This window comes from Trichosurus vulpecula, chromosome 4, assembly GCF_011100635.1.
Source record: "Trichosurus vulpecula isolate mTriVul1 chromosome 4, mTriVul1.pri, whole genome shotgun sequence".
Classification (NCBI taxonomy): Eukaryota; Metazoa; Chordata; class Mammalia; order Diprotodontia; family Phalangeridae; genus Trichosurus; species Trichosurus vulpecula.
The window spans coordinates 143,405,258-143,549,436 of NC_050576.1; the positions used below are offsets into that span (position 1 = coordinate 143,405,258).

Here is a 144,179-nt window from a genome sequence, read left to right on the forward strand (position 1 = left end):
GAAGCATTCTTCCATAAATAAATGCTCATAAAATATAAGCAGTTTTCAAAAGCAAAATTTAAAACTATAAATGTCTATATGAAAACATGCTCTCAATCATTAATAGAGAAATATACATTAAAGCAACACTGAAGTTTTACCTTATACCATGCAAATAGTGTAAAGATGATTTGCAAAATGGGGAAAATAAATGTTGGAGGGGTTAGAGGACAATAGGAACACTAAGGCATTGTTGGGACACTTGTGAAGGGATCCTTTCATTGTACATATCAGTTTGAAATGGCGCAAAGAAATACCCTTAGACCCAGTGATTCCACTTCTGGGCATATACCTCAAAGAAGAAAAAGATAAACTAAATACTTATAGTAGAACTTTGTATAAGTAAAGAAATGGGAATAAATTTAATGCCTATAAATTGGGGGCATCACAAGCATCGGAAGATTTACATGAACTGTTATATATCAAAATGAGCAAAATTAAGGGATTAATATGAACCATGAACATAACAGTGTAAATGAAAAGATCACTAATAAGAAGCTGAACTCAGAGTAACTAGAAAATGAAGATCCTAGAACACAAATAATAAAATATATCTCTCTCACAGCAGATCAGGTACTACTAGGAAAGATTATTATATGTATTGTCAGGAAGGGTGATGGTTTTAGATGTTTATCTTTATTTTTTCATGAAGGAGAGGGTCAATCTTGGTAAGTGATAGAAATTATTTTATAGAGATAAAAAACACAAAATGTGTTTTAAAGTAATGTACAAACATTACAACTCTGTCCTATAGGAGATTTAATGTCACAAATATTATGTGTATATATATATATATTCTAGTCTCTTTAAGTTCAGATTTAAAGAGGATTTAGAATGCAGGAAGAGAGACTGTCTTGGTGGATGGAAAATAAATGTATCTGAAGCAATTGAGAAGAAAAAAGGACAAAATTATGCTTTCATAACCAGAGGACAGGAGTACGAATAATACAGAGGTTATTTATATAGAATTAGAAATCTGAGTTTAAATGACACATGGTTCCCCAGAGTTGACCTCTATAGTAAAAATTATAAGCATTGTCTCAGAACATCACAAAGTTGCCTGGTATAACTACGTCTAATTCTTTATAGCTAAAGAAAAAAAAATGCTGGTGCATAGTTTGTCCCAACCTTGTCTGACCTTAACCATTCATCCAGATCACCATTCTGACTCATTTAGCCACCCCCAGATAGATTTCAAAGCCAGGATGTATCAAATAAATGTAATGATTCTTTATTGGAATTTGGTTTTAAATGTATGGCCACTTAAAACTACTTCCTACTTTGTAGGCCTATGGGTTGCTCATCTTCTAATGAATTCAGTGGTGCTATCTAATAAATTGCACATGGCAGGCAAGGTTATTAGAGATATTAACTTGGCAAAGCAAACATTGTTATCCCTTTGCCAACTATCAAATTTATAGCCGATTTTAAAATATAAGAGTTAAGTAGATTGATAAAAATTAAAGGAAATTTTTTTTTCTATTCATACTCACAGATAATGCTACTGATATTGATTAATTACATTTAATTCAACAAATTTAAGCACTTCCTATATGTGAAGCAATATGCTAGGAACTAAGGATAAAAAGATAGACTCCAACAGCATCCAATCTTCATGAATTTGACAATCTAGCAGTTGGGGAAGAGGAGAGGAATATAATATATACATAAAGCTAAGATGATGCAAGACATAAATCAAGTTTCCACTTTCAGTTGGGGGAGATTAGGGAAGAATTCATAGAGAAATCACCTCTGAAATAAGGGAGAGTCTTCAACTGAAATGGATGGGGAAGAAGTATGCCCAGTTAACATATGTCCAGGCAAAACAGGCGAAATGGGAAGGTCTACCACAAGAAAAGGAAACAGAGAGTAATATGATTTGGTTGGGTATTAGAGGACAGGAGGAGAGGGGAGTGGATAAACAGATGATATAATCAGAACAGTGCATCAGAATAATTACTTAGACATTAATCTAAGGAATGGTATAAGGAGAAAGTAACCCCCTGGTTTATGGGCTTTTAACTATGATTCTTGCTATACTTCCCACCAAGTACATTTGTTAAAAAGATAACTGGTGCACACAAGCCAATTGCTTTTGTGGAGTGCACTAGATGGGTAACTCTATCATACATCTCAGCCCCTGTGTGAGAAGACAGATGTCCCCTGGTGACTCAAATTTATGGTACAACTGGGATTTGAAAGAGTGTTGAGAAGAACAAAATAGAGAAATGGGGTAGAGAGGAGGTGCAGGGCAGGAATGTGGGACGTCCAAAAGGAGGTGATAAGTAGACAGCTGGAAATTTTGCCTTCCATATGTAACAACAGTACTACTTGCAGCTGCTGTGGAGGTGAAAGACCAAGAATACCAGCACACAAGAGGGCTGCTAGCACAGGTTCTTTGATCTGCTTTTCTAAAGGAAAGCAACTTTAAAGGGGTCAACAATCTTACTTTAATCAAACATATCTATATATATGCATATATATATATAACTTTATTATACATACATGCACACATATAGATACATATATACACATACACATATATACATATACACATATATATGTACGTGTGTGTGTATATATATATGTGTTTGTGTGTGTGTGTGTGTGTGTATTCACTTAGTTCAGGGGAAAAGTCAGCACCCTGAACTTCAGAGAAAATATAAGCAGAAATTATATAAACAGAGCAGATACAAACAGCAAAGATCAACAGACAGGGCTTCTAACTGTCTGACCAAAAGCAATACATACATAGTTACCAGAGAGAGAAGCACCAACTACTGGATTTTTCAAAGCTGGGGGGCTCCTTAATGAATACCCAGAGTCTTATCTGGCTAAATTACACCAACACTGTTTCAATGAGTGAGTCCCAAAGCAAAATGCTAACCTCAGAGTATATATACCCTTTTTCAGGGCCAAAGGGCATCACAACCCTCATGACCCAGGCTCCTGTAACTCAGGCTTCCATGTGACTTGGGTTCAATGCAAGTCACATAGGCCTGTTAAGGTGTGGGGGAGATCTTCAAATTGTATTATCATTATACCATACTCTCAAGACATTATCCCCAATCTCTTATGCCTTCATCAGTAGACTTCAGAAAAGAGACATTTATATTCACTGCCAACATTTCTCCAATTTCTTGCAATGTGGATTTTGGCCACCACCACCATCACACACACACACACACACACACACACACACACACACACACACACACACACACAACACCTCCAGCATTACACTTGGTAAATATTTGTTTTCCAATGTCATGATGTTAAGCATGGATGAAAATCAATGACTTTTTCACTTGGGAAAAAAGAGAGATATAAAACTCTGAACTGATAAAAGGGAAAATTTAACAAACTCAGTAAGTTCTTTAAGGAAAATCATCATACCTAAGTAACTGACAGATCAACTAATAAGAGCTCATACTGCAATAGATTCAAAATTGAAAGGGACCTGAGAGACCTTCTGATCTAAGCCCCTGTTTCAGAGAAATGGAGGCTGAAGCCCAGGTTAAGCAATTCACCCAAAGTCATATAGGTTTAAAGTAGCAAAATTTGGACTTGAACTCTAGTCATCTAACAAACTTTGAAACGCTTTCTTCTTTGTTTTACTTTTAGAAACACAAAATTAAAACTGTGATAAGTTGCTAGTGAGTGGTTTAAATACCATATGAGAAGTCATTTTAAGTTTAGGGTGATATAAGCTAGTAAAAAGAATAGATAAGCTATTTGGTGGCAGAGATAACATGGCGAAGTAAAAGCATGGACATGTCTGAGCTTGCTTGAACTCTCCTCCAAACAACATAAAAATAAGCTTTAAAATGAAGTCTGGAGTGGCAGAACCAAAAAAAGGTGAAAGATAACTTTGAAGCTTGACAGGAGAGGTCTGTCTCACTGAGTGAGACTGGACCAGTCCAGCACAAGCCCCAACCACCAAACCAGAAGCAGGTCTTGGGGTAATAAAATTAGTGACTGCTTCTGGAGTTTTCATCCCACAGATGGTAAAGGAGTAGGACAACTGTTCAGAAGGATATTACAGGGGACCCTTTGCTGGCACTGAGTATAGATCTCTATTGCATTGCTCATACTTAGATCTGGGTCTCAGGTCCAGGATGAGGAGGAGCACTAGCAGGAGCAGGGATGCTGGTCATAGTTCCAGAGCAGAAGAGAGTGCTTGTGGGTGCTAACAGATCAGAGTACAGGCCAGGAGAGCAGCAGCTACACCTCTCTTTAGATCGTTCCACCTTGAAAAACTGAAAACTTACAGACCCCCACAACTAGCTCTGAGAACAGCAGCATGAAAAACCTGAAGCTCAGGAAAGTGCCCCCTCCACACTGGGAGCAGAGCCCAACTTTAACATAAAGTTAATAGTCAAAAGATAGGTTGGAAAAATGTGCAAACAATAACTAAAAAGAACCAGAGCATAGAACGCTGCTATGGTGACAGAGAAGATAAAAGCAGCTACAACACAAAGCTCAAAGAAAAATATTAATTGGTCTCAGGAATGGAAGAGTTTAAAAAGGATTTTAAAAATCAAATAAGAGAGGTAGAGGAAAAATTAGGAAGACAAATGAAAGTGATGCAAGAAAATTATGGAAAAAAATGTCAACACCTTGGTAAAGGAGGCACAAAAAATACTGAAGAAAATACCTTTGATATAGAATATGCCAAGTAGTAAGAGAGGCATAAAAATCTAATGAAGAGAATTCTTTAGAAAGCAGAGTTGGCCAAATGGAAAAAGAGATCCAAAAACTCATTGAAGAAAATAATTTCATAAAGTTTAGAATTAACTAAGTGGAAATGAATTACTTCATGAGACATAAAGAATAAATAAAACAAAATTAAAAGAATAAAAATAGATAGGATGTTATAAGGAAAAACATTTCTAATTTGGGCATTTAAGTATTTTTAAAATTTATCCAAAAATAAACATTTTTTGGAAAAGAAATTGGAAATATGTTCTTCTAAATCTGGATGAGTTTTGGCCTCAAACTCATCCCTAAAAAATAATGTGTTTCAACTGAATCAAAATTTCTAAGTTCAAGCTCTTAACACTTTTATGATCCCATGAGCCTCAAAAAAAAAAAGAAAACAACTTTATAACCCAAACACATGACCAAAGAACAATATCCTATACTTGTGGGATGACAAGTAAAAAACAAAAAAAAATAAACTCCTAACATGCAAGAACTACAAAAAACAAAAATCTTCACAAATGATGCTTTGTCTCACTGTCTAAAATAATTCTATGTATCACAGTCCCAGAAGGTTGAGTCAAGAAATCTAGAAACAGTTTTGGTGAGAAGATGCAGTGTTCATGGCAACATATAGAATCTGGCTATTAGAGTCTTTGAGTGACTATATGGAGTTCAGTATCTTTCCCCCAAAACTCACCTCTCTTCCTAACTTTCTTATTTTTCTTAAGGGCAATGCCATCCCTTAACCTAAAATCTAGGTTAGCTGCCCAAGAATCGTCCTTGACATTTTACTCTCTAAAACACACCAAATCTAATAAGCTGTTAAGTCTTAATGATTGTCTGTCCACAATGTTTATCATATCCATCCCCTTTTTATTAAACAGGTTTTTATTTTTAACGCCTGAAGAATAAATGTCAAAGGGTTCTGTGAACTTGAAACTTTGAATATTTTAATAACTAAATATTACAATTGGTTTCCTTTATAACCCTGTGTATCTTATTTTGTGCATTTAAAAACCGTACTCAAATAGTCACTACCTTAGTCCAGTCCTTATCACTTCTTACCTGAGCAATTAAGTTAACTACTTCTCCAACTCACTTCTTCCTTCTCCAATCCATCCTCCAATGTGCCAATTGATCTTCCTAAAGCACAGGTCTAACCTTGCCATGATACTGTTCAAAGAGCTTCAGGGACTCCCCATTCCAGGGGTTTGCTGGTAAATGTTACACAACAGCCTCTCAGAAAAAAAAAAAAAATATATATATATATATATATATATATATATATATATAATGACACACTTTTAAGTTTAATATACTTTATATCATTTTCTGTCACCTTCCTAAAACTAAACAATGAACAAACAATAAATCAAGCCCTCATCTGTATCATTTGCAAATTTCAAGCAGATTTAAGCTGTCTCCAGCATAACATATAAACTCCTTTGTTGGGTTCATAGGAGAACTTAAACATGTTTTTAAATTTTAATTTCATGGTGGAAGCAAAGTGATTATTTAGTGTAACTAAACATAAGATGAGAGAATACTAGATGTTTTGACTTAGTTCATTTGTTGGGATGGGAAGAGTATTTGAGGGCCCTCTCGGGCAAACCTTCGCTTAGGGCAGATGGGGACGTTTGAGATCTAAGGCTTCCCTACCTTGCATTCACTTGTGAGATTGAGCAAAGGCTGACACCTTGGGATGATCTACTTTAAAATACTGTAGTCCTTAGGTGCTATCATTCATAAAGCCTTGGCAGAAGCCATACCTGCTAGGCATAGCCCTGAGCTCCCAGTAGTCTCCACATAAGTAAAGAAAGCATCTATTATAGGAAAGATCAGGGGCTAGGAGTAAGTGTAAGAGAGTAGAGTATGTACACATGCATTGTGTGTTTATCTGTGTCATGCGGAGTTCAGATAGTACCTCTATTCATCTTTTGGCCTTTCCACTGCTTGCTCGAGTCTATGTCACCATGTGTGCAGAATGAGAAAAAAGAAAAGGAATGTCATTTTTACAACTACCTACCATCTATGATGGACTATAAATAGATGTGTGAGAGATTAGAGTGAAGCATAATCAATTATTTGGAATTGACAAAGCTATCTCTGGCCATCATTAGAATGATTCAATCAGCTTTTCTGTATAAACAACTGTATTTCAGACAGTCTTGTCATTTTTTTTCATAATAAAAACAAGAACTTTCTTCAGATCTAGATTTATCATTAATATGTTAAATTGTAGGTGGACAGTTTAGATCGCAGAGTCAGTCTAAAGTGATACCCTAGAATGTCTTCAGACAGTCAAGTAATTATGGCCAAAGCAGAGTTGTTTATAGTGGGGTTTTTAAAAATTTGTATTTTTTGCTCATTTGCCGCAAGAGGAGGAGTGAGATTACCCATATAATTTGTGTATGGGCCTGATTCAAACTCCCATATTTTTGCTAAATGATTTGGAATAGTAAGAAAAACCAGTTCTCCATTCCATTTTTACAAGATGCATGCTTTTGGGTTATGTAGGGGAGTAAATGTCCTTAGTTTCTCCAGTGTTAGGTGGGAGGGTAGCTGATGTGTTATGAGTCAAAATGCCTCACCTTTATTAAAATCTAATGCCTCAAATGTAGGTTAGGGACTTAGACACTTAATTAGTTAAAATACACCTAACATTCATTTTTTTACATTTTTGACTGCAGTGCAAATATGAAATATGAGTTCTGAAATATCCAGGCAGCTAATAAAACATGTAGTCAATGTAATGATGAGGGACCTTCTTACTTTCGCTGTTAGCCAGTCCTAGGGGGCTGGGTCCAGAATGAGTCATACTAATAAATGTGAAAATTATTCTTCTCCAAAACATGAATTATTCATCCTTGTAATAATAAATAGATGTTTTCTTCTGAATTACCATCTGAACTAATGAAAAGGGGAATAACCTCTCTATAATTAATAATCATCTATAGCAGTGTGTGACTGACTGTAGGTTTACAACCGAAAAGGGGTTATCAATAGATTGCTGTAAATAAATAGAGGTGGCAGAAAGGCTATAATGAGCAGCAGTTATCGTGAGTGATAGAATTGGAGAAGTGTTTATTAGGCTGGTAGAAGGCTCCTAACTAAGGAATGGATACCATCCTAGAGGATGAGAGGAAAAAAAAACTTTAAATGACCTTCATACTGTGGAGAAATTATCTGAAAGAAACAGATTTAATCCAGAAAAGACAAGGGCAGTTTAATGGATGGAAGACTGAATTTGGAGTCAGAACACTTGGGTTTGAATGATGATGATCCTGACACTTATTAACTGTGTGGCCAAGAGCAAGTCACTTAAGTTCTCTGAGCCTCAATTTCTTCATCTGTAAAATGGTGATAGTTGTATGACTGAAGGGAGAAAATGCATATAAATCAAACTTTAAAAGTTATTTGTGACAGATATTTTTGTTAACAAAACACACATATATGAGTACAAATGCACAAAAAATCATACCCTTTGATAGACTGGTTAAGTGACTGAAAAATATATGGTAGTTCTAAAGATTGTGGCAAGCTGTACAGCTAGCATGCCTCATAGCTACTCAGTAACTGTCTGGATTTAAAGTTTGATTTTTACAGATGAAGAATTTGAAACTCAGAGAACTTAAGTGATCTCTCTACATATAGATAGATAGACAGACAGACAGACCTAGATAGATATCTAGATATATTGAGGGAGAGAGACAGGGAGGGAGGGAGAGAGGGAGAGGGAGAGAGGGGGAGAGAGGGAGAGAGAGGGAGAGGGAGAGGGAGAGGGAGAGTTAGAGGGAGAGGGAGAGAGAGAGAGAGAGAGAGAGAGAGAGAGAGAGAGAGAGAGAGAGAGAGAGAGAGAGAGAGATCTTTTATGTCTATTGTCCATCTTGTATAATCTTTCATATAGGAAGATAGTTCTATTCATCTATCACTAATGTATGTTATACAAATTGTTTGGAGGTGATGACTGTCTGCTGATCTCTCTATTCACACTTTCTCACTCAGCTGCAACTCCTTTTTCCTGTTAGCCAAAGGACCAAGGGATGGTGGGATTTGGAGTTCAGTCTCTGTTCACTGAACTGAGTGAAGTTAACTGCCTCTGTAGAATATAAGCTTCTTGTGGGCAGGGAATTTCTCATTTTTCTATGTGTATTCCCCAAAGCTACACAGTATGTGGTTATTACTTAATGCATATTAAGGGAATGAATCTGTAACTTTGACCTCCTTAGCACAATGTATTATCATTCTACTGCCAAGAAGCCAGAGAAAGAATGAACCTTATTTATTGACAGCAAATCAGAAAGTTTTGATTTAGAAAATTCTGGAGCTCTTATGTCATGAAGCAGAGGAGGAAAGGAGACTTTGGACATCAATCTACCTTCATTACCTTGGCCAAATTTGGCTTAGTCATTAAGCTATCTCACAGCCAACTAAATTGACTGTAACTACAGACCTTCGATGACCCTTTTGATGTTTGGAATGAGTGTATGACTCAACAATGCAGTTCCATATTGCAAAGAGCTGATGTTCTATTGGCACAACCCACAGAAACATGGCAGAGAGGAACTATGAGATAATCTCATCATTCTCTTCAGCTCTAGTAGGTTCTTACTATTTTTTTGAATTTGTTATACAACTTTAAAAAGATACAAAAGACTTGTAGGATTGAAAAGTAAAACCTGTGAAGAAATGGAATTATTTTAGCCTAGAGAAGAGAAAGTGAGATGTAATTAAAAATTGTTAACATGGCAATTGTGGAACTGGCAAACTCTGTCCCTTTCTGGATTAAGAAAGAGTTAAATTATAGAGTTCTACCTCCACAGAGGAAGGGTGTCTCTAAGCTAGTTGTAGTCAGCAGAAAGAGAAAGGAAAAAAAGAAGACATTCATTCCTTTATGCAAACTGCTTCTTCCCTCCATGAAAGTTTAGGGGAAATACTATAATGATAGGGAGTTCCAAAAGACCTATACAAAGGCCCTCCTCTTAGGAGTAAGAAGGCAAACAGAGGACAAGGAAGGACCTTCACTACCTAAGATATACCAATCTGAGGTGACATCTCGACAATCTGAAATATATCCAAGAATAAGGGAATAAGCAAAAAAAGAAAAAAATGGTCTCCCAGAAACTATAACAAACATCACAAAATATATGCCTTGAATTGAATACTCCTAAAGAAAAAGATTTCCCATGTCCTCACTCAAGTTTTATTCACTCTAATTTTGCACAATTCTAGAAAATATAAGTTGATTTATAGCAATAGCAAGTCTATTAGAAGCATCAAAATAGAGTGGAAAGAGAGGCTATCATATGGGCTACAATATTAACCATATGCTATCATTGGGAGTATGAAGACCATTTTTTCTTTTTTTGTCTGGAATTTTACACATCCTGAAACATGTCATTTATAGAAGCGGTACTCAGAGTACCTTGTTTCTTTCAGATAGCCTTCTGAGAAAGCAATATCTCCACCCTCCATAACTTCAGAATTCTCAGACCATGAGTCCCCTATTCCAATACCTACTCGTCCTGTTGCCATTATTTAACCTGGGAGACTACAGACTGTTTTACAGCCTTCATCAACCCAGTAACAACTACTACATGAGGAAGTGGAACCAGTAATACCCATTGGCATCCATTTAACTGATATTTCCTCAATCCTTTGTCTACCAGACTCCCTTCTCCTTCACTTCCCCTCCTGATTCTAACTCTCCCGAACCCCTGGCTGTCAATATACATAACCCCTTTCTCTAATCCTCTACTGCCCAATCCCATATTCCTACTTTCCTCAGGCTTCCCCCAATGTCACAATGAAGTTTGTACAGTAAACCTTCCCTGATCCCCCTTAATTCTGGTTCCTTCCCTCTGTTGATGATCACCAATTTATCCTGTATATTATTTGTACATAGTTGTTTATGTATTTTCTACCCCATTAGATTATGAGTTCCTTGAGAGCCACTCAGGGACAGAGACAATATCTTTTGCTTTTCTTTTAATCTCCAATAGTTGCAAAGTGCCTGATATTTAATAAATGTTTATTGACTGACTGACCATGTCAAGAAAAATTCCCCTTTCCCTGCCACCTTTGGCTGCCTACTCTCACTAACCTGACATATCTAGTCAGTTGGCAAAATTTTGTTTCTACCTTCATAGTATCACTCCTGTTAACTCTCTACTCTCCATGATCCTAGTTCAAGCTTTCACCTCCTCTCACCTGGACTATTGTAATTGCATTCTAACTCATCTCCTTGTCTCATGTCTCTCCCCAGTCCAAACCATCCTTCACTCAGTTGTCAAGGTCATTTTTTCTAAACAATAGTAACTTCCTTATTCAATAAACTCCAATGGCTTTCTATTACCACTCTGATCATACATACTCATACACATACACACTCAAGTCTCACTAGAACCCTAGAAGTCTTTTTTTGCAGGGGGGAAGGCAGGGCAATTGGGGTTAAGTGACTTGCCCAAGGTCACCCAGCTAATAAGTGTGTCAAGTGTCTGAGGCCAAATTTGAACTCAGTCCTCCTGACTTCAGAGCCAGTGCTCTACTCACTGTGCTACCTAGCTGCCCCAACACTAGAAGTCTTAATAACATTTTTCCTTCCAATATTTCCCATTTTAAAAACACATTACACCCCTCCATATGCCTTACAATCCAACTGCCTTGTACTGTTTGCAGTTCCTTGAACACAAACATCATCCTTCATCTCCATACCTTGCACTGGCTATCCCCAGCCCTGAAATGTTCTCCCCACTCCCCCCTTTTCTTAGTGTCCCTGGCATTCTTCAAGACTCATCTCAAAGGCAGGAGGCCTTTCCCTCCAGCTGCAAGTGATTTATTTTGTAAGATTACCTTCCATTTATACTCTACATATAGTTACCTAGTTACTTACATGTTGTGTCTCCTGTTGGAATGTAAATTCCTAAAAGGTATGGACTGTTTTTGCCCTTCTCTGGCAAAAAATAAGCACTTAATTAATGCTTATTTACTATTACTCCCTGCTCTCTCCCTCTCATCTAATCGGCCCTGTACCCCTTGCAATACATATCTTTCCCTGCTTTTCTTTTATATTGTTCCTTCTGTTATTCTTGTTCTGAGTTGCTAGTTCTACTTCAATATTTCTTACTTCTTACATTTGCCCTACTTCCATTTTTCCCACTTCATTTAGCCTCTACTTTATATCATGCATTCCTCACCTCTCATCTATTTTCATTAGCTCTGTATTGTATGCCTGGCTTCCAGTCCGTTCTCCACACAGCTGCCAAAAGTAATCTTCCTAAATCAGAAATCTAGCCATATCACATCCCTAACTTAATAAACATCATTGGCTCCATATTTTCTCTAGAACACAATACAAAATCCTCAGCTTTACATTTAAGATGCTTTAATATCTAATTTTAGCTTACCCTTCCAAATTTTCATTCATATTTTTTTTCTTTTCATTCCCTCTATATTCCAAGTAGTCTGGAAGACTTGCTTTTGTTTCCCATACCCAACAGGCCATGTTCTGTCTCTGAGTACAGTCTATCTCCCATCCTTGAATTTTCTCCTCTTAATCTCTCAGAATTTTTACATTCCTTCAAGGCTTGGTTTAGGAGCCTTCTGAATTCTTTCCTAACCTCCTTATTGTCAATACATCTCTTCAAAATTTGCCTTTGATATAATCATTTGGATACATTTTTATTGTTTTCCTCTAGTACAATGTATGACCAACCACAAGGAACTCTGGACTGGTCCAGATCTCCTGGCTAATCAGAACGAGACTTGAGCTTTCTTGGCTCTTTCTACCACCTCCTCATGGTGGTGGTGCTACTCCTCCTAGAAGTAGCATTATTGCAACCGAATCCTGAAGCGCCAGAAACTTCCATCCTCTCAAACTCATGAATATACACACAAGGATGGAAATGTTCACAACACAGTTTCATTGGTAGCTGCATTCTATTATGAGACAAAAATAGAAGGCACAAGAAAGTTGCCATTAGCTCAGTCTTGCCTAGGCAGGCATAAGTTCTCACTGCTACATACTGTTAGCCACCATTGCTGAATGAAGGGAGTATAGTTCATAGAATTAAATATAGTTAGAGCTGGAAGAAAACCCAAAGGCCACTTAATCCAACCCTGTTGCTTTTAGATGAGAAAACTGAGGCTCAGAGAGTCAAGTGGTCAAGTGACCAATGATTCAGTTTGTAAGAGATATGCCATAAATCAAAAATAAAGAGAAAGCATTGGAAAAGTCTTAAAAAAGAAAGAAAGAAAGATGTTTATCTTCAGTTCTTTTTATAGTCCACCGAGAGGATGGTTCCTCCTGATTCCCTGCCAATAATTTTCAGGGCAGCTCTCATCACTGGTCTCCTCCTCACCACAACCAAACAAGAGAATGTCGTTATCTCTAAAAGGTGCATGTAGTTCAGCAAAAGGACAAGAACACATTCTGACAGAGGGATGAATGCACATATTCAGATCCATGGAAGATTCCCTGTCCATCAAATCAGGGGGTTCTGCTTATCCCTATTATAGTATCAATATTGTCCTAAGGCCCTGCCTTAAAGACTAAGCTAGCTTTTCCCAAGGCCCTACTCTATGCTGATTAGGATAGTTCTTTTATTTAAGTATTGAAACCCTCCTTGGACAGTATAAAATACTTGGGAGTATGCCTACCAAGACATACACAGAAAGCATATGAACATAATGATAAAATACTCTTTACACAAAATAAGAACAAATCTAAATAATTGTTCATGGTTAGGCTGAGCCAATACAATAAAAATGAAATACTTTCAAAGTCAGTTTACATATTTAGTACAATACCAATCAAGCTTCCAAAGGATTACTTGATATAAGAACATCAAGGGAATTAATGGGAGAAAAGGTAACAAAGGATGCCTGGCAGTTCCAAATCTCAAAATGTACAACAAAGTCATAATCCTCAAAGCAACTTGGATATTGGATGAGAAATAGGGAGTATGAGAAGTGGAACAGATTAGTATACAATGTATGGAAGCAGGTGAGCACAGTAGCCTAATGTTTGATAAATCCAAAGATACCAGATACTGGGGTAAGAATTCACTATTGAACAAAAACTCTTGGGAAAACAGTTTGGCAAAAATTAGAGATAAGCTAACGTGTTATACCATATAGCAAGACAAGTTCCAAATAGATACCATATTTGAACAAAAAGGGTGAGATCATAAATTAGAGGAGCATAGAGGAAATTACCTAGGAAGCAGACCTTCCAGGAGCCTTTGAGGCTGCAGAGACCCAGGAAAGAGTGGGGAGGAGCTCAGCACAGACCAGTGGAGGTAAGACTGGCTGGGGAAATAGTAGAAGCTGCGGGGGTGGGGTGGGGGGGTTGTAGGTTCTGATGAAAGACAAGATAACGCTATGATGAAAAGTCTATTATCTACTGTGATTATTGGAAGTTTATTGAACTTATGAAACTATAGCAGAGAGAAAAACAGCATCATCTGCACCCCCAAAGTGTAGGCCATATATTTCTTCTTCTCTAGTTGGAGTATGAACTTAATGATTTGTGGAGAAGTTCTGTTTTTTTCTTGGAGTGTTTCATGTATTAGTATTAAATCTATTTCAGATACAGAGAAATGTCACACTCTTTCTGATGTGATCTCAAGCATCTTTTCTTCAGCATGGTGGGTATCACCATGCTGTGGCAAAGCTTCAGCTGTGATTGGATTATTATACCCCTGCATTGACAGGTACCTGGAATATTCACATAAATTTAAAAGAGAACTGTTCAGTGTAATGTGATATGTAGCAGTCTTTCTTGGTATAAATCATGCTAGTATCAAGGTAGATTTTGATGACCATCTACAATTGTTTCTCACACTGCAGTATCCATTGGTCTATGGTAGACTTTTGATAGATCATGAAGTAGTTTTAGCTCTGGAGTAGGAATTGCTTTCTTGGCAACCTTGGTCACTCAGCTACTAGTCTATAATAGACTTTGTCAATATACATCTGCAGACTTTCTTTAAGTTCATTCTTGGTACCAGGTATATTTTTCCTGGTGGCATAACAATGGGAAATGTTGGTCAACGGCTCTCTAAAATGTTACAAAATCATTTTAGCTTGGTTCACTTGTCATTGGAACCCCTGGATTTATAGCCTCATTATATGCAATTGGGGGCATATATTTTTTTTTTATCTATTAACACACCTAATAGTGAAGAGCTCCAGTTTATTGGTTAAATATATACATATATATAATTTTATTTATATTTATAATTCATATTATGTATATAATATAATATATAATTTATAATATTTATATTAATTTTATGTGTATATTAATGTATATTCTTATTTAAAAGTTTTGTGTGGGGAGTAACCTTGGCTTCTGCATGAAGGGCAGCCCTGATTGCTTTAGGGGCCCCTATGGATTTATGCTCACAAGAAAAGAAGAGGCATGTGTCCCAGTAGGAATTTTGGCCAAAGATATTAGAGCCATTGTGTGAACTATTTAAACCAGTTTAAGGAGCTGAGAAAAATCTCGAGGCAGAGCCAAGATGGAGGAGTGAAACCAGTGACTTACTGGAGCTCTCTTAAAAATTCTGTCTGATACCTCTAAAAAAAGTGAGTCTGAGCAGATCTGAGAGATGAAGAAGCCACTAGAAAGCAGTGTGGCAGATTTCCAGCCGAGGAGAGCCCACAGGGTCAAAGTGATGGATCTGTGGCCTGGGAGAGCACCAAGCATGTGGAACTAAACCATACCAGAGCAGGAGTGGGAGCAGACCCAGGGATGAAGTACTAGCTTCAGTGGTGATCCCCAGAACTCTCAGCCCAGGACAGGAGTCTGTTGGAGCTAGGGGTGACAGCAGTGCAGAGCCTGCGGCCACAGCAACGGCTATTCCTGAGGCTTTCAGCCCACAGTCTAAAGATACAAAACTAGCCTTCTTGAACTTCTGGGAGCCATGATGACCGAGTAAAACAGCTCTCATCCCTCCCTTCCTCACCCAGAGAATACTGCCCTGGGCAAAAACCCTGGAATAGAGGAGCCAGAAGTGGGGGGTCAGGACTCTTATAGTTTGGGAGGCTGGGGAGACAGCCACTTCTGTGGTGGTGGAAGGAGACCACTGCAGGAAGGGAGACTTCCAAGCAGGTCCCACCTCAGCATACCACAGGGAGTTCCTGAGTCCCAGGGGGGTGGAGCCGACAAGCGCCAATACCAGGACCCCTGATATGCCTTCAGACAGCCAGGGGAATTGGCAGACACCAGTGCGGACTGATGGCTGAGACAACCCATGCTACATAGCACAGCCCTAGGGGAAGAGGAGACTTCCAGCAGCCAGACCATCCCTCCCCCACACCTCATGCTGTGACCCCAGGGAAACTCAGAAAGACTTCACTGGGCCTCGATCCTTGGCAGACACAAGGTAGTCCCAGCTCAACACAAGGTGAGCAACAGCATCATATAGTCTCTAGCTGACAAAACCAGAGGCCACAATACACAAAATCAGTAACCAAGCCCTCAGTTCCCAGAACAAGAAATTTGGGACAGAGCCCCCTGTGCTCCAGAAGCAGGGATTCACTTAAAAAGCCAGGAAAAGGCAACCACCATGACAAAGCAAGCTGGAAAAATAAAAAATACCATTGAATCATATTTTGAGGACAGAGAAGATCAAAACACATGTTCAGAAGAGGACAGCATTGACACTATACCCACATCTGAAACTTCAAAAGGGAATATGAACTGATCTCAAGCCCAAAAAGCATTCCTGGGTGAGCTCAAGGAGGATTTTAAAAACCAAATTAAAGAGGTAAAAGAAAAAATGGGAAAAAATTCTGATGAGAACAAATCCTTAAAAAGTAAAATTGACAAAATGGTCAAGGAGGTTCAGAATCTAATTGGAGAAAATGATTCCTTGAAAAGTAAGATTAGCCAAATGGAAAAAGAGGTATAGAAGTTAGATGAAGAAAATAATTCATTAAAATTTAGAATTGGGCAAGTAGAAGCTAATGACTCTTAGAAGCATCGAGAATCAGCCAAAAAAATCTAAAGAATGAAAAAATAGAAGAAAATATAAAATATCTCAGCAGAAAAATGACCTGAAAAATAGATCTAGGAGAGATAGTCTAAGAATTATTGGTCTACCAGAAAGCCATGATGAAAAAAAAAGCCTGGTCAGTGTTTTCCAAGAAATCATCAAGAGAAACTTCTCTGAGGTCCTAGAAACAGAAAGTAAAATAGTTACCAAAAGAATCCACCCATCACTCCCTGAAAGAGACCCCAAATTGAATACTCCAAGGAATATTGTAGCCAAATTCCAGAATTATCAGGTCAAGGAGAAAACACTGCAAGCAGCCAGAAAGAAACAATTCAGATATCGTGGAACTACAATCAGGATCACACAGGACCTTGCAGCTTCTATATTAAAAGATCGGTGGGATTTTAATATGATATTCCAAAAGGCAAAGGAGCTTGGACTACAAACCAAGGATCAACTACACAGAAAAACTGAGCATAATTTTTCAGGCAAGAAGATGGACATTCAATGAAATAAGGGAATTCCAGACCTTCCTGATGAAAAGGAAACAGCTCAATGGAAAATTTGATCTTCAAATACAAAACTCAAGAGAGATATAAAAAGGCAAACAATCAGAAAAAGCTTGTTATTCAATAAGAGCAAATAGTCTACATCCTTATATAGGATTATATTGTTTTATATATGATATATACATACTATATATATATATATGTATATGTATATGTATATGTATATATGTATGTGTGTGTGTTAATCCTGAGAATGGTATAGTTATTATGACAATCAAAAGGGATATACATAGACAGAGGATGTGAGTATAGATTAAGTGATGTGATGATAAAAAACATAATTAAGGGGTGCAAATGGATTGTTCTGGGAGAAGAGGTAAGAAGGAGGTAGAAAAAGGTAAATTACATCACAGAAAGAGGCACAAACATAGATTATAGTAGAGAGAAAGAAGGGAGGAAGAAAAGAAGTGTCTGAGATTTACTCTCATGAGATTTGGTTCAAGGAGGGAATAACAAACACACTCTGAGATAAGTATAGAAATCAAACTTGCCCTACAGGCAGTAGGAGGGGAAAGGGGAAAGAAAAGGGGGGATGAGGTAAGAAGGGAGGGAAGAAGTAGTAAGGGGAAAAGGGTAAGATAAGGGGGTGCTAAAAGGGAAGGAATATGGAGGGAGGTGGTGGTCAAAAACAAAATTCTTTGGAGGATGGGAAGGATGAAGGGGGAAATGAAAACATGAACGGGGGGAAATAGGATGGAAAAAAAGACACAGATATTAAACATAACTGTGAATGTGAATGGGATAAACTCTCCCATAAGTTGGAAGTGGATAACAGAATGGATTACAAACCATAATCCTACAATATGTTGTTTACAAGAAACACATTTGAAACAGGGAGATACACAAAGGGTAAAAGTAAAAGGCTGAAGTAGAACATATTATGCTTCAGCTGAAGTAAAAAAAAAAAAAAGCAGGAGTCATAATCCTAATCTCAGAGAAAGCAAAAGCAAAGATAGATCTAATTTATAGAGATAAGGAAGGAAACTATATCCTACTAAAAGGCACCATAGACAATGAAGCAATACCATTACTTAACATATATGCACCAAGTGGTATAGCATCCAGATTCTTAGAGGAGAAGTTAAAGGAGTTACAGGAAGAAATAGCAAAACTATACTGATGGGGGTCCTCAACCTCCCCCTCTGTAAACTTGATAAATCTAACCTCAAAATAAACAAGAAAGAAGTTAAGGAGTTGAATAGAATTTTAGAAAAGGTAGATATGATAGACTTCTGGAGAAAACTGAATGGAGATAGAAGGGAATATGCCTTTATCTCAGCAGAACACAGCACATACACAAAAATTGATCCTGTACTAGGGCACAAAAACTTCACATTCCAGAGTTCTGCAGAAAGGCAGAAATAGTCAATGCATCCTTTTCAGATCATGATGCAATAAAAAAAAAATTTGTAATAAAGGATCATGGAAAGTTAGACTAAAAACTAAGTGGAAACTAAATAATCTAATCCTAAAGAATGAGTGGATTGAACAACAAATCATAGAAACAATCTGTAACTTCATTCAAGAGAATGCTAATAATAAAACAACATACCAAATCAACGACTATAGAAATCTACTCTTTGATAAACCCAAAGAATCCAGCTTCTGAGGTAAGAATTCACTATTTCACAAAAACTGCTTGGAAAATTGGAAAATGGCAGGGCAGAAATTGGGCATAAACTAATATCTTATACTATATACCAAAATAAAGTCAAAAAGTATTCATGATTTAGGAATAAAGGCTGATGCTATAAGCAGTTTGGGAAAGCAAGGAATAGTTTACCTATCTGATTTGTGGAAAAGCAAAGAATTCATGATACAACAAGAGATGGAGAGCATTACAAAATGCAAAATGGATAATTTTGATTATGTTAAATTGAAATGTTTTTTATAAAAAAAAATGCAACAAAAATTAGGAGGGAAGCAGAAAATTGGGAGAAAATCTTTACGACTAGTGTCTCTGATAAAAGCCTCATCTCTAAAATACACAGGGAACTGAGCCAAATTTATAGGAATACAAGTCATTCCCCAATTGAAAAGTGGTCAAAGGATATGAACAGGCAGTTTTAAGAGGAAGAAAGTAAAGCTATCTATAGGCATATGAAAAAATGCTCTAAATCACTACTGATTAGAGAAATGCAAATCAAAACAACTCTTAGATACCACATCTCTCCTGTCAGATTGGCTAAAATGACAAAATAGGAAAAAGAAAAATGCTGGGCAGAATGTGGGAAAATTGGAACATTGTTACATTGTTGGAGGAGTTGTGAACTGATCCAGCTATTATGGAGAGTAATGTGGAACTACGCCGAAAGGACTATAAAAATGTTCATACCATTTGACCCAACAATACCATTTCTCAGGCTATATCACAAAGAGATCATAAAAGTTGGAAATGAACCCGTATGTACAAAAATATTTACAGCAGCTCTTTTTGTGGTGGAAAAGAATTGGAAATCAAGGGGTTGCCCATCAATTGGGGAATGGCTAAACGAATTGTGGTATATGAATGTAATGGAATAGTATTGTGCTATAAGAAATGAGCAGCAGATGGACTTCATTATAACCTGGAATGACTTATACAAACTGATGCTGAGTGAGGGGAGCAGAACCAGGAGATCATTATATACAATTACAGACACATGATATCTGTAAGGACTAACTTTGATAAACTTGATTCCTGTCATCAATACAAGGTTAAAAGACAGTTCCAAAAAACTCATGATGGAAAAAGCTATGCACATCCACAGAAAGAATGATGGAGTCTGAATTCAGATTGATGCAAACTTTTTGCTCTCTCTCTCTTTTTCCCTTCTTTTTTGGTATTATTTCTCCTTTGCCATGATTTTATTCCATTGGTTATAATTCTTCATTACAAATGGAGTATCTGCCCCCTCTTCTATCATCCCCCATTTTTATCCCCTTCCCCTTGCTTTCCTGTGGGGTAAGATACCCAATTGATTCTGTATGTTATTCCCTCCTCAAGTCAAATCTGGTGAGAGCAAGATTCACTCATTCCCCCTCACCTGTCCCCTCTTCCCTTCCAACGAACTGCTTTTTCTTGCCACTTTTATGTGTGATAATTTACCCCATTCTATCTCTCCGTTTCTCCCTCTCTCAATATACACCTCTCTCAACCCTTAATTTTATTTTATTTTTTAGATATCATCCCTTCATATTCAACTCACCCTGTGCCCTCTGTCTACATATATATGTGTATGTGTGTATATATATATATATATATATATACATATATATATATATATATATATATATATGTGTGTGTGTGTGTGTGTGTGTGTATGTATGTATGTATGTATGTACATATATCCTTTCAACTACCCTAATACTGAGAAAGGTCTCATGACTGACACATATCATCTTTCCATGTAGGAATGTAAACAAAACAGTTTAACTTTGGTAAGTCCCTTATGATTTCTCTTTCTTGTTTACCTTTTAATACTTCTCTTGATTCTTGTATTTGAAAGTCAAATTTTCTATTCAGTTCTGGTCTTTTCATTGAGAAAGCTTGAAAGTCCTCTATTTCATTGAAAATCCATATTTTGCCTTGGAGCATGATACTCAGTCTTGCTGGGTAGGTGATTCTTGGTTTTAATCCTGGTTCCTTTGACCTCCAGAATATCATATTCCTAGCCCTTTGATACCTTAATGTCTCCACCCAGCATTAAATCTATGAAGCAGTCTGAGAGTGAAGTTAAACAACTTACCCAAGATTACTCACTAGGAAGCATTGGAGTTGCTACTTAAATTCTTTTTTTATAAAATGTAAAATCCATATAAATTCTTTCTTAAATTCTACTTAAATGCAACCATGTTGTCTGAATACACCAGGGTTGATGCCACTTGACAAGATGGTACTTTCCATAACTCGAAGTTTCTGTTAATGAGCTATTTCCCACACAGGTGTCTCCAAATCTCTTTTTTGGAACTATTACAGATTAAATACCAATTCAAAATCTTTTAAATACAATTCCACAATTGAACAACGGGTTTAAAGGTGTTTGTATATACAAAAGATACACTATTTTTCAGTGTTTCATCTATCAGCTATTTAATGTTAATATGCATCAGAAACATGATCCATTTTGAAACTAAGTAAACGTAGTAAAATAAAATGAGTGTCAAAAGGAGAAACCTTTAAGTTTGTATTTACCTAAAAGGGATTGATGGCTAGGCAATCTGTCAGCTTCATCATCATATGTTCGGGAGACTGAACATGTGATTTCATCGGTATAGAAACCTCCTGGAGGAAGAAACGTCCTCTACCAATGCAAATTAGTACCATCTCTGAAACTTAAAATCAGTGACCAGATCACCAAAGGGTTAAAAACTTAACCAGAATCACACAGCAAGTTTGTATCAGCATAACAATTTTTTTTTTTTTCCTGGCTTGGAGGCTGCCCTGTTTTCCACTATACCATACTGCATACTGCATCTTATTCTCACGATCTATGGAAATCACAAAGCTCAGTGACAACATTGAAGCTATATCACTTATAATGGACTCAGAAGTTTTATTTTTTTCTTTGCAAAGTATGATACGTTGCTAGAATATATATATATATATATATATATATATATATATATATATATATATATATCTATAAATCACTGTGGATAATTTAAGAAAAATTAGAGCTAAAACATTTTGCATTTTAGTAGCAGAAAGCAGATTAATAACAAGAACTCTGGGAAAATTTAAGTAAAATATTTTTGTAATGAAATATATTGTGATCTAGGATAAAACATTAATAAATTTATGCTACTGACATTAAGCTAGATATTATTTATGTTTGTTGGTGTTAATTTATTTTTTGCTATTAGAAAATGTATAATGAACAAAACTACATGATTAAACAGAATTTGTTTCTTGTAACTCAAATTTGAAGTAAATTTCATAACTTTATAAACTACTTTGCTATAAAAGAAAACATTTCAAGAAAAAAAAAATTATTCCAAATTATCAGTAGTGTGAAATGTGGTGTTAATTACTGTTATGCTAAGAGATAAACAGGAATATAAGGATAGTTCAATTATTGTCAGTAATTTTTAACACTCCCAATGAAGAAGCTTCCATAGAATGAGTTTAATAATGTGGAATACTTAAGGATATTGGCAAGGCCATGAATGCTAGTATATAGATTTTTTCCTTTCATGTCTTTTGAAATTAACAATTTAGACTAAAATCTTTTCTTTTTATTGTTCAAATTTTGGACCCTCAAAGCATTTTAAAGCTGTTTTTATTAAGGGTGATGATAAAGATACTTTCCATTTAAAAGATGCTTATAACTCTAAATATGCAAAGACAACTTGGTTCATCTTTAGTAAGAAGTAAGTCCATTTATGAATTTGGAAAGAACATGTACTTGAAAGTGATTTAAAAGGATTCAGAAAATTGTGTTTTATGCCCCTCTGCTAATGGAGGCTCCTGCTATTATTTGCTCTCTTATCTATAGATTTTTTTTTCTTCAGAGTGGAGCAGGTTTAAAATGAACATAAAAAACCTTAGAACTCTACTTTGATGTGAAGCTAGACTTGTTTTCTAATGATATGCTCCCCAAGAAATATATTGCAGGTTCACTTTTAAAAATACATTTTATTGATGGCTTCTGGTTTTATATTTAATATATCTCCCAAGGTTTTGCTCCACTGCCCCTTCCCTGGATCCATTCTTTATAACAAAGTATAAAAAATAAGAGGAAAAAATTCAGCAAAACTAACAACATACTGAAAAAAAATTTGATGATATATGTAATGTTCCGTGTCAATAATCCTCCAGTCCTGCAAAATGACAGGGAAGAGAGATACTCTCTGATGTCTGTTCTTTGGGGCAAGCATGATCATTGTAATTTTACAGCAAAAAGTTCCAGTTGTTTTGATGCTAATGTGCTTTCTACTTATATTGTTGTAGTCATGGTGCATATTTTTCCCAGGTTCTATTTGCTTCATTTTGCATAAATTCATAAATTCATATAAGACCTGCTTTGTTGTCTATGAAATCTTACAGCACAGTAACATTCCATTATATTGCTAAGTCACAACATGATTAGACATTCTTAATCTATTTGGAAACCTATTTTCCTTCTAATTCTTTGTTACCATAGAAGTGTTGCTATGATTATTTCATTGTACATTGGGCCTTTCTTTTCATCATTGACCTCCTTGGGATATATATCTGGAAGTAGAATCTCTTGTTTAAAAAGTATCTAAGGGTGGGGAACCTGTAGCCCTGAGGCCACACGTGGTCCTCTAGGTCCTCCAGTGTGGCCCTTTGACTGAATACAAACTTCACAGAACAAATCTCCTTAAGAAAAGGATTTGTTATGTAAAACTTGGACTCAGTCAAAAGACTGCACCCAGGGACCTACAAGATCTAGACTCTATACTATTGATATTTTAATAATTTTCTGTGCATAATTCCAAATTACTTTTCAGAATAGTTGGGCCAATTTCACAGCTCCATTAACAAAATATTCATTAGTCTCCCTACCTTTCCAAAGTTCCTTTTAACACTGACTATTCTTATTTCTTCTTTTTCAATTTACTGAGCGTGAGGTGAAGTCCAAGAACTATTTTGATTTCAATCTCTCTTATTATAAATGATATGAAGCATTTCTTCATATGACCTAATAGTTTGTGATTTTTATTTTGAGTACAATTATTTATATACTTTGATCACTTATTTATTGTGGAATGAATTTTGATTTTATATATTTCCATTAGTTGTTTATATGTCTTGGATATCAGACTGTTATCAGATAAATTCCATGTAAACCTCCCTCCCACCATCAAATATTTCCTTTCTTATTCTAGTTGCATTAATTCTATTCATGAATTCTATTCTAATTCTATTCATGGGAAAAGCTTTTTTTTAAATTTCATGTAATCAAAACTATATATTTTACTTGTTATAATAACTTTTATCCTATATTTTCACTTTAAACAGGGATGTTTTCTTGAAAGTACTGATTAAATCTAATTTTTTGTAAATTTGATTTGATTGCAAATATTTCAGGAACTATGGTGATTTCAATAGCTTTGGTAATGTTTTGTTTTGTTTTGCCTTTAAGGAAAGATTCCTTTTGTCAGTATAATACACCTCATGACCTATGCCCCCTAATTGTTTTAAAATCTAATATATAAAAATTATTCAAAGAAGTTTTTTGATCCAGTTCAATAGTCCTGATATGTCACTTTCAAGATTGTCAGTTTGAGACTTTAATCTCTGGTACTCTGAGGCAAGCTATAAGCTCTACTGATGGTGAAGACGCTGTACTATTTTGAGCTAACCCATTTACTTCTGTTACTCAACCCTCTTATCTCACTGGGACAGTAAAGCCCAAAACAACATTAACTAACCCAGACCATTTGTGGCAGTGGTGAATGATCTGGGATATTTCTGCTGCTGAATGAGTTAAGAACACCTTAAACCAGCTGGGTGATATGACCAACAAAATGACAAAATGACTGGAAACATTTTCTCCTATTTGCCTCAAATCTCTCCACAATAGAAACTGTGTGTCATAAGAAGGCGATTTCAGCTGTCTCCACAGTCTAGGACACCAAGAACTCAAAGAAGGGAAAGTCTCAACGAATAGCAGAGAAGGCCACTATCCACCAAATCCTAATGAGTGTGCATTCAGCACAGCTTCTCCCATTATCGACCATGCTCTGAGGAGCAAGACTACACAAGATGATAGCTGAACTGGCAACAGATTTCAACTAACCACCCAAGTCCTTCTGGTGCCAGAGAGATACAAACTCCAAGTGGCAGAAATTTGCCCACATTGCAACAGCCCTACAGAAACATTCTGTGCTACAACACAGCTTGGCCCAAGCAGAGCAGCAGAGAAATAGGACATGGGTTCATACTTGTGTTAGAGCACAACTTCATATCATAACTACCAAGTTTCTGCTCCAAGTTCTGAGGAGATCCAAACTCCAAACAGCAAAAATTTACTTAGACTGTGATAGTGGCATAGCAGCATTTTGTGCTGCTGGGACAGGAAACTGAGCAACAGCGGGACTGAGGAAGGACACTTGCATATGTATGCAATTGAAGGGGGTGGCACTCCACTAAGGATGAAGAAAAGAGCCCAGTATCTAGCTTTGTCCTATTCTGTTCCCCTAAAAGTCATTTAAAGAAGAGATAGACTGCTGAACCATGAATTGGTCAGTGTGGGAAGAAGCTAAGCCACTCTGAGATCCAGCTCCCAGGGAAGCCCCTATGGGGGGGGAGGGTGTCAGAAAGTGAGAAATAGGGGAAAATAAAAGAGGTGAGACTGAATGACCAAAGATCGCAGGAAGAAGAAAAGTTAAGGTCCTTGACAATAAACCAAAAGAGAAAGTGTCAACAATAGAACAAATTATGGCCTCCAAATCTAGTAAACTAGTTCAGATATCCACAAATAAAAATTTCAAATTGAAGGAAATGATTCAATACCTGATGAGATAAAGGACCTTGTAGATTTTGAGGAGAGCATGTAATCACAACACACTGTTCCCAAGAGGTTTTAAAAAGAAAGAACAATTGTAAGAACAGAATTTATGGCCTACACAGCACAAATAATTTGTGGAATAGAAAAATTAAATCTGTGGTGCCAAGTCCCACAAAAGAAGCAAAAGAGAGGACAAGTGATTTGAATATAAATAGAAGTAAAGGATAATCTAGAAGAAGGGAAGCAAGAAACAGTAATCTCTGTAGAAGCAAAATAATAGTAATGATGATGTTGAAGGAAGGATACAAGGAAACAACTTAAGGATTAGACCCACAAGAAAAAAAAAGTAGACACTAATGCAAGATATAATACCAAAAAAAGCTTCCTGTTACTTCGGAACACAGAGAACAAGGGGTCAACTGAAAGAATCCATAGATTATCTACAGAAAAAACAGGATTCAAACTCCAAAAGGCATACTGGTTAAATTTCATAATTTCATTGAAAAATTTCTTCCAGTGACCAAAAGAAGAATTTTAAGTATAAAGGAAAGGAAATTCAAATAACACAAGAATATTGTATGAAAACCAGAAAATATAAGCGAGGATGGAATGATTTTTTGGAAGAACAAAGGATCTCAAGACACCGCCTAAGTTGGCCCACCCTGAAAATTTAAGCCTAATCATAAATAAAAAGATAGCCATGTTCAATAAAAAGGTATTCAAATCATTTTAGGAAGAAAACTAAACCTACAGAAATTATTTGATTCTCAAACACCCCAAACTATAGAAATACAAGATGAGTAAACAAATACAACAGTAACAAAACAATAGAGAGACCAAATATACATGAATAGACAAAGGTGAAAGCAGAAGTCAAACAGAAGTCACAGTGGATAAACAGTCCTGAAACATCATGGACTTCATAGCATAAACCTCATAACACCCCACCTACAGGTGAAACAATGTTTTTGGTGGGAATAAATTACAAAATGAGAGGGCTTATAAAACAGGCGAGAGGATGAAGAAGATAGAAGAGAATATATAATGTACCCTAATCAAGTCAAAGGCTCATAATGAAGGAAAATAACTCCTCTAGTTTCTCATAAATATAATAGTCTACAAGGTAATAGGAGAGGAGGTGAAGCAAGGGATTAAAAAAAGAGAAAGAGAGAAACCTTCATTCACTGATGATTCCTATGAATGGAGAGATATTCTATAAAGGGAGATAGAGACTTTACAATGGGTATTATTTTCAGGGAGTTCTTGCTTAGAGAAACCACTTGTCCTGCCTCAGGAGAAGGGGAGTTAGTATTCCTGCAGTGAACTTAAGAGTGTGAGACATCATGAACCCTGGGAAGAAATTTTGAGGAAAGTAGGGAAAGAATGGACAAGGGAAGAGCATAGGCTAATAATGAATTGTACAATCAAGGACATAAGAAGATTCCTACTATGGCACAATATCTCATTTAATTTCTTCAGAAATTGTTATTTCTAAGAATGAAGAACAACAGAAAGAAAGGGGTGGGTGGCTTTCAGTCAAGATTTACAAGAAAATAACATAAATTGTTTAGGAGGAGATCTCAAAATTTTAATTCTATGAAGAATACAAAAAATAAAGAAGGATCAAATAAGTATAAAGGCCATTAATCAAAGGAGAAAAGCCTAGAATAAATGGAAAAGGAAAATAAATAATGAAAAGAATGACAAAAATAAATATTTTCTAAAAAATTTTGTAGAAATAAAATTTAAAGAAATAAAAAACATTAAATAGCTTGAGGAATATTCAGTATTCATGTCTGGGCAGTACCAACATAATTAAAATGACAGGACTCCCAAAGTTAATTTATATTTAAGTGCTATATCAATCAAATTGCCCAAAGGATAATTTATAGAATGTGATAAAATGATAAAATTTATTTGAAAAAAGTAAAGATCTAGATTATCAAGGGAAATAATGAAAAGAGAGTATAGCACTTCCTGGCCTCAAACTATATGATAAAGCAGAAGTCATCAAAACCATCTCATATTACTTTAAAAAATGGAGAGGCCATTCAATGGAACAGACCAGACATAGAAGAATTGCAAACAATAGAACTCTATAATCCAAACATTGATAAAAAAAAAAAACCAAATTACTTAGGACCCAACTTCCTCTTTGATCAAAATTGGTGGAACAACTGGGAAGCAGACTGGCAGAAAATAGGCTTAGAGCAGCATGTTATACTATATTTCATAGTACATTCTCAATTGATACATGACCTTAATATTAAAGATAATTTTATTTTTTTTATTTCCGTCTTAGTCATGTTGTGAAAGAAAACATAGACCCCCAAAAAACCTCAAGAAAAATTAAAAAAGTAAAAAAAAAACACAAAAAGTATGTTTCAAATCTCTATTAAAGCACTATCAGTTCTTTGCCAGGGGATCATCGTAAGTCCTTCAGAGTTGTCTTGGGTCATTGTATTTCTGAGAATAACTAAGTCATTCACAGCTGATTAAAAGATTATTTTAGAAAAAAAAATTAGAAATGAATCAGATTATATACATTTCACAGTGATTGGTAGGAGATACAGTCTTAAGCAAACAAGGGATAGAGGCAATCACAAAAGATAAAATAGATAACTATGATTACATGAAACTGAAAAGCTTCTACACAGAGGAAATTAATGTACCTAGGATAAGAAGCCATTTAATAAAAAAATTCAAATAAAGGTTTTATATTCAAAATGTATACTTTGACAGGTAGAGAGAGATACAACCAGTAACTATTCCCTAATAAGTGTCAAAGGATATGAACAAATACTGTTTAAAAGAATTGCAAAGTTATCAACTACATGAAAGAATGCTTTAAATGATGAAGTATAAGATGAATGCAAATCTAGACAACCTTAAGATTTCATTTGACACCTTACAAATTGGCAAAGATTATAAACAAAACAACAATCAATGTTGTGGGGAAATTGGCACACCAGTACACTTTTGGTGGAATTATGAACTTATACAATCATTCAGGAAAGCAATTTGGAATTAGGTAAATAAAATGACTAAAATGTCAATAACCTTTGATTCATAGATGCCATTCCTGGGCTTATACTCTGTAAAATCCGTTAATAAGAAAAATCCCTCATGTACAACAAAATATTTAGAACAATATTTAGAAATATTGTAGAACAAAATATTTAGATTGTGATAGCAAAGAATTAGAAGCAAAGTATATGCCCTTTGGCTGGGCAATAACTAAAACAATTGTGGTACATAAATGTAATAGAATATTATTGTGCTCTAAGAAATGACGATTGTGATAAATACAGAGAAGTTTAGAAAGATCCAAATGAACTGATGTGAAGAGCCAAGAAAACAATATATACAATCACACACACACACACACACATGCACTAAAAGTGAGTGTTGCAAAAATTATATATAACCAGCATAGCTCAAAAGAAGTGATAGGAGAAAGCACTCCCAAACCACACCTTCATGGAGGTAGGAGATCCACAGGTATTGCACATGTTTTCAGACTTCATCAATGATTAGTTATGATGAATTTTCCTCTCCTTTTTTGTCTTTAAAAATATTATTTCTTATATGGGAGGACTTTTACAAGGGTAGGGGAAGGAATGCTGGGACAAATTATGATGATCTCAAATACAAAGTCATCAATAAAAACTTATTTAAAAAAATAAAAACAAAAACCTTTGTCTTTGATCTCATTATCCTCTACTCCCTTAGAGATAAAAAGGAGGATAAATAGGTAGGAAGATCCCTCATAAAATTTACAAAAATGCAATCATTATCATTAGAAATAGAATTTTAATATGGAAAATTAGTATCTTATCACCTTCTAGACCAGCACAAGTTGGCTGTTCACTCAAGAAGTTAATGCTTTCATATCTGAGTCAACCTGGTAAATCTATCAGCAAGTATTTAATTAGCATTTACTGTATGCCAGGTATTGTGTTAAGTGTGGGGAATATAAAGAAAGGCCAAAATAGTGTCCACTGTCAAAGAGCTTATAATCAAGTTGGAGAGAGGGCACTTAAATAATTAGGAGCATAGAAGATATTTACAGAGTAGACAGAAAGTAAATATAAAAGGAAAGGGTTTAGAATTTAAAAGCCTAGGATTTAAGCTACAAGCCAAGTACTCTAAAGGTGAATGTGAATAAGAAGAACCATGATCACAAATATCTTTGAAAGGAGGTTGAGAATGGAAGAGGTACCACAAAACAGAAATGAGTCAAATGTCCTGATTTTCAAAACAGGGAAGAAATTGCAGTTATCAAATCATAGGCCAGTATGCTTGACTTTGATTCCCAATAAAATTCTAGAATATACTATTGGAGGTACATTAAAACAGTTGAAAAAGCTATATGTTCACCAAAAATTCTAAAAAACAAAACAGAATCAGGTGATAAATGTCACTAAACTGTTCAAACCCTTTGATCTAATAGTCCTACTACTGGGCATAGACTCCCAAGAATTAAAAGGCAAGAAAAAAGACTATTTATGTATCAAAATATTCTTAGCAACACTTCTTGTAAAGGCAAATTTAGAAAAAAATGAGTGTTCATAAATCAAGGAATGACTGAACAAATCAGTATATAAGTATAATAGGATATTTCTATACCATAAGGAATGGAAAGAATAATGAATTTGGAGTCAGAGACCTCAGATTTGAATCCTAGTTTTACTATTCTTTATGTACTTGAGTAAGTCTTCATCTCAATATTCTCATCTTTGAAAAGAAGGGCGTAGATTACATTACCTCTAAGGTCTCTTTAAGTGCTAAATCTGTGATAGAACACTCAATTCTATAAAAATATAAATACAGTAATCCAGAGACACATGGGAAGACTTGTAAGAAGTGATGCAGAGTGAAGCTAACAGAACCATGAGAACAATATTCATAATGATTACCATAAGCAAAAACAACACCAAAGGGCAGCCACAATCTGATTAGTTGTATTACCCACTCTTGGTCTGAAAAAGCATATGATGAAACACATCTCCTTCCTCTCAATAGAGAAGTGAAGGATCATAGATGTAGAAATTTGTATATGTGGTCAGTTGCAAATATTTTGTTTGTTGGTTTTGATTAAATGTTCCTTCTTTGTTATAAATGAGTAGGAGGGGTAGAAAGTTATGGACCATTTAAAAAGACAAAATATGATAATGAAACTTTAAAAAAAGAATACTTACACACTTAACCAAATGTATAAAAATTAGAGGGTATGATTAAAGATAGAGTTAGTGAGCATTTAAGAAAGGAAAATGATCACAATCATCTACAATGGCTTCATCAAAAGCAAGTCATGTCAGACTTAGCTTTGGCAGAGGCAGCAACGTACAATGAAAAGAGTGATGGTTCTATTCTGAAAAAAATGGGACTAAACATGTCCATACTATTTGACTAAGTAAATCTAGAATTGGATATGTGTATATAGTATGTGTGTATATCGGTATATACATGTATGTATATATGTGTATAAATGCATATATATGATCAAAGATGGTAACTAATGATTGACAGATGCCAAAATAATCATATCTACTTTTGATCCTTTTGCAAAGAATAAGAAATACAGTGGTTGTCCATCAATTGGGAATGACTGAAAAATACAGTGTACAGATATAATGGAATGTTATTGTGTAGTAAGAAAGGATGAATAAGTGGAATTTAGAAAAACATGGGAATATTCATGTGAGGAATACAGAGGGAATAATATGCATAATAACTACAACAATATAAATTAAAACAAATCACAGTTCCTGCTACATATTAGGTATTTAATAAATATTTATTGACCTGGCTTGACTGTAAGAAAATCAAATTGAGTAACTGAAAGACCAACAAAGATTCTGGAAAACAAATGAGGGAACATGTCTTCCCCATCATAGAAGGGAGGAGAGAGACCATGTGGACAAATGGCACATAAATTATTGTATGTAGTTAGTATATTTGATGCTTTTACATGACTGTTTTTTCTTGGTCACAAGAATGGTTTAAGCTGCTGGAAGACAGTGTTCTTTGGTTGAAATGAAGGAGAAGTAAATGCAAAATGTATCATTTAAAATAACAAAGAGAAGTACATGGTGGGGGAGAAGTGATTAAGTTGCAGTTTGTGTGAAAAAAATGGTTGTTTTAATGAGCTGCAAACTCAGTATAAATGAATAATGCAATATGGTTCTCAAAACATGTTAATGGGATCCTGACTACATTTACAGGAATAGTGTCTGGGAATGGGGAAGTGATTACCCCCTAATATTCTGCCCTGGGCATATAATATGTGGAGTATAGTGTTCAGTCCTAGAAGCCATTCTAGGAATGTTTTTAGAAGGGCCTTGATAAGCTGTGTAGTATACAAATGAAGGTAGCTTACAGGGTGAATGACCTTGAGTTCATGCCAGATTAGAATAAATTGAAGGAACTAAGACTATTTAACCTACAGAAAATAAGACTCAGGAAGAACACATTAGCTCTGTTTGAGTATTTGAAGGGTTGTCATATAGAAAACCAATTAGGCATGTTCTGTTTGGCCCTAAAGGGCAGAAGTAGGAGTAATCTATCGTAGCTCCACAGAGGCAATTTTAGGTTTAATTTTAAGAAAATCTTTCTGATAGTAAGAAATGTCTAAAAGTGAAATGGTCTGCCTGCAATATAGTGGATTCCCTCACTAGAAGTCTTCACACAAAAGCTGGATGCTCAATTGTCACATATGTTGTAGAGGGATTTTTTGTTGTATGGATAGAATGAGAAGACCCTAGAAGCCCTTTTATATTCAGATTATGTGATTCTGTGCTATTTCCAGAAGGAAATATATGAGAAATTGTCTGAAGAGCTTCTGTTCTCTAGTTTTTGAGTGTGAGGAATTACTCAATGTGTTTGCTGCTTGGGAAAACACACACTTCAGTGCTAAGGAAGAACTCATTTCTTTAGGTCATGCATCATTTGAAAATTATCTTTGAGGATAATGTCAAATCTGTCATCATTACCATAGCAACTCATTTTTAGGAAGGAGAAAAGTCAGTGACATTTGAAATTTCAGAATTTGGAAAGAGTTATTCTATTTCTTGGTACTTTTCAAAATGCTTTGTTTTATTGGAGTTTTAGAAATTTGATTGGAAATTTCCTTAGCATGTTGCAACTGAGAAAGTTATATTCTGATTTGGATTTGGTCACCTAAATCCCTCTTCCCCCTGCCATACCCAGTAGAACAAATCCAGTCAAATATAGTGAGGGAATTCATTATTAATGTGCTTGCAAGAGAATTCCATCCTCCAAATTTATTATCAAAATTCATACTTGTAAACAAAATATGCTCCCTGATTGAGTAGTCAAATTAATTTATTATCTGAGGATAAATGAGAACACAGGGAGATATATCTTCACAGGAAACCAACACAATTTCGGATAAAGACTATCAAAGTTGAGAGCACATTTGGAATACAAGAATCAACTCAGAGACTCTACCAGCATAAATACCAATGTGGATAGCAATAGAACAAAAGTATAGAGTTCAAGAGAATTTTAGATTTAGTTGTTGTTGTTTTTTTTTCAAATTTGAAAGATGGAAATTCCTAGGGTTTTCACTGGCATTGTTTCCTAATGAAAAGAGGACTGGATTTGGAGTCAGAAAGCCTATGGTCTAATTTGGGCTCAACCACCAAAAACCTGTGTGACCTTTAGCACACTGATAAAACTTACTGAGCTGCACTGGCCTCTTCTTCTCTTTCTGTAGCTTTTAACACAGAGGAGAAGGGAGGTGATTCAGCTGCTAATTGGAAGATGCAGAGAGGGAAATGACATACTTGTTGAGCAGACAGGAGAAATAGTGAACTCAAGGGAACAAAGGGACATGGGAGACAAGATAATGATTGGCAGGGGAGAATCTCATTTCATGTCTGCTCTACCCTTGCTTCATTGTTCCATTTCCAAATATGTGACATAGTTCTTGACCAGGCAGGAGAGATGGGAAAGTTCAAGAACATAAAGGAACAAAGGGGACAAGATGATGATTAACATGAGAAAATCTTGTTGATCTTCTAGTCAATCAAACAATATTTATTAAATGCCTACTGTGTACCAAATTCTGGAGATACGGAAACAAAAATAAAACAGTTCTTATCAAAAAAGCTTACATTCTATTCAAAGACACAACATGTAGACATAAACATATATAACAAAATAAATACATATGCCATCCTGGGGAGAAGAGTACCATTAGCTGTTGGGAAAGGTCAGAGAGAAGTTCAGGGTTGTTGCCTGGGACAGAAGTGTGAGAGAGAAAAGTAGTGGCACTGAGAGCCTGCAGCAGCTTCCTAATGTTGGCCACCATAGAAGCCAGCATTAAGAGCCTGTTTTGCTAAATGAACCCCTTTACTCAAAAAGGGAAAAGAATCCTTGGGGTGGAAACAACTGAGCTATCTATCCTACTCTTCCTAAGTTCAGAGGGAATTTGTAAACTTATAAAATATTCCTTTCTTTAGAAGAAGCTTCTGGCATATAGTCCACAAAGCAGATGTTCTTTTAGGTATTGTTTTACTCCTTCATTGGCTCTGGTGACTTTTGCAAGTCACTTAACCTTTCTGGGCCTCAGTTTCCTCATCTAAAATATGATATAGTTAGACTAGATGACCACTACAGGCCCTTCAAAAACTATTTTCTATGTTATTATGATCCAATAAATTTATAGGTGATATGTGTGGAGGGCAAAGGTAATAACCCTCTCTTGAGACCAGCCCAGACATATGCAAGAAGGCAAGGAATGAATCATAAAGCTTCAGTTCCTTAAAAGTTATAGTTCCAGAGGCCCAATATTCTTTACCTAATTCTCCAATCCTTTACATTGTCAGAGTATTCTTCTCTCTAACCCAATTATACAATTAAAGAAAGTTGATTTAAGGTAAAATAAAGAGATTCTCTGACCTATTGAACTAATATTTATCATGAAAAGATCCTATTTTTAATCTCTACAAATGGTAGATTTATTTCTAGGCATTCATATCTTAAGCAAGAACTTCTAGTTTCACAGAATTCTTAATAAAATAATAAATATTTCAGTCACCAACATTTTCCACAATAATAAACTAACCTCAAATTGCAAAGAGATTATTCAACTTTGTTGTTTAGACTTTTTCAATGACTCCTTTGGGGGTTTTCTTGGCAAATATACTGAAGTCGTTTTCCATTTCCTTCTCTAGCTCATTTTACAGATGAGAATACTGAGGCAAACATGGTTAAGCGACTTCCCTAAGGTTACACAGCTAGTCAGTATTTGAGGCTAGATTTGAACCTAGGTCTTCCTGACTCCAGGCTTAGCCTTCTATCTACTATGCCACCTAGCTGCCCAGTTATCTAACTTAATGTTGTTCAAAATAATTAGAAGATAGAATGGCTAGAGTTAAATATTCAGAAGCATGTTTTCAGGCCTGATATTTGTTTAGAAATCAGATTTAGGAGTATTTATCTGAACCAACATGACAAATTTGATACATGAAAATTTGAAAAATATTCTACTTTTTAGATATAATTTGATGAGAATGCTGAAGTCATCCTTTTAAATTAATATAATCACATTTGTTAAAAACAGATGAATCATTAAATGAGCAGAGAATAATGGATGATCCTCTTTGAGACATAGAATGTATATTGACACAGAATATATATTTCTATAAACAAATAGAACAGTTAAAAATGCAGTGATTTATAAGGTTTTCCCATAAGATTTCAATTGCTCTTTTAGAGCTGTGGAGCACTAAGATTTTGCAGTAGGTGGCATTAAAAAAATTATTCTGAAGACTTGTGTTGACACTCCCTGCAGATGGGTGACATTCACTGCAGCCAAGTGTGAATTTGCTTAAGAAGCTTAATAGTGCAGAAGGAAAACAGCTATTTTCCCCTTTCCTGGGCTTACTATGGCCACATTAGTAACCAAGGGTAGAAAAAGCAGCAGCTGATGAATTTTAATCTTCAAGAAATTTAACATTTGCCAATTACTCATATTGGTGTATTATTTTACTGTTGTTTGTCTTGATTTTGAAATGCACAGACTGTACAGGTTTCTAATCAGAGGTTTCTAACAGTTTCTGAAATGTGACTATTGCCCAATTATCAAATATTCAGACTTTTTAGTTTAGAATTTGCGATTCTTTAGATAGCATTATCATTATTATTTCTATTATTGTCATAATCGTAATTAACGTATAATGGTCACAATTATACAATTAATGATTATAATTATTACATAATACTATACTATAAAATAATCATTGATGATGGTAATATTAATAATAATATTAATAACATTTGGTCACACCTGTAATTTCATTCTTTGGGGAGCTCCCAGTGAGAAACTTCCTCTACCAATGTAAATCTGAACTTATTTCTATAGCTTAGAGTCTTTCAATGACTTGACTAGGCTCACAGGGTCAATATGTGTCAGCTGGGGCTTAATCCAAGATTTTGTCGTATTTATAGGATTAGCTCTCCAACCACTATGTATCTTTGCCCTACTATGAGTTGGAGTAGGAGGTGTGTGTGTGTGTGTGTGTGTGTGTGTGTGTGTGTGTGTGTGTGTGTGTGTGTGTGTATGTGTGTGTGTGTGTGTGTGTGTGTGAGAGAGAGAGAGAGAGGTGGGGGGAGAGGGAGACAGAGAGACATACAGAGAGACAGAGAGATTTCTAGGCAAATGAAGAGTGTGTCTAATTGAATGGAGTGGTTAGACTTCACTTGAGGTTAGGCTCATTTGAAGATGACTGCTAAGGCACTTTCTGTTCTGCATTCTATGATACAAAGAGCCTATACATTTTTCTGTAATATGTGAGGAGAGATAAGGTCATAGTCTTCCAAATGAAGAGTTTAAAAGGATAGTGCTCACCTGTGTAGGATCCTAGAATTTAGAACTGGAAGGTGACTTGGACATCTTTTAGTCTAGTCCCCTCATTTTACAGGGAAGAAACCTCTTCAGGGAGCAGAAAATTTGGGACCTGAATCCTAAGGATTCTCTGTTGATTTTGTTGTGGTATTTTGTGGGGTTTTTTTGTCTAGGCCTGTCATTTCATCTGTGGGTGATGCCAGGTGTAGAAGGTATCAACATCTGATGTAAATTAACAATCTGTCTCGAACTTAGAGTCTTAGGGATTTTACTCTAGGGCTTATGGTGACATAATTAGGATGTGTCACAAGCAGAACTTGGCCCCAGGTCTTCCTGATTTGGATGTTGGCTCTGTATCCAATTTCCCATGCAGATTTTCATGTTATACATTTTTAAATGTTTTTTCCACACTCTAAAATGACATTTATATTTCTATCTGTTATATATGTATTTTATATATATATATATATATATATATATATATATATGTTATATATACATAATATATACAGACATAGATATAAAGATAGCTTATGATAGCTAGTGCCAAAATTAGAAGTAGAAAAGTTAGGCAGCTGATGCCAGGTGTGAAAAGTGTCCACATCTAATGTAAATCAACAATCTGTCTTTAACTTAAGAGTTTTAAGGATTATACTCCAAGCCCATGGTCACATAATTAGGATAACACAGCAGAACTCGAACTCAGGTCTTCTTGATTTGGATGATGGTTTTTGGGGCCATGGTTGGGGGAGGGGAGAGGGAGAGGTGAATGGACAGTGGAACACAAGACACTTTTTTTAATCTTACCTTTTATAAATGTACTTTTTAATGGCAAAAATTCCACTCTCCAAGGCAAGTATGTATTTATTTTGTGATAAGTTGTCAAATCACATGTGTTAAAGTAAATATTCAAAATCTTCAGTGGACAGCAACAAATGGGGGCCATAATTTCTTAGGTCTTTCCTACAGTTCATGAATGCCTTGTCCCTCCTCTGATGGTAGCAAAGTAAACCTGGACCAGTATTTCTTAGATTGGTGTTTTGATATGCTAACTATGAATCATTCTTATTTGGTCACTAAATCCAAAATGGACCTCTGTTAGGTAAGAATGGCATCGACTGTTTTTAGTTACTCTATACTTGAAAGTAATAACTGCAATTTTCAAAAAAGTATATAATTTGGATTTCTTATTCATTCAAAGAAAATAGTATCTTACTGACTTGGATTACACTTCAATTATAGCCTCAGAGGGGCACCTCTTAATCAATCAAAATTAGGGTTCAGTATGAAAAGATTTGGGCTGATTTTTAACTGGTGACTTTTTCAGCCCCTCTTCTCTTTTCTGGGCACACCACTGTGGACAAATTTAACAGATTCTCTTCTCCTCATTTAATCTATGAAGAAAATATATTTCCTTTGGACAATATACAAAGTGGAAGCAAGAACTACCTGAAATCTCTCTTTAAAAAATTCCTATTTTAGAGTATTATTTAAGTGGTATATTTTTCAATACCACGAATTTTAAAAATATGCTATATTACAGTACTAGGCAGGTCACTGTAGTCTAAAAGTCCTTCAACGCGTACATGATAACTGCCCACTTCTCAGGATGGGGCTTGTAGCTTTTTGGCACTGTGGTACTGCAAATTAATCTCCACTCAACAGGAAATGTAGCCTGTATCACAGCAAAGACTTAGTGTAAGATCCCAGTAATTCTAGAATTAAGTAATGCCAGAATTCTTATCATATCATTTTTTATTATACCTAATACTGAAAGAATACTTTTTATTATTTATTCTTTCTAAAATATACCCAAACAGGAAGTATAAAATTTTATAGAATCCTAGCTGGAAGAGTCATTAGCATTATCTAACTCAGCACTTTGATTTCACTATTGAGGAAACTGAGGTTGTCTCTTAAGAGAATTCTGAAGGTTATACAACTTGTTAATGACAGAGGTAGGATTAGACCCCATAGTTCCTGTTTCCTCCTGTTTTTCAACTATAAGATCATGATAAATTTTGAAATTACCTAAACAAATACCAAATTAGAAGCCTTTTTGCTTCTCATTCCCTATTAATTAATTAGGACCTTGATCCCAATGAACCAATTTGGGGAATCTTATTTATATATTAAATAGTGAATTTCTTCTTCTTTTCCTTCTTTTTCTTTCTCTATTCTCTTCATATTCAATGCTTCTGAATAAAATTTAGGTCACTTGGGTGGTGGAGTGCAAAGGATGGAATCCTAATAAAGATGTCCTAAAAAAGCTTCCATGATAAAGCTAACTTCCTTATAGGCCCCACTACCTAGCCACTCACACCCCCCCCACACACACAGTCAATATGTTAACTTCTTCATTTATGCCTCACTGCTTACTAGAACAATAGGTGTGTCTATGAAATCGTATTTCTCACAGAACAGCAGGTGTGGCCATGTGATGGGACCCCAGACACTGCCTCTAGCTAGCCACTATCCCCAGATCCATCTCCCACATTCCCCACAGAAACAGCAGGGGTGTACATGCACTCAACCACAACCACATCCATTTAGTCTCAGACAGGACCACAATACTCAGCCAATCAGAAAGCATCAATGAAAGTACCAAGATGCCCAAGCAAGATATGGACCCCAAATCAATAGAAGGAACTTTTCCTAAGTAGGCACCTTGGCAGTAATAATAAAGAACTTACCTAGAGTGAATTTATGACATAGAAAGGCTTATTATAATATCATTCTCATACATACATACCCCCCAAATGTATTTTTCTGTATGCATTGTGGGTAATCGCATACATAGTTTCACTGGGTCTGGGACTCCTCCCCTATTATCCAAGCCCTTAACAAACCCCTCCTACCTTTTTAATATTCATAATTCGTTATGTAATTGTATCTTTACCCTATAAAAATCGATCTTGCTTCTTCTGAAGTTGGTAGTTCCTCTTGGAAGTTAGCTGGCTTCATGACAGGCATCAATCTCAATAAATGTCTATACTTGGATTAGAGGTGGTCTGACTCTGAATTCCCTGAGAAGATTCTACCACCACACATCATGAAACCATAACACAAAGACTACAGAAAGTTGCCTCTATCTCCAAAATACCTCACTCACCAACTTGAGGATGTTTGAAGATCTATTAAGAGGAAGCAGAAGCTTCATTTCAGAGTTATAGTCAAGGAAAATCCTTCTAAATGAGTCAGTATAAGTTTAGGAAGACTAATTCACTCTATGGCATAAAATGAATAATATCAGATCCTTTTCTGACAGCATATTTTGATAGGCAATGTGGTACTACTATCTGTAGTGAGGAAGGGTTCTAACTTCTGGAGGGTAAGGGGAAAGAAAACTATAAAAAGGGCACCATTTTTCCTAAGATAGGCCCTATGCACACCCCCAAAATGTTGGTTTTTGTGGAAGAATCACACAAGCCACCTCCATATTCCAGGAATAGACAAAATTAGCATGTGTACCTTGGGAAAAAACTTCCTGCTTGTGGTGAAGATTGACTTCCTCTCTTAACCTTACTGTGATGCACCTTTTACATTAAAGGTGATCTAGGAAGATGGTAACACAAATTATGATTCAGTTCACAAGGAACTAGGCTAAGAGTTGGAAACAAATACTAATTTATTTTCCAAACATTAACGTCTTGCACAAAGTACGTTGTGACTTGCCTTTCCTACTGAGAGCTGAGAGATAAGATGCTCATTCATAAAGGAGATGCACTTATGAGGTGAAACAATCAAATTTTCTGAGGAATGTTTCTATAAGCCTGGACATAGCTGCAATACATGTTGTTTAAATCCAAAAGAATAGTGGATTTCCCCACAAGAGATTTTAAAGATATACTGGATTTCAATACTAGGAAAATCCTTTTATTCTTAAAAAAACGCTTCAGGGCTTACATCAGAACTGTATTGTTTGGGGTCTGTAGTTCTTTACTATTTAGGTAACGCAAATTACTCTGATCTCAATGGGAAATGTAGCCTGTATTATAAGGAAGACTTTGTTTCAGATCCCACAATAATTCTGAAAATGACTCAATTTTCTTCCTCCTTCACACTTACACATTTTTTGCACTACATTCTCAGAAGGCTGCATCATGCTTTATTTTCCAGATCCACAACTATAAAAGCCACAAGCTTGGAGAATTTTAATGTTAATACTCTATGTGCCCAGGGATGGGTGGGGTGGACCAGAATGGGTTGGAGAAGAGGGCTATTTGATTTTATACTGCTACTCTGGTTTCTGTTATGCTTTACTTAACTGAGATTTCAGAGGAAACAAAAGGCAGAATCCCAGAATCTTAGAGTTAGATCTTCAGAGATCATGTAAGTCCATTTGCTCTCAAAGGATATGCCAAAAGCATTGGTAGGTGCATCATAAAATATTTACTATTGTGTTATTGTAGATGGAAGAAAATTTATAAATAATTTTGTTTCATAAAAATTTTATTTATAATGAATATAAAACTACCCTCGACTCAGCAAAATCTGAGTTCAAGTTGTGCCCAGGGCTCTGCGAGCCTGGGAAAGGTCATGTTAACCTCTCAATGCTCTGGACAATGCTCAATGCTCATTAAGACTGTAAGTTTCAGAATGACCTGCATTGCTAGAAGGAATTTCCTCACCCCAAGAGTTTCCCTAGCCTACTGAAACAGTACTTCTATAAATACTTGGATTTGCTGCCTTGCCAGAATGCATAATTTTTAATTAACTCAGGATTGGTATTTCTTCCCAGTTCAGGAAGAGAGGAAGCTTTGATGGGATCGAAACTGGAAAGTGGTGTTTTCTGCTACTATAAGAGTTTTACAAGTTTCTCTAGAAAGAGACATGGTAGAGGAGTGAGAGTTACAGGAGGAAAGGAGGGAGGGAGGGGGGGAGGGAGAGAGAGAGAGACAGAGAGAGAGGGAGGGAGAGAGGGAGGGAGGGAGAGAGACAGAGAGGGAGAGAGGGAGGGGGGGAAGAGAAAGAGAGAGAGAGAGAGAGAGAGAGAGAGAGAGAGAGAGAGAGAGAGAGAAGTATTAGGGACAGCAGCAGAATCAAAAGATGATGTAGGATAGGATATGCTCTAGGTAAGTGATGATATGCCTTGTAGCTGGTAGAGTCATTTCCTATCCCTGGCTGAAAAAAAATGGTTTATTGAAAGAATCCAGAAGAAAGTGATTGAATTCTGACTCCTCATATAACCTGCTGCCACAATGGTCAATCTATAGCTCTCTGTTCTTCTCTTTTGTTTTAGTCCTTTTATACTGGGCAAGAGGGCTCAACACTAAGGGATTTTAAATTGTTATACTAGTTATTTACATTTTGCATTTTTCCCAGATTGAAAATTATAGTTTTTTTCAACTGAGTCTCCCACGGCATGTTTTCTACTCTTCTCATAGGGTTGGTCTTATTCCTTAGGCATGGAATTTAATATTTTATTAATTAGTTAGATAAGTATATTGACAGTGTGCTTATCAAATTTGTAGAGGAAAGTATAGAAGAGAAGAAAGAAGAGGATGAATATGAGTACTGAGGGTTAGGGGAAACATTTCTCTCCAGATAAATTAATCTCTGAGGTCAAAAAAGTTGTAATTTCTTCCCATCCCTATGGGCAACAACAAGATGAACCAGATCAATTCAATCTTGAAGACTCTCCCCTATCTTAGAAGTGACTGACTACAGAGTTTCCTTGAGAAACAACATTAAATCAAACTTCTAAATAGATTCTAGAGCACCAGAACTCACAAAAAAGATGGAATGAAACAATTTTCCAGCTTAAGATAATTTAGAAGGACTTCAGGAGAAGTCCGTCACACTTGAGTAAAAAGGGAGTGAAGCCCAACCCAGGCATTGTTGGGCAAGCCAGCAGGAGGCTCTTAGCCACAACACAGATCAACAACAGAGGTACCTCAGTCCTAGCTCAGCAGACCAGTGGCATAGCAGGCCTGTTGTGAGACTTCCAGTCCCAGTGCAGAAAGCAAATTGCCAGCCATAGAACCCCAGCACAACAGGCATGGACAGGCTGGGCAACCCCAGCACAGTGGCAAGCACAAAAGGCCCCCATGTGGAAAGGCAGTGAACAGAGAAAATTGAATGGAGATAGAAATTAATATACCATTTTCTCAGTGGTACATCGCACCTACACAAAAACTGATCATATATTAGGGCATAGAAACCTCACAATCCAGTGCAGAAAGGGAGACATATTAAATGCATCCTCTTCAGATCATAATGCAAGAAAAGTTGTATGTAATAAAGGGTCATGGAAAGAAAGACTAAAAATTCACTGGAAACTAAATAATCTAATCCTAAAGAGGGTCAATAGCCATGCCAGATCTAAAACTATATTTCAAAGTGGCAGTGATGAAAACTATTTGGTACTGGCCAAAAAATGGAGTGGTGGATCAGTGTAATATGTTAGATACACAAGACACAGTAGTAAATGACTATAGTAATCTACTATCAGATAAACCCAAAGACTCCATCTTCTGGGATAAGAAATAACTTTTGGACAAAAGTTGCTGGGAAAACTGGAAAACAGTATAGCAGAAACTAGGCATAGAGCAACATCTCACAGCCTATACCAAGATAAGGTTGAAATGGGTACATGATTTAGACATAAGAGATGATATCATAAGCAAATTAGGAGAGCAAGGAATAGTTTACCTATCAAATCTAAGGGAGAAGAGAAGAATTTATGACCAAACAAGAGACAGAGAATATCAGGAAATGAAAAATGGATAATTTTGATTTTATTAAATTAAAAAGGTTTTACACAAAAAAACCAATGCAACCAAGATTAGAAGGAAAGGAGATAACTGGGAAACATTTTTACAGCCTGTGTTTCTGACGAAGGCCTCATTTCTAAAATATATAGAGAAAAGAGTCAAATTTATAAGACTACAAGTCATTCTGCAATTGACAAATGGTCAAAGGATATGAAAAGGCATGTTCCAGAGGAAAAAAAATTAAAGCTATCTATAATCATATGAAAAAAATGTTCTAAATTACTATTGATTAGAGAAATACAAATTAAAACTCCCTTAATGTACCACCTCACACCTATCAGATTGGTTAATATGACAGAAAAGGAAAATGATAAATGTTGAAGAGGATGCGAGAAGATTGGAAAACTAATGCATTGTTGGTGGAATTGTGAACTGCTCCAACCAGTCTGGAGGTAAATTTGGAACTATAACCAAAGGGCAAGCAAACTGTGCATACCCTTTGATCCAGCAATAAAACCACTACTAGGTCTGTATACCCAAAGGATCATAAGAAAGGAAAAGGACCCACATGTACAAAATATTTAGAGCAGATCTTTTTGTGGTGGCCAAGAACTGGAAATTGAGGGGATACCTATCAATTGGGAAATGTCTGAACAAGTTGTGGTATATGAATGTAGTGGGATACTATTGTGCTATAAGAAATGATGAGCAAGCAGACTTCAGAAAAAACCTGGAAAGACTTACATGAACTGATGCTGAGTGAAGTGAGCAGAACCAGGAGAACACCATACATGGCAACAACAACATTGTGTGATGATTAACTACGATAAACTCAGCACTTCTCAGCCATACAATGATCCAAGACAATTCCAAAAGACTCATGATGGAAAATGCTAAGCATATTCAGAGAAAGAATTATGGAGTCTGGATGCAGATCAAAGCATAGTATTTTCCCTTTTTTTCTTTTTCTTTTTTCTCATGCTTTTCTCCTTTTGTTCTGATTATGCTTTCACAACATGGCTAATGTGGAAAGATGTTTAACATGATTGTACATGCATAACCTATATTAGATTGCTTGCTATCTTGGGAAGAGGGGGAAGGGAAGGGAAGGAGAAAATTTGGGTTTCAAATTTTTACATAAATGAATGTTGACAACTATCTTTACATGTAAGTGGAAAAAAATATAGTATTATTAAGGAAAAAATGAGTCAAACAAACCATAGAAACAATAATTTAATGAAATTGAAAGTAAGAAAACTATTGAACTAATAAATAAAACTAAGAATCAGTTTAATGGAAAAAACAATGAAACAGAAAAACCTTTGGTTAATTTGATTTTAAAAAGGAAAGAAAAAACCTAAACTATCGATGTCAAAAAAGGAATAGGTAAAGGGTGATAAAGGGTGAGGAAGAAATTAAGCAATAGTTAGGAGCAATTTTGCCCAACAGTATGCCAATACCTCTAACAATCTAAATGAAATGGATGAAGATATACAAAAATATAAATTGTCCAGATTAACAGAAGAGGAATTAAAGTACTTAGATAACCCCTTTTCAGAAAAAGAAATTGAACAAGTCATCAATGAACTCCCTAAGAAAAAATTTCCTGGGCCAGATGGATTTACAAGTGAATTCTACAAACATTTAACTAACAGTTAATTCCAATACTACATAAATTATTAATAAAAATAGGTGAAAAAGGAGTCCTACCAATTTTTTTTTATGATACAAATATGGTGCTGATGCCTAAACTAGGAAGAGCCAAAACAAAGAAAATTATAGACCAATTTCCCTAATGAATATTTTTGCAAACATTATAAATAAAATATTAGCAAAGACATTATAGCAATTTATCACCAAGATAATACATTATGACCAAGTGGGATTTATACCTGGGATGTAGGGTGGATTCAATATTAGGAAAACTATCAGGATAATTGACCATATCTTCAATAACAAAACTACCAGAAATCATATGATTATCTCAATAGATGCAGAAAAAGCTTTCAACAACATACAGCACCCGTTCCTATTAAAACACTAGAGAAGATAAGAATAAATGGAGTTTTCCTTAAAATGATAAGCAGTACCTATCTAAAACCATCTACAAGAAGTTTTGTGAAATAGGGATAATCTAGAAGCATTCCAAATAAGATCAAAGGTGAAACAAGGATGTCCTTTATCACCACTATTAATCAATATTGTACTAGAAATATTGGCCTTAGAAATAAGAGTAAAAAAAAGAAATTGAAGGAATTAGGATAGGCAATGTGGAAACAAAACTGTCACTCTTTGCAGATTATATAATGGTATACTTAGAGAATTCTAGAGAATCAACTAGAAAACTATTTACAACAATTAACAAAGTGGCAGGATATAAAATAAACCCACATATATCATCAGTATTTCCATATATGACCAACAAAGCCCAACAGCAAGAGATAGAAAGAAATTCCATATAAAATAACTGTAGACAAGATAAGAAACTTGAGAGTCTACCTGACAAGACAAACCCAGGAACTACATGAACACAATTGAAGAAAAAAAAACTTCACACAAATAAAGTCAGATCTAAATAACTGGAAAAATATCAATTGCTCATAGGCTGAACTAATATAATAAAACTGACAATTCTGCCTAAACTCTAAATCCAATCCCTAAATTTCCTCAACTGTTTACTCTTTTCTTTTTGTTCAATCATGTCTGATTCTTGGTAACCTCATTTTGGGTTTTCTTGTCCGATTACTGTAATGGCTTGATATTTCCTTCTCTAACTGATTCTATAGATGAGAAAACTGAGGCAAACAGGGTTAAGTGACTTGCCCAGGGTGGTCACATAGCTAGAAAGTATCTGAGGCTAGATTTGAACTCAAAAAGGTGAATCTTTCTAATTTCAGGCCCAGCACAAACTAACACTCACTCATTCTCTCATTCTCTCTCTCTCTCTCTCTCTCTCTCTCTCTCTCTCTCTCTCTCTCTCTCTCTCTCTTTCTCTCTCTCTCTCTCTCCCTCTCTCTGTCTTTCTCTCTGTCTCTCTCTCTGTCTCTCTCTCTCTCTCTCTCTCTCTCTCTCTCTCTCTCTCTATATATATATATATATATATATATGTGTGTGTGTGTGTGTGTGTATGTGTCTGTATGTATATATACACATATATACTATATATATACTAAATATATACTCATATCTATCCATATATATAGTTCATGCTTCTTAAACTGTGGGTTGTGACTAGAAAACATCCCAGGTCTCCACCTAACCACATTACTTCTCTGTTCAAAAACCTTCAATTGTTCCCTTGTGCCTAGAATAAATATAAATTTTTCACTTTGGCAGTAGGCACTCCTTCACCTACATAATTTCAACCTACCTCCCTTCCCTTGTGCATTTTCTTTTTTTTTTAATTTTTTTCTTTTTTTAAAGTTTTTTATTTTTAGTTTACAACACTCAGTTCTACATAATTTTGTGTTCCAGATTTTCTTCCCTCCCTCCCCCCCCAAGACGGCATGGAATCCCATATAGCTTCCATGTATAACTATGCATTGAATTAATTTACACACTAATCAAGTTATGGAGAAGAATTATGACCAATGAAATGAATCATGAGAAAGAAGAAATAGGACCAAAAAAAAAAACCCAAAAACAAAACAAAAGAGAGAAAAAGGAAAAAAAATGGTGGAGGGGAAGGCTAGGATGAAGTGTGCCTCAATCTGCATTCATACTTCATAGTTCTTTCTCTGGATGTAAATAGCATTCTCCATCATGAGTGCTTTGGAGTTGTCTTTGTACCTTGTGTTGCTGAGACGAGCAAAGTCTGTCAGGGTTGGTCCTCACAGAATCCATATATCTGTGGTTGTGTATAATGTTCTCCTGGCTCTGCTCCACTCACTCAGCATTATGTCGTGTGGGTTTTTCCAGGTTGTTATAAAGTCCATATCATCCCCATTTCTCATAGCACAATAGTATTCCATTACCTTCATATACCACAGCTTGTTCAGCCATTCCCCAATTGATGGGCATCCCTTTGATTTCCAATTCTTAGCTACCACAAAAAGAGCCACTATAAATATTTTTGTACATATGGGTCCTTTTCCCACTTCTGTGATATCTTTGGGATACAACCCTAGAAGTGGTATTGCTGGGTCAAAGAGTATGAACATTTTTATAGCCCTTTGGGCATAGTTCCAAATTGCTCTCCAAAATGGCTGGATCAGTTCACAGCTCTACCAGCAATGTAAAAATTTTCCAACTTTCCCACATCCTCTCCAGCATTTATCATTTTCCTGTTTTGTTATTTTAGCCAATCTGACAGGAGAGATGTGGTATCTAAAGTTGTTTTGATTTGCATTTCTCTAATCAGTAGTGATTTCGAGCATTTTTTCATATGCCTATAGATATCTTTAATTTCTTCCTCTGAAAACCGCCTGTTCACATCCTTTGACCATTTCTCAATTGGGGAATGATTTGTATTCCTATATATTTGGCTCAGTTCCCTGTATATTTCAGAAATGAGGCCTTGCATTCTTTCTTTGCTGACAAAGAAAACCAAAACATACAGCCTAAAGAAGTCAATAAAGTGCAAGAGCCTACACCAAAAGTCTCCACAAAACATGAACTGGTCCCAGGCCATGGAAGAGCTCAAAAAGGATTTGGAAAAGCAAGTTAGAGAAGTAGAGGAAAAATTGGGAAGAGAAATGAGAAGGATGCAAGAAAACCGTGAAAAACAAGTCAATGACTTGCTAAAGGAGACCCAAAAAAATACTGAAAAATACACTGAAGAAAACAACACCTTAAAAAATAGACTAACACAAATGGCAAAAGAGCTCCAAAAAGCCAATGAGGAGAAGAATGCAAAATGTAAACACTAACTCATTTAAAATTAGACTTGAGCAAGTGGAAGCTAATGAATCTATGAGGCATCAAGAAGTAATAAAACAAAACGTAAAGAATGAAACAATAGAAAAAAATGTGAAATATCTCCTTGGAAAAACCACTGACCTGGAAAATAGATCCAGGAGAGATAATTTGAGAGTTATTGGTCTACCGGAAATCCACGATGAAAAAAGGAACCTTGACAGTATCTTCGAAGAAATTATCAAAGACAACTGCCCAGAGGTCCTAGAACCAGAGGGCAAAATAGTCATTGAAAGAATTCACCGATCACCCCCTGAAAGAGATCCCAAACTGAAAACACCAAGAAATATTATAGCCAAATTTCAGAGCTATAAACTAAAGGAGAAAATACTGCAAGCAGCCAAAAAGAAGCAATTCAAATATCGTGGAACTACAGTCAGGATCACGCAGGATCTCTCAGCTTCCACATTAAAAGACAGGAGAAATTGGAATATGATATTCCGAAGGGCAAAGGAGCTGGGACTACAACCAAGGATCAACTACCCAGCAAAACTAAGCATAATTTTCCAGGCAAGGCGATGGACATTCAATGAAATAGGGGAATTCCAGACCTTCCTGATGAAAAGGCCAGAACTCAATGGAAAATTTGATCTCCAAATACAAACCTCAAGAGAGACATAAAAAGGTAACCAGGGGGAAAAACCCCACAAACTTCATTAACCAATAAGGTTAGGTTGTTTACATCTTTATATGGGATTATATCATCTTATGTATGTTTTTTATGTATGTATATATATATATACATGTATATATATATATATATATATATATATATAGATATACATATACATATATAAGTCATTCTTGTGAATGGTACAACTATTGTGACAAATGAAAGGGATATACATAGGTTGTGAATGCCTGTATAAATTAACTGATGTAAAGATATAAAATATAAATAAGAGATATAAAGGGAGGGCTATGAGGGAAGTGGTAAGGAGGTTGTAGAAAAGGGTAAATTACACCAAAGGAAGTGGCAAAAAAACATATTATAGTAGAAGGAAAGAAGGGAGGGAGAAGAGCAGTATTTGAGCTTTACTGTCATCTGATCTAGTTCAAGAAGGGAATAACATACTCTGATAAGTTTAGAAATCTAACTTGTCCTACGGGAAGTGGGAGGGAAAGGGGGGAAAAAGGGAGGGGGGAGGGCAGAAGGAAGAGGAGAAGTAGCAAGTGGGTAACGGTAAGATAAAGGAGGGGAATAAAGAGGGAGGGTTAACTGAGGAAAGCGGCGGTCAAAAGCAAAACTTTGTTGGGGAGGGGAAGGGGAAAGGGAGATATAAAAGCATAAACAGGGGGAATTAGGATGGAGAAAAAGACACAGATAGAAATCATAACCCTGAACGTGCAGGGGATGAACATTCTCACAAAACAGAAGCAGATAGCAGAATGGATTAAAAACCATAATCCTACAATATGCTGTTTACAAGAAACGCATCTGAAACAGGGGGATACACATAGGGTTAAGGTAAAAGGCTGGAGTAAAATATATTGTGCCTCAGCTAAAGTAAAAAAAGCAGGTGTAGCAATCCTAATCTCAGACAAAGCAAAAGTAAAGATAGATCTAATTAAAAGAGATAAGGAAGGACATTATATCCTGCTAAAAGGCACCATAAACAATGAAGCAATATCATTGCTTAACATATATGCACCAAGTGGTAAGGCATACAAATTCTTAGAGGAGAGGTTAAGGGAGTTACAGGAAGAAATAGACAGCAAAACTATAATATTGGGAGACCTCAACCTCCCCCTTTCTGAACTTGATAAATCTAACCTCAAAATAAATAAGAAAAAAGTTAAGGAGGTAAACAGAATTTTAGAAAAGGCACATATGATAGACCTCTGGAGAAAACTGAACGGGGATAAAAAGGAATATACTTTCTTCTCAAAAGTACATGGCACATACTCAAAAATTGACCATGTACTAGGGCATAAAAACCTCACAATCCAGTGCAGAAAAGCAGAAGTAGTCAATGCATCCTTTTCAGATCATGATGCAATAAGAATCATTTTTAATAAAGTACCATGGAAAAATAAGCTAAAAACTAATTGGAAACTAAATAATTTAATTCTAAAGAGTGAGTGGGCCAAAGATCAAATCAGAGAAACAATTAATAATTTCATTCAAGAGAATGACAATAATGAAACAACATACCAAAACTTATGGGATGCAGCAAAAGCAGTTCTTAGGGGAAGTTTTATATCTCTAAATGCCTACATGAATAAAATAGCGAAAGAGGAGATCAATGATCTGGGCAGACAGCTGAAAAAGCTAGAAAAAGAGCAAATTGAAAACCCCCAATTAAATACCAAATTAGAAATACTGAAAATCAAAGGAGAGATTAATAAAATTGAAACCAAGAAAACTATTGAATTAATAAATAAAACAAAGAGCTGGTTTTATGAAAAAACCAATAAAATTGACAAACCTTTGGCCAATTTGATTAAAAAAAAGAAAGAAGAAAATCAAATTACCAGTATCAAAAATGAAAAGGGTGAGGTCACCTCTAATGAAGAGGAAATCAAAACAATAATTAGGAATTATTTTGCCCAACTGTATGCCCATAAATTTGACAACCTTAGAGATATGGATGAATATCTACAAAAACATAAACTGCCCAGACTAACAGAGAAGGAAGTGAAATTTCTTAATGACCCCATATCAGAAAAAGAAATTGAGCAGGCCATCAACGAACTCCCTAGGAAAAAATCTCCAGGGCCAGATGGTTTTACATGTGAATTCTATCAAACATTTAAAGAACAACTAATTCCAATACTTTGTACACTATTTGGGAAAATAGGTGAAGAAGGAGTCCTACCAAATTCTTTTTATGACACAAATATGGTACTAATACCCAAACCAGGTAGAGTTAAAACAGAGAAAGAAAATTATAGACCAATTTCTCTAATGAATATTGATGCAAAAATTTTAAATAAAATATTAGCAAAAAGATTGCAGCAACTCATTACGAGAATAATACACCATGACCAGGTAGGATTTATTCCAGGAATGCAAGGCTGGTTCAATATTAGGAAAACTATTAGCATAATTGACCATATCAACAACAAAACTAGCAGAAACCATATGATCATCTCAATAGACGCAGAAAAAGCCTTTGACAAAGTACAACACCCATTCCTATTAAAAACACTAGAAAGCATAGGAATAAGGGGAACCTTCCTCAAAATTATAAATAGCATCTACCTAAAACCATCAACAAGCATTATTTGTAATGGGGATAAACTAGATGCATTCCCAATAAGATCAGGGGTGAAACAAGGATGTCCATTATCACCCCTATTATTCAATTTGGTTCTAGAAACATTAGCTGTAGCAATAAGAGAAGAAAAAGAAATTGAAGGAATTAGAATAGGAAAAGAAGAAACTAAATTATCACTGTTTGCAGATGATATGATGATTTATCTAGAGAATCCTAGAGAATCAAGTAAAAAACTACTTGAAATAATAAACAACTTTAGCAAAGTTGCAGGATATAAAATAAACCCACATAAATCCTCAGCATTCCTATACATTACTGACAAAGCCCAACAGCAAGAGATAGAAAGAGAAATTCCATTCAAAGTTACTGAAGGCACTATAAAATATTTGGGAGTCTATTTGCCAAGGCAAACCCAGGGCCTATATGAACATAACTATGAAACACTTTTCACGCGAATAAAATCAGATCTAAATAAATGGAGAAATATCACTTGCTCATGGTTAGGCCGAGCTAATATAATAAAAATGACAATTCTACCTAAATTAATCTATCTATTCAGTGCCATACCAATCGAACTACCAAAAAATTTTTTTACCGAGCTGGACAAAATAATAACAAAATTCATTTGGAAAAACAAGAGGTCTAGAGTATCCAGGATATTAATGAAAAGACATGCTAGAGATGGTGGTTTAGCCACACCAGATATTAAACTGTACTACACAGCAGCAGTCATCAAAACTGCCTGGTACTGGTTAAGAAACAGGGGTGTGGATCAGTGGAATAGGATAGGTACACAAGTAGGTGAAATCAACAAGTTTAGCAATCTACTCTTTGATAAACCCAAAGAAGCCAGTTTCTGGGCTAATAATTCACTATTTCACAAAAACTGTTGGGAAAATTGGAAAATGGTAGGGAAAAAACTGGGCATAGACCAATATCTTACACCATATACCAAAATAAAGTCAAAATGGGTTCATGATTTAGGAGTAAAAGTTGATACTCTAAATAATTTGGGAAAGCAAGGAATAGTTTACTTATCAGATTTGTGGAAAAGTAAAGAATTCATGACCCAACAAGAGATAGAGAGCATTACAAAATGCAAAATGGATAATTTTGATTATGTCAAATTGAAATGTTTTTGTACAAAAAAAGCCAATGCAACAAGAATTAGGAGGGAAGCAGAAAAATGGGAGAAAATCTTTGCAACTAGTATCTCTGATAAAGGCCTCATCTCTAAAATATACAGGGAGCTAAGCCAAATATATAGGAATACAAGCCATTCCCCAATTGAGAAATGGTCAAAGGATATGAACAGGCAGTTTTCAGAGGAAGAAATTAAAGCTGTCTACAGGCATATGAAAAAATGCTCTGGATCGCTGCTGATTAGAGAAATGCAAATCAAAACAACTCTTAGATACCACATCTCTCCTGTCAGATTGGCTAAAATAACAAATCAGGAGAATGATAAATGCTGGAAAGGATGTGGGGAAATTGGAACATTGTTGCATTGCTGGTGGAGTTGTGAGCTGATCCAGCCATTTTGGAGGGCGGTGTGGAACTATGCCCAAAGGGCTATAGAAATGTTCATACCCTTTGACCCAGTAATACCACTTCTAGGGTTGTATCCCAAAGAAATCATGCAAGCGGGAAAAGGACCCATATGTACAAGAATATTTATAGCAGCTCTCTTTGTGGTAGCCAAGAATTGGAAAGCAAAGGGATGCCCATCAATTGGGGAATGGCTGAACAAGTTGTGGTATATGAAGGTGATGGAATACTATTGTGCCATAAGAAATGGGGATGATGCAGACTTCATAACAACCTGGAAAAACCTACACGACATAATGCTGAGTGAGCGGAGCAGAGCCAGGAGAACGTTGTGCACAGCCACAGATATGTGGATTCCGTGAGGACCAACCCTGACATACTGCGCTTCTTTCAGCAACCTAAAGGGGCAAGGACAATTCCAGGGGACTCACGATGGAGAATGCTATCTTCATTCAGAGAAAGAACTGCGAAGTTTGAATACAGACTGAGGCACACTACATGCTCGCCTTTTCTGCTTCTCTTTTGTTTTTGTTTTTGGGGTTTTTTTTTTCTTGTTTGTTTTGTTTTGTTTTTTTTTTGGTTCTGTTTCTTCTTTCTCATGATTCATTCCATTGGTCAAAATTCTTCTCCACGACTTGACTAGAGCATAAATTAATTCAATGCGAAGTTATACATAACAGTTATATGAGACTTCATGCCGTCTTGGGGAGGGAGGGGGGAGGGAGGGGAGAAAAACTGGAACTCAAAACTATGTAGAACCGTGTGTGGTAAACTAAAAATAAATAAAACACCTTAAAAAAAAAGAAAGAAAAAAAAAAAAAGAAAACAACACCTTAAAAAACACACTAACTCAAATGGCAAAAGAGCTCCAAAAATCCAATGAGGAGAAGAATGCCTTGAAAGGCAGAATTAGCCAAATGGAAAAGGAGGTCCAAAAGACCACTGAAGAAAATACTACTTTAAAAATTAGATTGGAGCAAGTGGAAGCTAGTGACTTTATGAGAAATCAGGATATTATAAAACAGAACCAAAGGAATGAAAAAATGGAAGACAATGTGAAATATCTCCTTGGAAAAACCACTGACCTGGAAAATAGATCCAGGAGAGATAATTTAAAAATTCTTAGACTACCTGAAAGCCATGATCAAAAAAAGAGCCTACATACCATCTTTCAAGAAATTATCAAGGAGATCTGCCCTGATATTCTAGAGCCACAGGGCAAAATAGAAAATTGAAAGAATCCATCGATCGCCTCCTCAAATAGATCCCAGAAAGAAATCTCCTAGGAATATTGTCGCCAAATTCCAGAGCTCCCAGATCAAGGAGAAAATACTGCAAGCAGCCAGAAAGAAACAATTTGAGTACTGTGGAAACACAATTAGAATCACCCAAGATCTGGCAGCTTCTACATTAAGAGATCGAAGGGCTTGGAATGCGATATTCCGGAGGTCAATGGAGCTAGGATTAAAACCTAGAATCACCTACCCAGCAAAACTGAGTATCATGCCCCAAGGCAAAATATGGATTTTCAATAAAATAGAGGACTTTCAAGCTTTCTCAGTGAAAAGACCAGAACTGAATAGAAAATTTGACTTTCAAACACAAGAATCAAGAGAAGCATGGAAAGGTAATCAAGAAACAGAAATTGCAAGGGACTTACTAAAGTTGAACTGTTTTGTTTACATTCCTACATGGAAAGATGATGTGTATGATTCATGAGACCTCAGTATTAGTGTAGTTGAAGGGAATATGCATGTATATGTGTGTATATATATATATATATGTTTATGTATATATATATAAGTGAATGTGTATGTATGTATATATCTATGTGTATATGTATGTATGTGTGTGTGTATATATGTATATATATATGTAAAAGAGAGAGAGTAGACGCAGGGTGAGTTGAAGATGAAGGGAAGATATCTAAAAGAAATAAAATGAAATTAAGAGATGAGAGAGCAACATACTGAGAGAGGGAGATAGGGAAAGATAGAATGGGGTGGATTATCTCGCATAAAGGTGGCAAGAGGAAGCAGCTCTGTGGGAGGAGGGGAGAGGGCAGGTGAGCGGGGAGTGAGTGAACCTTGCTCTCATCAGATTTGGCCTGAAGAGGGAATACCATACATACTCAGTTGGGTATCTTACCCCACAGGAAAGAAGAGGGAGGAAGATTAAAAAAAATAAAATAAAAGGGGGGGGATGATGGAGGGGAAGGCAGACGGGGGTGGGGGTAATCAAAACAAACACTTTGGAAAGGGGACAGGGTCAAGGGAGAAAATTCAGTAAAGCGGGATGGGTTGGGAAGGAGCAAAATGTAGTTAGCCTTTCACAACATGAGTATTGTGGAAGGGTTATACATAATGATACACGTGTGGCCTAGGTTGAATTGCTTGACTTCTTAAGGAGGGTGGGTGGGAAGGGAAGAGGGGAGAGAATTTGGAACTCAAAGTTTTAAAAACAGATGTTCAAAAAAAAAGTTTTTGCATGCAACTAAAAAATAAGATACACAGGCAATGGGGCGTAGAAATTTATCTTGCCCTACAAGAAAGGAAGGGAAGAGGGGATGAGAGGGGAGGGGGGTGATAGAGGGGAGGGCTGACTGGGGAACAGGGCAACCAGAATATATGCCATCTTGGAGTGGGGGGAGGGTAGAAATGGGGAGAAAATTTGTAATCCAAACTGTTGTGAAAATCAATGTTGAAAACCAAATATGTTAAATAAATAAATTTAAATTAAAAAAAAAAGAAATGAGACCTTTATCAGCGACACTAACTGTAAAGATTTTCTCCCAATTTTCTGCTTCCTTCCTAATTGTTGCATTGGCTTTTTTTGTACAAAAACATTTCAATTTAACATAATCAAAATTATCCATTTTGCATTTTGTAATGCTCTCTATCTCTTGTTGGGTCATGAATTCTTTTCTTTTCCATGAAACTGATAAGTAAAGTGTTCCTTGCTCTCCAAAATTACTTGTAGTATCAGCTTTTATTCCTAAATCATGAACCCATTTTGACTTTATTTTGGTATATGGTATAAGATATTGATCTATGCCCAGTTTCTGTCCTACCATTTTCAAATTTTCCCAGCAGTTTTTGTGAAATAGTGAATTGTTAGACCAGAAGCTGGCCTCTTTGGGTTTATCAAAGAGTAGATTGCTGTAGTCGTTGACTTCTCCATCTTGTGTTCCTATCCTATTCCACTGATCCACAACTCTGTTTCTTAGCCAGGACCGGGTAGTTTTGATGACTGCTGCTCTATAGGACAGTTTAATATCTGGTATGGCTAGGCCACCTTCTCTAGCATTTCTTTTCATTAATACCCTAGATATTCTAGACCTCTTGTTCTTCCAGGTGAATTTTGTTATTATTTTATCAAGCTCTGTAAAATAATTTTTGGTAGTTCAATTGGTATGGCACTGAATAGATAAATTTAGGTTAAAATTGTCATTTTTATTATATTAGCTCAGCCTAACCAATGAGCAATTGATATTTTTCCATTTATTTAGATCTGACTTTATTCACATGAAAAGTGTTTCATAATTATGTTCATATAGGCCCTGAGTTTGTCTTGGCAGATAGACTCCCAAATGTTTTATAGTGTCTACAGTAACTTTGAATGGAATCTCTCTTTCTATCTCTTGCTGTTGGGCTTTGTTAGTAATGTATAGGAATGCTGAGGATTTATGTGGGTTTATTTTATATCCTGCAACTTTGCTAAAGTTGTTTATTATTTCAAGTAGTTTTTTACTTGATTCTCTAGGATTCTGTTAGTAAATCATCATATCATCTGCAAAAAGTGATAATTTAGCTTCTTCTTGGCCTATTCTAATTCCTTCAATTTCTTTTTCTTCTCTTATTGCTACAGCTAACATTTCTAGTACCAAATTGAATAGTAGGGGTGATAATGGACATCCTTGTTTCACCCCTGATCTTATTGGGAATGCATCTAGCTTATCCCCATTACAAATAATCCTTGTTGATGGTTTTACATAGATGCTATTTATAATTTTAAGGAAGGCTCCATTTATTCCTATGCTTTCTAGTGTTTTTAATAGGAATGGGTGTTGCATTTTGTCAGAGGCTTTTTCTGCATCTATTGAGATGATCATATGTTTTCTGCTAGTTTTGTTGTTGATATGGTCAATTATGCTAATAGTTTTCCTAATATTGAACCAGCCTTACATTCCTGGAATAAAGCCTACCTTGTCATAGTGTATTATTCTCATAAGTTGATGCAGTGTTTTTGCCAAATGTTATTTAAAATCTTTGCATCAATATTCATTAGGGAAATTGGTCTATAATTTTCTTTCTCTGTTTTGACTCTACCTGGTTTGGGTATTAATACCATATTTGTGTCATAAAAAGAATTTGGTAGGACTCCTTCTTCATCTATTTTCCCAAATGGTCTACAAAGTATATGAATTTATTATTCTTTAAATGTTTGATAGAATTCACATGTAAAACCATCTGGCCCTGGAGATTTTTTCCTAGGGAGTTCATTGATGGCTTGCTCAACTTCTTTTTCTGAGATGGGGTATTTAGAAATTTTACTTCCTTTTCTGTTAATCTGGGCAATTTATGTTTTTGTAGATATTCATCCATATCTCTAAGGTTGTCAAATTTAAGGGCATACAATTGGGCAAAATAATTTCTAATTATTGTTTTGATTTCCTCTTCATTAGAGGTGAATTCAACCTTTTCATTTTTGATACTGGTAATTTGATTTTCTTTTTTAAATCAAATTTACCAAAGGTTTATCAGTTTTATTTGTGTTTTCATAAAACCAGCTCTTTGTTCTATTTATTAATTCAATAGTTTTCTTGTTTTCAATTTTATTAATCTCTCCTTTGATTTTCAGTATTTCTAATTTGGTACTTAATTGGGGATTTTCAATTTGCTCTTTTACTAGCTTTTTCAGCTGTATGCCCAAATCATTGATCTCCTTTTCCCTATTTTATTCATGTAAGCATTTAGAGATATAAAACTTCCCCTAAGACACTGTTTTCATGCGGCCATCTTGTCTCTGCCCCAGCAAGCCCTTTGTGCATTTTCACAAGCAATTCCAGATACTTGAAATATTATTCCTCCTCATCTCTGCCACTCATACGATATAGAAGTCAAGAAGAACAAGGACTAGGAAAAAAGGTTTTGTGCAGTTGTTAAGTAACTTTTGAGCAGGCAATTCTACTAGAATGGTAGGGATGGAAACCACAGGAAGAAACAATATCCTTAAGAAAGGATTAGGTAGTGAGGCATCTAGTCTAGATTATAGGGCAGTGAAGGAGAATGCATAAAATAAATAGAACAACAACTTCATAGAATAATGCAACCACAGAGTTAGGGAATTTGAGAATTATAAGGAACTCAGTGCCCATGTAGTCCAACCCATTCAAAAAACAAATCCACACCAGAAAAAAAAAAGCTCAAAAAATGGTCAACTAGCCTCTGCTTGAAGACTTTCAAAGAAGAACCCACCACCTATCATAGCTGTCCATTCCCACTTTAGATATCTCTAATTGTTAGGAATTGATTGTATTTTGTTTTGTTTTGATTTATTTCCCCAGATAGTATTTCTAAAATGACCTCTTTGCAATTTACAAGTGAAGGACTTGTAGAAGGACCAATATCCTAAAATGTCTCCCCTATGCAGGTTAGCCTGTATAATTAATAGGTATCCAGATATTTCTCAAAGTTTGATTGATTAAGGTGACTAAAGACTTAGATTGTTGACCTCATTTCCTCAGTGCCCAAGTACAAAGCAGACTCAAAGAGCTAGAGAGGCTTGGTGGATCAGAAGAGGTACTTCACTCACCTGAATCAACTTGAAGGGTTTTCAGTGCCTTTGCTTGTTGAATACCCTTCTTCTGCTAGGGCCAAATAGCCTTTTGTTAACTGTTGCATGATCTATAAGTATTTCATTTTATTCCAAAATTGAAACTGAACTATGGGGAGTAAGACCCAGCCCAGAAATCAAGGTTCTTTCCCACTGGGGCCAAACAAAACAAATCTAAATGTTCTTACATAGGACAGTACTTCAAACACTTGGAGAAAACCCATTATGTCTTGCCTGGGTCTTCTCTTCTCTAGGACAAACATTCCTAGTTCTCTCAGCTAATCCTTCTGTTATGAATTCAAGGCCCTTCAAAATCTTGATTGGTACAAAATGGTACTTAGTTACTCTTGGAATCATTCATATTAAAAGATAACTCCTACCTCATAAGCCATGAAGGCTGTATGTGATAGTAATGGCAGTTTAGCAGCTGAATTGATTTAGATACTAGGGGAAATGATATTTTAATGTTTCAAATTTTATTTCTATCTAGAACTGAATATGGAATCAAAATAGCATGGGGAATAAAGGAAATGACTAATCTGGAGAAAGTGGGAAAAATGCAAAATCCAAAGAAATTTAGTTATGCCTATCATGGTTAATTAAAGCTGATTTTGTGACAGATTGTTGGGAGATGCTTGTTGTTTCATTGAAAATTGATTTCTAGAAATTATAAATGGTGGAAAAGTGATCACAAATGCATCAAGAGCACTTGTGTCACCTTCCAACGAATAATGTTCTTGAGTTATAATACATGAATGTAAACATTGCTATATAAATATAGAATGTAAAGGTAAAAGATGATGATAATAGTATAACAATAATACATTTCTTGAAGCCTAACCAATTGTCCATACCATGGGGACTGCAGATGAAGGGGACAAGGAAGTAAGAGAGTTCCAGGCATCTTGATTAAACAACAGGGACTTTGTGTGTTGAGTCTGCTATGAAAGCTGAGAAGATTTGATAGGAATGCTGATTCCCTGGTGATTGGATTCTTTGGGGTGATAATACTATGGCTATTGGGTGATAATACTGACTGAATCAATGTCCTGGTCAGTGTGATAAAATTATTCCTTTTAAAAAAGCTTTTACAAAAGAATATTTACTGAGAAATATAGCAAAAACATGAGAATAAACATTTATCCCAATACAAGGGAGCACATTCTCCCCTATATCACCTCAAACCCTGGGAAGAATAGACCAGAACTTACCATAGTTCGTATATAACAGTCATTTTACCATGTTCACGTACAGATGTTGCATAGCTGCTTTATGAATTGTCTTAGCTACCACTAAACTGAGTCTCTCAACTCATTCCACAGGGACTTGACCCTGGCTTTGGTTGATCCTGAAAGTCATTCCTTAAGGTTTGCTACAAAACCTGGCCTGGACTGGACTCTGTCCTTGGAACTCCTCATGATTCATTCTCCAAATTGTTGGGAGCTCACAAGGTCATAATCATCACCCATCATCTTCACCTAAAAGCAGCGGGGAAAAAGACACAACTTAGCTGGAAGTAACAACAAGACCATTTGCTCTTAACTTCATTCAGCAGCCACAGGGGAGAGATAAAGGCCTGAGACTTCTTTCCCTAAAAAGATTTTCGTACTTGATTTCCTCTAATGAGGCAGCCATGTAGTGCAGGATAGAGTACTGGGTGTGTAGTCAAGAACATCTGAGGTTAAATCCAGCCTCAGACACTTCTTAGCTGTGTGATCCTGGGCAAGATACTTCATTACTTTTAGCCTCAGTTTTCCCTCTACAGTAATTAGTAGTGCCCACTTCCCAAAGTCATCATGAAGATCGAAGGAGATAATAATTGTAAAGTGTTTAGCACCATGCCTGGACCACAGTAAGAACATTAAAATGGTATTCAGTCAACAAACATTTACTAAGCACCCATTATGTACAAGGCACTACACTAAGCTCTGGGGATACAAAGACAGACAAAAGACATTCCCTGACCTCAAAGAATTCATAATCTAATGGGGGAAGCTGATGATGTTCAGTTGTTTTCAGTCCTGTCTGACCCCTTTTGGGTTTTTCTTAGCAAAGATATTGGAGTAGATTGCCATTTCTTTCTCCAGGTCATTTTACAGATCAGGAAACTGAAGCAAACAGGGTTAAGTGACTTCCTTATGGTCACACAACTAATAAGTGTCTGAGGCCAGATTTAAATTCAGGAAGATGAATCTTCATAATTCCATAACTATCCACTGTGCCACTTAACTTCCCTAATGTGGGAGACAACACATAAAAAAGAAGCTGAAAAGACAGAAAAAGAGGTTACCCAGCCTCAGGGTATGATATTCTGTAACAGGCATGGGAAATGATCTGAGAAATGTGAGTTACAGAGTTGAATTCAGCTTGCAGAATGATGAGTTTCTGGATATCATGAGGTCCAGGAAAGTAGGTAGGTAAAAAAAGATAAGGTGAATTCCCTTAGTGTTCTCCTTAAATGGTGGAGGACCTGAGAGGAGCTTTCCAACGTCCACTATCTGCCCTCTTCAGTCAAAGGGAGAGAGGGATCCCAGGGCAGAGGGCGCTGAAGAGATGTGAATTTTAGCATTTATTTCATTGGTTCTTGAAGTCCCCACCTTTTTTCCCCCCAGGCCTTAGCCAATAAGGAAAAGTCAGAGGCAAGATGATAGAACTATTGTTAAGGGTTAAAGAAATAGGTCAGTGGCACAGGGTTGGAGTTTGGCCCTGCTTAGAACCATTGTTTTAAACACCATGACACGGAGAAGAGTGGAACTAGAGAGGACCCTTTGCATTCCAATACCACAAGAAAAAAAGATGCACAGGAACAAATCAGAAATACCAATACTTTCACCTCATAGGACTACCTCATACTGCTAACCATTAAAGCAAACTGCCAACAACCAGAAAGCCAAGTGTGCATAAAATGGACTACAGATACGGAAGTGTCCATTATACTTCAGTACTGTATCAGAATGAAATTGGAATTGGACTTTTGCCATTTATAGGCAAAGGCTTCCTATTGTTCTATATTAACAGTCTCAACTGCAAGTGACACCACTATAAATTGCACACCATTGAAAGGCAATCATAACGCATAATACTATTGCCAAACTGAGATTACATGAACTAAGAGATAAAACTGAAGAGTTGCTAAAATCTGAAAAAAGAAAAGTTAAATAACCTGAGAACATTTAAAATCTTTACTTAAAGCAAACTCCCCTAATAATGAAATAGATAACATAAACAACACCAGTGTCTCAGATGCATTTGAAAAGGAACTAGAAAATAATAGGAATGGCATTTAGAAAAGCCTTTTTTAAGTTTGACAGCATATATCCACTAGCAGATTACACCAAAATGAGGAAGTCATAATTTTTAAAAGCTTAATTTGCTACAAATTAATGAATGAATGAAAATGAATAAAAAACATTTTCCCAAAATAAATGACAGAAAATATGAAAACATCTCAGCACCTGCACACAATGCATACTATGTGCCAGGAATGCAAATGTTTGGGATACAAATACAAGCAAGGATGACAGTGCTTAACCTCAGAAAGCTTACAGTCTAGTGGGAGAAGACAACACACAAGAAGTAGTTGGAATAGGGGAGACTGGGAAGAGGCAGCATGCTACAGAGATACCCAAGGGGCCAGGAAGTGACTTCAAGTTTCTGGTTTTTGGATAAATTAGACAAAAATTCACTTTTGGGGATCCTGTTCCCAGATGTATAATCTAGTGTCTTAGTTGGAGAAAGGGGAAGTGAGCATGATGTCTGGTGGGGGCAAAATAAGGATAAAAGTCAGTTCCTAACAAGATAAAGCAAAAGCTCATCTACTCAAACCTGGTATTCTAGTGGTCCAACATAGAGGCAAATGGCACCTGGCTAGAAATATACAGTGAGTGAGAGTGAGGACTTGATGATGGCAATGAAAAGCTGCCTATTTGAAATGACCAGGGTAAAGATTTCATTTTATGCTGAAGGCTCCACTAAAAACCACATTTGACTAGATGGAAAATAGCATCTTCATCTCATAGGATCTTTTCCCCACGATACCAAAACCCAATCTAGATTTGGTAAATGTATAATCCTTATTTTACCAAGCAAAAATTAAGACCAAAGGTTTCCAGCTCGAATACAGAAATCAATTGAGTCAATGGATACAGACAGTACTTTTCAAATACTTCAGTGTCCTCCAGGCAAGATATATTAAATATAAACTGTCCTGGAGAAAACTACGGCTGTGTCTGTCTAAGCACTTACTGGAATACTGAAATCAAAGAAGCAATTGAAACTATGAACTTCCAGTCTTAACATAGATTTTCAGAATAATAAAATAGAGAGTAACACATTTGGAAAGTATCATAACAAAACTTTATACACAAAACACAGGGTCCACTATACAAAGATGAACATTCCCCCTCATACCAGCTTGCCTGCACACCAAAATTTTAGAAAAAGGAGTGAGACAATTAATGAATATTCTCAAAGCACATGGTAGGATAAAAAAAATTGCAAATACTTTTAAGAGAAACAGACATAGCTGAAAATTAGTAAAAGCCAACAACAATAAGTACACAGCACTGGATTTGTCAAATGTAACCAAAAGTAGTTTCCCTCAAAGAAAAACCTTTAGGATAACTAAGATCTAAGTATGGACTCAAAAGGTCCTCCATGAGTGACATCCAGTTGAACTTAGCCAATAACGAATCTTAAAAAAGTAGAAAAAATTAAACATACCGATTTGTTTATAGATATTACGTCAACCAAGATGATGTCATTGCCATGGGAAATTTCAGAAAGGTTACCCTTAAGGAGTCTTATTGATCAATGCAGATTATGAAAGGAAACAGCAGAAACTATATGATACAACCCCTGTAGGTTAAAAAAGTTAGCATTTGCTAACAAGACACATTGTACTGAATTATACATCAGAAACTCCCTGTCTTTCATAAACTAACAGATAATAAATCTCTGTACTACAAAATAAAAACTTGAAAATGTGGTTGAGAATTCAACAAATAAACTATACTAGAAAGAGAACATTGTCATAGATAAAACTTGTTCACACTCATTAGGACATAACATCAATCTATAAAAATCTAGACATTGTTAGACCAAGTAGCTACAATCTCCTAGTTTTGTTGAATGAAAATCCCCAGTTAATGAATAGGAATTTCTTTTCCCTCTACCCCTCCATCTCTCTCACCTTCCTTGTTTTTTCCTCTTTCTCCAATTCCTCTTTTGCTCTAAACATTCAATCTGCTGACCCCATTTGCTGTCCCGCTTTTCTTTTAATTTCATCTTCAGTACATACCTCTGCTATGCTGGTATGGACAGATTCCTTATGTGAAAATTTCTAGTAAGAATTTTTTTTTGTGGGGGCAGTTTTAATTTCATTGGCACTGAAACTGAACATGATGTGACTTTAGAATAAAGCCCTCCAGACAAATAACAAAAAATAGACATAAGATGCACAAGTCTTCTGTCCGAGCCTTCCATGGGGTGAATTACTGCCCCAACTCTTGCTTTCAGGGACACAACATCAAGTTAACCTCTCAAGGCCCAGGACAGTGAGGTAAGAGACAAAATCTAGAAGATAGAAAACATAGAAACCAGAGTAATAAATTGGAAGGAGTGATAAACTTGAAATCACAGAACTAGGACTTGAAACTTGTTTCTTCCACTTACTATGTGCATGACAATGGGCAAGACAATTAATCGGTTTGGCCATCAATTTCCTCATCTGTAAAATAATGTGGTCACTTTAAACTTTCAACCATATATCTGAGGATCATAGATACTACTGAAAGAAGTGGAAAGCATCTTAAGAGATCTCTAATTCAAACTTTCATTTTATAAGGGAATTGAGGCCCAGAAAGGTTTAATGATTTTCAAATTAATGCAGCTATTTTCTGTCAGAGTTTGAATATGACCAATGTCTACCAACTCTTGATCCAAATGTCTTTAAGCTACCAAAATCAGATACATGTCCTGGGGTTTCCAGGGAGTCAAGGAAAAAATGGAATTGTCTTGAAAATCTTTTAGTTACTATAGGGATGGGAATGGAGTATGGGATGAAGGAGAATACAGTAAGAATGACAGCCCCATCTTTATGGTTTACAAGACACATTTCTCAAGATGGGACTGTGAGGTAGGTAGTACAAGTATTTTCACATCACAGAGATGGCTTCACATATGTTGCTGGACCAATTAATTTCTGAGGCTCAATGAGGTTATATAACTTCTACGATATTGACACACATACCCACGATAAGTATCTACCTCAGGATTTGAACCCTAGATACTCCACTCTAGGTGTGGTACACTTTCAACCACACCATAACATCATTTACTGAGAGGAATTCACGACTTGTACTGTTAATGGACAAAGAAATGTTTCAAATCATAAGTCTTGAAAATAAGTGTTAACAGGATTGTAATTAATTTTTTGTTAATTTTTTTCTGCTGAGAGAATTGCTGAGGATTTCTGGTTTGAGGCATATTTTAAATCTGTGCTGATTTGGTCTGAATTTCAAAATAAATGCAAAGACAATAGCAGTTTAATTTGTACTTTTGTTATTGGAAATTTGAAGAGAATTGTATTTGTTATTTGTGCTTGTAACTTGAGCTAGGCACCTTTTTCACATTTTTCAACATGGCACACTTATTTTCTCACTTGATGCCTTCACTTCACTGGATTTATTTGAATAGAAAGGTGCTGGTCTTGATTTTGCTATATTTCCTAAATCTGTTTTACTCATGAAGACAAAACATGAAAACCAGAAGAAACCTAAATTAATAATGAAAAGGCTGTTCAATTTTTAGACTTAAAAGTGAGTTGGATAGGAAAGCTATTACACGTGTATATAAAATTCAAATAAAGTGTGGGTCTAACTAGGATCATTTTTTTGCTTACTTTATCTGAAAACATTCATGGTGGTTTAATAATAGCTAGCATTCCTATAACATTATAAGGATTACAAAGTGCTTTATCTATGTTATCTTATTTGATTTTCACTACAACCCTGAGATATGTGTTATATCCAATTTAGCAATGCTATTTGCCCATTTTAAATGTATAAATTGCCATGTTATAGATGTGGAAATGGAGGCAGAGAAAGGTTAAGTGAGACTTCCCTAAGGTCCTGCAGTTAGTAAGTATCTGAGGCAGAATTCAAATTCAGGTCTTCCTAACCCCAGATAGAGCTGTCTACTGCACCACACAGATACCTAGTTTTTTCTCCCTTAGTCAGACCAGCTGATTCATCATTCACTAACCATGCCTTGTGCAATGATAAGAAATCATAGAATTATGTTTTAGAAATGGAAGGGACTAAGAGGAAGGCATTGAGAGGAAAAGTGATTTTCCCAAGGTCACATATTTGGATTCGAACTCAAGTCTCAAAGTACATCACAGTATCTACCATACTAGTCTATCTTTTCTCTTTCCTCAAACTATTCTCCCTTCTTGTAATGCCTTCTTCTGTCCTCTACAGTTATCTAAATTCTATATATCTTCCAAGGTCAAAGTCCGATCTCCTCCTATGTCTTTCCAGACAAGCAATCACAGTGTCATTCTCAAGACCTCACCCTCATACTCCCTCCACGTATTCAATCAGTTGACAAAACTTCTGATTTTTTTCCCCACAACATCAAACATGTCCTTCTCTCCAGCTTTACATCACTTAGCATCTCAACTCTGAGCCACAGACCTCAGGGAAACTCAATATCAATTCAAATAAAGGTATAGTCTTCCATCATGTCTCAGGTTCTTGGCACTGAATATGACTAATTTCTACCTCTCCCCTGAGAGTAATCAATTCTCTTACATGCACAAGGCTAATAGGAAGGTTCAAGCATAAAGAAAGTGGTATTTAACATGGCAGAAAGTACAGAAGGGGTTCAAATGTCTTTCCTTTTACCCTCTTCATATCGTCTGAAAAATCTCACTTCTGACATTATCAGTCCACTGAAACTTCTGTCTCCAAAATTACCAGAGATCTTTTAATTACCAAAACTTGTGGGCTTTTTTCTTTTTTTCTTGCTCCACTAATTTGTTTTTTTTTAATTTATTCTTATTTTCAGATCTAAACTCTCTCCCTCCTTCCACCCCAACCTATGAGAAGACAAGAATTAAAATGCCCGTTATACATATGAGGTCATACAAAGTATTTCCACATTAGTCATGTTGTAAAAAAAGAGAAAATAGATATCTATATATACATATGCATATATGCACATGTCTGTATATACTCCAATCTATACTTAAGTTCCTCAGTTCTCACTGTGAAGATGGATAGTAAAGGATTCATCATGAAGCTTTTGGATTTGTCATGGATCACTGTACTGATCAGAGTAGCTAAGTCTTTCACAGTTGATCATCATTATAACATTGCTACTATGGTGTTAAACGTTCTAGTTCTATTCACTTCACTTTGCATCAGCTCATACAAGTCTCTCTAGGTTTTCCTGAAATCATTGCCTTCATCACTTTTTACAGCTCAATAGTATTCTATCACAACCACATAACAGTAACCTCTGATCAATCCTCGTTCTCCTTGACCTCTCTGTAACTCTTGAGATCACTGATCAATCGGTCCTCTTTGATACTCTCTTCTCTCTGGGTTTTCAGCATACCACTCTCACCTAGTTCTCCTCTTACCTATCAGATCACTCCTCAATCACCTAGGCTAGATCCTCATCTAGATCATGCCTTCTAACTAAAGGTGTCACTCAGAGTTCTGCCCTGGACCCTCTTCTCTTCTCCCTCCATATTACTTCACTTGCTGATCTCATTAGCTTCTAAGGATTTAATTACCATCTCTGCTAACAATTCTCAAATCTTCCTATACTTCCCTAATCTCTCTGTTGACTTCCAATCTCACATCGCCATCTGTCTTTCAGACATCTCAAACTGGATGTTCAGTAGCCATCTTAAACTCAACATGTCCAAAACCAAACTTGTTATCTTTCCCTCCAAACTCTGCCCCTTCCCTATTACTAACAAGAGCACCAGCATCCTACCATCTCCCAAGCTAGATGGCATTCTCAATTCCTCACTATCTCTCACTTCAACATCTAATATGTTATTCTGTGATGATCAGCTTCAATAAACTTAGCTCTTCTCAGCAATACAATGATCTAAGACAATTCCAAAAGACTCATGATGAAAAATGCTAACCACATCCAGAGAAAGAACTATGGGCTCTGAATGCAGATCGAAGCAGACTATTTTCTCTTTTTTCTTTCTCATGGTTTTTCCCTTTTGTTCTGATTCTTCTTTTACAACATGACTAATGTGGAAATATGTTTAATATTATTGTACATGTATAACCCATATCAGACTGCATGCTGTCTTGGGGCAGTGAGGGAAGGAGAAAAATTTTGGAACTCAATATCTTATAAAAGGGAATTTTGAAAATCATTTTCACATGTAATTGGAAAAATACTATTAAGTGGTGGGGGGGAATTAAAGAAACTAAACTAAAAAATATATCCAATATGTTGCCAAGGCCTATTGATTTCAACTTTGCAACATCTCTCCAATATTCCCCCTTCTTTCCTCTGACACTGCTAACAACCTAGTGCAGGTCTTCATCACTTCATGTCTGGACTATTGCAATAACCCTTGAATGGGTCTGCCTGCCCCAAATCTCTCCCAATTCCAGTTCTCCCTTCATCCAGTAAAGTGATTTTCCTAAAGTTCAGGTCTGACCATGTCACTCACTCACTCACACACACACACACACACACACACACACACACACACACACACACGTCAATAAACTCCAGTAGCTCCCTATCACCTCCAGGATCAAATACAAAATTCTCTACTTGGTTTTCAAAGCCCTTTGTAACCTAACCCCCTCCTTTGTTCCCATTCATCTCACATCTTATTCCCTGCCATGCATTCTTCAGTCTAGTGACAGTGGCCTCCTTGCTGTTCCACAAATAAGATATTCCATTTCTCAGCTCTGCTTGTTTTCCCTGGCTGTCCCCCATGCCTGGAATGTCCTGCCTCATCTCCACCTAATGGCTTCACTAGCTTCCTTTAAGTCTCAACTGAAATCCTATCCCCTACAGAACAGTTTTCCCAACTTCTTTCAATTCTAGTGCTTTTCCTCTATATGTTATTTCCCATTCATTCTGTATGTAGCTTATATGTACATATCTGATTGTTGTCTCCCCATTAAATTGTGAGCTCCTTAAGGTAAGAGACTCTCCTTTTGACTTTTTGTATCCCTGGTGTTTAGCTCTGGCACATAGTAGGTGCTTAAGAAATGCTTAGCGACTGACTGAACATAAAGACATTCAATAGAAAACAGTCTCCTCTCTCCTAGTGAGCCTCAGTTCCAAAACATGTTTTACCCATTTATTTAACTTTATAACTTCTTTTCTTGAGAGAGTGATGGAAAAGGTGTAGGTAAAGAACTCTGGGAAATGGAGTTTAGGAAATGGTATGAAACTGACACATTTTGAGTGTTCCCAAACTATACTTCCTTCCACCATGGTCTTGGCTTTGTAGTTCCCATCTGAAACTTCATAATTGTTCTATACTGCCAAGCTTTATGCAAGTAGTTATTACAAAGAAGACAGAAATTAAGTTTATTGTTAGTAGTCCTCTTCATATTTTGTATCTGGTAATGTAAACATTCATTTCTTCCTTCCACAAATATTCATTAAACATATATTTCAGCTTTGTGGAAGAGAATTGGGTGAGAGTCAGTGTGGTACAGTGAAACATATACTATTATCCTGTGAGTTATTAGGCCAAAAGTCAGACCAGAAGAATGAGTCTGTTTTCTCTGTCCAGACAACTTAAAAGCTGAGCCTGGGGAAATTTACTTAGGTAGTAAGGATTAAGTTGGTACTATTAAGTACTAAGTATTAAGTATCATTAAGTTGGTACTAAGCAGGAAGTTTCCAGAATTCAGGAGTTAAGTGTACTGGTGATAGGAGATACCAAAAGTAAGTTTTGATCCCTGGAAAGAATCTGTTTATTCTATGCTTTTTCTCATACTCCTGCTGTGTGGGTCCAAGGTCTCGTAGTTATGTGAGTATGTGCTTTTCACTAAATATTCGTGTCTAGAATGCCATCTATTCTCACTCATGAGTTTTAGAATTCCTAGTTTCCTAAAGAGTCACTTCAAGAACCTACCTTCTGAATGACGGTTTTCCTGATCCACTAATGGAGCAGTGGATAGAGCTTGGAATGAGGAAGACTAATCTTCCTAAGTTCAAATCTGGCCTCGGATACTTACTAGCTATGTGATCCTAAGCAGTTACTTATTCCTGTTTGCCTTAGTTCCTCATCTGTAAAATGAGATGGAGAAAGAAATGACAAAACCACTCCAGTATCCATGTTGTCTAAAGCAAAACACCTACTATTCATCATTGTACTTAACTCTGTTTAATGCTGTCTCTGACACACTGTCATAGGTAGCTAGTACTTAGTGAAGCAGACACCCATATGAATTTAAATATTTGTCAAAATATATGTAACATATACATGTGAATCAAGGCAACTGGAACTTGGAGCATATGTGGAGGCATATCTCCAACTAGACTAGAAGCTCCATGAGGGCCAAGATGACATTTTTTTGTTTTCTTTTTTGCTAACCTCACAGTAGCTAGCACAATGCCCTGAATCTGGTAAATACTCAATAAATGGAAGTTGATTGAATGTTTATAAATATAATTTGAGCCAAAACAGGCTCTTTGTGCTTAGAAAAAGTAGTTAAATTCTGTTTCATGATTCACCATGTTAATATTGAGGGAAATGATAACCATATTCCATTTTAATGAGGTGAGCATCCTGATTGGTCATGAATATTTCACCGAAAACTCCTGTAGAGTTGTACTATCAGTTAATGGCTGACAATAAAATTCTGCCATAATACTTCTGGGTTTCTACCTTCCCCATCTTCTTTATAGCATCATTGGGATCAGTTAGAATATTAGCTCCACAATAGAGTTATGCCCATGTATTGTAATACATGGAAGCAATCAGATTTTCCAAGTCAGTTCTGTGCAATAGTTCCTCAAGGAAACAATTACTGGTATGATAAAGTGTATTTCTAAAGCACATTTGCTTGATCCTTTAGGCCAAAAGAGGGGTCTACTTGTCATCTCAGAAGTCAATAGCTACTTGATCTTCTGAAATGTTTTTACCTTTGTTGCAACACAATGGTTATAGCTTTATATCAGAGGAAGCCCTCTCTAACAGGTGTAGCCCTAGATTCTTTGACTATAACCGTGGTTATTCAAATGACTTCTACTGAGAGTGCCAAGAGGGAAAGTTAAGATTATGGTGGAGAGGAAGAACAATTGGAGGAAGGAAGGAAGATACCCTCTTTAAAAAGATCATTTAAGCAAATTTGAAATGGTGCAATGAAAATAAATTCAGAGGGAATTGCTCCAGCTCTAATCCCACTGTGTGAGGTGCCATCTCAAAGGCAGATAGGATTACTAAGGAAACAAAAAGCAGTCACTATGGTAGCAAATGAAGAGCCTATCCATTAAACAAAACTGCCACTGGTATTTACTCACCAAGGGAAACAACTTATCCATAGTAAAATAAAATTCAATTCAGTTAAAAATTGTTAAACATATACTATGTCTAAAGTTCTTTGGTGGGACTAGTATTTAATTTCCAAGTTAGTCAGAAATATAAAACTAAGTTCTCTTCATTATTTCTGAATACACAAAAATTAATGATTGTAGTTCCCAAGACAGTGATTAAAATAGAAGAAAAGGAGAGCTGGTACGATCAACTAAGTGTGAATTTGGGGCATAAGGAATGATTCTAAGATAATGTTTGACATGATACAATTAAAATGGAAAGTTCTGATTAATTGCTAAATACTTTTTATTTAAAAAAATTATTGAACACCTCCTATAAGCATTATGTGCTATAAGACCCAGTGTAAAATATAAAGAAGAATAAACACATCCCATATCCTCATACATCCTCCTAACAGGAAAGATAAGATATATACACAAGCAATTATAGTAGAAAACAATGCAAAAGTGCAAAAAGGGAAATGACAGTTTTATTTTTATTTTGTTCATGTAAGAAAAAGGTCACAATCAGATATCTGGCCCTAATTTAAATAGAAATAAATCATAAGTCCCTGGTCCCCCTCTTCCAAGATGTGATTTCACTCCATAGAGAGAGCTGGTTCTGAGAAACAAGTTAACCTGAAGGGGACTTGATGTGACAAAGAGATTTTGTCTCTCCCTCTCTCTCTCTCTCTATCTCTCTCCCTCTCCCTCCCTCTCCCTCTTTCTCCCTCCCTTCCCTCCCTTCCCCCCCATACACACACACACACACACACACACACACACACACACACATAGAATTTCCAAAAACTGGCATTCTAATTAGAGATGCATGATAAGAAGCAAATGCCTAGTCCAGGAGCCTTGGCTGCCCCAAAATGAAGCTAAGCAGACAAAAATTCAAATTTGTTTTCCAATGTTCTTTCAGGGATGCTCATTTATTACCACTTTGGGAATCTCACTTGGCTCAAGCCCTGAGACAATTGGGCAGAACACAGTAGAGCTCTAGCAAAAGAGAAATTAAATGGATGATTAGGTCCATCGGGGTGGTTGTTATGACAACCATCAAATCCACAAATTTAACTGCTAATTTTTTTCTTTTTCAGATGGCTACATTTCACACATGCATAAAATCATAGCTACAAGTTCGGAAGAGATGTTAGAGGGAAATTCATTCAACCTTCTCATTTTACAAATAAAGAAACTAAGGGTCATAAATGCTTGTCCAGTATCAAAAAGATAGAAAAGAAAGAGGGGAGATTTGAATTCAAGCTATCGGACCCCAAACCCCTGCAGCACTTCTACTACAGTATATTCCCTCATCCCTAATTGCATAAATGTATATCTCGCTGATAAAAAGTAGTAACATCCTGGCAGTAAAGGTCCAAAGCTCTCTTATTCTGAGGCAGGGTCAGAAAGTAGAGAAATTTCTTTAGATAGCTTATAATTTCAAATAACTTTTGAGGTTCCAAAATGATGTGGGAGAATACAGTTGGTGCCCCATACTGAGCAATAACAAACAGAGATGCAAGAAAGATTGTGGTAATGAGGCATGTAAAAGATGTAAACAACAATCAGCAATAAAGCTGAACGACAAAAATTCGGTTAGACTTTATGCAATACTGTCATCACTGCTCTCCAAAATAAAATTGGGTATAAGCAGCTTGAGGGGGAGAATTAAGATTGTAGGATTGTTGATTTATAGCCGGAAGGGACCTTAGAGATCATAGAGGCTAACACCTTCACTTTGCAACTGGGGAAAATAAGGCTAGTGAAGTTTAAATACCTTACTCAGGCTCCTACAGTTGTTAAGAGTCTGAAGTGAGATAAAACTTGTCATCATGACTCCAAGCCCATTGCATATCTACTATAGAACACTGTCTCTCATTTATATTTCCAGTTATGAGAAAATTATTGACAAACAGAATTTTTGTAGTCATTCAGTCGTGTCTGACTCTCCATAACCCCATTTGGGGTCTTCTTGGCAAAGATACTGGAGTGGTTTACCATTTCCTTCTCCAGGTCATGTTACAGATGAGGAAACTGAGGAAAACAGGGTTAAGTGACTTACCCAAGATCACATAGCTAGTAAGTGTCTGAAGCCAGATTTGAACTCAGGAAAATGAATTTTCCTGGCTCCAGTCCTGGCACTCTATCCGCTCTGCCACCTAGCTGCCCAGATAAACAATAGCATAGTGGAAAGAACATTGGATTTGTAGCCAGAAGGGACTAATGCAAATCCCAGCTTTGTTATTTGTCATTTGTATGACTTTTAGCATGTCACTTAATATATCTGAAGTTAACAGTTTCTTCTGTAAAATTCAGGGGATTAAACTCAATAATCTCTGAGGCCCACTTCATGTTTAAATCGTACTGCTGTATGATTCTTTAGTATTAGCCTATTGTAGGCACTAAGGTATGTTGGTAATGAGATCCTATTTCACCTGAATAATTGGATAACTAATGAGTAACTGGTGCATTCTCACCCCCCTTCGATGTATAGATGTATGTATATGTCTACATATATGCATATACATATATGTAAATACATATATACATGTATATAGATAGATAAGGATATGGAAAGATATCCTTGACAGGGTATGAAACTGTTAGGAAATCAGTTATGAAATGATTGACACTTAAATATCTAGTTAGCAAAATTCCCTAACAATGGAAGCCTGCAGCCCTGCATTAGGACACGTGACTATCTTTTATGTGGCTCCCAGAATGCTCTTATGCCCATAAGCTGCAAAGAGACACAAGCCAACAAAAATACAGGTTGAGCAGTTTTTGTCAGGTGGGAAAAACATGGCACACAATCACCCAGTGTTCGACTACTACTTTAAATAACCACTAAACTCCCTCTCCCTCTGTGATAGCAGACAGAAATTTTTACCTGCTTCCTCTCCCCAATCCTACTGTTTCCTATGGCTTACAATTGGCCCAGGGAGTAGGGAGAGATCAGATTTACAGCTTCAGTCTTAAGATACTGGTAGACGATAAGGGGGTTGGATGGGGCCAAGGGTGACATGGCAACTTACAGCTTATGGACTCCTTTGTTGTCCCCATGCTTTTACCATTTCAGTTCCATTCCTTTTCACTTAGGAAATATTTATTAAGCTCTTGCCATGCGCAAGGTGCTGTGCCAGGCGATGGGGATACAAAGACAAAGAATATCCCTGACTTCCTATAAAAGGAATTTATTTTCTACTAGGAAAACTATAATGTACATTTTTAAATATATATATGTATATATCAATACATATCAAAATATAATAATATGTATTAAATAAGTATACATAATTCACAAAAGTCAACTAAATTTCTATATTATATTAACAAAATCTAAGAGGCAGTGTTAGAGAGGGAAATATCAAGAGACCTTAGCATTCATCTCCCATGTCTCATTGTTCAGAAGAGGAAGGTGAGGCCTAAAAAAGTTAAATTACTTGCCCAATAATCCAGGTAGTATCATAGACAGGATTACACCCCAAATGTCTGACCACAAATCCAGTACACTCTTCAGAAAGTACTAGAATGCCTTTATAGTAAGGATCAATGCAAATTATTTTCAAGAAGGGGAAAGTGCTACCCTCTGTAGGAAGTGGTGAATGAACTGTCTCAGAGGAAGCAAAGGAAGAGAGAAGAGGAGAAAAAAGAAGAGAAAAGGAGGAAGTACATTGAAGACATGAGTGACCCATTTGTACCAAGATGATGGGGAATAAAATATCATGTATGGGGAAAAGCAAAGAGTCTCATTTAAATAATGGAGTGGTTTAACTGGTGTCATAGGAAATGAATGGAAAAGAGGGTAGGAACTATATATTATATTAATTTTAATTATACATTACTATATACTTATAGCATATATATGTGTGTATATTATATATTCATTGTGTATCATTGAGTACATTAAATGCAAGTTTCAGAATTTTTGCATTTTTTCTTATGGGCAATGGAGACCCATGGGGGTGTAGGGTAGGGGAGATATCTAAGTACTAGTTTGGATGTGTTTTAGACAAAGTCCAGAAGAGTAACAAATGAAGCCTTGAAAGGAAAGAAGACATGGCTGGCTTGAACCTTCTTAAAATGGAATCCTGCAGCCTTGACTCTATCTAAAGCCCTAATGACCTCTTACCTGGACTACTAATTGGTCACTCTAATGTAATTCTCTCCCTTCTCCAATAGATTCTCCACAGAGTAAATTAATATTTATAAAACTCATATGTGACCATGTCACTTCCCACTCCCCCCAAATTTGAACACACACACACACACACACACACACACACACATTTGCATGCATGCAGGCAAACACACTCAAAAATATTCAGTGGTTATTCAGCCTGGCATGTAAGGCCCTCCACAATCTGGTTTCGCTCTATCTTTTCAGTCTTATTTCATATTATCCCCCTTTATCTATTCTTTGTTCCAATGAAGTTGTCCCACTAGCTGTTAGCTATATATAAATTAGCATTAAGTAAATTCTACTCCCCAGTAGTCCCATTTGCTATGGCAGGGGCAGCAGAGTAGCAGAGTAGGGGCAGCCCTTCAGTGGAGGGTCCTCTGCTCCAGACACTGAAGCTGGTATGTTTACCTCACCCCTTCAAGGGAGAGGGAGGTCTGCTGAATGGTCCATTTATGTTAAGTAAGAACTGTCTGTACAGGGAATTCTAATTGTTACATAGGTAGCACCTCCTCTCCCCATGCCTGGAATATATTTCCTCCTCACCTCTTGAAATCACTGGCTTCCTTCAAGATAAAACTCAGGTATCCCCTCCTACACACATTTCCTGATTCCTCAAGTTGCTAGTACTCTCCCTTTCCTGGAGAAATGTCACTGTTTGCTGTCTAGACTTTGTATTTACTTCTCTGAATATAAGTTTTATGTGCCCAATATCCCAATATAATGTAAGCTCCTTGAAGGCAGAGACTGATTTGTTGTTTGTTTGTTAGTTTCTTTATCTATTTATCCTCAGCAGTCACCATAATTCTTGCACATAAAAGAAGCTTAGATTAGTTTTATTAAGAGGACAAGATTCAAATACATTTTTGTAAGTGTCTCCATGTGCATGTATGCATAGGTAAAGGGAGGAATAGGGACTAGGACATTTTCCCTTAAATGGCATTGGATTTAAAAACTAGTTAATATACTGCATAGTGAGGCAAATTGTCTTTATGTTTCTCATCCCAAAATGGAGATAAATAGCAAAATGCATTGGAAAATAGCCCAGTGCTCATCCTTATAGCTTTAGTTTGATTAGTGTTTCAAGTAGTGTTCCAAGTAAAGCTGTGATACATGAACCTTAGTAAAAATGTGAATTCTAGGATGTTGTGGCTCTCCCGGGTGCAAATGAAGCAAGAAACAGAGATTCAAGTATGAGTTAGGCCTTGCTGAGGCTGCATCCTAGCAGCAATTATACCTATTTATGAAAAACAAGCAGCTGACAAAGTAAATAGTTTTTGGAAATCAAATAGAATTATTTAAAAATATGTTGTAGCAAACAGGATTAGTGTTCTATATCCATTTAAATATCAATATAGTAATATTCAGTACTTGGAAAACTTGTTCAAGTATAGATCATAGGCATCATGGGGGTATGGGGTGAGAGTGCGAGTATGTATGTGAAACTACCAAAACTAGAAAAATTAAATGAACATTCACTTATTTCTATATTGTGTATCATAACAGTAAAGTGCTCATTTAATTTAGTTCATATGTCTTTTCTTTTTAAATTAGTAGGCAGATTGAAAATGAAAGAAAAAAAAAAGGAATGAAGCATTTTTAACTCCTAAATCATTAGCAATGAATCAAATGAAGGAAGTAATGGTTGAAATTATTATTAAAATACAGTACCCTTTCTACCAAGGGCAAGAAGGTGGTGCAGTGAATAGAGCACTGGCCTTTGAATCAGAAAGATTCATCTTCATGCATTCAAATCCAGCCTCAGATACTTACTAGCGGCATGACCCCAGGAAAGTCACTTAACTTTGTTTGCCTTAGCTCATTCATCTGTAAAACGAGCCAGAAAAGGAAATGGCAAACTGTTACAGTATCTTTGCCAAGAAAATCACAAAAGATGTCGCAAAGAGTCAGACACAACTGAAAACCAACTAAACATCAATACCTTTTCCACTTGTTTCTATTAATTTGCCAAACTTTGGACTTACACAGTATTTCATCTCCATTTCATGTCCATTGGTATAGGGACAAAAACAAACTTTCAGTGACCATTTAATGTAGATTCTCTCAAGAGTCAAAATTGCAGTTAATCTTTCAAAGGTGGGCATATTTAAGTTGTGGTTTATTACCAATGATTACCTGCATACAAGAAGGGCTGTTTAGCAAATGTGGGATCAGAGAAAGAGGCCAGTCAGTTGTGTAGTGATGGGAAAGGGAAATAGCCTGAATCTTGCCCTGAAAAGCTTAGAATGCTTAAAGACTCAGGAAGTCCCCAGCAGCTGATACAGCTCCTCTGTACAGAGATTTACAAGGAGAGATGAAGAGGAAGAAGAAGGAGAGAGCATGACTGAGCAAAGGAAAACAAATCTGAAAATAAAGACATTTCGTTACTAGTATTTGTAGCTTGAGAGTCACAATATACATTTCTAAGTTCTTTCTTAATCTATTGAATCTTTGTTTCAAAATTATTTTAGATATCAAAAAGTTATATATGCTTATGAATTTGTATATATGTGTGTATATATGGTGTGTGCATGTATATGCATGTATATACACATGTGTATGTACTTTGTCTATGTATATAGGGCGCTCTAAAAGAAAGCTTAAAACTACCCTATGGCTTTAAGGCATTCTCTAAGAGTACATATTAGAGAGAAGGTGCCATCCTGCATTGGTAGAGACAGTTTTTTCACCTGTAGCTCCCTACCACAAGGAAACCACAGATCTAGCTTCACATGCACACACATACACATGTGTTCATATATGTATATGGTTGTACATATACAAACAAGCATATCCTACATATTTGTATTATGATGTTTACATAATTTGGGTTGATGGAAAAACACTATATTTGAAGTTGGAGCCTGGGTTCAAATCCCACCTATGTTAATTTCTAGATGTATGACCTTGAGGGAAGTCATTTAACCTTGTGAGAGCCTTAGATTTCTGCTATATAAAATGAAAGAGTTGGGTTAGAGGTACTCAAATGAAAGAGATAGTTTAGAAGTCCTATTCCATTCTAAGCCTTATAATTCTATATGGAAAGAACCCGTCTTCAATGCAATCTAACCAATCATTCAACAGAGAGTTATTAAGCATCCTTTATGTGGAAAGCTCTAAGCTAAGTACTCTGCAATATAAGTATGATGGCACTGACCTTGCAATTGTTCAATTTATAGTCTGGCAGGGGAGACCTTACAAATACATGAAAAAATCTATTTATAATACATACCTATGGCAAAGAATGAAATATGACAAGTACATAAGAAAGGTATGAAATCATCAAAATTTGATGGAAAGAAAGCTCATTTCCAATTGGGGGAAATCAAAGAAGGTTTTATTTAAAAGTTGGCCCTTGAAAATGACCTCAGAAAATGATAGTATTTCAACAGGTGGGGTAGGAGAGGGTGTGGGGGTTGGGACATTCTAAGCATAAGGAATAGTGTAAGGAAAGGCACAAAGTTAGCAAAATGTGATACATATATAATAGGGTATGATTATTCCATCATGTTTCAAGAATTGTGAGTATAATGGGAAATAGTGTGAAATAAGACTGGAAAGTTAGGGAGGCATGGGATTATTGAGACCCTTGAATGCCAAGACATTGGAATTTGGGTCGTGTTCCTTAGGTAGAATAGAGTTGTTATTTGATTAGACTTGCCCATAAGAAAAATTAATCTTTACTCTTGTGAAATGTTACTTGGGGCAAGGAGACTGGAATTAAGTAATGAAGAAGTGACTGCAGAGGCAATAGGAAGGGAAAGGGGAGGGATGGGAGAGATATTTCCAAACTAGAATCAGTAATAATTGATTGGATGTGGGGAAAAAGGAAGGAGAACAGGTCAAGATGGTTACATTGGCACAAATAGGGAAATTTGAAGAAAAACCAGGTCTGATGAGAAGACATTTGGTTTTATATGGTGCATGTGAGCCGACTGAGATGAAGTCGTATGGTAGGTCACTGGAAATGCAAACCTGGAGTTGAAGATATACTATAGGAACTGAGAATCAATATTTGGGAGTTATCTCTATAGAAATGATAGATAAACCCAGGAAAGTAGATGAGATTGTCCAGGGAGAGAGTGTAGATTAGAGAGAGAGAGAGAATGGGGTCAAAGCAGAATCTTGAGAAGCATCCATCTTATAGTGTCTGGAAGAATATCCATTAAAGAATTAAGAAGGAATGGTTAGATGAATAGGAGTATAATCTGGAGAATGTGGTATCAGGGAATGAAAGACAAAGAACACAGGAAGAGGGGATAATCACCAGTGCCAAATGATATAGAGAGAGTCAGGAAAACAAGCCATTAGATTTCATTTCTTGTGATTTTCAAAAATGTTATTAATCTTATCTTTATCTTAAAAGGAATTTATGAACATGCAAAAATCAGAAAACTAAGCAGAAAATGTACTCAACCAAGTCAGCACAATTTTATGACTTCCTTCAGCCCATATGGAGTTTCCTTATTTAGTCTGTGTTGGCTTGACATATGCTACAAAGCAACTTTACAACTGGGAATACAGATACTGTATGTGTATATGTACAATGAAGGTTCAAGCTGTGCCTGTGTAACAACCTAAGTATTTGAAAAGACAAAAATTATATTACTCATTTTTCTCTCAATAATTCTGTACCTCCACCTCCTTGCCACCCATATATACACACACTAAATCAACTGATCATGCCCATGCACCTTTAGCTTGTTAAGGTGCTTCTCAAATAGTTTGTGCTTCATTCTTCCAGATTTAAAATGTTGTTCTGTGAACATAACAGGGACTCAGCGCATTTAGTATTTGTACTGTGTTAACATTATAGGTAGTGTTATGGGTGCTTCCGTGGTATTGATTTGCTTAGAGAGAGTACTTTTTCCATTTGGAGAGCTGTTTTAAAAAATTTCCTCACTTGTGAATGATGTGGTGAACCAATGGTATATAATTTGTTGGATCACTTAAGACTTGGTGCTGTTAGCCAAAAGTGCCAGAGGAAATGCACTTGGATAAGAGATTCAAAATAGTTCCCAGGTGCATTTGAAAAGAATGAGCTCATGTCTATGATACTCTGCTCTACTGATGGTGTTAGTCATCTGTGAAAAGGACTCATGAGCATGGTTATAAAGTCTAAATCTATTATCTCCTTAACCATTATCCAATCAGTACACTTCAATGTGCCATTACGTAATTTGATTAGACACCCACCATCTAAGGGTTTTACATGAGAAAATTACTTGGCTAAAACCAATGATTATTTACCCAGGTTTCCACACAAAAGACTCAAAGGCATTTGTTTACATTGTCTCACATGCAGAAGTATATTAGATATAATGGCTGGCAGTGGAAAGTACCATTAAGAAAATTGTTTCTATTGTCCATATGAATTAGATTGCAATATGGTTATCTTGATGGGTTGGATGGTAATTGACCCTCAATATTTTCCATGGTAGGTAAATGATTGCCCTATAGCCAATTCAGGATTACTATAATTATTTCTAATTTTCTCTTCTTTTTCAATCAGTTATAGATAGAAACGGTCTAGTGACAAGTCTTTACCTATTATTTGATTATATTTCATGTTCTATTGGTTGTTTTAACATGTAGGCTAAAAAGGTTTCTTTTACTAGATGAATAAAACTTATAGAATATAAGATCATCCTCTGTAGGCTCACTGAAAGGATACAAGTAGGATAATGATGGTGATAATGTACTTCATACCATTCTCATGTTTTTTGAAACATACATCTGAATTACCCTTCTTGGAAGTTTTTTTTCCTCTTAAAATGTAGCATTTCAGTACTGGAAAACAATTTAATTTCTGCTACCTCCATCCTTCCCCGCCCATACACACATATTTCTGTCTTTCACCCCTAATGTACATACATTTAACTACACACATTTTTCTGTTTTGGATACCCTTTAGGGCTGAAAACCAAGAACCAAGAATGTTAATAAAGTAGGATAGAAACGTCAAGAGAATTTCAGCCAATGCAACATTTTCTTTTGTAGAGAATGAGATCATAATTAAATGTGTACAAATAAGGCTTCCACATGGAAAACAAATCTCCTTTGAACACGTAGGACCTTTGGGATTTTGGAATAAAGAATGTGCTTTACTGATTTATTAAATCCTGCATTTTCTGTGTAGATATTGTGACCTTTCTCTTGTGCATTTCAATATACCCTGGAAAAATGGCTGGAGTAAATGATGGGGTTGTGGAGGAGGAATTGGTGAGGTCCACCTTGATTCATTCAGTAATGTGGGAAACAGACAAGATGGCAGTTCCAATTCAGACATCGAACAATTATATGGGAATTTGTAGAAAAGGTTACCCTAGGATTCCAGATCAGAGAGTAAATATTTTTGCAACAATCCATCTTAGGCTGTTCTCCTTCCAACACCCATGGGTCACTGGAAAACAGTATATCACAACAAAATCAAGCATTAAAATAATTCAACTTAAACTCATTTTTCTAAATAAGAGATGGTTGCGCTTTAGCATGCTGAGTTGCAAGTTTGCTCCAAAGAGGTATCATATACCCATTCTGCCTCTGACCTTTTAACCTATACCTTGTTTCCCACAGCTAATATTTGGGTCCCAGGCTTAAAGTGTCCCCTGCAAGGGCAACCAATGAATTTTTTCCCAATGTGGATTACATTTACTGATCAAAATGTTGGGATGGAAGCTTTCCTAATTATTGAAACATTGTCTTTTTTTCTCTTTTGGGCTTTGCTTATGCTAATGGAGGGAAAACTCCAGGGATGAGATTCTTCTGAATGTTTTCTCTATATCTTATTTGTATTAACTCTTTTAGGAAGATAATCTTTCATTTTTAACTTGAGCCAAATGTGATTTTAATCTTTGCTTTTTAAAATATCGACATTCTTGCCTTTGTATTTCCGTCATCTCCTAATACATCTCTCCCACTCACCCACACAGATGATCATTATGCTTTATAATAAAGAATTAAAAAGACAGAAAAAAACAGTTTAGCAAACCCAATCAGCACATCAACTGAGTCAAATGTTATATTCACTGTTCCACAATCTTAGTCTCCCACTTCTTCAAAGAAGGGAAGGAAGTGAATTCTCATATCTCTTATTCCAGGTCAGGTTTGGTCATTAGAGGTTTTGTTCTAAAACAATGAAACATGTAAAGTAAAAAGCCCATAAGTTAACAAATAAGATTTCATTCTAGGGAGAAAGGTACCATTTCTCTCATTGTCCAGAAAAGGAAACTAAAACTCATATAACTTAAAAAAATGATTAATTTCTTCAAAAAATCTTCTTTCAGCTAAAAAAGTTGTGGTTAGGCTTTTCCACTAGATCTCAACTATAAATGAGGCACAATGAGAAATATAGCAAGTCAACTCTAGCAGACACAAAATGGTATCAATGTTAGATATAATTATTTGGCTCATGAAAACCTTCATTGGCCTCAACAGGAGGAAAGATGCTTAACCTCAGAGTTGGAAAGGCCTTCACTAATCACTAATTCAGTGACTACCAGAACAAGAATTCCCTCTACAATACACCTAATAAGCAATCATCCATATTTCGCCTAAAGACATAGCTCAATGTTAAAATACTAGAAGACAAAGATATCTCCTTCAAAGTTGATACAGAACTATTAATGAATATGCCACTATTCAACCAATCCTAGTTCATCAAACTATACTATCTTCTAGCATGGGTTTCTCTCATATTTTTCAGAAGAATAGCATGAAAGACTTTGTCATTCTTTGCTAAAAATCTAGATAAACTTTCTTCCACCATTCCCCTTCAAAATTAAAAACCAGGTTAGTCTGCCATCACCTATTCTTGATGAAGGCATTTTGGATCCTTGTGATTACTGTTTCCTTTTCAAGATATTCATTGGTAACCCCTTTAATAACATATTTCATAATTTTTCTAGGAATGAAATTCAAGCTCACTGGCCTTTAGTTTGTAGGCACCATTCTCCTCCCCACTCTTTTTTCAAAATCACAACTACATTTGTCCTTCTCCATTCAAGTATCCCTGCCCCTAGTCTCCATACTTTTGTTTTCTTAAAAAATATTTATTTTTGATATCTCTTATTTTTAAATTTTGAGTTCCAAATCCTCTCCCTCTCACACCCACCAAGAAGGAAAGCAATATGATATTGCACACACACACACACACACACACACACTTCCCCCTTTGAACCAATGCTGAAGACAGTGAGATTCAAGCACTGCCTCCCACCCTGCACTGTAAAAGTTCTTTCTTCTGCACATCTTTTATGTGACAATATTCTCCCCATTCTCTTCCCTCTTCTCCCATTGCATGCCTCTTTCTCACCCTTTCATTTTCTTTTTTTTGGGGGGGTGAGATCATTCTAGCATCATGAGTTCACATCCACACCCTCTATCTATGTAAACTTCTTTTAACTGCTTTTATAATGATGAAGGTTTCTTTTTTTGGAACTGCATTTATCATCTTCCAGTAGAGATGTCTTTGACCTGGGAGCTCTGAAATTTGGCTATAATATTTCTTAGAGTTTTCATTTTGGAATCTTTTTCAGGAGGTGATTGGTGGATTTTTTTGATTTCTTTTTCACTCTCTGAATCTAATATATAGGGAAGTTTTCCTTGATAATTCCTTGAAATATGATGTCTAAGCTTTTTCTTTAATCATGGCTTTGAGGTAGTCCAAAAATTTGTAAATTATCTCTATTTTCCAGGGGAGTTGTTTTTCTGATGATATATTTCCCATTTTCTTCCAATTTTTCCCATTCTTTTGGCTTTTTCTGTTGTTTCTTGATGTCTCATGAAATCATTAGCTGCCATTTGTCCAATTTTATTTTTTAAGGAATTATTTTCTTCAGCGATATGTTGTACCTTATTTTTTCCATTTGTCCAATTCTGATTTTTAAAGAGTTCTTTTCTTGAGTGAATTTTTGTGCCTCTTTTACTATTAGGTCAATTTAGTGGGGAGTTTTAACTTGTTATTTTCTTCAGTATTTTTGTGTTCATCTTTTACCAATCCATTAATTTTCTTTTCAGATTTTTTTTGCAACATTCTCACTTTCTTTCCCAACTTTTCTTCAACCATGCTAATCTCTTTCTTTAACTCTTCCAGGACTTCCTATTGGGCTTGAGTCCAAACAGCATTTTTCTTTAACTAACCTTTTCTTAGCATAGGCTTTGTTTGGAACTGTTTTCTCATTGTTGTCTTCTTTGGAGTTAATGTCTCAGTCTCCCCTGCCTGCCACTGTAGTGACGTTTTTATGGTAAAATTCTTTTTGTTGTTGCTTACTCATTTTTCTAGCATATTTCTTGACTTTGAATTTTATATTAAAGTCAGCTCTGCTTTCTTGGGGATGGGGAGACACTGTCTCAAGCTTCAGCCTCTTTTGTGCTGCTGTTACAATGAGGATGTTCTGAGGGTTTGCAAGTTTTTGTTGCTTCCCAGGTATTGTAATCCTGAGAGAGTTATGTCACTTCACTGGTCTGCACTCTGCTCCTTACCCAGGAAATGCCCTTGGTCCACTCCATCTGCAAGCAATAGTGCTATTCTTGGGCCTGGAACTGAGACCAGGGCCCCTGTTCCCTTATGACCAATGAGAAGCTCAGCTCTTCATCCTTGAACTGGCATCTAGAACTGCATGTGGGCAATAGAGCTGCCAATCAGTGCCAGTTGTATCCAGTGCTAGCAAAGGGCCCCTCTTTCTAATCTCTTTCTAATCAGTTGTCTGACTCTTATGGTCTTTGGGTTAAGAGCTTCTGAAGCTGCTGCTATCACCACTATTGCAGCCTCCACATGTGTTGGCCCTGAACAGGTTTCCACCCCAGTGTCATGAACTTTGCCTGCCAACCTCCTATGTTTTCTTAGGCTGAAAAAATATCTCACCCTGACCTTCTTTGGCTCTGCCACTCCAAAATTTAATTTAATGAATTATTTTAAGGTTGTTTAGAGGGGAGTGTTGAAAGGGTTCAGCTAGGTTGCTTCTAATGTGCCATCTTGGCTCTGCACTCCCTCCTGTATGGTTTTTATTTCTTGTGCTAGAGCTCTAATTTTTACAAAGTTTTACAAATTGTTCCATGTTGTTTGTAGATTATGAGCATTCAGCATCATGGCATCTATAAAAGAAGAGGGTCGTAGGTTTTTGTGGATTGATGTTATATCTGGATAATTATGAGCAGTAAGTAGTTTGGTCTGTTATAATAGTCTGGTTCCAGTAGTTTGTTGGGTGAATATTCCTAGATATTTGGAGGTATGGGGATTGGATATCTGTCAGTCTTTCAATGATAACAAGCTTCTCATGAAGAATTCTTGGTACCAGGCCATGTCTTACTAGGCATTAGGTAAGTTCTAAATATTATATAGTCTGTAGTGTCATATACACACGTCTCTTTTTATTATTTCCTTGCTGGACCTACTTTGATCAGTAAATATTCTCCTTATAGATAACCTTCTATGACTTCTGGTAGCAATGGCCTGGTCTTGAATTGTCATTAAAAAAAACCTTGCTTTCCATAAACGTAAATGCATCCATATGATTCAGACTTTTGGGGGGAAGGGGTGTAATTCTTTCTATACAGATTGTTGGTTTAGTTCTTGTGTGAGTATTCTATTGTGGACCTTTTGATTTAATTCTTGGATCTCTGCTATTTCATAGGCTCCATCTGCTGTCAAATTATCTTGGTTACATTCATCAAATGCAATAGGATATAGCTATTATCAGCTTTTACTATGTTCACTGAAGAGCTGTTTGCTTTTTTTCCCAAAAGTAGGTACAGAGGTTTTAGATCTCTTCATTTTATACTTTATGAATATTAATCAATCTTCTGCCTCCTTTTTAAACCCAAAACTGTTGATCTTTCTATAGCTACTTTCAGGTAATGGACCCTTTGTTTTGTTAATAATGAACAGATTTTTGGTTGAATACATATTACTTATGCTCCATTTTACGGTTCCATAAGTGTGCATTAAGAATGGTATCTTGTAGGTGTTAATTGTTTTCTTTTTCCAAATGAGTTTTAATTAAATAATACCAATGAATCTCTCAACACATTTAGCTATAACATTCTACTTGACAGCTTTCTGTTTGTTTGTTTTTTAAATTTTCTTTGTATGGCCCAGTCCTTAGTACAGTTCCTAGAGCACAGTGTTTAAAAATAATGTTTATTGATGAAATATTTGATGTGTCTTACCTAGAGGAGATTAACATATTTGAAGGTATTAACTTTATCCACTGGTTCAATATTACCTTTAACTTCAAACTTTAAACCTTTAGTCTCTATGTTTCCTTGATACATTTAAAAATCTTAAACTTACTAAATCTAAATGATACTTTGATGTCACTAGAAAAAGGTTCCATGAGAGGAATAAGTTATTTAATATACATGCTTTTCAGTGGGGTCATATGGCTTGATGCTCCTCGTAGCAAGTTTTGGAAGGATACCTTCCTAACTTGGAAACAATATTTATTTCTACTTAGAAGTGGCAACCTTTTTGAGGCTAGGCAAAACCATATTGGGCTCTGCTGCCATGAAAAAATCCACATCTTCCATGAATTATTCCTGACATTATTGTATATGTGATGTTTTAAATATAGAATGATTTTCCATGTGGAAATCAAATACTCTAGCAAGCTTACTATACTCAAATCTAATTTGAATATTTGCCCAGTATGAGAACAAGTTCTAAGTGCAGGACTAAGTCAAAGTCTGTGATTACCAATAAAGGCATTGTAGGTATTATGGTATTGTGGGGTCGCTTATTCGATGATAATTGAGTGGATAATAAATTGCTCTTGCTGTGACTTTCTGGCATATCCTTTTTTGCTACTCAGCAAACATTGTTTTCTTGCAAGGGCTTATAAGTTTTTTAGTAATATTTGCTGTGAATGTTTTATGTAAAATATACAAATGTATGTTTAACCTGTATTTGGAAGGTTCACTAATATTCTCATCTTTGGGTAGTTGACTTGTGGTACTTTTGGTTAAGAAAAGAGGGATTTGGCTTAGGCCTGAGAAAAAGCTGGTTAAGTGATGTACTAGTGATTCATATGACATAGTGAAGAATTTGAACCAAAAATTGTGGTCCTTATTTAGACCTACCAGTGTCCACTTTTGCAGAGAAGCTACAATTTCAGCCACCTCCTTTGATATAACTATTTTGTCATTCATAATATTAATGATTTATAAATTTCCTGGTTTATAATTTCAACTTGAGTATTAACATTGTTGGACTTTTTTTCAATGTGCAAGTTTGGTAAAGTAAAAATTTATCATGAATTCAATATATACCAACACTATCATCAAGAAGAATGGCAATTTCAAATTTATCCAGAGCTATTGAATTATATACAGAGTTCTGTAGGCACTTTAAAAGTGCAGCTGAGCTTCAAAATACAAACACTGAGGGCTTTGGCTGAAACTTTTAATATAAAAAATTCACTGATATTCAAAAATGCTAAAATGTAACATGAGAACATATAAAAATCTGTGGCTGAAATTCCCCATGTACATTGCACACAGGCACACATGTACCCACTCACAGTCACCCACACTCTACAGTGGAAATTATAAAGTATGAAGTATTAATGCAACCAAGAAGCATTGAAATTTGCTGTTTAGGGTTCTACTTACCAGACTGAGATCCACTCCAAACATTTTGTAACAAAAAGTATAGTATCTTCCTCAAGAGCTATAAGGTAAACATTTTACTCCCCATGGACCAGTACAAATGAACCCAGCAAAAAGAAGACTACATAATTCAATTTAAGATAGTCATTTATAAGAATTGTCACACAACTCCAATAAAAGTAACGGAAATTCTCCATACATTTCAATGGTGTTCTCTCTCTCTCTCTCTCTCTCTCTCTCTCTCTCTCTCTCAACTTCTGTGCTTCTTAAGCTTCTCTAATGAAGTTTTTGATGGATACGGTATTGTTAATATTGTATTTTATGTAACTTTGTTTCCTCACATCTCCTTAAACCTTAAAATTTTTATTTCAATTACTAATTAATCAAATTTAAAATTTCTAAAATATTTGTATTTCCTGGATTCCATTTGACATGCTACATTTTTGTTGACTTCAAATAGATTATATATGCCACTTGAGTTTTCTGTGTGTAGCAGCTAGATATTGATGTAATTTTCCACTAACTTTCTGCATTTCTTCAATAGTCTCTTAAGCTGCTTTTGCTGTGGTAGCTGAATACTTTCCTAAGGGATATTCCTTGAAAGTTTCCCCTTTCCTCTGAGGGTTCTTAGGCAACAGGCCACATATAATTTTGTATAAAGGTTCTGAAATAGTCTTATATTTTTTGTCAAATACTGTGAGAGAATGTTTACTCATGGTACTTAAAGCTAATGCTCAATAGTTTTTTTTGCATTATTCTTTTTTGGTAAAAATTAGATTAATAATTAAATTCATGACATCAAAGTAAAAAAAAAAGACTTTTCAAAATTCCAAACCATGTATTCCCAACTCCTTTTTAAAACCATCTGAGTTATCAGTCTTATTTTTATGAGAATTCTCTTATTATATATAATTTCTATATATATATATATGTAATTATATTATATATAAATTCTGTTATTATATATAATTTCTATATACATTTTCTTATCATATATAATTTCTGATCTTAAGTTGGATGGGGAGTGTTAGTGATTCTGATTCATTCCTGCATATCATATCTTCTTTGAGAACCAGAACATCAAAAATTCCACTCTCCATTATCTTCCATGTCCAGCTGATCATCATGATGGTTTCTCTAAGTAAGGTCAACTTACAACTCCATCTATTTCTTTGACTCTTAGGAGCAGGTGCGTTTTGTCTCACCCATTAGAATGTGAGCCCCATGAGAGCATTAATTGCTTTTGCATTCCTTTGTTTTTCAAGAATTTAGCACAGTGCCTGGCACATAGAACTTGCTTAAAATACTGATTGACTTGAATCACAGTAACTGTGGTACTAAAATAATCAGAGGTAACATCAGAGCCAAATGAGTGAACATTTTCAAGTTTCTCGGCCTTTCCAACTATTGTGATGATTTAAAGGCATATAAATGCCAACTACATAGCAACCCAATTGCCATTTCCCTTCTTTGACATTGGCCACATACCTTCATGGATAGCAGGGCAATAAGTTGGACATGAGAGTCAGTCTGTCAACTAGTATTTATTAAGTGCTTACTGTATTCCAAGCACTGTGCTAATTGATAGGAATACAAATACAAACAGAAGGACAGTCCCTGCCCTTAAGGAGCTGACATGCTAATGGGGGAAGATAACATAAAATGAAGCGAAAAGGTAGATACCCAATATGGACCATGGTAATGGATATCCTAAACAGAGCATGGAGAAAAATGAGAAATGGCTTGCCTGGGCACCCTATTTAAAGGTTCTAGGAGGAGCTATGCAATCATAGGGAACAACCTAAAGAGTGACAGGTATTTCTGATGTGCGAATTCCATGGCTGGAGTGAGAAAATAGTAATAAATAATAAAACATTGGGAAAATAGCCATTCACACTTTCTGTTCTCTTAGTAGAGATTTCCTTTCAGTCTAAGATGATAATTTTGTTTTTCAGCAATCTAGTTCAATCACCTTTAATATCTTTAATATGTAGAAAAGACTCATACTTGACAGAAGATTTAAATTAGTTTTTGAAAAAAAAATTCCTATTCCTTATAAATAAAATACAGTTTCTTGTGTTTGTCACTATCTAGGTGGCACAATGGATAGAGTGCAGGAGACCTGAGTTTAAATCCAGCCTCAGACCCTATCTGTATGACCCTGGACAACTCTGTTTGCTTCAGTTTACCCAACTGATAATGGAGGTAATAAAAGCACCTACCTCCCAGGCTTGTTGTTAAAGCCAAATGAGATTCTATTTTTAAGTACTTAGCACATTGTCTGGCACAGAGTAAGTATTTACTGCTTGTTTCCTTCTTTCCTTCCTTTATATCTGTTTATAATATAATATTTCTGGAAGAGAGGTAGATGATAACATACAGGGTGTTCCTAAAGTCTGGACACATAAATAAAATGCATATTTTCAAGAAATAAAATGATTGAAATTTTCAACAACATTTTATTTAATTGGAATATTAACAAATGGCATCTTCAATTTCAAATAACATCATATGATTTCATATTCATATTTCAAGAGCAAATGTGCTAAAAATGAAAGCAATGTGGAGTTATTGCATTGAGTTCACATGAATCTTGCAAAGATCATCAACTTTTGCTTTTTTTTTTCTTTTGTTTGTTTGTTTGGCAGGGCAATTGGGGTTAAGTGACTTGCCCAAGGTCACACAGCTAGTACATTTGTCAAGTGTCTGAGGCCAGATTTGAACTCAGATCCTCCTGACTCCAGGGTCGGTGCTCTATTCACTGTGCCACCTAGCTGCCCCGATCATCAACTTTTGCATCACAAATGATGGAAATTATATTGAAGATGTTATTTGTTAATATTCCAATTAAATAAAATGTTGAAAATTTCAACCATTTCATTTCTTGAAAATATGCATTTTTGCCTATGTATCCAGACTTTAGGAACATCCTGTAGATAGAAAGACAGTATTGAGTTCAAGTATTCCCTTTGATAGTACTAGTTGTGTAACCCTGGGCAATTCATTTAACTTCCATGGTTCAGATAAATCTCTAAACTTAGGACTTGGTCGTGTGCACCAATGAAATTCCCATCACTGAAGAAATATTCGTTTTTCCCCATGAAAAGAATATTAGTGATACAGAATGTGAGTTTCATAATGCAAGTAGAAAAAACATAAATATTTTCAAGTACAACAGTAATGAAATCAATATGACCATTACCCCTGGGAAAGCATATCATTTAACTGCCCATACCATTTAACTGCCTATCCTTTCACTTCCCTAGTCACGAGTCTTCTATGAGTTTCCTTTCCCTAAAAGAATATAAACTTTTTGAAGGCAAGGATTTATATATTTGTATCTGTAGAACTTAGCACAGAGCCTAGCATGTAGTAAATATTTAAATGCTTTTCATTCATTCACACTGCAAATGAATATACATTTGAATTCTCATCAACATATCCATCCACTTTGTACTCCACCTCCCAACCAATGCCTTTCTTGCCTGGGTTCAAATGTTCACAAATGAGTATAAAGGAAGTCTTGGATATCCAATTGGATGACTGAGAGTTGACTATATAGAAAAAGCAATGTGTGCTTTCTCCTTAAGAAAAAAAAACAACATATTGAAGAAAAAAACTTGCTAAATTTACTTCTTAAAAGCATACTTTGAAGTTACTGAAATGCAAAGAGTTGCCCCTGGTAAAAGACTACAGTGCTGCTGTTTGAATGTGATAGCTTCCAGCTTAAAATTCACACAGTTTGGAATCCCTAACACTGATAGAGCACTTTATTATTATTATTATTTGCTCCTCTGGCCTGCTGTACATCTGCTGAGTCTCTTTTATGTGTGTGCATATGCGTTGTCAAAAGACTCTGCAGGAGGATGAAAAGGGCTCTAGGTCCCTTGTGGTAGAACCAATTGCCAGGAGCTAAAGTAAACTGGGGAAAAAAAGGATTAAGAAAGAAGATAGTGTCATATATTACAATTCTAGCCCTTTGTAATCGAGGGGCTGCCATACCCCTGGGATGACTGGAGTATTCTCAGGAGTCAGTCCTTTAAATGAAAAAAAGAATAAAATAGCATTCTCCACTCAAACATGATTTAAACAAGACATCAATAATATTTCCAAAGTGACTGGATGCTCCTGCCAGACAAAGGTTCATTTTCAGTCCTTCTTTTATATTTCACTGAGGGAATCAAGGATATAGATCTGGGAAACTAGGAGAGACCTGTCAGTGACAGAACGCTATGAAGCCACAGCCTTCCACCTATTGTATTTCATTTGCTTATTTCTTTGTTGACTTGCATATATCTTAACAGGTATTGCCAATACACTGAATATCAATGAACTCTGTTCACCTAAAGCGGGAAGAGGTTGGGAATCCTTACTGGGATTCCTACTAGGGTTGGGTGGCTCTCTACCCACAACTCTCCTCTTTAGCCCAGCCAAATATCAGCAGAACAGTTAAATAGGAAAAGTTTAGTCCTGCTTCATTCCTGATTCACTTTTTGGGGGTTAGGGAGGCAGTGATTTTCTCTATTCTGAAGGTCCCAGTCAAGTGTTTATGCTGTATCCCAGGGCACTGAAGAATACCCTAAGTCCAACATGCCCTGGTAAGGGTCTTTGATTATACACACATACTGTATGCAGTGCTGACTTTACAGCTATTGCAAAAGGAAACTGTACTATTTATGAAAACAAGCTGATTCTGTGGACAAAAGCACCACAGCACCAGACAACTAGAAGAGGAGTGAGGGGAGGCTTTGCTCATTTCTGCAACTAAGATATTATATTCTTAGCAGCCTCATTGAAATGAAGAAGAGAATGAACACCAAAGTATTCTTTTGGTGGTCACAAGGAACTGAAAACAAAGTAGTTGCCTGTGAACTGGGGAATGGCTAAAGAAATTGTGATACATGAAGGTAATGGAATGGTTTGCAACATGAGAAATGATGGACACTAAGCATTCAGAGAAGCCCAGGGAAACATCACAGAGTCACTGAATTCAGAGTTTGAAGGGACCTCAGTAATCACCCAGCACAACCCCAAATGAAAAGAATCCCCATCACAACATATTGATCATCCATCTTCCATTTTAGAACCTCCAGAAGGTGAACTCATGACCATTTGGACTCGGGAAACAGTCCATTTCCCAGGTTAGCCTTTAAAACTCATACCTATCTTGAGATGAATATAGAAACAAGATCATAGAATCAAGGAACTTCATAGAAGGATGGAAACTTTAGAAGCTATTTAGTTTGCTTCTCAACTGAACAACAAAACTTTCTATGATATAATTAAGCCTTTGTTTGGAGATCCTCCAAATAAAGTAATCTAACAGAATGTAAGTTCCAAGAGACTGATTTCTGTCTTTGTGTCCCCAGTAGCAAAGTAGCCATTGCATAGTAGGTACTTAATAAATGATTATTGATTGATTACATAACTGAGCCTTCTACTTACCTAAGCATACCACTAACATTTTCAATAGCTCTTAGGGGAAGCTCTTACGCAGCACACGCTCTGGATCAACTCTCCCAAACTAGAGGCACTGACAACTGGGTCCCTATGAAGCAGCTATTATATCTCTCCTAAGGGTCTAGAAGAAATTCTAAAATTCTGTGGGAAGTGGAGGCTTATATTTCTAATGTGATAGCTCACAAGTCCCTACCAGTATTCATTCCCCACCATGATTATCGGTTGACATGAATTAGCCCGCAGGATGCTTAGCTTTTAGAATAGACTATTTGCTAAGGAGGTGAAGTCAAAACAGTACAAAACATTACCCCAAAAGTCTATGATATGGTCTCTGATCAGTACATACTTAGTCCAAGAGACTGTGCGCTCAAGCTTAGAAGAGGACATTTGGCAAATTGGTAACTCCTAGCTCCTGGAAGTCCATTTAACCAGGATCCATATATGTTTCCTCGCATATGGTGTAGAATTTCTGCTGGGTTCCTTGCAGAGCTAGCAATCCACTTTTCCCCATGACATCCAGTCTATCTTAGCTCACTGTTTAGCGCAAGTTACAGAAGAACTGTTACCTTCTTGTTCCCCAACACTATGTCCCTTAGTTGAGTTCAAGATTGTATTATGATTTTAGTTATAATAGCACACTGTTGGCTCATGTTGGGCTTGCAGTCCATTGAAACTTCAAGATCATTTTTACACAGGTTTCTGTCTAAACATACCTCCTGCATCATTCTATATTCAGGAATTCAATTTTTGAGCCTAAAGTTAATAATGTCTCCCTATTGAATTCCATCATATTAGATTGCTTAGATTCAACACCACCATAATCTCCACCATGCCTCACTCAGGATAAACTCATCATCATGGAGATCACTTCAGCTTTCTTACCCACATCTCATCAGCACTTTCAGTTGCTTCTGCCTCTCTGACTGAAGCGCTGGAATGTGGAGCAAAAAATCCCCCCTATACACTGCTTTCATTGGGGACTGGGGGGCAGGGCTTGAAATGCAAGTCATCTTTTCATTTGCCACCAGGTGCTCGGCTTGGTTTCAAATCCATCATCATCTTCATCATATCCCTCTATTCCACCAGGTAGCCTCTGGTGATCCCACTTACACATTCACTTTTCAGCTTCCTTTTCTGAATTGTCGAATTGTCTTCCCCCATTGGATTGCTACCTTCTTGAGAGCAGGAACTCATCCTTTGGAATTCCCAGTGCTTAGCAGAGTGTCAGACACCTAATGGATACTTAATAAATGTTTATCATAGGGGGCGGAGCCAAGATGGCAGCTGGTAAGCACGGACTAGAGTGAGCTCCGTACCCGAGTCCCTCCAAAAACCTATAAAAAATGGCTCTGAACCAATTCTAGAACGGCAGAACCCACAGAACAGCAGAGGGAAGCAGGGCTCCAGCCCAGGACAGCCTGGATCGTCTCTGGGTGAGGTCTATTCCACACGGAGCTGGGAGCTGGGAACGGAGTGGAGCAGAGCCCAGCCTGAGTGGCATGGACGATCCAGACCAGAAGCCAGGCGGAGGGGGCCCAAGCGCCCTGAATATGTGAGCTGCGGCAGTTACCAGACCCCCTCGACCCACAAACACCAAAGACTGTGGAGAAGGTTAGTGGGAAAAGCTGCGGGAGTGGAAGGAGTTTGTGGTTCGGCTTCCAGCCCCAGGGGCAGCGGAGGTGGGGCAGCTACGGCTGCTGCTGCTTCCGGCTCCAGGCTCACCTGGTGGGAGGAATTAAGTGGCGGATCAGAGCAGGATTGCAACAGCCTGCTGAAGATCTAAGTCCAGCCTGGACTGGGGGTTCTTGGGGAAGGAGGAGTGCGGCTCGGACAGAGCTGGCACCTCCCCCCCAAATGTAGAACATAGAACTCGTTAGTCTACAAGCAGTCATACCCCACTGAAAAACTCAAGGGTCAAGTTAGTTGGTTGGGAATATGGCCAGGCAGCGAAAACGCGCCCAGATTCAGTCTCAGACTTTGGATTCTTTCTTTGGTGACAAAGAAGACCAAAACATACAGCCTAAAGAAGACAACAAAGTCATAGAGCCTACAACCAAAGCCTCCAAGAAAAACATGAACTGGCCCCAGGCCATAGAAGAACTCAAAAAGGATTTGGAAAAGCAAGTTAGAGAAGTAGAGGAAAAATTGGAAAGAGAAATGAGAAGGATGCGAGAAAACCATGAAAAACAGGTCAGTGACTTGCTAAAGGAGACCCAAAAAAATACTGAAAAATACACTGAAGAAAACAACGCCTTAAAAAATAGACTAACTCAAATGGCAAAAGAGCTCCAAAAAGCCAATGAGGAGAAGAATGCCTTGAAAGGCAGAATTAGCCAAATGGAAAAGGAGGTCCAAAAGACCACTGAAGAAAATACTACTTTAAAAATTAGATTGGAGCAAGTGGAAGCTAGTGACTTTATGAGAAACCAGGATATTATAAAACAAAACCAGAGGAATGAAAAAATGGAAGACAATGTGAAATATCTCCTTGGAAAAACCACTGACCTGGAAAATAGATCCAGGAGAGATAATTTAAAAATTATTGGACTACCTGAAAGCCATGATCAAAAAAAGAGCCTAGATACCATCTTTCAGGAAATTATCAAGGAGAACTGCCCTGATATTCTAGAGCCACAGGGCAAAATAGAAATTGAAAGAATCCATCGATGGCCTCCTCAAATAGATCCCAAAAAGAAATCTCCTAGGAATATTGTTGCCAAATTCCAGAGCTCCCAGATCAAGGAGAAAATACTGCAAGCAGCCAGAAAGAAACAATTTGAGTATTGTGGAAACCCAATCAGAATAATCCAAGATCTGGCAGCTTCTACATTAAGAGATCGAAGGGCTTGGAATGCGATATTCCGGAGGTCAATGGAGGTAGGATTAAAACCTAGAATCACCTACCCAGCAAAACTGAGTATCATGTTCCAAAGCAAAATATGGAGTTTCAATAAAATAGAGGACTTTCAAGCTTTCTCAGTGAAAAGACCAGAACTGAATAGAAAATTTGACTTTCAAACACAAGAATCAAGAGAAGCATGAAAAGGTAATCAAGAAACGGAAATTGCAAGGGACTTACTAAAGTTGAACTGTTTTGTTTACATTCCTACATGGAAAGATGATGAGTATGATTCATGAGACCTCAGTATTAGGGTAGTTGAAGGGAATATGCATATGTATATATATATATATATGCTTATATATATATATATATATATATATACATAAGTGAATGTGTATGTATGTATGTATCTATGTGTATATGTATGTATGTGTATGTATGTGTATATATATATGTGTTTATATATATATATATATGTAAAAGAGAGAGAGCAGACACAGGGTGAGTTGAAGATGAAGGGAAGATATCTAAAAGAAATAAAATGAAATTAAGGGATGAGAGAGTAACATACTGAGAGAGGGAGATAGGGAGAGATAGAATGGGGTGGATTATCTCGCATAAAGGTGGCAAGAGGAAGCAGTTCTATGGGAGGAGGGGAGAGGGCAGGTGAGGGGGGAATGAGTGAACCTTGCTCTCATCAGATTTGGCCTGAGGGGGAATACCATACATACTCAGTTGGGTATCTTACCCCACAGGAAAGAAGAGGGAGGAAGATAAAAAAAAAAATAAAAGGCGGGGGGATGATGGAGGGGAGGGCAGATGGGGGTGGAGGTAATCAAAACAAACACTTTGGAAAGGGGACAGGGTCAAGGGAGAAAATTCAATAAAGCGGGATGGGTTGGGAAGGAGCAAAATGTAGTTAGCCTTTCACAACATGAGTATTGTGGAAGGGTTATACGTAATAATACATGTTTGGCCTAGGTTGAATTGCTCAACTTCTTAGGGAGGGTGGGTGGGAAGGGAAGAGGGAAGAGAATTTGGAACTCAAAGTTTTAAAATCAGATGTAAAGTTTTTGTATGCAACTAAAAAATAAGATACACAGGCAATGGGGCGTAGAAATTTATCTTGCCCTACAAGAAAGGAAGGGAAAAGGGGATGAGAGGGGAGGCGGGTGAGAGAGGGGAGGGCTGACTGGGGAACAGGGCAACCAGAATATAAGCCATCTTGGAGTGGGGGGGAGAGTAGAAATGGGGAGAAAATTTGTAATTCAAAATGTTGTGAAAATCAATGCTGAAAACCAAATATGTTGAATAAATAAATTGCATTTAAAAAAAAAATGTTTATCATATCACGTCATAGATTGATTTTGGTATTGACTTTCAGGATCATCTCATATCCTAAATTGCATCCAACCTTTTAAGTATCCTTCCCAGCTTTCCAAGAACATCAAATTTGATGAGCTTGTAATCTATGCCTTTCCAGGTCTTTGATAAAAGTGCTATACAGCACGCCCTGGGGCACTCCACTGGTGAGTTTTTGAGTATTAACACCGTAACCTTTATTTTTTTGTTTTGTTTTTGGAGGGGGGGAAGGCAGGGCAATTGGGGTAAAGTGACTCGCCCAAGGTCACACAGCCAGTAAGTATTGTCAAGTGTCTGAAGCTGGATTTGAACTCAGGTCCTCCTGACTCCAGGGATGGTGCTCTACTCACTGAGCCACCTAGCTGCCCCTGACACAGAACATTTAATGACCACTCTTTTAGTCTAGCCATATAATCAGCTCTGAATCCATCAAATTATATGATCACCTAGTCCAGATCTTTATATTTTCTCAAGAATAGTATAAAATACTTTATCAAGTGCTTTGTTAAAATGTAGGAATCATATCAATAGCATTTTCTTTAGGTACCACTTAGGTAATGCTGTCCAAAAAAAGGAAATAATATTAATATAACATGTCCTGTTCTTGATAATATTCTGCAGGCTCTTTATAATAACTGCTTACCTTTCTTGGAATTCACTTGCCATCTTTTTAAGTGTCTATTGTAGGATTTTCCCAGGAATCAAAGTCAAACAAGGTGCCATTAAGTTATAGATATTGTTGCCTTGCTTTTTGTGAAAAATAGGACATTTGTCCTCCTCCAACCTTGTAGTACTTCTACTGTTTCCCATGAACCTGCAAATTTCACTGAGGCAGCAATCACATCTTCTATGTCTTTCAGGATGAGAAGGGGCAATCATGGAGACTGAAATGGTAAAAGGCCAACAGTCTTGATTTGCGCAAGGTACTAGGCCATTCACCAAACAATGGCATGTCCATATACCCACCAGCAGCTTCAAGAGCAACTAAGAGAGTTTTCAAAGCCTGAGGATTTTCATTCTCAGTTTTAGAAATAGATGTGTCACCTTGGTCAGGCAACTTGAACCAATCAAAAACATCTAGGTGTTCTCATACTTTCTCCTTACTTACATGGGCACTACTCTCTGTCACGCATTTATGTTCTATCATTTCTAGTACAGATGCCATTTCCTTGCCAGAGAAAATAGAAGCATAATAAGAATTAAAGAGTTCTGCTTTCTATCTTTTGTCAGATATTATCATCCCATCTACCCTAACCAGAAGTCTTCTCCTTTGTTTAATCCTCCATTTCCTCTTAATGTAACACACACAAAAATAAACCCTAGCTGATATGAACTAATGCATATTCAAGTAAACAGAAGCTGGAAAACAAGATAAATAATGACTGCCAAACATAATGGAAAGAACAAAAAAAAAAATGACCAAGATTGGCCCCCGGGAAGACATGAGGAAAATGTACTTTCTCCATTTGTTGCACAGCTGGGGATCTATGGATATGGAACAGTGTATATGCTGTCAGACTTCACTGATGTAGTAGTAGCTTCTCTGAACTTATTTTCTTTTTTTTAAGAGAATCTTTGTTTCAAGAAATGACTCAATGAGTAAGGAAGGAGACAATATATTCAGAAATCAAGGTGATATAAAATAAAAAGATTTCAATAAAATACTTTTAATAGAACAGTACATACATCTCCCCTAGTTTTAAAGACATGTGTAATCTTAGACTCCACAGTAGAGACCTCTGATATCAAAGGAAGAACATTAACCAATAATGTCAGTCCTATATAAGTCCTGGCACTGAAAATGAATTCCACAGAAGGCTGACAGATTCAATGTTTATTAGGCAAATATTACTGCCTCTGAAAACAGCAGGTGCTAGTGATACAAAGATGTATACTACATGAACCACACTCTCGAGGACAGTTTATTAGAATATATTAAGGAAGAGAGATATACAACATAAAGAGAGCATTCACGAAATAAAGAGAGAATGAAATAAGTGCAAAGAAGTTGAGGAAAAGTGCTATAAAAAATTAAAGTGCTATGAAGCATCATAGTAGGGTAGAATAAATACTACCTTAGGAGCCAAAACACTTGGATGTGAATCTTGGCCGTCTGGTTTCCTAGGTACTTGACATTGGGCAAATAGCTTGATGTTGATGAACCTCAGTTTCCTCATCTATAAAAAATGGGGGATGTATTAGATGACCTATTGGGTCCCTTCAAGTTCTCAACTATGATTTGATAAAGGAGAGCTCGTGTTTACTTGGGAAGAGGAGACGAACATGAGGAACAAGGATGGAGGAGCAGAAAAAAAGTTGATAAAAGAGGTAGAATATAAGGTAGACCTAGAAGGGTGGCTAGGTGGTCCAGTGGACAGAGTACTAGGCCTGGAGTCAGTAAGACCTGAGTTCAAATTTGTCCTTAGACACTTATTAGCTGTGTGACCTTGGGCAAATCACTTAACTTATGTTTGCCTCAGTTTCCCCATCTATAAAATGGTTATAATAATAGTACCTACCTCCTAAGGATCTTGTGAGGATCAAGTGAAATAATATTGCTCCACAGTGCTTGGCACATAGTAAATACTGTAAAACTGTTCGCTAATATTAGGTGTTATTATTATGTTGGAGTGCAAAAAAAGGAAACAGACAAGAAGATATAATAGAGCTAATTCTATATACTAGAGCTATTTCTATCTTCTTTTCATCAAAGCTGATTGGTATTCAATATGTTAAAGATTGTGTGGACAAAATTTCAAAACAACCAGTAAATTTAATGAAAATATTCAATAAAACCAGTTGTTTGGTATCAAACCTGTTGTTTGTACACAAAACAGCCAATTGATGGCAGTTTTTACTTTTCAACCATTTGTTTTGATATTCTGTCTATGCTACTGAAATGAAACTGATTTTCAAAAGCTATATTTAACTATTTCATAGGAGTACTGTACAAATTAGTTTACTTTGAACAAGACAGCAAACATTGGTTAAGCTACATAACTTTCAATTGTTAACCACTCAAAAACTTTAGCATCAGCTTCTGCTACTCAACACAACTCTGAAAATAGCAAGTGTGTGAGCGTATATGATTTAGCTTATGCTGGATTGGTGGTGATTGCCAAGACTTCAGAACTGTAAATGCTACATAAAACTCAGCTGGATTTTTAAAAATTTGGTTATTTTCCATACTGACAGATGGGTGGTTTTAATATAGAGACACTTTTAAAATTAGAAATTATGTGAAACAGTTCAATTGTAAACCAAACTGTAGTAAGTATACTGTCCATGAGAAAGAACAAATCCACTAGTGTTAACTTAGAAATTTTGAGGAGTTTGATTGGTTAGAAAATAAATCAATAACAAATGGTATACAGGAATGTTTATTTTCTTTTGATCTATATGACCTAGAACAAGTCTGTTAACTTCTTGGCATCTCATTTTCCTCATATGAGAAATGAAATGTTTGGACTCCAGATAAAGGGGTTGGATTTAAGTTCTAAGTTCCCCTCTAGCTTTGCAAATATGAGCTATGATCTTTGACAGATGCAAATAAATATAAATAAATAAATTTAAGGGGATATTAATTTAAATCAACATATAATTATCGAGTGCATTTTATAAGCTGTACTTAGTGCTGCAATAAAATGACATAACATATTGTCTCTAGCAAGAGATCTATAATTGATTGGGGAGATAGTGACTAATAACACAAAGTAGCCTATGCAAAACACTGAAATATTGGCATAGACAGTAATCACTATAGTAATTCTGAGTATATGGGCTAGTGTTTTCAGGGAGATGGGGCTTGAAACCATAAGAAAAGAGAATAGGGTAGGACATCTCAAGCAGGGAGAATAATGTAAGCAAACATTTGGGGGTTACAATGTTCCCAAAGGCTATGGGGACAGTGTTTCTAAAGACACATGGGGAAATTAGATTAAGCTAAAGAGACTAATGGGAATTACAGAGAACTCAGTGAAAAACACAAGTGTAATAACACACAGATATAATAAGAAAAAACATACAAAGAAAATGAAAAAAAGAAGATAACAGCTAATTTTATATATTTCTTTAATATTTGCAGAGCATTTTACATATATAGTCTATATGAATATACACATATCACAGTCCATAAATGTATTTATATAAATCTAATTTGATCCTTTAGTCCTCATAAAAACCCTGTGAGGTAGAAGAGATAATTAAACTGAGGGTGAGAGTTGTTAAGTGACTTTCCCAAGGTCCAAGGGACTATAGAAAGGCTAATGTCCCAATTATCAGAAGAAAACAAAGTGTAGAGCTGTCAGCTTGACATCTATTCCAGGCAACCTTCTAGAAAGTTTGAAAAGAAGGAATGGTTTGTGAACTGTTATAAAGGCAATCAGTGATTTCTAAAAACAAAACAAAACAAAACAAACAAAAAAACCCAACAAGACTTCCTGAAGAATAAGCCATGCTAAATTAACACCATTTCCTCTTTTGACATGGTAGCTAGGCTGATAAATTAGGGATTGTTCTATACATGGTATACCTAGATTTCAGCAAAACATTTGAAACATTTCTCTTATTCTCTTTCAATTCATCCAACTATCCATCCATCTATCTATCTATCTGTCTGTCTGTCTGTCTATTTATCTACCATCAAGCTGTTAAGAACCTACTATGTTCTAAGTACTGTGATAAACATTAGGGATAAAATGTCAAAAATAGAACAGTCCTTACTTACCCTCAAGAAGTTAATAGTCTATACAGGATACACATGTATACACTCAATTGTATGAAGAATTAATACAAAGTAGTTTGGGGAGGAAAGGCACTAGTACTTGGGAGATTAGGAAAGGCTTCATATAGAAGGTAGTACTTGAACTAAATCTTCAAGGAAGTAAGGGATTTTATGGGATGGAAGAAGACAGAGTATATCAGGAGTAGAATATGGCCAATGAAAAGGAGTAAAGATGAGAGATAGAATGTTGTATGTGTGGAACAGCAAGACTACAGCTGGATTGTAGAGGATGGGAGGGGGAGTAATGTTCAGTGAAATTAGGAAAAATAGGGTGGGGACTAGTTATGAAGGGAGTTTATGTTTTATCCTAGAAGCAATAGGCAACTGCTGGAATTTAGTGAGTAGAGGAATGACATGGTTAAAGCTAATCTTAAGGAAAATCACTTTGGAGGCTATGGGGAAGATAGAAAAGAGTCAGGGAGAGACTTGAGAGCCTTTTGTTTTAATGGAGGATGCAGAAGTATGTGCAGAATACATGCAAACTTAATAAAAGTTTTGGGAGGGGAGGCATTAGCAGGTTCAGGGGTAAGTATGAAATCGAGAAAGGCGTCAAGTAGAAAGGGGTGCTTGAACTGAGATTTGAAGGAAATAGGAGATCTGAATAAGTTGGGGTGAGGAGGAAAAGCTTTCCAGGCATAGGGGGATAGTCAATGCAAAAGCATAAGGACAGGAGATAGCAAGCAAGTTAGTATAGCTGCAAAGTATAAAGTGTCAACAGATGTAACATACAAGAAAAGTAGAAAGAGCAGAAGGTGCTAGGTTGTGAAGCACTTTAAATGCCAAAGAAGTTTGTAGTTGATCCTAGAAATATTAGGAGCAACTGGAGCATATTGAGCAGCAGAAATCAAGAATAGAGAAAGGATACAGACTGGGTTCTTATATCACAAGAATAGTCTGGCCTTAAGAAAGGTTGAGGCACCATGTTGAGGACTACATGAAAGAAGATTGGAGTGCAGAGAGACGAGGCAGGGAGAACAAATAGGAGAATATGACACTAGTCCAGGCCAGAAGTGATAAAGGCCTAAACTATGATGGTGGCTGTGTAAGCACAGAGAAAGGGATATTTAAAAAAGAAGGAAAGCTAGAAATGAAATGAGTGAGAGTGAGTAGTCAAGGATGGAACAGAGGTTGTAAACCTGACTAACTGGAAAGATTATGGTAACAACAGTAACAGAGGAGTAATAAGGTTCATTGCTACCATCAATGATCATGCACGCTGATTGAACAGACAAGTTGTAGTTAGCCAGAAGCCTTGTATTTCTGTGTTCAAATCTGTTTTTGTTGTTGTTGTTGTTTTCCCTTTGCTACAGACAAAAGAATAAAGGCAATACATAGGAGTGCCCGGCAGATGGAAATGCAGATGTCAAACCAAACCACAGAGGACCATCATGTCAATGTTGAGATTTCAATGGAGGTATATTTGGTTGTGCTCCTTGGGATACTTGAAGCCACTCATCTGTAGCAAGCAATGACCAGAGAAAGGGCCCTCAGATTCATTTCCTTTCCATTGAGAACAAAGCAAAAATCAGCACCTGCCAAACTGAGCAGCTTAAAATCAACAGGGAAATCAGATGTGATTTCAAGGTTCTAAAGTTCACAAATGTGAAATGAAAATCTGTTTGAGCTTCTCTCCCTAGGAAGTATATTAGAACCCAAGAAAATCTGATTTTTCCAGGACCACCTTTTGCAGTAGAAAGTAAACATTTATTAAAGATGGACATCAAGTGGAATCCTCCAAGCCTTGTTTCTTTGTCATCTGACCCTTTGATAGCCACCTCCAAAACCACAACGGAAATATCTCATCTCCTGATACTTTCATCTTCCATTCAAAAGAAAAAACTTTCAAAGATTTTTAAAGCATTTTTTTCTCCAACAACTCAAAGGAAAACAAATGGTAACTACTTTCTTTTTTAGATGTTAATTGAACCATTTCCTTTTGTGTAGTTAAAATGTTTTAAATAAAATTTAAATTTTAAGTAAATCCGAGTTTTCAAAAAATAATTACTAGATTCAAATTTTACCTGAAGTATTTAATTCTTTAGGTGACAGTCTTTGACTCACATCATTTTTTGTACATTCCACATAATGAAGTGTGTAATTAGGAATGAACTTGTCAATCGTGTAACTTTTTTAAGTACTTATTGAAAACATTAAGTTTGACTGGAAATGGAGTCATTGAGTGATTTTGTTAATGTTGATTTGGCTAAATCCTGATTTATATTAAGAAAAAATTTCAATATTAAGAACTTCAGACTTACATAGAGCATAGAAAGCCATGTCCATACAGTAGATGTCAGTCTTAGAGTCACAAAGACCTGAGTTTGAATCTCACTTCAGATATTTACTATGTGAAAAGTGACAATTACTCAGTCTCTGGCAATTCTCTAAGACCTAAGTATTAAATTATAGATGAGTTATAATCTGTGTCCATGAAATAACCAGCAAAAATTGAATGGTCAGCATGGCATTACAGATGGACAGTCAGCTTTGGAGCCAAAAAAAACCCATACTTTTAAATCCCTCCTCTTACATATTCTACCTGTATAACCATGTGCAAATCACTTTACCTTTCTAGTAGTCCAAGAAAACTGTAATATCAAGCTAGATTATTAATCCTACTGTTGGAGAGGTTTCCACACAAGGAGGTCCCTAAATGATGGAATCACAAATTTGTAAGAAAAAAGAAGGAAGGGGAGGGGAGCAGGAGGAAAAATGATCAGAAGTCATTAGATAGAGTCATTAGAAGCAGAGATTTAAAATAAAACTTCTATTTTTGATCCCAAACTTTCTTTTTTCTTTAAAGTTTTTTTAAAGAGTTAGTGGGAATAATCTGTAGATTTCAATGACCTGTACTAACTCCACTCCACATTTTGTGAGGAGAAAGAAGAGGTCTAGATACATGACTTCAATGATCGTATAAGGATCTCCTGGTAAGGAATTTCCCTCTATCATTTCATATTGGCAATAGTTCTGTAATTTATAGTTTTAGAGAGTTGCCTGGAACAGCAAGAGGTTAAATGACTTATCCAGGGTCACAAAGCCAGCATGTATCTAGACCATTTTTGAACCCAGGTCTTCTTGATCCCACACCAGTCTCTTTACCCACTACATCCTGCTGCCTCTCCCTTAATATAGATGATACATTAATGGTTTATGTCTTTTGATCTATACATTATCAACTTCTTTCCATTTTGATTGCTAACCCCACTTTATTCCCTCTTGGATGATGGAAGGTATAATATTGAGAACATGTCAATAGCAACCTCTTCTCTCCACTGGATTTTTAGTCTTCTACTAAATGTTAATTTCCTTAAGCCATAAGGAAGCTGTTTTGTGTTTAATTTTTTTCTCCATCTAGACCTAGAAAAGTGTCTAACATGCCTTAAGCACATAATACTAATTTGTTGTATTTCTAATTCTATAGACTATAAGATCCCAGTTGATAGAGATTAATTCATTTTTGTATTTGTAGCTTCACTACTTCTATGTCCCAGTGCCTGACATATAGGTGATAATTAACAAATGTTCATTAATTAAATGAATTATTTTATCTTCTCTCAAAGGGGAATATTATACCTATAAACTCTGAATGACTCTTGTTTCATAAAAGTGTGCTGTTTTGGTTTTTTTCTCCATTTGGAATAAAGTGCATCCCATTGTCAAGAAGGAACATTCTATTTAGCAAATTAAAATGTAATGAGAAAATCAAAAGCTTAATATGTTTCAAAGCAATGGCATTCAGCCAGGTAGTTTACATTTCCACTTGTGTACAAATTGTTCAGTTTATGCCCTATTCCAAAAAACAGCAATAAAAACCTTGTAGCAGTCATATATTGAATAAAAATATGAATTACTTTAAGTTTATATACATAAAGACCTGTTTGTATGTGTGTGAGTGCAGCTAAAGTAGGAAAAGAAACAGAAATTGACATATTCAAGATATTTTCCCAAGTGTTAGAAAAAGGAAAATGTATTTTACAGCTGTCATGAGCATTTTCCAAGAGCCTACAAAACCTCGGCCATTGATGATACAGGATGGCTTAATGAAAAGAAAATCAACATTTAATCAGTATACTAACAATAATAACAACTTTACATAAAGATTCAAGGGTCAGAACAAACCTGTAAGGTACCCCAAATATCTGGTTTTGAAATTCAATAATAATAGCTCACATTTATATGGAGCTTTAAGACCTGCAAAGCACTTGATATATTTGCTCTTTGCTCTTCACGACACATTTGTAAGGTAGGTGCTACTATTAGCAGCCCCATAGTAGGTACATTACTTGTCTAGAGTCACCATTTAGAAGTTATCAGAGTCAGAATTTGAGCCCTGGTCTTTCTGACTACGGGTTCAGCATTGCTCCTATTACGCCAGACTATCTCCACTGTCCTGTGTACTTTCAAACAACCTCTTTTAGCCTCAACTTCATCACCCATAAAGTATGCTAATAATATGTACTTGTAGTACATATCTCATGGAGCAGCAAAGCTCGCTTCAGTTTTCATGCAACAAACATTAAATACAGTCTAAGGGTAAGATATTTATAGATATTTTAGATGTACCCTAAAGGGAGTAGATAGACAAATGTTTCTGTTGATTCCTGGCAGTGTCTCTTCCTACAGTTTGAACTTCCTTATTTTGATATAATGGCTAGCCTTCCTCTAAACTGCACATTTTGGCTACCAAAAACCTTGAAAGCTTTATTTTTTCTTACCTGAGTACCCTTGAGATCCAATTTACATTATCCTTTTGCTTAGCAAATCTTTTTTCATAGAAAGATGGCAGATAAAAATTTGGTATGGCTTCAATTAGAATTAACTCAAATTTTCAATTAGTGAATTCAAAAATTAAAGAAATTTTATCAAATGACTAAAAGTGCTAGTACAAATTAAAAATCCTTGCACTCAGGGCTGCTCTGTGGCACAGTGAGTAGAGCACCAGCCCTGTAGTTAGGAGGACCTGAGTTCAAATCTGGCCTCAGATATTTGACACATTTATTAGCTGTGTGACCTTGGGCAAGTCACTTAACCCCAACTGCCCTGCCTTCCCCCCTCCAAAAAACATCCTTGCACTCCACTTTTTATCATAAAGATTACAAGAAATCACTTCCCACTGGAACCTTGAACTCTGCCCTTGGGATTCTGGGCTCTGTCTGATAGAGGAGCTTTCACCTTATCATTCCTAGAAACAAATTTCAATCTGATGACAGAAGGGATGCCCTTCCAATCCCCTTCTAGCTCCTCCATCCAATAGAATGTAAGCTCCTTGAGAATAAAGATTTGCTTGTTTGCAAATGTGCAGATTATAATTCCTTAGTAAATTCTGTCTTTCTATTTATCATCTACCTTTCTGTCTCTATCCGTCTATCTCTCTAACTATCCATCTATTTATCCTTTACCCATCTGTCTATAAAAAATGAGTCTCAACTGTGCAAATCAATCAAATCTCCGCAACCTAACTCAAAGCAAGGGTCAAGATGTTTCGATCCCTGACACCCCAAATTAAAACACTTCTTCACTTAATCATTCTTTCTTACCTTTGTGTTAAGGCTGTGATTGATTGATTGACTGAGATGTGAATCCACTCAGTCAAAACACCAGGACATGATGTGTGACTAACCACTTTAAGTCTCTCCCTCAAATTGTAAAGCAGATAAAATTTGCCGGTAGTCCTATATCCTATTTAAGTGCACTTTTATGTTCTTTTCAAAGGCATCCACCCTCCTCAGGTCTCAGGTATCTATTTAAGATCTCAAAGTGTCTTAATAATAACAATAACAAAAGCAACAATCCAAGTGGTAGTATTTATGTAGCATTTTAATGTTTGCAAAGCACTTTAGAACTATTATTTCATTCTATCTTCAAAACAGCCCTGAGAGGTATGTGCTATTCTTATCCCCATTTTACAGATAAAGAAATGGAGGCAAATGAAGGATGTCAGTTAATAAACATTTATTAAAGATATAAAAATTTACAACTATGTGCCAGCTATTGTGCTTAGCTTGTTATATAAAAAGAAAGTCCCTGCCTTCAAGAAGTTTTCTATCTAATGGTGATTTACACAGGGTCACAAAGCTCGTAAGTGTCTGAGGCAGGATTTGAATTTATATTTTCCTGCCTCCAGGTCCAGTGCTATAACCATTGTATCACCCAGCTAATCTAGTTGTCTCTCCACTTATTCTTATTTATTAGTTAGTTGATCCTTATGGTATTAAACCATCAAGTGACAAATGCATTTTACCAGTAGACTCGAAAAAGTAAAAACCCAAAAGCTTTTGTTCCATTTTCGGCCACAAGAGTTCTACGTGGCTGATTCTACCAATGTACTGAATCATCAAGAGTTCCAACATGTGAGCAGAGGTTCTGGCCAGTAACACCTTACTGTTTCCTCAATCACAATGTTCCAACCATGGGCCTAGTTTCTGTGAATTTTCATGATTGCAACAAAAATTTATTAAATGTGTGGAATTGGAGAGCTGAGTAGTCATGGACAGAGCAGAGGACTTAGAAACAGGAAGACCTGACTTCAAATGCTGCCTTAGACACTTACAATCTGTGTGACCATTGGTAATTCAACGAGCTTCTCTGTGCCTCAGTTTCTTCATATATAAAATAGGGGTGATAATAGCACCTGTATCACAGGGCTGTTGAGAAGATCAAGTGAGTTAACATGTAAAATACTTCGAAAATTTTAAAACTTTACATAAATTCTTGTTATCAATCTTATTATTATTATTATTAGTTGCTGGAAGCTGAGGTAGACATGAAGACATAGTTTTGTCATGGAACTGAGAGTTCACAATCTTCCCCATATTGTCAATTACGTTAGAATTTCTATGTGCATCTTTCAATGACCATGTATCTCAGAAAATTGACTAAAAGGAGTTCCAATACCCCAAGTTTCCACTTTTACTTATTATTTGTTTTGCATTCAATATCATTTTTTCAGTTAAAAGTGGTAAAGAAGGATTTTTATATGATGTATAAAACATTTAACTCCTTCAGAAAATTTGTTTCTCATCACCATCTACTTGCTTTTCACTTAAGCATAGGTAAAATAGAGGGAGAAAGGGAACCTAGTTTAAGAAAGGAGATTAAATCAACAGAGGAAGAAGCTTATGGAGTTTAGCCCACTTCCAGTGACCAAGAAAGCACTTTCTTATCTGATAAGCAAAAGTTTCCATCTGACTAAAGGCAAACTAAAAAAAAAAAAAAAAAAGATTTGTTCCACAAAAAAATATTCTCCGGCCTTGAGGAGTTTACATTCTACTAGATGAGATAAACATGTAAATGGAAACTAAATGCTTATTTCTTTACAGTAATATAATTCAAGTATAATGTCTTTCATTCCATATTTATTGAGAGGCTCTGTGCTGTACCGTGGTGATTACAAAGAAAACTAAGACTTGATTTCTTCCCTCATCAAGATGAAACATATAAACAAATATTTAAGATACAAGGTGAGATATGAAACATGAAAAATGAATTAAAAAGTGATATGGGGATTCAGAGGTAAAAGGGACTCAAGGAAGACTTCATGGTGAAGTCAGCTCCTGTTAGATGGTTTCAGTCTTTGGGATAAATACTGAACTAATGAGACAAGGAGAAAATTAAGTTAAATGCATAAGCGTACAATTTGAGTCCGTGAACATAAATATTTAATCAGTGCTGCCACTGAACAAAATTATAAAAAAGAAATATGTCTTTAGTGTCTTCTTCTATCTTCCCATTATTCATCATTTTCTTACCACTCCTGTTAGAGCCCTTAAAACTTGTCAAAACTATTATATTAGCTGCTCAAGGCCCTGGTTGGGTCGCCCCACTATTATCTGCCTTTCTCAGACACCTTCTTTTGCTCAGTGCCTTCTACATCAAAGCTTACCTCTCCAACCCTCCTCCCTTTGGAGATTAGCTATAGTAACTTGGGAAACAAACATCTGATAAAGAGATAATAAACAGAGAATCACTCTAATTACACAAAATTTTGCATTTTACTTAAGTTTCTAAAGCCAATCTTTAATTTAACAGATTAACGATGTTGCCAGGAACTAAGAGGAGGCAGGATAGAGAGGAAGAGAAACACATTTCAGTAAATATTCTTCTCTTTTCTTTTGAACCACGTTGGGTAGCCAGCCATTTATTTTGCCTTGGAAAATATTATCATATATCTTTTCTACTATGCATAAGGAAAATTTTTTTTAAATTATAGCTCTTTATATTTTTAGGTTTCTTTCAAGATTAGCACTCTTTAGTAGCTTATTTCTTTATGAAAAAGGAGCTTCCAACATAGTCCTGGGGTAGGAGTTAGCACTTAACATTGGAGGCCTTTCTTTCCTCAATTGCTCCAAGATTCTATAATCTTGAATTTGAGTTGTTTTTTGCTGTTTCCATTCTAAGGTATAATTCCACCCCACTATCTAAAAGCTAGCACTTCCCATGACTTGCTCTTCACTGTCATAGACCCAGCAAGTGGCCTACATTTTGACTGCAAGACTCAGCACAAAGGTTTTTATTCTGGCCATGAAGAACAACTGGATCAAGTCATCGTCCCCCTGGTTTGTATTTATTACACCTTTTCGAGTAGCATAATAGTGCCAGTTGTTCTGTTGATTGGCAGAGCCTACATTGAATCCCCCAAGTGAAACTGCAAAGACCAAAATACAGAAAGTTGCAGGACTAACCCCTCTTTGGTACAGGAGTTAAGGAAAAGGTAAAACCTTGAATTAAGCGTTAGGCTGACAATCGAGAACTGGTCAAATGATTTGACTATTAGCAATAGAGTAGGAAAACTTAAGAATTTGGTCCTGGACACAAATCTGTTTTTCTGAAGAATGAAATGAGTAGAACCAAGACAACAGTGTGTACAGTAACAGCAATATTGTTTTAATTATGACTTAGAGCAAATAAATCATTTTGACCATTATAAATACCCAAATTAACTACAAAGGTTATATGAAGAAAGCCTATCTGCATCCAGAGAAAGAACTTATAAATAGATGTAGGTATAGAATACACACACACACACACACACACACAGAGCTATTTGTGTCTGATGGTAGCCATCTCTGGGGTGTGGGTGGGGGAGAGAAGAAAAAAATGGGAGCAAAGGAAATTTACGTGATAACTTTGTTGGGTATTTTAAAGGAATAGCAAGTTTTTTATACTGGATTTGTGGTTTCATAATCTTTCTTGTTGTACTGCTACAGAAATGCTTATTTCATTCTATAATTTAGTAAAAAATAATTAATTAAAAAACCAAATAAAACATTTGCTCCTGCCACCAGAAAGTAATAATAATAAAAACCATTGGGTTTTGAATTTCTGAGCTGTTCTGCCTTTTTCTTTGTAATAGCAGGTAATTTTGCTTGAATTTTTACAACAGTAAACTTGGACTGGTCAAGTATGATGCCGACATAACAGTTAATAAGTGTCTTATACAGTCTTATAATTAGTTAGAGCACTGATGATCAGCAGTTTAGAATGAATCAGAAGGGTCATCAGTTCCAAGTCCAGTTCATTCTCTGCTAAACTTTTTGTTTCTCCAAATACATTTCCCTAATTATCAGCACCAAGAATTAAGAAATTCCCAATTCATGTTTGAAGAATTCCTTTAAAACCTCAATGTCTTTTATTAGGATTTTGATCATATCTCATTGATTTTAGCTGCATTGATTATCTTGGAATGTGTGAATCTATTGAGAGTGAACTGATTGGCTCAGATCATTGTGGTTAAGAGTCACCTCTTTTATTGGCCTATAAAAGTAAGGTAAGCTAAGTTTCAAAGTCACCTAGTTTGTCCTTATTTTTCATCTTCAGATGTCAGAACGAAGAACAGAAAGGCTGGGTCAGGGGAATCAGATAAAGGAAGTTGTGTGAATTGATACAACCTCTCCCACAAGTTGCTAAAGACTATGTTGGGCCAGGGGGAAAATGGGGGATGAGAAAGGGGGAATGAGCTGGTAGGGAAACTGTATATACCCTCACCTACACGGCTTAAGATGATTGTTACTGGATTGCAAATTCATGAACATTACCTTCATTGTCTCTTAATACAGGGAAACCCTTGGGACCTGGAGGCTTCTTCAAGTTGACTATAAACATTATTTCAATATTTTAGAAACCCATGTTTTCATGTGTGTGTAATCCCTAAAAGTTGCAAATTGCCCCTTAATGAATTCCCTTCATGAGCTCCTGTATTAAAAAAAAAAATAAGAATCCTTGGGTAACTGATCATGCAATAATGAGCTTTTTTGAATTTAGGTAGGCAGGTCTCTGGACATTTAACATACAGCTTAGCCCTGAGCTAGTATTTAAAGTCACTTTAACTTTGAAGGAACTATCATAACTTGGACTTTCCGGGCATACTTGACAAGTACCTAGAGTCACCTCTAAATCACAGCAATATATTGGAGTACAACATCACTGTAACTTGGTATGCCAGGGCAAACATAGTACAAATTAGCATGGGGGTCTGGGAAGAACAATTCAGACCTAGAGGTATCGAACAGGCCTCAAATCAGTGCTATTTTCCAATTACAACAAAACAGCAGTCTTTCCTCTTCCAGCCTTGTTACCTTTATAGGTTTCCCAGGAGAGGGTGAGCAGAATAAGTGTCTATATAATAGCAAAAGCTGAACAATTATTAAGTCATAATGCTTAGAAATGTAACTGTCTTTTTCCATCAGGTTCATTCTCCAGTCAGGGCAAGGTACAATCCCCAAATAAAGGACTTGTCACCCATTAAATGAGTAGAAAGATTGGATCTGTAAAATGCCAGACCCTAAAATGTTGCTGAATGGCCCTGGCACTAAATGTAAAACAGGGCCCTAGCTATCTTTGTAGATCATGATTTCATTTTTTTTAATTTTCTTAACAATCATTGCCACTGTTCTCCATTACCTAATGCCTCCAGCTATAGTACCTATCTCTATATCTACACATGTGTCTGTGTACACATATATATATATATATATGTAGGTTCACATATACATGTGTGTAATACATATGACAATTATAAAGCGTATATAGAAAACAAATGAAATATACATGTATACCTACACATACACATAGCTTTGGTTACCTTCAAAAAATCCAGGGTCAGGATAAGATAGTTGAAATGACCATGAAATAAAAACAAAAGACAAAGAATTTTTTAAACAACTCTCTCCCCCAAAAAACAAAACCCTCAAAATATTTCATCATGATGCCTTCAAAAAAAGATAATTCTATCCCAATAACTGAGTACTTGAGATATACTGAGTCATTTTCAAAAACTTATTTACTGCTTTGGTTGTGAAGACTTAATCTTTTGCAAAAGATTTCATCTGCAATGTATTTATTTTCTGGAGACATATTAGTGTAACCATCACTCTAAGTAAAATTATTTTTCATTGGGATGATTAGATACCCAAATCCTGGAAACATGCTTTCACTTGAAATGAAATGGAATTGAAATGGAAGATAAAAGAAGAAGCTGTAATGCAGTTTGTATTTGCAATTCCTTGTCTTGTCTTAACACTCATATTACTGCATTAAAAATAATCTTCTTTTCTTTTCTGTTATCTCTGCTCTAAGTGGATATGTAGAATAGGAAAGTGCTATTGTAGCACTTCTTTGATTTATTTCTATTTTGTTCTGTATTCATCTCTAATTTATTTAATTCCTTAGAGGGTCAGAGGATATGAATGATATAAAATAGAATCCTGTTATTTAACTCAAGACTCCTACACCTAGAAATGGTGATTTCATTGGACAGCCAGGGATTCCTCATTTGAATTAAGCAGCATATATGTAGTGGGAAGTTGTTGGGGGGTTTTAATTTATTTTTAATTTTGCCCTCCCTTGACTGGAAAGAGCTTGTTCCTCCCCAGTCCTGTTAAACATTGCCCTACTCACTAATATAAGATATGGTAGGAAGTGTCCCAGTTTTTTGAAATGGGGTTTAGAAGATTCAAGTACAACTGGGGAGAAATTGGATACCTATACCCTTTCCCCTGAAGTGTTGACATAGGTAGGAAACACACCATCAAGGTGTTTGGGGAAAAAAAGAAGTCAGACAAAAAGTCATCCTGTTCCAGACTGGTATACGTACACACCACAGTGTCAGGCAGAGGCTTCTGAATGGAAGCACTTTGCTCTCTCATTATATCTCAGGAATGGCATACTCCTACCACGGAAGAGAAATTCTGAAATACCTTGCTTCACAATACTGAATGAGGAGCCAATATCTCTAGAAAAGGACCTTGTTACTCCACCTTCTAGAAGTTGCAGAGAACTACTAGCAGACAGTTAAAGGGTAAATAGAAATTTGGGAGGGCTGACTACTATGGGTGCATAGAAAGTAGCTCATATATTGTAGATGTTTAATATAAACTTGTTGAAGTAGACTGATTCTACTAGGAGGAATGACGAATGAAGCGAATTGCTTAGAGTTGTGAAGAATTAGAGGTGGAGCCATGACATGAGAGGCTGAAAGATACCTCACCTACTTTGAGTCCTACTGAGTGCATGACTATAGGGAACTGAGCACTGAACTTGGAGTTGGGAAACCTGTGCAGTCAAGGGTTAGTCACTTAACATCTTAAAACTAAGAATTCTTTCCCTATAATACGGGAATAATGAGGTCACTGTTATCAAAATGCTTCACAAACAATAAAGCAAGTTTTGCTAAGGTGTAGGTCTGAACAAGTCATTCCCCTAACCCATCCTCACCCCCAGCAGCTACTGGCTTATCTACTATTTCTAAACATAGGACCCTCCATCTTCAGTCTTGATGTCTTTACAGCAACTGACCCCATGCCTAGAATGTTCTCCCCCTCCTCCATTTTGCCTCTTAGAAACTCTGACTTCCTTTAAGGTAGCTTAAATGACACATTCTGAAGGAAGTCTCTTCCAAGTTTCCTAGATGCTAGTTCCTTCCACTCTAAGATTACCTTCCATCTACTTTCATCTGTATGTATCTTCAATGTATCTATTTATTTACATGCCATCTCTCCCTTTAGATTGTAATATCCTTGAGGACAGGAACTATCTTTGCCTTTCATTGTATCTTCAACATTTAGTATAGTTTCCAGAATGTAGCAAGTACTTAAGAAATCTGGATCCAGAAAAAGAAGTGATAAATTGATGTATAGAATAACTTTGTGTGTGTGTGTGTGTGTGTCTGTAGTAGCAATTTAGATTAGAAGATCTTTCCCACCCATTAGTAGACCATGTGACCTGCTTATGTCATAGGAAGCCTAAGACACACATGGCAGGAGGAGCTTCCTGACAGGAAAAGGAAGTTATGTCACAGGAAATGCTGAGAGACAGAGAGCACAGTTATGGCTGCTAATGGCTGCTAATGGCCACCCTCATGATTGTTAGAACTAAACAGGCTGAGTTAGCTGTACTGTGAGTTTGTGCTTGATGAAGACCCCAGCAGGGGGTTGGAGAGGTTTTGGGATGGTGAGGATCCAGGTTGTGATACTGTGTGGAATGTTTTACTGCTATGATAGACTGGATAAATGACTTGTGGGATATGGTTCTCTGGTGTCTGAATAAATAGTTTACTTCTTTTACCTTCTATGTGGAGAGTTCCACATACTTTGCAATACAGAACTACATAGGCATTTTGACAATTATCATCTACATTGTTATCATTGCCTTACTGTTACAGTGTGTATGTGTGCGTGTGTGAAATCATTCTATGCACATACATACACACACATTTGTATCTAATGGTAGCCATCGGGGTGGGGGGGAGATAAGAAAATAAAGAAAAAAGAGAAATATATGTGCTAACTTTATTGTATATTTAAAAGGAATAGCAAACTATACATTATATGCAGTTTCATGTGCAAACATCATTTTTATTATATACTATGTTATAGAAATGATTGTTTTATTCCATAAATTATCAATAAAATTTTAAAAAAGAAAGTTCTTGTTGATCAATCAGTTAATGCTTATCTTAATATTCTTATTGATTTTATGAGATTCAGAGGGAAAAAAGAGGAATTATTTGCCAGTTATGCAGCATCCATATAACTGTCTGCACAAGACAAGTCACCAAGAAGCTAACAACCCTATGAATTAATAGCAAAGAGTGCTAATCCTTTGCATTCACTCAGTAGAACCATCCCCAGAAGCACCTATTCTCTAGCAGGGCATAAAATCTACCCTGCTGGCTTGGGGTCTGGGATCCACTTGGCAAATTCTTTGCTGCTACTAAAGCCTCCGTTAGAATAAAGTCTCTGTTAGAATGCTCTGCTACTATTCTCACCCTAGTGTTCTGTGGCAACAAAGAGCAGAAAATAGTGAGGTATAGGAAGATGGAAGTATGCTCTGCCCAGAGTGTCATTAATTACTCAGAAAAGTAAAGAATGGGGGTAGGGCAGTAATATGCCTATAGGACTATACCAGACCCAAAAGATAAAGGACTGGCATCCAGCTGTGCCCAGTTATGTCTCCCTAGAAGTTACTTGGGGAAGGGGCTGAGAAAGGTGAAAAGTGAATGGCCTGACATGTAAGGAAGCTGAGGTATATTTGAAAGTCAGCTCCCTATGAATCTGTCATCAAAGAGGAAGAACTTACAGAGTGAATATAATGGAGTTAAAGTATAAAAAGAGCAAATCTACCAAAGATCTCATGAAGAAGAAACCTCAGTTAGAAGCTGCAGCACAAGCAAATGAATCAGGAATGAAGTTATTAAAAAAAGAGGATAAGATGGCCACCAAGACATCGGCAAGACTCCAAATGTCTAAATAAATACCATTAAGATAAAGAAAATTGAACCAATTACTTGATGAAATGCAAGAATATTTGGATTTACAAGAGTCCACAAAATCATAGCAGGATATTCCTGAATGCTTCGGGAGAGAAATTAGAATTCTGAAACAATTTAAAGCAGAAAAAATTAGAGAATTTATATATTATGCAGAAAAAAATTGTGAGTACAATGGAAAAATTGAAATACACAGTGGGGGAATCTCACCAAAGAATTGTAAAAGAGTAAAATTGATTTTAGTAAAATTGAATAAAAACAGAGTAAAATTGATTACTGAAATGAAGAAATCTGAAAGAAGAAAACAAAATGAAAAAAGCAATAATATTAGAAGAACACATGATCTCCATACAAATAGAACACATTTACCTTGAAGACAGGAATCAAAAGCAATTTAAGGGCCAGTAACCATAAAAACATGATAATATTTTAAATATAAGAATACAAAAATAATAATACAAGAAAACTTCCCAGAATTTCTGAATACAGAAAAAAAAAAACAACCAATGAAAAGATTAGATAGCCTTGAGGTAGAGGAGGTGAGGTTTGCTACAAATTTCAAGACATATAATAATTAAATTTTACAACTCCATTGAAAAACAATTAATTCTTCAAGTAACCAGGAGAAAGACTTTCAAATATAAAGAAAAGAAGTTGGAATAAAGCAAGACTATTCTGCATTTACCAGAAACCACAGAAGGAAATAGAATAATTCATAAACAAAGCAAAAGAGCACAAAAGGCAACCCCAAATGACATACCCTGAAAACCTGCATTTAATCAACAATGAAAAAATAGAAGATTTCAATTAAGGTGTGGCATTTTGCATATTCCTACATTTAAAAAAATATGAACCAATCGTTTGACTTACAAAGACCAAAAAATAGGAACAAAATGTAAATAAATACAACTGCTGAGAAAAGAACAAGGGATGAAATTAATTACCATATCCCTACAAACTATTAAAAGTAAAAACCTAACATGATAAATACATCAATGGTGTTTTATAAAAGTAAATAATAACATAAAATTAAGAACATTTTCTCTAAAATGGGCGAACAATGGAGCTTAAAGAAACAGAAGTGAGGGAGGAGGAATGTGCCTGAAATATAGACTAAACTTCATACACACACACACACACACACACACACACACACACACACACACACACATTGGTAAATTAAAGTTTGCGGGACTCAAATGATGAATAGGAGATCACATAATGATGTGATAAAATAAAGAAATGGAAGGTAGATGATTATAGGGAGAGTTGTGACATAGTCAAATCAATTTTCAATGGTCAACAATGTAGTGAAAATAATTCTTGTGGTCTCTCAGAAGGAAGATGGACTACAGAACAATTGGTAAGTTGGCAAATGGAGGGACTGAAACAGTGGGAAACAAAAGGTGACTCCTGACTCATTGGTCAGAAGGAGTCCCACTAGAGAACCTGCCCACAGATGGAGATATATATATTCTCAAATAGGAGATGGGGATCTTACAAGTATAATCTACAGAGATGTGGCATTCAGAAAGACTACTTCCACTCAGGAAAGTTTGTGCTTCCAGGTACAACATTTGCTTAAGGAGAAAGGAAATTAGTTCAATGATCTGAGCTCAGATGATCAAGGACATGGAAATCTTTACCATGGGGAAATACTTTCTATTTTTCTCCAAAAGAAATTAATATTTCTAAGGGTGAAGCATAACAGAAAAAAATGGGAGAGGGATAAGATAGGGGTAAGTACAGAGCAATGACATAGAAATTTAGAAGAGAGAACTCAAACTAGCTTTTTTGGAAGTTTTAATTTCATGAGGAGCATGGATATTTAGACAATATTTTATTTAGAATTCTTTAATCAATGCTCATTGATGATGTCCTTTTTTAAGAAAATGTGATATTTATTTTCATAAAGTTTTAGGAGGTGCTACCTACACATGATCAAAATCATCTCAAAAACAAAATTGTTGTTGTTATTTACACACAAGAAAGTTAAATCTATCAAAGTCTTGTTTCCTGTAATTCTCTTCACTAGCCCTAGCTTTTGCCTTCTTTTCCTTCTCCTTGCCTTCATTATTTGAGATTTCTGCTTATCTTTGAGTGGTTTGTAGCACTCAAAAATCTCCAGAGGTAAAAAGATTATAGGTGTGAGTCAAATCAAGGTAACAAGCATTTAAATGCCTACTAAGGGTCAGTCGCATGATAAGTGCTGAATCCCAGGTTGAGAAATTTATATCTGGAAGGGAATTTAGAGGTTATGTAGTCTAATTCCCTCAGTTTGCAAATGAAGAAGGTATCCTTAAAGTTCTTCCATTTTTTCTAGGAAAATGATTCCTAGACACTATGCTTCAGGGATAAGATCCGCAACCACCACATTCTTTTCCCTCATGGATTCTCTGATAGCTAGCCCTATAATTAGGGCTAATAAGTTTCCTGTCAAACAAGGGTGGCTGATCCATGCACAGTTGTCCCTAGGATGGCAATAGTACAATGATATTGGTGTGAAACTCCAAGAAGATGAGGGGCTACAACATTGAGTATTGTCCCTCCTCTGAGGGGTATAGTAGAAAAAACATTAGTTCTAGAATGAGAGGACCTGGATTCAAATCTCCTTTGAGGATTTTTTTCTGGGTGACCTTGGACAAATCATTTAACCTCTTCCCAACTCAGTTTCCACATCTGGAAAATGAGAAAGCTGAACTAGATAGCCCCTGTAGTCTCTTCCAACTCTAGAACTGTGATCCTATGTGGTACTACTGGCTCCTAGTCTCAGAATTAAGTCATTTTTTTTTTCTAATTCCTTTTTCAGTAGCAAGGATTCCCCATTAATGCACACTGATAAACAGGAATAAGCTAATGAGAGGACATTTCAAGAAAGCAATTATTTCTGAACTATTCATCTTACCTGATTTCACTGCGGTCATCCAGAATGGGAATTTCCTGAATAGGCCTTTCATATTGAAAAATGGGTAAAATATAAGACAAAACCAGAACAATTCTTCTGCCCTCACAATTCTGGCATAAAAATGTGTTTGCTTATTTAACAAACAAATATAACTGTTTGGTCATTATCAATCATATTTGATCAAAAGATACCTATATGATGTCCTATATTGTACTTGTTACATTATCTTGTCTTTCACCAGCAGAAATGTATCATCATGAATACCGAACATATGACACCTGCTAAAACACAGTAATTTCCATTAACTAGAATGCTTGGTTATGCTATTTTGGTCCACTGAATTTTTTAGTTAACCGGAAATCAACTACAACTCCCTTCCCGGTTGTTTTTCAACTCCCGATTTTCTTCGTAGAAGGGTTCTGAATTAAGATATACCAAAGACAGTTTAATGGTTATTTGATGAGTCAGGATTGTACAACTCATCCAACTCAGTTTTTTAAGATTTTAATAATATTTTAATCTCTTACAATTACATAGTAAATCAACATACAAAGACTTTGTTAAGCACTTACTGTGAACCAGGCAAAATGGCAATACCCCTTTCCAACCACAAGTGCCTGCAGTAGTATGTTAGTTTCTTTTTATAGATGAAAAATCTGAGGCTCTAGAGGTTGTGACTTTTGGCAGTTACACAGCTTGAGAGACTCAGAGAATTTAGAAAAGATCCAGAAGATTTAGAGCTGGAAAGGATATCAGAGGTCATCCAGTTCAACCCCTTCACTTTACATATGAGGAAACTAAAGCACTAAGAGATGCAGTGACTTCTAAGAGGTAACAATGGAATTCAAAAACAGGACTACTGGCTTCAAAACTAGCATATTTTCCATGGTACAAGTGATTTTTCTCCATTATATACTACCATGTCTAATAATAAATTCCACTGTAGACAGGTTTTAGCTCACTTTAGGCACTAACTAGATTTTGATATCATCACTGTCACCACATCACTTTATGCTTTAATGGTTCAATGGATCTGTGATTGCCTTGGATTTCTATATTTCTTCTGTACCTTTACTTTACAGATTCCCAACATTCAGCTAAGGCTTAACTTGAGTGCTATCTTCTCATAAGATCCATCCTGTTGCCTCCATTTTCTAATGTCCTCCCAATTACTCTGTATACTCACATATATACAGGTTTTTTACCTATATATAATAATATGAATCCCTTGGGGTAACTATTTTATTTTTTGGTCTTTTTGTCTATACCCAATACCTGGAAGTTGGTAGGGGTTTAATAGTTGTTGAATGAATGTTGACTTGATTTGGGTCACAAATCATCCATGAATTCTTAGGTTCTTTAAGTCTTTGCCTATGTTCTTCCACAGATCTTACAAAAGGATCTGTGCAATGTGCTAGAACCTTTCTTCTGGGTCTTTTTTAACATTTTGGGGTACTAATGGAACACTTAAGCTACCCATCATTGTGAATTAATGAATGAATAGAAAAGCATTTCCTGAGTTTCCTTAATCTTGCTATATACCAGACACTGTGCTCAGTACTTGGGACTGAGGGAAAAACGGTCCCTGCCTTCAAGGAGCATGAGCAGAGTACTCCAAATATATCAGTGCATTTTGAAGTTTTAAAAAGACTGGTGCCTAAGGACAACTCTTTTGTTCTGGAAGGTTATAGAGATGGTAAGAGGAACATTAGGGCTTTTTATTGACAGCCCTCTTGAAGGATAGTAGTGTAGATTTAATTACCTTTGGCCAGTCCATTTCTTTTTCTAATCATACATTCCCTTAAATATATTCACTATTCCAATTCTTATGAGTAGATTTATTGTTGGAAATATGTTCCAGATTACTTGTACCCATTATGTATCTCCCTGTTGTACTATTGGTCACCACTGCTGGTGAATGAATACAAAAAAGCAAAGATCTGGGCGTATTTGTTGACATCAGAGAAGGAACCAGTGGACACAAAGAAGTTCAAAATGAAGGAGCAAGATGATATGGTTGAAAGGGGAAGATGGAAGAGGTCATGCAAGATATAAGAGGAGTTCACTTTGACAAGGAGAAAAGGTACCTCTTAATTAAAGACTGGAGTAAAGAAAAAAGAATGGGAGGGGGAAGTTGGAATATTTTGGATTGTGCATTTGGGAAGAAAAGAGAGCTGACCCCAGTTACACATGAGGCAAGATCCTCTATTGAGTTAGAAGGGGTGGTGTTGGTGAATTGAGGAGAGAAGAGAAGGATTTGAACATTGTATGGACTGTGATAGAGTAATTCAAGAAAGAATAAAAGTACTGGTGTTCATCAACACACTTTTGTAGCTGACCCAGTCAGAGGCTGTGTGATTTGGCCCAGCAGAAAGAAGTATTCCATAGCACTATGCAGGACTAAAGGGAAACAGTGGGAGTAATCCAGGATCAGAATTTGGAAAAGGATGAACTTGGATAGCTGAATGATTTGGGGAGGTGCTAAGACTAGAATTCATGTCTTTGAAATACAAATCCTATCCTTTAGCTACTACATCTCATTGATTCTCAGCAGTCAATAAAAGATATAGGAAGGTATACAAAGCATCAGAGAAAGGATTAATAGGATCCAGTACCCTAATATAGTGGAAGAGAAGTCAATCCAACTGAGATGGGAAGCATTTAAGAACAAAGGTCTCAGGATAAGGCAATTAGCTGATTGGCTTAGAGTATGGAGTGCAAGACTTGTAGTGGTAGAGTCCTGCCTCACAGACACTCGCTGTCTGACCCCAGGTCAGTTTATGATGAGGAAACTAGGAACAAAGGTTAAATAACCTCTTTCTTCCTCAGTTATGTCACCTGTAAAATTGAGATAATTATAGCACCTACCTCCAAGGATTGTTGTGAAGATCAAAGGAGATAACATATATAAAGTACATGGTAAACATTAAAGTAATACACAAATGTTAGCTATCATTACACTGTTGTTATTAAATTCTGAACATACATATTGAAATGGTTTTGATGGGGAAGAAGTGGAAGTGACTGGAAAAAAATTGATGGGGATTAAGTTAATTGTTTTACACTCATACAAATGTTTGCTTTCCTTTAGTTAAAAAAATTGAATGCATGATTGTCTTTTCATCCAGATAGTTGGACCCAGACGCAGATACATCCTCAGGTTTCTCATCTGAAAAATGAATATGATAGCTAGCCAATGTCCTGAAGTTCCACAATGAGAGGCCTATGTGCAGATGAGAAAGTACTGGGAGATAATAGTTTTTGTAATGTGATGCAGGAACAAAGGCCACAGCCCCATGTTGTTATTCTGTCTGACACACTCAGGAGGAGACAAAGAAGTTCTCTGGATTAGGAAACTATCATGCTGGCTCTTGAGGATCTCTGTGAGCACTGAGCAGAAAATCAAGGATTCTGATCTCCAAGCTGCCTCTTGGAGATTACCTAATCCAGCCCCTTTATGTCATGGATGAGAACACTGAGGGCCACTGAGTAATTTCCTAAGTTTCATTTTGCATCTCTAACATGTGCTAATACTTGCATCTGTCTCTAATCCTGATCCTTGTCTGTTGTCAAATCCTGAGCCTTATGATATTTGGCAGCTCTTAGTTTTCAAATATCCCAGAGTGGCTGCGAGACTTTGTTTTTACTTTGTGATGGATTAAATTTATTTTGAAATCCAAAATCTCTTTCATCGCTATGCTTTAACAGTAGGGGAAAGTCTTGCAAGTAAGTTTGTCATTCTTTTTATTGCTGTTTGAGTCACTCTCTTTCAGAGAAGTATTACTTCATCAGTTGGACTAATTGTTTCATTCCAAAAGTGTTTTCTTTTCCATTCTAACAAAGAATGTTGGTGGTTATCTAAGGAAGACATCCTACCTGACACAGAAAGACAAAACATAACAGCCAGTATGGCTGTTTCAATATTTTCCCACATTCCTATGACAACCCCAGATTTGAAAAATAAGGTTAGCATTTCAACATATTGTCTCAATAGAAAGTAACTCACTTAACCTACCAGCAAGAAAAAATTAGCTCATTTGGAGGAGGTGTGGAAGATTTTTTTAGGCAGGCTCTAGGAGCATCAGGATATATACAGAAAGATTATTTCTTATTTAAGTTAGAGGAAAGTTAGTAAGCTAGTGTACTAACCTAGGATCATAAATATAGAAAGCACTTTGACAGGCATTGAATTCAAACCCCCAGCTTGAGGCTAAAATAATGTATCAAACATGACTGGTCACTGTGCTTCTTGTTCTTTATACATGTAAAAGTAAGCAAACGTCTGTAATAAAAGAAACATTTTCAAAAAAAAAAAGTGCAACACAGGTGCAAAATGTAACCAAAATATTATTGTTACTATCTTTGCTTACTTTTAGCATTCACACAAATTTATAATTTAAGACATATCAATCTCCCAGATTAGGGGAGAGGAAGAAGATGAAAACTGAAAAAGTCAGAGAGGTAGACTGATTTTCTTTTGAAATCAGTGCTTCATTTCAGCCAAGTGGTTAGAGTTCCATTTCCATATTCTTACTAAGTCAGGACAAGCAATAACCTGGGATCTTGAGATACAAGGTCTAACAGGTGGGGGTGTAGATCCTGGGATGCTGCCCCATCTGGGAGAAATGGAGAACCTGGGACTCTAAGGAAAGCTGGTGATAAGGAGGCCATAACTAGGGGAGGGATTAGAATAGTCCAGACAAATGGAGAAAGGAACTCACCTGATTGCAGTTATCTAGGAGATTGAGAAGAGGAAGGAGGCACCGCTGCTTGGTAGTTTTCCATTTTAACTAAATATTATTGATAAGTAGACAGATGCTAAATTCAGTGATTTCTAGAAGCGTTGTCAATGCCACATGAATTTCGGCATTCCGGGGCAAATCTCTGGGTATTCTGTCCTAGTTACAACTCCAGTTCATTCCTAACTTTCAAGTGACTCCTGTGTCTTCCAAACTCACGCTGGGACATTTTGTTAGAAGTATTGAAAATTTTAAATCCACAATAACATAAGATATTGTGTATTAATATTATGGAACATTTAAGTATACTAACCATTGTTAGTCCAGACATCTCAAATCCACATCCTATGAAGTACATTGGGTGGCTTGCTCTCCATTCCCCCATATAGGCTATTCAGCCTCTGCTCCTTTATTCATATACAACTGCAATTTTTTAGAAAGTCTTCAGGAAGAGAAGCAAATACTTAAATTCTTAGAGATGAGAGCTATTATTGTTTTGTTAGTGATATGGTCTGGATCTCACTGGGTATTCCCATCTCCTCTTTAGATTTTAACTCATTCATGTCTTTTAATTTTGTGTACTTCACATCTATAATCTCCCACAAAGGCTTCACAGAGCATATGCCCAACGTGATGGAGGACTTTCTTTTGGCAATTTAAAATATTGTGGTTATCTAGTAACGTTAAAGACACACTTTGTCTATCCAGGCCTGTTATCCCTTGCTCTCATTAAATGATTTGCTTCATTTCTTATCTACTTATACAAGTTCTTCATATATCACTTCTTTCACATAATTTTTCATTTGTAACAAGCAATAGCATACTTAAAACCACTATATGACTTTCCAATAATTCTCAACTATAAACTAAATCAAAATAAAATACACAAAAACCAGAAACATTAAATTTGCGCCAAGAGCCATCATCTGCTCCAAACTCCTCAGTTTATGATGAGGAAACTAGGAACAAAGGTTAAATGACTTGTGTAAGCCCCTTGGTAGCACAGAGTAGAGATGAGAGAAGACCTAGATCTGATGATGCTCTTTTCACTATTCTATATTCCAGTATAACTGGCCTCTGCCTCTTCAGTCTAAATAATCAAGAGATGACATTTATATTAAAGCAATTTCTACATTATTCGTATTTTAGGTATTATTGAGGAAAAGGTATTAATATTAATATATTAATGTTGTCATATTAATATAGTAATAATTAGCTAATGACATTAATATAGTGGTTTAAGATTTGTAAAGCTCTTTGATACATTGTCTCAATTAACCCTTGGGACAAACCAGTGAAATAGATGCTATAGCATGTCTAGCCTGAAGTTATCTTTCCATTGCCTCTTATGCCTCTGCCTTTATTAGTAGCCTCAACTCATTTCCATTCAATCAATTAGTATCAATTAAGCACCTTTATGTGTCAGGCACTGTGCTAAGCACTAGAGATACTGTAACAACCATACTACTTGCTGCTACTGTGACCGTGTAAAGCCAATAACACCAGCACACAGTAGGGCTACTAGAACAGGTTCTTTGATCTGCTTTTCTAAGGAAAGCAACTTTAAGGGGTTTACAATCTCACTTTAATTAAACATACATATATCATTCACTTAGTTGGGGGGAAAATTCAGCACCCTGAACTTCAGAGCAAATACAAACAGGAATTACAGAGAAAATATAAACAGAGCAAATAACACAAAACACCAAAGTCTGGGTTTTTCAAAGCAGGGAGCTCCTTAACGGTTACCCAGAGTCTTGTCTGGTCAAATCACACCATACTCTTCCAATGAGTGAGGCCCAAAACAAACCACCAACCTCAGATCATATATGCCCTTCCCAGAGTCAGGGGGTGTCACAACCATGTAACTCAAACCCATGTGAACTAGGCTTTCTTGTTTCTTAAGCAGGTCATCAAAGACTCTTGATTCAATCAAAGACTTCAGATTGAAACACAGGAGAGACTCAACAAAGGCACTTGATTACCTCAGTGCTGAGACACACTCAAACAAAAAACAGAAAAAAGTCCCACTTTGCTTGCCATTACATTTGAAAGGCAAGACTCAACAAAGGTCCTTGATTGCCTCAGCATTTCAAAAGAGAAAATAGTAAAAAAAAAAAAAAGTCCCACCCTTCTTACCATTACAGATACAAAGAGGGTGGAGAAAAAAAGTCCGTGCTCTCAAGAAGCTCAGGTCACTAGGGAAAGAAATATACAAACAGCTATATATAAACAAGGCATAATAGAGTAAATTGGGAATATTATCAGAGAGAAGGTACTAAGATTAATAACTAAGAAAGGCTTTTTGAGGAACAGCAAGGAGAAAAACATCACTGAATCACAAAGTACATTGATATGGGTTGGAGGAAAGCTTTGAGGTATAAAACCAAAAAGGCATGAAAGGATCAGTGAGGTTATAAAGGGCTTTAAAAGCCAAACAGAAAATATTATATTTGATGCTAGAGACAATAAGCAGCAGATTGAATAAAGGGTGACATGATCAGACTTGCATTTTAGGAAATTAATTTGAAAACTGAGTGGAGAATGGAGTAGAGTGGGGATAGAGTCAAGAAACAGAAACCAACCAACAGACTATTGCAGTGGTCCAGGTAGGAGAATGATAAGGGACTGTACCAAAAGTGATGGCAATATCAACAGGACTTGGCAACTGACTGTATATGAAAGAGAGAGGGAGGGTAGTGAGTGAGGAGTTGAGGATGACAACTAGGCTGAAAGTCTGTGTGAATGGGAGAATAGCAGTACCCTCACTTTAATAGGGAAGTTAGGAAAAAGGGAATGTTTGGATGAAAGATAGTGAGTTTTGCTTTGGATATATTCCTCTCATACATGAAACTCATTTGATTCTCACCACAACCTTATGAGACAGGTATTCATTTGGATAAAGAGATGGATATGTGACCTCATTAATGAGTAATCCCTCTAATAATGTAAATAGAACCAAACCATGATTGCCCAGCCATGAGAAATCTGCCATAGTTGGGTCCACCCAATTGTAGCATGGTAGGAATCTTCCCCTAGATCAAGCTCTCTGGACATACATTTAATATCATCCAAGAAAGTAAGCTATCCATGACCCAGAGAAGCTAAGATGTTCAACTCTGAAACTTCGGTCCAGAGATTATGCTGTCTTGTAGATTGGGTGTCTCTATCTTGCCCAGGTTGGAAGTCCCTCAGCCACTTACTGCTAAATTCTAATGCTGACTGACATGGAAGCCTTACCCTATCCCATTTTCCCAATCTGGGCCAGCTTATCTCTCCTTAGACAACTTGGTGGCCCCCTATCCCAGGGAGTTCAACAAACTGTTGTTTGATAGAGGAAAGACCAAATTGCCTTTAAAACTACTGTGGGTCTAAACTCCCAAACTCAAGATATCCACCAACCTCAACTTTTCTTAGAAGCAAGAATTACAAGAATGCACCACCACAGCATGATTTGCTATCCTTATTAGGGAGAGCCAACTTAATTTAATCTGTATCAGTCATGCCAGTTGTTTTCTTGCCAAATGTTCCATGTGTGCATATACCAACATCATCTACCCCCTACCACTTCTTACTCTAAGAACAGTTGTCAGTTCAATTATTTCTAGAAAAAGCATGTCAATCAATTACCCTATAACTCCATTTATCTTTCCTGTGATTTCCCACACCAAAACACCCTTCCCTGACCACTATTCCTCCTATCTGAAGATATCTTTCTATTAAAATAAAAGTTTCTTTAGGGCAGGTTTTTTTTCTTTTTTCGTCTATCCTCAGAACTTAGGACATAGTAAGTGCTTAATAAAAGCTTTCATTCTATAAATGTACCTTGTTCTTTCTTTGTGAATGGCCCATCCTTTTTTCTGGTAATATATATTTCCTATTATATTCTTTATATGACTTCTCCTGGTCAATTCCTCATCTTGAATGAGTGGTAGGAAAGGCAACTATTATTTCTATTTAACAGATAGAGAAACTAAGATGCAGAAAAATTAATTGATTTGTCCAATTTCACATAGACAAAGTTGAGGCTGGATTTCTAAACTTGTGCTCTTTACACTGCTAGCTGGTTCTCATCCTTTTTCTATCATGTCAACTTAAACTTCAAATGTTATGACTTTCCAGAAAAGCAGTTATTGAGTGTTTCTCTCAGTGACCTATGTGCAGACAGGCATATAAGATTATACAATCTATAGGTGGAAGGGACCTTTAGAGGTCACCAAATCCAATCTCACTTAACAGATTGAAACAACAGAGGCTCAAAGACTTTAAGTATTTTGCTAATGGTTATATAACCTCTTGAATCCAAATTCAACCCACTTTCTAATATAATGCACATTTTCCCTCACTAAACTGAGTGCAAAAATACTTATAACATTGAAGGTTTTTTTTTTAATTTGTTTTTTCTTTTATTTTTCTAAGCATTAAGATGGGTATCATTTTGATTATTTTGTGTCAATTGAGCCACACTATGGGGGTGGGGGGGAATCCCCCTCAGGGACTTTGGTTTTTCTAAACATTATAAGCCTTTGAATTGTTGAACAGTTGAACATCTGGAGTGCCTTATCTTGAAAAGAGTAAAAGAGAAAATGTGGAGAAAACATGGTGAAACCTGACACGCTGGACAGGTTGTTAGCTTGTAATCTGTCCTGATCTTCCCCAACAAATGAAAGTGAATGCCTCAGCATCAAAAGTGGTTTGCATAGTGATCCCAAGCAAATGCAAAAACAGACAAGCAGGTAAGGCTTATGGGAAAACTTTGAGGAGCAGCAATTAGGCCAGATGAGAAAGTATTTGGAGGGCAGTAATATATAAGACAACTCAAAAGCTAGGATAGAGCCATGTTCTCAATAGCTGTAAACAGCTGTTTGGGCTATCATACAGCCAGGGCATGAATCTACCCTTGGCAAGAAAGAGGTCAAACTTATAGCAGGTTTAAAACTGTCTTGGGGAGGTGGAGTCAAGATGGCAGAGAAAATGCAGGGACTCCCATGAGCTCTCCCCAAAACCCCTCCAAATACCTTTAAATGACAACCCTATATAAAGTCTAGAGTGCAAAACCCACAAAAAGACAAAGTGAAACGATTTTCCAGCCTAAGACAACTTAGAAGGTCGGCAGGAAGTATCTGTTGTACCAGGATGAGAGAGGAGCACAATCCAGCATAGGCCACACTAGTGCACACTGGGCCCCAGCAAAACAGGAGCAGGCCTCAGGGTGACTGAAACAATGGCAGCAGTGGCGGTTTCCAGACCTCTGAGCCCACAGATGGTAAGGGAATCGGAAATTGGGTGAGAAGATTAGGACTCTATTGCATTATTTATACTCAGATCTGGGTCTCAATCCTGGGTCTTAGTCCCAGTGTGAGGAAGGGCATTAGCACATCAGAGCTTGTGGATGCATGGGGAACAGGGACCCTGGCCACTGTTCCAAGGTTGACAAGAGTGCTTGTGGTCTCTCACAAACCAGCGCACAGTACAAGAGAGTAGTAAATACCCCTCTCCCTAGATCATACCACCTTGGATGTGGGAAATCACAAGAAGGATAAGTAGAGCTATAGGGTAATCTCCAGAATTAACCCTGAAAACAGCAGCACAAAAGACCTGAAGCTTGGGACAGTGCCCCCTCCACTCCTAAAGTAGGAAACACTTTAGCATCAAGTTAAAAGTCAAGAAATAGGCTGGAATACAAGCAAACAACAGAAAAATTTCTAACCATAGAAAGTTACTATGGTGTCAAGGAAGATAAAAACACACACTCAGAAGAAGATGACAACATCAAAACACCTGCATCCAAAGCCTCAAATAAGAATATGAATTGGTGTCAGAGAATGAAAGAGCTCAAAAAAGAATTTAAAAATCAAGTCAGAGAGGTGGAGGAAAAATTGGGAAGAAAAATGAGAGTAATGTAAGAAAATTATGAAAAAAGAATAAACAGCTTGATAAAGAAGGCACAAAAAATAATGAAGAAAATAACATATTTTAAAAGAGTCAAGTGGTAAAAGAGGCACAAAACTTCAATGAAGAGAAGAATGCCTTGAAAAGCAGAATTGGCCAAATGGAAAAAGACAGACAAAAGCTCACTGAAGAAAATAATTACTTAAAACTTAGAAATGAGCAAGTGGAAGGTAATGACTTTATGAGGCATCAAGAAACAATCAAACAAAATAAAAATGAAAAAATAGAAGACAATGTGATATATTTCATTGGAAAAATAACTGACCTGGAAAATGAAACCAGGAGAGATAATTTATGAATTATTGGACAGTCATTGGAAAGTCATAATAAAAAAAAAAGAGCCTAGACGTCATCTTTCAAGAAAGTATCGAGGAAAACTGCCCTGATACTCTAAAACCAGAGGATGAAATAGAAATTGGAAGAATCCATCAATCACCTCCTCAAAGAGATACCAAAATAAAGCTCCCAGGAATATTATAGCTTAATTCCAGATCTTCTAGGTCGAGGAGAAAATACTACAAGCAGCCAAAAAGAAACAATTCAAATATCACAGAGCCACACTCAGAATAACACAAGATTTAACAGTTTCTACATTAAAGAATTGGAGGACTTGGAATATGATATTCCAGAGGGCAAAACAACTAGGATTATAATCAAGAATCACCTACCCAGAAAAACTGACTATAATCCTTCAGGGGAAAAAATAGAAATTTAACAAAATATAGGACTTTCAAGCAATCTTGATGCAAAGATCAGAATTGAATAGAAAATTTGACTTTCAAATACAAGATGCAAAAGAAGTATTAAAAGGTAAACTTGAAAGAGAAATCACAAGGAATTCAATAAGGTTAAACTGTTTATATTCCTACATGGGAAAATGACATTTATAACTCCTAAAAACTTTCTCATTATTGAGAGAGATAGCAGAGGTGTGAGTTGAATGTATGGTGGTATGAATACCTAAAAAAATTAAATGAAATTAAGAGATGAGAAAGAAGAATACACAGGGAGAAAGGGAAAGAGAGAAGTTGAATGGGAGAAATTATCTGACATAAAAGAGGCCTGAAAGATATTTTACGGGAGAGAGGGAAATGGAGGAAGCAGGGAGGGGAGCATGTGAGCCTTACTCTCATCAGAATTGACTCAAAGAGGAAATAATATACGCACTCAGTTGGGTGTAGAAATCTATCTTACAGGAAAGTAGGAGAGGAACAGGATAAAAAAGAGGGTAGGGGCTACTGATAGAAGGGAGGACAGTTTGGGGGGAGGTAAAAGTCAGAAACCAAACACTTTTGAGAATGGACAGGACAAAAGGAGAGAGAGACTAGGATAAACAAGGGGGAAATAGGATGGAGGGAAAAAATCATTACTGTGGGGAAAAAAATTACACTGAATTTCTCTGATAAAGACATCATTTCTCAAACATATAGAAAACTGAGTCAAATTTATAGAAATAAGACCCATTTTTCAATTGATACATGGACAAAGGATATGTAGGGGCAGTTTTCAGACAAATTAATCAAAACTATCTATAGTCACATAAAAATGCTCCAAGTCACTATTGATTATAGAAATGAAAATTAAAATAACTTTGAGCTATCACCACATAGGGGTCGGATTGGCTAATTTGACAGAAAAGGAAAAATGACAAATGTTAGAGGGGATGTCAGAAAATTAAAACAGTAATATAGTGTTGATAAAGTTGTATACTGATTTAACCATTCTGTAGAGCAATTTTGAACCATCCCAAAGGACTATAAAACAATGCATAACCTTTGATCAAGCTACTAGGAGAGTATCCCAAAGAGACAAAAAAACGGAAAAGAACCTATGTGTTCAAAAATATATAGAGCAGCTTTTATACAGGTAGCAAGGAATTAGAAATTGAGGGGCTATCCATCAACTGGGGAATGGCTGAACACGTTGTATATGATTGTGATGGAGTCCTATTGTGCTTTAATAAATGATGAGCAGGTTGCTCTCAGAAAAACCTGGAAAGACTTACCTGAACTGATGTAAAGTTAAAAGAGAAGAACCAGGAGAACTTTGTACGCAGTAACTGCAATATTGTGTGATGATCTGCTGTCAGTAGCTATTCGCAGCAATACGATGATTGGAGACAATTTCTGTAAGACTTATAATGAAAGGTGCCATCCATCCCCAGAGGAAGGACTGGTAAAGCCTGAATGAAGATTGAAGATACTTTTTCTTTGCTTTCTTTAAGGTGCCATCCATCCCCAGAGGAAGGACTGGTAAAGCCTGAATGAAGATTGAAGATACTTTTTCTTTGCTTTCTTTATTTTTCTTGTTTTTTTTTTGTTTATGTTTCACACTACATGGAAATATGTTTTGCATGACTAAACATGCATAACCTATGCCAAATTGCTTGCCTTCCCAACATGGTGGGGGAGGGGAGGGGAGGGGAAGAATTTGGACCTCGAAATTTGAAAAAAAATGTTAAACTTGTTTTTACATGTAACTGGGAAAACTATTAAATAAAATAGCCTTAGGAGATGGGTTAAACTTGGTTGAGGGTAACAACAGGCCTCAAACCTACAAATGAGTTAGGAGGATGTCTACCTTAAGCATGTAAAGACATCCCCTGGCAGAGAGGGCAGATTAGAACAATTTGTTTCAACAAATTGGCCATGAAGGCACCTAGAGCAGGCGTTGTGGGGCTCTTAGAGTTTGACCAGACACGGAATATGCCAGGGTTATCCGCTGCATCCCAGGCTATTGCCAGTAGTCTTTAATTTTGTCTTTCTACTGGACTTCAGCATCTCTGGAAAAGACAGATGACTTTGTGCAACTCTGCATCACTTAAATCCCTGTGATGTCATTGGTCCTCTTTGGAAATGAAGAATGAATAACTAAAAAAGAGTACTATTGAGGAAAAAATCTGTTTTTAAGTTATTTTTATAGGTCAGACATAAAAGTTATTTAATATCATTATGACCTTCCCACCTCAAAATCACTATTTTCTGATTCATTTGTTTCATTTTCATTTGCCAGTATCACACAAGCTGTGCTTCTCTATCAGTGGAGTCTAAATAGCAAGTTTCCCTATGATGAAATCATAGGTCTGAACCCATGTACCTCTGACTGATTCCAAAAAAACCAAAACAAAAGTGTGAAATGCCATTTGAGCCAAGCATATTTTAATCACCATAGCCTACATTTATATAGGCTTTCTAAAACTCACAAAGTGCTATACACGGTAATTATCACTTAATCCTAAGAAGCATCCTATGAGGTAGGTACTATGAGTGTTATTTGCATTTCACAGTAGAGGAAACTAAGATTCAGGGAAGCTAACAACTTGTTTGTGATCACACCACTAGTGTCAGAGGCAGGACTCAACCCACGCATCTCCTGACTCCAAGTCCATTTGTCTATGCAGGTCTAGTTTCCCTATTGGTTAACTACCCATTTCACTTCCTTTGTGTAGACAGAATCATAAAGTTTGGTTAAAGTTGTTTGATAATGTCTAGAGAATGTACTAAAGCCTCACACAATGCCTAGAACATAGTTCGTGCTTAATAAATGCTTGTCAATTGATTGGATATATCTGATGGTCTATACTATAGAATTATGTTATACTTCTAACGTCTTCAGATATTTTATAATTAAAAGATATCAGAAAGATACCTCAAAATTCCCATAGAAAGTAAGCTTTGATGTGTATAACTGGATCTGTGTAATTAATGCATCTTATTAAACTTTAATGTATTATTAACGAATACTGATATAACAATTCTCTCTAATGCCCTATCAATATACACATGCAGGCTACATTTCCCATAAAAACATTCTTTTATATGTTGCTGTACTCTGTTCTTTGGAAACTATCATGAGCGCCTCACTGTTGCTAATTATGTGTTATATTGCTCTATAATGTACATTCATTTAGGAATTTCAGCAGGGGGAACAATAGCTGCCATCTGCGTATCCACTTCATAACTTTGATTCAGTACTCACAAGGCCTTTGAACTTTCATTCAATGATTCAAAATACCCACTAAACTACAGTAGTATCTGATTTTCATATTGGGCAATATTACCATTCACCAATAGCATGTGATGACTGGAAATTCCAGTCATCAAATCAAATTAAGATTTGTCAGAAAACTTCCTTGGTCAAATCTCTCCACATGAGTGAAAGGATAAGTCTACAAAATCCACCAAGACATTTCACTGGTATACTTATGTCAGTCAGAAAGGGCTGTGATGGCATAAATGCTAGAAACATCATTCATATATTCCTGGAGAGAAGGGTCCAGTAACATGTACTGAAAAGAGTGCATAACTGGGTAATCCAGAAAATAGAGACAATCCAGAGAGGCCTAGAAAATATGCTCACATACAGGAATTGTGGCAGGAAGAACAAATTCCATTGGGGTATAGACAGCAGCAGTACAGCCAGACCTCAAGAGAATGTCTAAACTCAAATGCAATTGTGCTGGGAGAAGAAGTATCCATTCCTTCCCCTCTGCTCCTTATACTTGCATGCTCACAACCTACTCCCTTTACCTCTCCCAGGGCCTTCCCACTTACCTTTGTGAAAATGTACACTAGTAAATGATGTGTCTAAGTGACTGTTTCTGGGCTATTATGGGAAGGAACAATTTTCTTCCCCTCCCAGATATCAGAACCTGAGATAAGACTCAAGCTGTCCTGCCTTAGTGATAGCTCTGCTGATGAGTTGTAAAGTAGAAGATGAAGCTCTTGTATTCAATGGACATTTTAAACAATCTTAAGGAATAATGGAGGACATCAAATTATGGTTAGAGAAGACACCTTTGCCAGAGGCATCTATCTATATAGTGGGAAGAACACTTCCATAATTCTAGATTGAAGAAAGCTTATGGGACAACTTGTCAGAGCCTTTCCTGAGAGGTTTCCTGTATGCCTTAATAACAGAGCATGGCTGGTACACAATTGGTTGATCATCTCAGCACCTTCACTTGGCTGGGGGTTTTTGGGGAGCACTTGGCAGTTCTGAAGCCGGGACACCTAAGGGAAGTGAATACTGAGAATGGAGTGTGGTATAGAGAAAAGACATGGTATGAGGAGGCCTGGGTCTGAATCTTCCTCTAACTATTGATCTTTGGCCAAATGACTTAACCTAAGTCATAGTTTCCTTATATGTAAAATGAGAGGATTATGTTAATGGGAGAGAATTTCAGGAGTCATCTAGTCCATACCCCACAATTTGCAAATAAAGAAACTGAGGGCCACAAGATCATACAATTATTAAGTGTCAGAGATAAGTTTGAACTTAAACCTCTCACACTGGAGTGAATTCTCTTTTCACTTATTATGTTGCCCCCAACAAATGACCTTCCCAAGCAAATATGATCCTATTTTCTGAGGAATCAGTCATAATAACTGTGGTCTGCTGAGACATGGCAGGTAGGTGGCACAGTGGATAAAGTGCTGGCCCTGAAGTCAGAAAGACTCATCTTCCTGAGTTCAAATCTGGCCTCAGACATTTACTAGCTGTGTGACCCTGGGCAAGTCATTTAAGCCTGTTTGCCTCAGTTTCCTGATCTGTAAAATTAACTAGATAAGGAAATGGCAAATCACTCCAGTATAATTGTGAAGAAAACCCCAAATGGGGTCATGAAGAGTCAGATATAACAGAAAAATGACTGAACAGAGACTTTGAGCATTTCCCTAAAAGAAGATAAAGATTAACTCTGCAGAACAGAGCCAGAAGCCAGGGCCTCTGTGTAGAGTTTGTGTGCTCTTCTGAATTGCTTTTTCTTGGGGTACAGTTTTAATGTAACCTATAGTATCATTGTTGCTGAGGTGTGTGTTTTCACAATCCTGATGCTAGCTAACCCAAAACCAGGCTATCTGTACTTTAGGGGCTCTCGGAAAAACCCTACCTCAGGTCATGGAATACAGCATCACCCAGAACATTTTTTCTGACCCACTCTCCTGCCATAAGGGCATATCTATGCCTGCAGTTGAGAAATTCCAGTTATGGAGATTCTGGAATTCCTAATAGACAACTAGATATGGAATAGGTGTGGAAGCTTAGAACACTCTCAAGAAGTGGAATACTGTAACCGAGAGAAGACCAGATCATGAATTTAGACTGTGGCTGCCATGCTTAAAAAAAAAGAGTAACCACTGAAGACATGAAAGGAATAATCAGCAAAATTCATTCGTAGTATGTATATATCCAATGGGAAAAATGAGAAGTAAACATTACTCTCCTAAGACCTATTTGAGAGGGTCCTGGTAGACTAGTGTAGCATGTTGTACTATGGAAGCAGGGTATGGATTGACTATCTAGTTTAGAGGAAAGGTGAGCCGCTGAGATTTTACTGTGTTTAACTTTCACCAATGATAATATATGAAATTTCAGCTGTCCCAGAGACAACTGAGACTAAAAGAGCAGGCAAAAATGCAGGCAGGACAGGATAGTTAGATTTATACGTCATCTGCATAGAGATGGCAGTTGGTATAGCTTAGAATTATTCGAGGCTATTTTTTTCCTATAAAATCTTTGAGACACGATGGCACTATCCCACATTTAAATGTAGCTCTAAAGTTAGGAAATGAAAGATGCAAGTTGGTAGGAGAATTGGATAATTTATGCACAAGTTATCTCAAGAGCAATGAATAAGAAGCAATTAGTGCTGCCAAAATCATACAGGGATCAGGAGGTTGGGATGTTGGCATGCCAAGGTCCTGGTTGTGTGGTAATTGCAGTTCTTGATTGGAACCAAGCTAGATTCCCCAAGCTGGCAAACATGCCGGCTAATCCTGCCATGACATCAAAGGCTGTATTCTTTGAGGGAGCAATGAACAAATCCATGGTGTTATCCTGATCCCTTCTGTAGGGCCTTAGATTAAAATGAATTTTAATCAAACAGTGAATGTGCAAATTGCAAACTTTTTGCTTTTCTCCATGAAATGCCACAAGGAATAGAACTGATAGTGAGGTATTTCAAAGACAATTTTGGCACTTAAAATAAAAAGAAAACTGAATCCAAACAGATTTTTTAAAAAAAAATCCAAAGTGACTACACACTGATAATATTTAAGGTAGAACTTTAGCATTTTGGAAAGAACAGGGATATAACTATGAAAGATGGAGGCAAACAGGCTTACCCTAAGCCTAAATGTAGGAGAATGGGGTTTGAAGGGGGGCAGGAGAACATAGACAGAGATTAGAGAAATAGTGAGATAGGACTCTATACTTCAATAGTTTAAAGGAGTTGATCCATCGAAATTGGATGGATTTGATCCTATTTGATGGATTAATAATTTCATTATGTGGGTACTTCCTCCATTGATGCAGATCAAATTGTATCCACACCTCATTCTATTCAATAAAATCCAGGGGCTCTCTGTTACCTCTAAGGTCAGAGATTAACCCCTCTATTTAGGATTTCCATATCTTTAAAAGTGGGCATTTTGTATCTTTCTGCTCTTCTTATATATTACTCCCCTCCATGCATTCTATGGCAAAGGAAAAGAATAAGCATTTACCAACACCTACTATGTGCCAGCCATTATACTAAATGCCTTACAACTATTACCTCATTTGATCCTCAAAATAACCCTGAGTTAGGTGCTATTATCATGCCCATTTATAGTTGAGAAAATTGAGGCAAATAGAGGCTAAGTGACTTGCCCAGGGGCATGCAGCTAGCAAGTGCCTGAGGCCAGAATTGAACCCAAGTTTTCCTGACTCCTAGACCTAGCACTCTATCTTGCAGGACCACTAGCTACCTCTACAACCTGAATGTGGTAGTGTACTTGCTATTCCTCACACAGGATTCTCCACCTGGAACTGCTGTGCCTTACAACTGGTTGTCCCCTATGCCTCAAATGCTTTTCTACCTCACTTCTAGTTCTGAGAATCCTTGGCAACCCAGAAGACTACTCAGCCAGACATGCATGCTAACTCCCCCATCAGAATGTAAGCTCCTTGATGGCAAAGGCTCTTCTTGTTTTTTTCTTTGAATCCCTAGAGGCTGGCACAGTGCCTGGCATATGAGCACTTAACAGGTGTGTATGAATAATTATTGATTATCTCCTCCCGATACTCCTTTAAATCTTCCATCAGCAATCTATTCAATGTGCCAGGGCCTTCGGCTTCTCTTGACACTTTGTACATATCAATGGAGCATGCAGGGTATCCTTTATTTATCCCTCATTCTTACCACATAGCCAGGCAAAAATAGGACATAAGAAGAATTATAATAAGAGATGTTATAAACTTTAGGTATTGAGGAAGAAAATTCATTCATCATTCAGCAAATATTCATTGAGCACCTACTCTGTGCAAGTCTGTAAGACTAGATACCTTAAAAAGGAATGAGACAGAATGGAAATAAATGAGAACATGAGAAATGATTCAAGTTTAGCTGGACATTAGAGGAAATATATTCCCAGTTATCAATAACCTAAAAACTGTGTCCTGGAATTACAGATAATTGTCTGTATTTTCATTTCCATGTAGTTTTTCAGCTCCAAGTAGCACACTGGTGGTTTTCTACACCCCTAATTCTTCTTCTCTTCTATTTATTTCTTTTACCTATTTTGCATTATCATTAAATGATCTCCTTTTAAAAGATTGACATTCCAAGACTCTAGAATTATTCAAGTGTCTCAATATCCCTTGCTTATGATTGATTATGCTCATTATAATAATTGGACTGCTGTTATCAGCCCTTTTATGTTTATTAGCTTATCTCAAATTTCTGATGTTTTGAATTCTGATCGACAGGAAGATTGCACAACATTTGCCTTCCTTCTAATTGCTTCAAATGGGTTTTAATAACAGGGTATTAGGAACAGTGTATTTGAAGGTAAATTCCAAGAAAATGCAGGCTCCAATTTCCTTTTTTCTTGAATAGGGTTTCAATTCAGATTGACAATTTGCCTTGATAGGATAAAAACTTAAGCCAAAGATGAGGAGGAAAAAAATATATATTATCTACTATTCCATGTATGTACTTCACCAAGTGATGTTGCAAGCAATAAATACATAAACATTTATTTCACTAAATATCATATTAAGAACAATGCATATTTATCTAGTGCTTTGAGATCTATGCCAAATTGTTCTAGGAGCACTTGCAGACGAAACTGAAAATAGGATAAAACCAGATATGAAATGTAGCAGATCAGCTGATGTTTTTCAAGAGAACTAGTCTCCTCTCCTGGAATAAGTAAAAAGTTCACACTTGGACTCTACATTTCTGTTACCTAAACTATGTGAAACAGTAGAAGTGATTTATGTAATTTTAATTCAGATTGACATTTAGAACATGAATTTGGAAAGAGCAGCTGAATCTAATCAAATGTATACAGAAGAAATATGTGTTAAGGTGACATGAGTTTAAGGGTTTTTGGGTACTCTTTCTCATGATAGCTCTAATTGGGAATTATTCCACATTATTTGAAAAGAAGACTGAGGGAAATATTGTCCAAAGAAGAGGGGGGTAACTGAGAAGACATTGACAATTACTAACACATATACCTACTTCCTCAATTAATTGCAACAACTTTGTAATAAAGTTCAGTGCATAAAACAAGGGCATATTGATGAAAATATAAGAAGGAAACAGGCAGGATTTCATGTGAGTTTATTGATATTTTTCTTTTTTCCATTTCTCATTATTGAGTTATTTCAATCATGTCCAACTTTTCAAGACCCCATTTGGAGTTTTCATTTTTTTTGGCAGACACACCTCTATACTTTATTATTTAATATTTTTTAGTTTTCAGCATTGATTTCCACAAGATTTTGAGTTACAAATTCTCTCCCCATTTCTACCCTCCCCCCCACTCCAAGATGGCATATATTCTGATTGCCCCATTCCCCAATCAGCCCTCCCTTCTGTCACCCTACTCCCCCTCCCCCCCATCCCTTTTCCCCTTACTTTCTTGTAGGGCAGGATAGATTTCTAAGCCCCATTGTCTGTATATCTTATTTCCCAGTTGCATGCAAAAACAACTTTTTTTTGAGCATCTTCTTTTAAAACTTTGAATTACAAATTCTCTCCCCCCTTCCCTTCCCACTCACTCTCCCTAAGAAGGCAAGCAATTCAACATAGGCCACATGTGTATCATTATGCAAAACACTCCCATAAATAATCATTTTGTGAAAGACTAACTATATTTCCTTCCATCCTATCCTGTCTCCCTCTATTCAATTTTTTTCCCTTGACACTGTCCCTTTTCAAAACTATTTGCTTTTGATTACTTCTTCCCCCTATCTGCCCTCCCTTCTATCATCCCCCCTTTCTTATCCCCTTCCCTCTACTTTCATGTGGGGTAAGATACCCAATTGAGTGTGTATGTTATTCTCCCCTCAAGTCAAATCTGATGAGAGCAAGATTCACTCATTCCCCCTCACCTGCCCCCTCTTCCCTTCCAATGAACTGTTTTTTTTTGCCACTTTTATGTGAGATAATTTACCCCATTCTCTCTCTCTCTCTCTCTCTCTCTCTCTCTCTCTCTCTCTCTCTCTCTCTCTCGATATATTCCTCTCTCATCCCTTAATTTGATTTTGTTTTTAGATATCATCCCTGCATATTCAACTCACCCTGTGCCCTCTGTCTATACATATATATATATATATATATATATATATATATATTTATATATATATATATATATATATATATATATATATATATATTCCCTTCAACTACCCTAATACTGAGAAAAGTCTCATGAATTACACACATCATCTTTCCATGTAGGAATGTAAGCAAAACAGTTCCACTTTAGTAAGTCCCTTACAATTTCTCTTTCTTGTTTACCTCTTCATGCTTCTCTTGATTCTTGTGTTTGAAAGTTAAATTTTCTATTCAGCTCTGATATTTTCACTGAGAAAACTTTATCCTCTGTGCCACCTAGCTGCCCATTGTCATCATATTTGGCTGAAAGTTGCAGATAACATTAAATCCTATGGTGTTCAATATTTACTGATTTTTTGAAATAATTCTTTACTCAGTAGGGCAAAGTATCATCTTTATGGCTTCTCTAAAGCAAAGTAAGTCCTTCACAAAGCATATTTCATGGTATAATCATTGCATATTTTACGCCAAATTTTTTTGGAAAAATGTGGCATGTGACCATTATGTGAAGTTTTTTTTTAATTGTGTCAGTATTACTTAAAAAATAATTTATTACTAAACTGTCTTTCATGCAAGATTAGGATGCATGGAATATTTGTGAACATATGTTAAAACTGGGAAGATGCAGCTTCACCTGCCCGGCTCTCCATTGGGTTGAGTGACAATAGCCTTAGTATTGTATAGCTCTAAACAAACCATTCAAGTCAGCTTTTGGAAATATAGAATGTGCATGTGCTGAGAATTCTAGGCTCACAGCTCACAATGCGCTGGTGAATACACTGCTGCTCTGTTTACCTTTTGAGTGGCATGATGAATAGGATTATGCCATGGCATGATTATGCAACAAAAGGTTATAAACCAATTTTTGAGACTAAAAAAACAGATTGTAATGATTATGTGGTAGTGATGATTATGCAGTGAAATACAGTAGATAAAAGTGAGGTAAAATTCCAGGGTGGGGCTGATTACATAGATTATTCGTAAACCAAGTCACTAAGTCTCACAGAATCATAGAATCTGAGAGCTTAAAGGAATCTCAGAGATCACCTAATATAGGCCATGCCCATATCAAAATCTTTTCTACAGCATCCCTAACAAATAGTCATCCAGGCACCTCCTGAAGCTCTCCAGGAACGGACACTCAGTATGCCCAGAAGCAATGCATTGTACTGTTGGACAGCACTAACTCAGGAAGATTTTATCTATATCAGACTAAAATTTGTCTCCCTGAAACTTCCACCTAGTTTTTAGTTCTTCCTTGGGAGATCAAGAACCAATTTTAATCTTCCTTTTTATTGGGGATTCCTTTAGATACCTGATGATAGCTATCATGTTCTTCTATAAAACCTTCTTTCTTCCATGCTAACGATCCCTAATCCATTCAACTAATTCCTGCATAGCATGATTTCCAGTCTCCTCAGCAGCCTGGCAAATATACACAAGATTGTCAATTTCTTTACTCAATGTGGAGAATATTAATGAATAAAATATTTATAATGTGCTTTTGCCAGAGAAAAATATGGACAGACTATTCCTGAGAGCAATCTGGAGTTATACCCAAAGAGCTACTAAACTGCCTTTATCCTTTGGCCCAGCAATACCACTACTAGGTCTATTTCCAAAGATGATTAGTGAAAAAAGGAAAATAACCTATATGTTGTAAAATGTTTGTAGTAGCTCTCTTTCTGGTAGCAAAGAAATGGAAATTTCAGGGATATCCATCAATCAGGGAATGGCTGAACAAGTTGTGGTATCTGATTGTGATGGAATATTATTGTGCTATAAGAAATGATGAGCTCAATTATCTTAGAAAACATGGAAAGACTTACATGAAATAACGAAGGGTAAAACTAGCAGAACCAAGAGAATGCTGTATTCAGTAGCAGCAATATTATTTTAAGAACTTTGAGTGACTAAGTTATTGTAACTATTATAAATATCCAAATTAACTATAAAGGGCATATTAAGAAAGATTATAGATAGATAGATATAGATGTATGTGTGTAGGTGTGTATGTGTGTCTGTGTGTATGTGTGTCTAATGGTAGCCATATCTGGGGCACGGTGGGAGGAAGGTAGAAAAAAATATGCATGATAATTTTGTTGAATATTTGAAAGGAATAGCAAGTTATATATAGTAGATTTGCTATTTTATGTAGAATTATCTTTTTATTGTTCTCTTATGGAAATGCTTGTTTTATTACATTAGTATGTATTAGTGTAAAAAATAAAAGGAAAAAAAGAAAAACTATTCCATTTCTCATTCTATACACCATACTACTACTAGTGCAGACCAAGTTCACCATAACGTTTTAACTGCCATGTTGAATTACTGGATTTTATTTAACTTACATTCTAAAAAAGTTCTCATGTCTCCATAGGTCATAGATTTAGAGCCGGATGGGGCCTTACAAGCCATGAAGTCCAACCTGCTCCCCCATCTCACTTCATTTTAAGGATGAAGAAAGTGAAGCATAGAAACTAAATTACTTGGCCTAGGTCATGCAACTTGTATCAGATGAGAGGTATGAATACAA

The 144,179-nt window shown here is 36.3% G+C and overlaps 1 pseudogene; it reads left to right on the plus strand.

Annotated features, from left to right (window-relative positions):
* Positions 1 to 14,188: 14,188 nt before the first annotated feature.
* LOC118846850 lies at positions 14,189 to 14,865 on the plus strand (annotated as a pseudogene).
* Positions 14,866 to 144,179: the final 129,314 nt, after the last annotated feature.